The 107141-nt window shown below is 49.9% G+C and overlaps 7 protein-coding genes across 13 annotated transcripts; 3 read left to right on the top strand and 4 right to left on the bottom strand.

Moving 5' to 3' along the window:
• Window positions 1-5903: 5903 nt before the first annotated feature.
• HIGD1B (HIG1 hypoxia inducible domain family member 1B) lies at window positions 5904-8614 on the top strand. Of its 3 annotated transcripts, none has more exons than XM_070561778.1 (4): window positions 5904-6016; window positions 6873-7023; window positions 7656-7790; window positions 8470-8614. In XM_070561778.1, the coding sequence occupies exons 2-4, from the start codon at window positions 6924-6926 to the stop codon at window positions 8532-8534; spliced, it is 300 nt and encodes a 99-aa protein (XP_070417879.1). In that variant the 5' UTR covers window positions 5904-6016; window positions 6873-6923; the 3' UTR covers window positions 8535-8614. The 3 variants fall into 3 exon arrangements, with proteins under 3 accessions (XP_070417879.1, XP_008518850.1, XP_008518849.1); XM_008520628.2 differs by having other exon boundaries at window positions 5918-6784; XM_008520627.2 differs by lacking the exon at window positions 5904-6016 and having other exon boundaries at window positions 6598-7023.
• A 504-nt stretch (window positions 8615-9118) lies between these two features.
• Window positions 9119-48530, bottom strand: EFTUD2 (elongation factor Tu GTP binding domain containing 2). The gene is made up of 28 exons (XM_008520629.2): window positions 48213-48530; window positions 45326-45434; window positions 35591-35756; window positions 34850-34928; window positions 33512-33587; window positions 32959-33024; window positions 32171-32206; window positions 30250-30340; window positions 29193-29275; window positions 26738-26904; window positions 24825-24949; window positions 21298-21361; window positions 20824-20914; window positions 19120-19255; window positions 17789-17916; window positions 16851-17044; window positions 15883-15994; window positions 15344-15484; window positions 14607-14708; window positions 13347-13429; window positions 12462-12548; window positions 12098-12224; window positions 11811-11898; window positions 11057-11175; window positions 10829-10923; window positions 10184-10337; window positions 9891-9998; window positions 9119-9566 (listed from the first exon to the last, which is right to left on the bottom strand). Exons 2-28 carry the CDS (start codon window positions 45428-45430, stop codon window positions 9471-9473), a joined length of 2919 nt encoding a protein of 972 aa, XP_008518851.1. The 5' UTR covers window positions 45431-45434; window positions 48213-48530; the 3' UTR covers window positions 9119-9470.
• On the top strand, window positions 48516-52838 carry DNAAF19 (dynein axonemal assembly factor 19). Of its 2 annotated transcripts, XM_070561776.1 has the most exons (5): window positions 48516-48671; window positions 48838-48911; window positions 49903-50048; window positions 50670-50802; window positions 51496-52838. In XM_070561776.1, exons 2-5 carry the CDS (start codon window positions 48846-48848, stop codon window positions 51946-51948), a joined length of 798 nt encoding a protein of 265 aa, XP_070417877.1. In that variant the 5' UTR covers window positions 48516-48671; window positions 48838-48845; the 3' UTR covers window positions 51949-52838. The 2 variants fall into 2 exon arrangements, with proteins under 2 accessions (XP_070417877.1, XP_070417878.1); XM_070561777.1 differs by lacking the exon at window positions 48838-48911 and having other exon boundaries at window positions 48545-48671.
• Window positions 52839-52973: 135 nt separating this feature from the next.
• FAM187A (family with sequence similarity 187 member A) lies at window positions 52974-55390 on the top strand. The gene has a single exon (XM_008520631.2). The coding sequence runs from the start codon at window positions 52974-52976 to the stop codon at window positions 54213-54215; it is 1242 nt and encodes a 413-aa protein (XP_008518853.1). The 3' UTR covers window positions 54216-55390.
• GFAP (glial fibrillary acidic protein) lies at window positions 54997-64193 on the bottom strand. 3 transcript variants are annotated; one of them, XM_008520632.2, is made up of 10 exons: window positions 63683-64193; window positions 62733-62793; window positions 62443-62538; window positions 61555-61716; window positions 60239-60364; window positions 59752-59972; window positions 59113-59156; window positions 58634-58753; window positions 57265-57350; window positions 54997-56606 (listed from the first exon to the last, which is right to left on the bottom strand). In XM_008520632.2, the coding sequence occupies exons 1-10, from the start codon at window positions 64126-64128 to the stop codon at window positions 56565-56567; spliced, it is 1404 nt and encodes a 467-aa protein (XP_008518854.1). In that variant the 5' UTR covers window positions 64129-64193; the 3' UTR covers window positions 54997-56564. The 3 variants fall into 3 exon arrangements, with proteins under 3 accessions (XP_008518854.1, XP_008518855.1, XP_070417875.1); XM_008520633.2 differs by lacking the exon at window positions 58634-58753; XM_070561774.1 differs by lacking the exons at window positions 58634-58753; window positions 59113-59156.
• Window positions 64194-71248: 7055 nt separating this feature from the next.
• On the bottom strand, window positions 71249-89553 carry KIF18B (kinesin family member 18B). Of its 2 annotated transcripts, XM_070561772.1 has the most exons (16): window positions 89395-89553; window positions 81723-82049; window positions 80917-81074; window positions 80461-80565; window positions 80149-80259; window positions 79871-80068; window positions 79558-79734; window positions 78761-78835; window positions 78493-78593; window positions 77897-78074; window positions 77427-77554; window positions 74650-74855; window positions 73843-74368; window positions 72819-72908; window positions 72221-72321; window positions 71249-72007 (listed from the first exon to the last, which is right to left on the bottom strand). In XM_070561772.1, exons 2-16 carry the CDS (start codon window positions 82039-82041, stop codon window positions 71901-71903), a joined length of 2580 nt encoding a protein of 859 aa, XP_070417873.1. In that variant the 5' UTR covers window positions 82042-82049; window positions 89395-89553; the 3' UTR covers window positions 71249-71900. The 2 variants fall into 2 exon arrangements, with proteins under 2 accessions (XP_070417873.1, XP_070417874.1); XM_070561773.1 differs by lacking the exon at window positions 72221-72321 and having other exon boundaries at window positions 89395-89514.
• Window positions 89554-98410: 8857 nt separating this feature from the next.
• C1QL1 (complement C1q like 1) lies at window positions 98411-105161 on the bottom strand. Its single transcript, XM_070560324.1, has 2 exons — window positions 104331-105161; window positions 98411-99059 (listed from the first exon to the last, which is right to left on the bottom strand). Exons 1-2 carry the CDS (start codon window positions 104925-104927, stop codon window positions 98880-98882), a joined length of 777 nt encoding a protein of 258 aa, XP_070416425.1. The 5' UTR covers window positions 104928-105161; the 3' UTR covers window positions 98411-98879.
• Window positions 105162-107141: the final 1980 nt, after the last annotated feature.

Genomic DNA, 107141 nt, shown 5'->3' with positions numbered 1-107141 from the left:
AAAACTTGAGGGCTGGGAGTCTGGCCAGTACCATGTTTTCCAAAAACATAAATTAATCGCCAAATTTTTAAAATCCAGATTTCTAGCTTCTCTCCAAATAGTCAAAAAATTTACTCGCTTTGAGCCTTATTTTCATGTGGCAGCTACTTCTGAGTAACATCTGTTTATCCAGGGCAGGCGCTGTCCTCAGTCAGCTACTTGAATCATTTTCATTACCTGCTTGGCCTCTGTATTTAAGTTCTCCTCCTCCTGTACTTGCCAAGCCCCCCTGCCCTGTTATCACATTACCTCCCTACAAATGTATTTAAAATGACAAGTGTGAAGACCCTAAATATATGAAAATAAGAATAAAGAACAGGTTAACTAAAATAACACAGGAGACATCATTGTACTTGCTGGTTAAAATATTAAAACTGTCACATCCTGTTAGTGCAAATATAGATTAGTACAAATCACTTTGGAACACTGTTTGGCAATATTTACAAAAGCTGAATCTATGAATACACTATGACCCTGCAATTCCGTGGGAATTCCACAGCAATGTGTACAAATGTTCACCAAAATATTTGTACTAGAGTATTCATAGCAGCACTATTTGTAATAGCCAAAAAACTGGAAACTACCAAAAATGCCCATCAACTGTAGAAAGGATAGATAAACTTTTCTTCACACGACGGCACATTATGCAGCAATGGGAATGAACAATCTACAATTACACACGGCGAGACAGATAAATCCCACAAGTTTCCATTTATATAAAGTTCAAAAACAGGCAGAACTAATCTGTGCTGTCAGAAATAAGGATGGTGGCTACCCTGGGGGAAGGACAGTCACTGGAAGGGAGCTTGAGAGGGCTTCCGGGGGCTGGTCCCGTTCCGTTCTTGATCTGGATGCTGATACACAGGCGTGCTCAGTTGCCACAGTGGAGCTGTACACTACTGTGTGGCAAAGTAAGACTTCAATAAAAACCTTTAAAATGGTATTAAAACATTTGACTATGTATATGTATATATAACATATAAATAATATATAAACAAATGTGTATTACATATTATATATAAATAATATATATAAACAGATGCTCATTAGGTATTATTCTCCTATAAATTCATGGATGAACCTGCCAGGGAAGGCTTCCCATCTTTTAGCATTGCCTGTTCTTCATGGAGATTGGGAACAATATACTTTCCATATTTGTTACCTTACTACCAAGCCTGCAGCCCCATCTTTCTTCTGGTAGAGCAACCTTTTAAACATGGAAATAATGAGACCTCAGGAAACTAGGTTGTTTTACTTGCAGAAAGTTAAAAAATCAGAACATAACTGAAGGCTCTTGTCTCCTAGTCAGGACTCTTCTTTCTTTCCTCTATCACCTTGCCAGCTAGTCACATCCTTTAATCCAGTTACAGATGGGGAAACTGAGGCCAGAAACCTAAGCCAGAGGATCTCTGGTCCAGGCATTCACCAGGGTCCGGAGCAAACCAGGGCAACCACTAGAATATGAGTTTCCTGAAGGTGGGACCACTGTGTCCCAGCTCCTAGAGCAGAGCCCAGCACATAGCAGGTGCTTAGCAAGTATATGCAGAGTGCAGAGTGAATGTGTGAATGAAGGCTCTTGTCATTGCTAGCACAAAAAGACAGGCAACCAGAGGGAAGGAAAAAAGCCTCAAGTTTCAAATAGGGAAATAGGTCTGGTTTCCAGCTTCTGGCAGGGAGTGGTGGGGCTGGGCGCTGTGAGAACCACATCACTTTTTATTCACATGGGGCCCAAGCAGGAAAGGATCAAAACCCGGTTTTTGAACTTGAGAGTCACCCTGGGGCTCTGTGGTTTGGGAACTGTAGGGTCAACTTGAAGACTGCAGTGTGTCACTATTTCCATTACATTCCAGGGTCCCCACTTGGCTGGTAAACTCAGAGCAGATTTGTCTGTTCCAGGGGGTGAGAACAGAGGCCCGAGAGGTAGGATTTGGGCAATCTCCCTGTTGACAACAAGAAGCACTGCCTACCCAAGACTGGTGGCATCATAAAGGAGAATTGTTAAAGAAGCTCTTGATTTCATGTGTTAATGGGAAGAGGGTATTAGTAACACAACCCCTCTCCGCATAATCCCCAGCAGTTTCAGTTAACCTGTGGAATACATTATACTGCTTCTCCCTGCCACAGTGTTGTTGGATGAAGCAGACTTTTCTGTTGTCAAAATTTTTTTTGAATAGGTAATTCAAGTAGTATAGACAGAACGGTAAGATGAGCCCCCATCAGTGTTTCCCAGAGCCTTGCTAGTAAGGTTAATCTATTTGCAAATAAGGGGTAGGTGAAGTTTGTGCAGAAGTTGGGAGTGGGAAGAAGGGTATCGGAGTTGAAATGTCCTGCTCTGGTACCACTCACCTGGCAAAGACGTTTGGCCATGCCCAGAATGCAGTACGCTGGCTCAGGACCTACCCTGCCTTGCTGAGCAGCAGTAGGGTAGGTGCATAGTCCTAAATTTCTGGAAGCCCTGGGTTCAGAAGTCCACTCTGCCCAGGTGTTTGCACTCTTGTTTACTCATACTTCTAAGATGGTGTGAGAATGTGCTGTATATGAAATCACATTGCTATACATTAATTTTCCACTGTAAAGTGGTCTATAGTGGTTATCATTATTGGTTGGATAGCTCAGCCATTTACTTGCTGTGTGATCAGGCTGTTCTTAACCTCTCTGAGCCATTGGTTTCCTCATCTGTAAAATGGGGATAATGAGATCTACCTGTTGAGGCTGTTGTGAAGATTAAATAAAGTATGTAAAGTGTCTAAACCTTGTAGGGTCTCAAGACATTATTCCCCTCCCGTAGTGTGCTTTAGAGGAAGCCTAAAAGGAAGCCTTTTGGGTATGCAAAAGCACCTTAACTAGAACCTTAGCAAAACATTTCAAATCTCTGGAGCATGCATTGGTCATCTGAGACAGGGGTCCGTACTGGTGTCTTCCCAAATTCAAAACTGTTCCCTCACAAGACATGATTCTATGTCAGCACCACCACAGTCTGATTCAGCCTTCTAATCGCTGTTATCCACACCCTCTTAGAATCTTTTAAAATATGTGAGCAGTCCCCCCAGAAAGATTAGTGGGTACCAAAGCCAGGCCTGTGGCTCTCAGGGCTGTCCTTGGACAAATGCTGCAAAGTCCTTGGAACCCAGTGCCTGTTTTTAGAAGGAGAGGGGACCTCCCACCCTCCCCACCCCAGGCACTGTCTAGAGGCTGTCTTAGCCTAGCCATGTCATCTGGAAACTTCCACTGCCCCTGCCTGTTCCTGTTACCCGACTCTTTACCCCTCAAGTCCCTGAGATACTATTAGATAGCCTAACATTTTCTCCCCCGTGATTCCCCTCAGCCCTTCAGCCTGGGTCCTTCCCATTCCAGCCCCAACTCTCAGCATCCTCTGTTCCTTGTCCAGTTTATTCTTCATCATCCCCTCACTCGCAGTGCTTCTCAGCTCAAGGCAAAAGCTGCACATCCCTCCCTTCCCCTGTCTGGTCACTGAGCTCCCTTGGGCTATATATAGCACAGCTGTGCCTTAGACTGTGTAGAGCTTCAAGTCCTAGCCCCCTCCTTCCCCGACCCGTTCTCCTCCTCCAACACCATAGAGAGAACAGCCTGAAGTTTCCAGTTAGGGCCAGGAAGCCCAACAAGGAGGAGAGAGTTGGAGAGGGACAAGGAAGGGTGTGCTGAATTCAGGACCACCCACAACATGGTAACTTTCCCATCTGTTGTCAGGGACTTTCCAGTTCTTCCCCAGCCTGCTCCCCCTCGCCGGCCACTGGCTCCTTCTGGAGGGAGAGGCAGGCAGTGTGCAGGGGAATTCTAACAAGCATTGTCTTTAACCCTTACAACGATCCTCTGGGTAGATGCTACCTCCGTTTTACAGATGACAATATAGATTCGAAAGAGGCTGGGTGGCATAAGACCAAGTATTTAGAGAGTGGTCAGTGGTGCAGCTAACTGACTCCATGTCTGACGCTCACCTACACTCTGGATCCATTAAGTCTGTCTGCATCACTCAATTAGACCTCTCTAAATTAGAATTTCTTTTAGTGTGACTTGATCTGGAAGAAAAAGAGGTTTACTAAGCAAATTACTAATGTAGAAATGCTTAAATCAAAAAAACTATTAAAAACTTGGCATATTAACAAAAATGATGTTATCATACTTTATCTTATCTGTTTACTAAAGCAGGACTCTACAGAAATCTTTTCCTTGAAGTTTTAGTTACTGTGTGTTCTCAGAAATTTTTGAAATAAAAAAAATTTATTTCTTCTATTTTAAGACTTTTCCACTTCACAGTCATTCTCCCATTAGTCCAGAGTAGTGAGAGATGATTTTAGAAATGGCTAGAAGTCTGGTACTTTTTTCTTTCTGTCACTTACTATGACCTTAAGTAAGACATTTAACTGAAGCCTCAGTTTTCATCTGTGAAACGGGAATAATAATAGCACCTACCTCATAGAGGTCTGAGGATTAAATAAAATTTAATAAATAAAATAAAATTTATTTATTTAAATATTTAAAGCAATTAGCACAATTCTTGGCCCATAGGTGCTCAGTAAATTACAGCAACTATTATTATTTTCTCAGTTCTGGGCTGAGATGCTGTGGGAGCATCAACATAATCGCAACAAAAAGAAGCTGAACTTTGCTTTCCATAGCTTGGCCTCAGTTCCCCAAAGGCCTTGGAGTTGATCCTGATTCTTGCCCTGTCTCATTCAGATATTTCTATCCTCCCTTCTCTCACCCCCCATCCATCTCTTGAGAGTTCAGGCCACAGTTGGGACCAGCAGAGGCGGCACAGGAGAGTGTGTGTGAATGACTGGGAGGAGAGTTCCCATGGACGCTGGGGATATGTGAAGGCCCTGGGGAGTTGCTGTGACCCTGGGTCTCCTCCTAGAGCAGTGAGTGCCGGGCAGAGAAAAGAGAGACATCAGCTGCTGGACAAATTTCCAGTGCTGAAGAGCCCCTTTAGGACAGACACGAGGGGTTGAGAGTCATCTAGGGAAGGAACAAAGGCCTGGGATGGAGTGGGACTCTCCATAGTGCATCTACATCTTTCTCTACTTGCTCAGCAAGACGGTATTTTCTTTTTCTTCTCTAATCAAGGGCACCGTGATTGATGAGCACTCCTAAGCTCTAGCATCGATCTGGAGAGGGTTTGAGCTTGGCCAGCCCCCTGGGGAGCAGGCTAGAAGTACAAACTTCGGAGCCAGCCAGACCCAGGTTCGGATCATGACACTGCCATTTACAAGCCATGTACCCTTGGATAAGATATTTAGCCTCTTGGAAGTTCAGTTCCCTTGTCTATGAAAAAACTACTTCATGCTATACAGAATAGTTGAAAAGTCTGAATGCAAATACCTGGCACAGAATAGGCATGAATGCTGGTCACTGTTATCTCTGTCACCTGAGTGAGCATCACCTCCACAGGCAGTGTAAAGAGCTCTGGAGATGTGAGGGAAGTCCCAGTTGTTTCAAACTCTTGAACAAATCTCCTTGGTCTAGAAACATTCTTGAGGAGATCAACACCTAGACCAGAGAGCCTGCCTCCCACATTCAGGGCATTTTATTTATATCCCACATTGTTCATAAGAGTATTTGAGACAGTTTAACTTGGGGAAGAACCCAGGATCTCTACCCACTCTCGCCTCTATATTCCCACCTCAGCTTTCCACATGAAGTCCATCTCTGATCCAGCCACTTACGTCTGTGGGAATTAAAAGATTGAATCTAGTTAAGGGCTCCCCTCCATCTGGTCTTTTGTTACTTTCCAGAGCTTAGAGCTCCAGCCTGGAACTCAGCAGATGGGGGGTTAAGACTAATGCCCTGTCCTATCTCCTCCCCTCTCCATTCCTAACTTCAAAGTCTCCATAAAGCCTGTCACTGCTTCCCTGACCCTACAGTGGCAGCTCCATCTTAGCTCTTGGCTGGTTCAAAACAGCAGATGCTGAGCCCTGGCCCGGCTGCTCGCACTCCACTTTTCTAGCCATCTCCTAGGGTAAGCACCAGCATGCTGAGGACCTGTGGGGCCAACAGTCCTCGCTCCTCAAGGAGAGAAGGAGGGGCATCTAGGAATAGAAGTTGCCTCAAGCAGGGAGTGTCTCATGCTTAGAGTTAGAAGGCAGCCCACAGGCAGAACTTCTGGTCTAAAGACCAGGACTCTGGGACTCGGTCTAGTTTGCGATCAGAGCAGACATTTAAGGGGTTAGCAAATAGAGTGATAAGCATCACCAGCCCAGGGATGGAAGCAGGGGGACGGCCAGATTGTAAAGAATCTGGCAAGAGATGGACCTGGAAACAGGGTAGCAGCTCAGGGACCAGAATTTGTCCTGTTAGTATTAATGTCCAAAATCTACGCTAAATTATACACAAACCAATGTCCAATCACTTTAATCTCTGGCTCTGGTGATTCGGTAACCAGTGCTTTAACACTGTCTGGGATGGCTCCGGCTCCCTGGGGCCAGATTTTGCTCTGTAGCTCCCTTAGGAGCAACTGTCACAGACGCAAGGCCAGTGGGAGTGCTAAGGCTCAAGACCTGTTCCTCCCACCCTCATCTGTTGGTTTTTCCAGCTGTTTTCCTTGGCTCAAGGATCACACTCATAGGGATGCAGATGGAAGAGGGGGAAGTAGAGAAAACAGCGAAGTCAGAATGAGCTAGGCAAGAGGCAGATGTTAGGAAGAAGAGATGGAGAAATGGCGCTAGTGGTCCAGCCTTCTGATAGGACACCTGGGACATCTTTTCAAGTAGCGGCTGTGTTGGGCATGGTAAGAGAGGGTCTTAGCAGGCAAGATTCTTCTTTCCACTCCTGACTGAGGAGAATCAGAGTTCTTATTGTGGGGTGCCTCCTTCCAGGACTGGGCTGAAGCCTAGGAGCCCCAGCTGTTAACATCTGGGGGCAGGATCATGTCTGGTAACAAAGGCTGGTGGGTACCACCTGAGGGCGAAGACAGCGTGTCTGAAAAGTTCCTGAGGAAGACCAGAGAGTCTCCGCTGGTGCCTATAGGTGAGTGGGAACGGAATGAGGGGTGAGGAAGGGGGCCTTGTCTCAGAAAGAACATGGCTCCTATTCCTTTGAAAAAAGGAAGCAGAGAACTCAAGTGGTCCTAGCCTCTGAACAATCAACAGCTAGAAGAGTAGTGAACCAATGGCAAAGATGCCAAGGGACAAAGGGATAACCCCTGACGATGAGAGTCTGGATGGGTGGAGGTGGTGTCCAACCCAGTACACGGGATACAGGGCAACTTGGGCACCACCGCCAGCATCAGGATGGGAAGTAGTTTGGGGTCTCTCAGGTCTTCCTTTCTCAAGGCCCTGGAAGAGCAGGAAAACAGCTGTGGGAGCCAGCAGTGGTCAGAGAAGCACCCTAGGCAGAGCTAATGGGCTTGGGGGAGTCAGATGATGGACTATTTGTATATGAAGGAGGGAAGTCATTGGAGGGAGGAAGCCACTTTGAAAACGCCACTGAGAGGAAACAACTCAATATTCTAATGACAGTCCCCCCCTTTCACCATCCCCATGGCATAGCAGGAAAGCAGCTGTTTATCTAGATGCCCAGCCTGCCTAGTGAGGTGTCTCTTATCAGGAGAGTGATGTGCTTGGTGACTGAAGCCCAAGGGTCATGTTCTCTGCCTACAGGCTTAGGAGGCTGCCTGGTGGTGGCAGCATACAGGATTTACCGGCTAAAAGCTCGTGGTTCCACCAAGATGTCCATACACCTGATTCACACCCGAGTGGCAGCACAGGCCTGTGCTGTGGGCGCCATCATGCTGGGTGAGTATCTGCTGCGGTCACAGGACAATGAGGGCAAAACTGACTATGCAAAATCAGGCTGTGAGTCCCAAGAGTTAAGGGTCCATAATTTCAGTCCCTGTCCCCTAAGCTGGACTCCTCATCAAGTCCTTGGTGAAACTCTCATACCAAGAGATTTTTAGGGTTCCCTGTTTAGTTTCTTGCCCCAGACCTGTGGGGATGGTACACAGTTTGTTTCATGAACAGTCTGTCCTAGAGGTGTGAAAAATCACACAGCAGAACATAGGCTGAATTTCTCTTTCTCTCTGGATCAAAAGGCAAACAGCTACTTACTAGCTGTGTGACAGTGGACAAATCCCTTTCTCTGAGCGTCAGTTTCCCTACATCTAACATGATGATAACCACACCTGGCTTGTCTACCTCACAGGTTGCTGTGAGGTTTCTCAGATAGATGATATACATGAAAGTGCTTTGTGAACTGTCAGACGGGGTGTTCCCCAGGCTGTGTGGTCAGGTGCTTGTAGCAGCTGCTGAGACCTAGGGCAGAAAGATGAGCAGGGCAGCTGGACTCTCAGGGGAACGGCTTGAGTTGGACCCCTGGGACTCTGCAGTTGTCACTCTCCTCTGGGACACCTGGGAGAGCCAGAGGATGGGTGGAAGATACAGTGTCATGGGGCATTTTTCCTTCTCTCTCACACAGGTGCTGTGTACACAATGTACAGAGACTACATCAAGAGAACAGCACAGGATGCCGGGGAGAAGTAGGAGTCCTATAGGGCCTGGGGCAGTCAGACCCTCTTAAATCAATCCCTGGTATGCTCCTAATAAAGTAGTTTTGAGGAAAATCAACGGTTTCTTCTCCACATGAGGGAGGGCAGAGTAAAGGATTGGTAGTGGCGGGTGAAAGGACTTATAGCAAAGGGCTAGAGACCAAAGAGTTCTGGCCCCCAACTCTGAGCGGGGGGGGTGGGGGGGGACGATGACGACAAGAGAGACTCTTAGGGGACACAGGAGGTATAGTAGACCTCTGGTCCCAGAAACCCAACAACTCACACCCAGAAGCTTGGTACAGAGGACAGATGCCGGGAGAGGGAGTGGGAGGGTGGGAGCAGTAAAGAGGCCTCAGTGCTCATGGGAACACTGAATGAAGAGGCAGGCATTCCTTCCACCACAGGCTGCCTCCCTGGGGACTGAGGCAGGAAGAAGGCTGCAGCTGGGAGCAGAGACAGTGAAGCCTCATGGGAGACGACATATATCCAGAACGCAAGTACCAGGACTAGACTGCTGGAGGAAAGCGGGTGGAGGGGTGGGGATGAAAGGAACAGAGAAAGGCAGAGGTCAGAATGTTCTTTTTGCTTATAAACCACGTTTAAGGTCAAATTTGTTAAAAAAAAAAAAAAAAATTCCACGTAAATTCTGAAGACATGGCCCCTTGGGGTTAAACACTTTCATCCCCTTCTCCCTCCCTGAGCCCAAGCTCCTCTATGTTCCCTGGGAATGGAGCCAGGCAGAGGCCACAGAAGGAGCTAGGAGGCCAAATTCTCCTCCTTCACTGGTTGGAGGCTCTTGGGTTGTTAAAGATAGCCACAGCAGCAACCAGACGCTCTCTGACAACGTGGAGTCCAAGTTACATCAGGTCTCAGCTTCAAGTCCAGTACGCAGCCCACTGTAGGGAGCAGGAGCTGCCAGGAGTCCCGGCACTCACATGGGGTAATTGAGCACAACATCCTGCTTGGCGAGCTCCAGCAACATAGGATCATCGAAGAACTTGCTGATGCTCACGTCTTCACTCAGGCCCTGCAGAGAGTGGGGGCAAATGCAAGAATGAACCCTATGTGGTGGCTGACTGTGCTTGAGTGGGAGGCTGGTGGGGGGCAGAATGTCAGCCAAGCTATTTCAGGAGCCCTGCCTTAGGGTATCGTCACAGGAGAGGGGAAGGCTCTCTTTTCCAGCCAGACTGGGTGCCAGGTATGGTTGCCTGAGACCCGTACAGATCGCATCTCTCTACACTGTACAGTAAACTGCTCTCAGTCTTTGGGAGAAGGGTTCAAAAGGAAGAAATGAAGAGGGGTCTCAACAGGAGAGGGCTGAGAGGCGGCAATGGGCCTGAAGGACACAGACCTTCCTACGACGGGTTTTGATCATGAATTCCCGGGCCAGGTGAGGAGCTGGCTGTGGCTCCAAGGGGCGGATGACAATGCTCTTGTCCAGAGGATCACCAGGAACAATCTGAAAGGCAAAGAAAGGGGTTTCAGATGGTGCAAGCAGGCTCCCCAGAGCATTCAGGCCTGGAAGCAGGACTCTTCTCTAGGATATTGGAAATCTCACTTGGGACTTGGAAGGGGAACAGGTCAGAGGGGATTGGTTTTGTACAGGAGGGAGGCCAAGCTGGCCAGCCTGCCCCTTTTTCTCACCTGCCAATGGTGGAAGACAGACAAGGAAAAGGCCTGCCCCTGGGTATGAGTCCGCAGATCAGTCTCAAAGCCAAAAGAGTCGATGGCTGGGATGAAAGCTTTGATGGTGTAGAGAGGGGAGCCTGGGATGGGTGCATCCTGAGTCACATGCCCCCTGAGAGAGAAAAACAGGCTGAGTCCCTAACCCTACACAGGCTAAAAGCAGAGAAGCAATCTGCCCCCAAACGTACCCCAACCCAGAGTTATCATCAAACAAAGAATAAGCACAAATGCGCTAGCGAGGGCAGAAAAGGCTTGGCGCTCTCAGTGTAGTTCCCTATGAAGTCAAAGGGGCAGTGACCTCTGGGCAAGAGTGGGAACACTGATGGGACAAGGTCCTATAGACATTCCCACCATTGACACGCTTCAGTACTTTCCCTAGGAGCTCTCCGAGGAGGGGGGACCAAGAAGGAATCTCAAATTTTCATTTGGGGAAAGCTGGGGATTGGCTCATTCCTTTCCTACTTCATTCTGAGAAATCAGCTCCCTATGTTTCAGAAGTGGAGTGTGTGGGGAAGACCAATCTCCTCTTCCCTGCAGTAGCCAGTTACTTCTTCCTCTGCTCTTGTCCTCTGCACACACCCTAACATGCCTGGGGCTGCTCACCTGCGCCTGGCCAGGACAGTATAAACAGCAGAGACACAATCTGCAGGAGCCTGGACCTCCACGAAGTAGTAAGGCTCCATCAGACGAGGAGTGGCCTACAACAGAGCAAGGAGGCTTCCTCAGCTTGGCAAAGGCTGAGACCGAGAACCTGGATCAAAGGAAGGCTGGGGGTCTGTAGTCTCGAGGCCCCACTTCATGCTCTGGAGCAGGCTTGCCCTGCTCGCTTACCATGAGGAAGGCAGAATAGACAACTCTCCTGGCTGTGGGGATGATCTGGCCTCCGCCCCGGTGCAGGGGCTCCTGAGCAACCACTGCATCCAGGATCTTAAACTTGACATTTCGAATCACTGAAAAGGAGATGGGGCAGCTGACTGAGGAGTGGTTCTGGTGCCAGTCAAGGGCCCACAGGCAGAGCAGCAAGGAGCCTCTTGCAGCACTGCGGCTGTCTTGTGGTCACAAAAGAGATGGTACAAGATCTCCCTGCAGATGGGTGTTCTAATAGACTGTACAAGGCGTGTAGCAGAGGTCAGAAGGTAAGCATATGTTGTTTGTTTCAGGCCATGCTCAGACATCACAAAGATTCCTTAGAAGTCTATGTGCTTCTTTCCGATATTTAATTATTTATGGATGTAGAATAAGTTCTGGGAATTGCACATTTGTTCCCACTAGGTCCAATCCTGGTCTGTGAACCACTCCAATCCCACGCTCCTCTTGATACCTCTCCTCACACACATTCCTTGTCAAGAACAAGGAGCAAATATCAGTCTAGAAATGACTTCATTTCCAGGATACACTAAGTGGTAGCACCAGGATCAGGGGGAGGGAGAAGAGAGGAAACTGGCCCAGGACATGGGAAGGCTCTGTGTGTCCCCAGCTGCTTCTCCTGCCAGGTCCCAAAGATGAGCCCACCCCCTCTCACACACGTGGGTGCAAGGACGCTAGAGGACTGGGGTGGAGGGGACCGAGGCGCTGCTGCACTTACACTCATCACAGAGGGGCCCCTCCCTGGTTCCCCACTGGAAACCTTGAACGATGCTGTCCTTCACTGAGCCAAGAAGAGCCTTGTCCACCTGCATGAAACATGAAGGCCCCTTAGCAGTGACTGGGGCAACAGCCAAAGAGTTTAAACGGACAAAAAGGTAGGTGCACCAGTAAGAGGACTCTCCTTCACCAGAAGACAGAAAATACTTTTGGGAAAAGAACACTTTGTAGTTTCTTCCACTCAAGAGCTACGAAACTGCCACAAGGCTCCTATCAGTTCTGCTGTACCTCAGAGGGCAGGGTATCATCCACCAGGATGTTGGGGCCAGTAGCATCAGGGCCAAAAGCCCAGATGGAACGGGCAGCCAGCAGATCCCAATCGTACTTGGTCTGGAAGAACTCTCCCAGCTTCTTCCTGGGGGAAGGAGGAGAAAATGGGGGTGTCAGACAGCTCTGTGATTGCTGGCTCCTGGGGCCACAGACTCTGCCTTTCTGGAAAACAGTCACCTCAGCCTACCCATGCTAGGCCCAGTGCAACAGCAAAGGGGGGACACCAAATTACTTTCTAGAAGGATGTGTGGTATTAGAGACCTGGCAGGGAAGCTGTGGTGCCCATCTCCATTCAGTCCTGGAATCAGAGCTGTGTTCTCACCTGTTCCATGTGATCTGGACCACCTCGTTCTCAATGTCCTCAGCAAGGCCCTTCTCAAGAGGCTCAGCAATCATGGTGATCTTGTTCCTAGTCAGAAAGGAAATGAGTAATGAGGAGGGTCAACAGGACTAGTAGAAGGGGCACTTTTAAGAAAAGGGTGACAGAGAAAACAGCTAGGCAGTGACACCAGTGAAAGTTACAGGGGTAGAGTGGAGCAAAAAGGGCTCATCTTCTGTTTTCTTTCATCTGAACCACTCTTTAAGAAAGTAAAGTTTGGGGCAAAAAAATATGTATATATATTTTTAAAGCTTTAAATGGTATCAGCATATTAAACAGTAAAACAGCAGGGTTGCTGTTAGGGCAAAAAAAAAATTTTATTTATTTATTTGAGGAAGATTGGCCCTGAGCTAACATCTGTTGCCAATCTTCCTCTTTTTGCTTGAGGAAGATTGTCACTGAGCTAACATCTGTGCCAACCTTCCTCTATTTTATGTGGGATCCTGCCACAGCATGGCTTCACAAGCGGTGCTAGGTCTGCACCTGGGATCCGAACCTCCGAACCCTGGGCCACTGAAGCAAAGGGCACGAACTTAACCACTACACCACCAGGCTCGACCCTAGGGCAAAATTTTAAGATAGGCATATTATATAGAGAGGAGTGGCAATTCCAAAACCCATCCTGGGAGTAGCTGAGGCAAAGAATTCCACAGCATCATGTCCAAAGGCACAGGGACGAGAGGGCTGGGGTAAAGCTCAAGTGTCCTAAGCACTTCTATCCCAAGACTCAGGGGTCTCTATGTTCACAGAGCTTGTGATTGGAGTGGAGCTGGGGGGAGGGGAGAGTGTCCCATATCAGTCCCAGGGTCACTATGACCCCCAGCTTACTTCTTATTGGGCGTTTCAGCAAAGCACTTGAGGGAGGAGGTTTCCACCACCGTCTCACAAAATGTAACAACAGGGTCAGCCACCTGGGAAACAAAATAAATTGTTAGGAAGGGTCTAATTTTACTGGAAAGAAAACCCTCTGCCAAAGGGAATTCTGAGGTTCCCCTGACACTACCTCTGTGAGAACCCCTTCTGTCTTTTTTTTTTTTTTTAAAGATTTTATTTTTTTCCTTTTTCTCCCCAAAGCCCCCCGGTACATAGTTGTATATTCTTAGTTGTGGGTCCTTCTAATTGTGGCATGTGGGACGCCGCCTCAGCGTGACTCCATGAGTGGTGCCATGTCTGCACCCAGGATTCGAACAGGTGAAACACTGGGCTGCCTGCAGTGGAGCGTGCGAACTTAACCACTCGGCCATGGGGCCGGCCCCATCCCCTTCTGTCTTAATCACATTAGTGCCAAGCACAGCAGGCTGAAAGTCCACACCATCACTAAGAAACCAGAATTTATGTTCCTGAGCTGAGAGTAAGTGGGGATCAAATCCGGGCCTAAATCATAGTCCCCCAAGGTTATCTTTCAACGTCCGTTCAGCTGTTTCACCGAACAAATCCTGAGGGTCTGTCAGAACTGACACTAGAGACTGACTGGAGAGTACTTGCTCCATTCTCAACCCATGATGTCAGGAGCTCCTTCCCGAAGCTCCCAGGTGGCTTGCTACCAGGAAACCCAGTCTCTTCTATAGCACCAGTCCTGGGCACATCAGTAAGAGACTAAGAGTGGTACACGAGGGTATTCATTCCCACCACAGGGCCTTCGAGAAAATGTGTGTATCAACTGAGAGGCTGATGCCATGCAATGGGCAGTTTAACTCAAGGGCTATATCAAGACTTGACAATGAATCCAGCAGAGCCAGCTCCCACTCTCTCCTTGAGATCATCCACTCTGAGCCCTATTCCCCAAAAGGGGTAACTTTTGTGCAGCTGTTTTCCTAACAAAAGACCAAGAATAACTCTGGATTGAGCACCTCGACTTTACACGTATGACATTGAGAATAAACCAGCAGAAGGAGGCAAACCAGATCTCAAATACCATCCTATATAGGTAGCAAGAGATCATGCTTTTCCCAAATAGACCTCCCAGCATTGTGCACTCCTCTACCCTTGGACCTTCCAGGGGAATCAAGGGTTTGGTTGCTTGTAAAATCAGTCTCGAGCTATGAGCCAAGCTCCAGGCCATGCAGGTGCTAAAGGAAGGGGCTTTACCTTGATGTCTATCTCTGAGTACATCTTCCGCAAATCATGCATCACACAGTCCAGGTAGAGCTCCCCAGTACCCAGAATCACATGCTCGCCAGATTCTTCCACCTGAAACACAAGAGCCCTGGTGGTCAAAGCCTGGACTCTCTTGTGCCAGCAACAGCAGACAGAAACAGAATCAAAGCTAGAACCCAGGAGGAGGTGCCTGAATCCACTATCAGAAACAGCCACTGCTCAGCATCAGTTCCAGCCTCTTCAGGAAGAATTGGTGGGGAGAGTGGCTTATGAGTCAGTCCTCAAGACATCTGGACCACTCTGCACGGTGCTACTGGGTGTAAGGGCACCAATTTCATTCCCATCTTAGCTATTAAGGGACAACCGTGCCCTATGTCCGTGGACATAAAGGAACTCTTTACGTCCAACTACTCAGAATGGTATGCTGGCAGGCTCAAAGTTTACAAGGATCAGAGTGAGTCACTTTTCCCTCTATATTTTCTGGAAGATCAATTCAAAGTGTACTCTCCAAGGAACATCTCTATCTTATCCAAAGATACTTGTGGAAGATGCACATGCATGCACACATCCACACACACAAACATGGGTCTCATCCTGCCTTCAAATGACAGTAAAAGACAGGGATTAGCTCCTGATACAGTTTCCAGAAGCAGCAGATGAGAGATGCCTGATGGACGCAAGGCCCAGTCAGCTGGGCAAGCGAGGCTTGGCTGCTGCTGTAGACACACCTTGGTGGTGAGGGACGGATAGCTCTTGTTGACCTTGCGCAGGCCGTCCAGCATCTTGGGCAGCTCTGAGGGGTTGACTGGCTCCACAGCAATCTTGATAACAGACGTGGTGTTGAACTTCAAGGGCCGGAAAATCTGAGCCTGAGATAGAAAACGCACAACAGTGAGGGCACCCGGCCTGAGCAGGCACAAAAGGTGCACGCGTCAGAGAGGAGCTGAGGACCTCCCCACCCACAACCCATGGTGGTGCTTGGAGGCAACGTGAAGGGCCATTTATTGCCGTGTATTTTGGCAAAACAAAGAGAGGAGGAAAAGAAGAAAAGGAACTCCCTCTAATTCCTAGCCTCTGAGTCAAGTAGAGGGAGAACCCAGCAGAGTCAGATCTAGAAGGCTGAGCCTGTGCTGAGGCCTGGAACCAGAAAGCAGCAGTGACTCCGGGTTAGTCCCCTGCAAGTGCTGATGCTTGTTGCTCATGTGTGCTGTGGTTCCTTGTGACCCTCTAGCTTAAGCCAATCCAGTTGCCTCTTCAGAAACTCTACCTCCTCATTGCCTCGTGGTTCAGTTATAGTCGCAGTCTTCACAATTGGCTGATCAACACCTTCAATCAGAACCCAGTTGCCAGCAGGAACACGGTTCACCTCAATGTGGTACCTGGAGCAACATCCAATAAGCAGCAATAAGCAGAATACTCTTGGGCAGAGTGTTGATTCCATAAAACTTTACCCAGCATCCGCTATATGCCAGGCACTGAGCCAGGAGCAGAGGAGAGTCTAACAGATACATTCTAGCAGTGGAGGGATGCAATAGACAATCAATCATATAACCACACATACATGTGATCACAACTAATGGGTGACATAAAAGAAAAGTGTAAGGTATTATAAGAGGACAAAATGGGAAAACCTAATTCCTGTTGGATGGTGGTGATGCTGCCCAAGGGGTAGAATGTAAGGAGATGCCAAAAGCACCACAGAAGATACTGCAACTCTCCCAGCTTTTCTTTTTTTTTGTCGTCTTCTTCTTCTCCCCAAAGCCCCCCAGTACACAGTTGTATATTCTAGTTGGAGGTCCCTCTGGTTGTGCTATGTGGGACGCTGCCTTTTCCCTCCTCCAAATCCACTTCTGTTCCCAAGAAGGTAGAAGAAAATTGAAAAGCTGGGGGACAGCGTTTCACCGGTTTGGATCAGGCCTGATGAGCGGTACCATGTCCGCACCCAGGATTAAGATGAGTAAAAACAGAAATTCTGCTACAAAAGTTCATACAATCCATCCAAAATGCAAAGGCAGGGTCTTGGCATTATCCCAAGAGCAGCTGCCTTCTGACCCTAGCAACTTTGGGTGGTGAGAACTAGAAGTCGATAGATCTGCTGAGGGAGGGTCATCTTAACCCCTAGTGTAGGGAGCCAGGCAGCTACTGTGTTTTCCAAGCAGGACCACCCCTTCCAGCTCCTCGGGGAGTTCAAGTGTAGAGGCCAAGGCACGCCCTGTAGGCTCTGGTTGGCATTACCTGGCCACGGAGATCCAAAGGCGGCCCACGGTGCATATCTGGGAGTCTTCCTCATCCTCCAGGGTGTAGTTCTCCCCCAGCACCTTCACGGGCTGTCCAGCATGGATGGTGCCACTGAGCACCCGGCCAAAGGCATGAAACTGAACTCCATCATCTGTGCTGTACATCTTGGTAGTGTGGCACATCAGGGGACCCTGGAGGAGGGGATAAAGTGCAGCTTCAACCACACATACTCTTTGAGTAAGTACCACTGTCTCCATTGCCTTGATAGCAACAACACAAGCTCTATGAAGAGGCAGCCCAGACCTAAAGGAAGATAAAAGATAAGGAAAATTCCAAATGCCCTACCCCCTGCTTAGTTAACAGATGTCACAGGCATAGCCAACAAACTCTTTTCCTTTTTTCTGGGGGAATGAGGGCAATGGGGAGAGAGGCAGGTCTAGGATGGCAGACTGGCACTGTTAACTTGCAAGATTACAAAATTAACTTGTTCCTCCAAAGACGTAACTCACAGTTCTTGACTGGCTTTAAGTTTATGCTGAGAGACTAAATTGTCTAAGGAATGGCTGGGGAAGATTTTTTAAAAGCCAGGACTGATGAGATTAGCTACCATTCGTTGGAATCTTTACGATCTCTCAGGCATCATGGTAAACACAACCGTAACACTTTTTTAAATCTTATGTAACTCTCATAACAACCACATACATATGATTATCCTCATTTTATAGAGCAAGACTCTCAGACTCAGAAAGAATGGATAATGTTCCCAAAATCATACCACTAGTAGTGGTAACATTAGGCTTTGAATTCAGGTCTGTCTATGGTTACGGGAAGGGGCATGCAAAGACAGCAAAGAAAGCATTGTTTCTATGATCAGAAAAGAGGGCCCCCATCCAGGAGGGGAAAAAATCAGAGAACTGGGGGCCAGGTTCCCTTACATCAGGGTCACAGTCGCTCATGGCCTCGCCAAGGTCGGAGTCCACACCACCGGTGTAGGTGTGCTCAATCTTGGGCTTGGCGCCCACCTTTGGAGAAGGGATATGCTGCACACACATGTCCACAAAGCCTGTGGAGGAAGAGAAACCCATTACTATACACTCTCGTGGGTAAGTGAGCGCTGAGTTATTGGTCCACTCATGATGGTCAGAAAGCTAAAAGTGAGGGGACTGATTTTCCACTCTAAAAGCTATGGTACTATGATTCTAGGAGGGAAGTGATACCCTGTTTCCTGGGAATATGCTGCTAAAAGGTTGGAGTCACCCTGACACAAGGGAAGAGCAAGAAGCAGGTCTCAGTGGTTCCTTGAAACTCAGCTGACAAAAATTTTAATCCACCTCTATCAATCCATGACCTTTTCTTGAATATAAGCACTTATACTGAACTAAATAAGTACCTCATCTCTTCTTTATAGAACAATCTCCGAATTTACTCTTCCCCTTTGAGAAACACTGCACAAATTTCTGCTCAATAAGTTACCCTCTTTTTCTAACAGCCAATAAGCCATGTTAGAAAGAACCTCCATTAGCACCTTGGGGCAGGCATGTCTGCTTTTACTTGTTATCTCCTATGTCAGATTGATGGCCAGGCCAGAATGAACTACTAAAATTATGCACTTTTGGGGTTCAGACACTCAATACCCACCAAATGCAGAATCAAGAGGTTGCTGAGAAGGCCCCTAGCCATCACTTTTTCCTCCTCCCTTATTTTACAGATAAGAAATTAGTCACAGAAGAACTTGGTGGCTGGCTCAGGGTCACCCCAAGGGAGGGCCAGGGCCAGAGCAGCATGGAGGCTCAGGTCTCCTCTCAACCAGTCTGGTGTTTATTCTACCCTATCACCTGCCTCACGTGCAACTAAAACACAGGAGAGAGGAGCTCAGGGGAAAGAGAAATTTGAGTCTACAGTCCAAGGCTCCCCAGTTCTAGCCTGGTGCTTCTCCCACAATTCAAATCACCCATGAGCCCACCTTCCTCACTGCCCTCTGGGGAAAATACCAGAACCTCAAAATCTGCTTCCCTGTCTCCTTCACTTGCATGCTGCTCCTGGAAGGGAAATTTAATTGCTTTTGTTTGCCAAGGTAGAATTCTTGGTACCATTCAACTAAGGAAAGAAGCTAGGAAAAAACCCAAGTGTTCTGTTTGCCGATTTGTTTATTTAAAAGACCTCAGATCTCTGAATACCAATATGGGGTAAGGAAAAGTTCCCTATGGCGCATGTGGCGGGACATGATGATGAGATGATGTTAAGGGGGCCATGGATTCTTTATTACCTGTGAACTCGCCAAAGAACTTTTTGCAGACCAGCCTGAGCAGGGGGCGGATGTTCAGCTTCAGCTCTTCCTTGGTTAGGTGGATGCCAAGTTCATCCAGGGTCCTTGGGAGGCTGGTGTCCACATCACCCACAACCTGTGATGGTACCAGACACCATGTCAGCTGCAGTGATAGCCCCAGTGTGGTGTTACAGAGGAGGACAAGGGAGGGCCGAAGGGCAACTGCAAGGGTCCCTGCACTAGGTTCTCTTCTACAGAGAGAGCTCTTGACAAGGACAATTTGGCTTCAAGGAAATCTTTGGTACCAACCCTTCAAACAAACCCTGGGTGGGTAGGCTTAGTTAAATGCCCACACCAACAATAAACCTGGCACTCTCAGATGGACTGCTGTCAGTGCTGCCCCCTGGTGTCTGAAAAGCAGCATCTCATCCCACTCAGGAAATCCCTTTCTCCTCCCTATGTAGACACTTCTCAGATTTAGAGGATCACTCCACAGGAAGGCACCAAAAAAGGTCACCTAGCGGTCCCTCTACTGTGAGGGCAGGGCCAAGCTAAACCACCCTCAGCAGATGCAAGGTCCCTCTGAGACAGACTCCATAAATTTCTTGTATTAATCCATTCCGGTCTGACACAAGATACTGTTTTCAGCACTAACAAATTTTTTTTTTTTTAAAGATTTTATTTTTTCCTTTTTCTCCCCAAAGCCCCCCAGTACATAGTTGTATATTCTTCGTTGTGGGTCCTTCTAGTTGTGGCATGTGGGACGCTGCCTCAGTGTGGTCTGACGAGCAGTGCCATGTCCACGCCCAGGATTCGAACCAACGAAACACTGGGCCGCTTGCAGCGGAGCGCGCGAACTTAACCACTCGGCCACGGGGCCAGCCCCAGCACTAACAAATTTTAATCATGTTATTTTGTCTTGTTGCTATGTTTTATTATTTTGTCAGCTGGAATGGCCACACACATTCTGTGTATGTGTGTGTGTTCCCTGTGGACAGTGCTTATTAAACACTTGCATATTTTATAATGTCTTGGGAGAAAGGTCTATATGAAAATTCCTGTACAACATGAATTCATACAAATGCAAAATTATACTCTTCTCTCTGGAGCATCTCACATGTTTAACTACATCCTTACCACTGTCTGATGCACCCTTTTCAATCTGACAAACATCACATACATACATGCCGAGAACAGTCACTAAAGCCAAGCTCAGACAGCCATTCTTCCAACGACTGGAAAATACTTCATTTTATGGAATGAACCATAATTCATTTAATCAGATCCTCATTGATGAACATTTAACTTATTTCCAGTTTTTTTCTTTTCCAGTTGTTATAAATAATGCTATAACAAACATATATATAGAGAACCTAGGGGACTTTCACAATTACAGCTGTAATTTAAATGCCCATAACTGAAATTATTAGTTCTCAAGTATCACATTCTTTTGAATAGTCAAAATCTCTGCACAAAATTTCTCTAGGTTGTGCCTTTTCTGTCTTTTGTACCTTCTCCCTTTACTGCAAATTCAATAGCACATAGAGGACTGCAGTGTTCTAGATGCAGGAGACTGGTGACCAATCACCCTCATATTTAGTAATACAAAACTGAGCAGGCTTAAGGGCGGGGGAAGTCTAAGTTCGCCAGCTTTTCTACCTTGCGCTTAAAGGGCAGACCTGAACCAGCTGGTGTGACACTCACCTGAGCGAGGATCTTATAAAGGGGCTCCAAGATAAACTCCACGAAGCTCCTCTGGGAGCTGCTGGTGGGGGCCTTCTTTGTGAACTTTCGCCTAAGGAGGAAAAAAAAGAGTTAGGGTAATCCATGAGGGAGGGGAGACTGTCACTGACCCCAATGGTGTATCTCCCAAGTTATGAATCTGAGCAGGGCCAAAGGGAAGGAATGCGTGTGTGAGCATAACATTTCCAGAGAGATTCTGTGACGGCCTATGGTATGATTCTCCGGCATGCCTGAGCTGAGCTGTGAAGACCTCAAGAGAAACAGCCTCTCATCCTGTTAGAACTCATAAAGCCAGCCCACTTTGAGGAGGAAAGATGGTAGTTCATGGCTAAGAAAAACATAGGTTTTAATCTTAGGAACTCGTTCTCTGTCTGCCCTCACTTACTGGGAAAATGGATCACCCCTCTAGAGAGTCACTTCCCACAATCTACTTACGTCTTAGGGTTGAAGTAGATGTCACCCCAGAGTCTTTTAGCAAATTCCTGGTAGTTAATGTCACCTATAAGAGAGGCCATACAATTAAAATCTACCTAGCAAAGTATTGTTCAAAATTCTGTTTCAGGTGCCACAAGTGGTTTGCAGCTGAAGAATTCTAGCATTTTCCTTTCCAAGGTCCAGACATTTCCTTCTACCCAGTCAGGCAGACAAGGACAGTGAGATACAAAGAAGGACAGGACTGGCCCAAAGTTGACAAGCCTGTGCTGGAGCCAAAATGAGCAGCCCAGTGGCTCCATCTCCAGCAAGCATAGGACTAAGCTATGGGCAAGAGTATGTCTTATACTCCTTCCTTTGATGAGACAGGCTCAAGTGTCTCCATGCCATCCTCTGTCTGCACCTAAACCCTGTCCCTTCTGGAAGCAGAACTTAATGGTTCCCTCAGTCTTTCCTGATCCACAGTGTGCAACCTCCCAGCTGCAGCATCATGCTAAGGCTCTGACTAGCCCTAAGCCTCTAGAAAGCAGACACCTAGTCATCTGGGGAGAAGACTCCAAAGCCAACCGTTGTCTCATCTTTCACCAATTAATATTTTTACTTTGACTCCAACCCTAAGTCAAATTCTGGTCGGACTGAAACAAGCAATGGTGGCTTTTAAAATTCAAGATCCCTGAGTCAAGAGCTCCTATAACATTCAATCAGATCAGTGACATTTCCAACTATCTGTGGATATCTCTACCCTGATGTCAGACTGTTCTCTCTCACTTGAGATGGCATAAAGGGAATCCATCACCTTTTCCCTAAAGCCACATCTCCCTTCAGACTTTTCTATCTTTCAGTGAGGCTACCACTGGCACTTCATTCAAGCTCAAAATGCCTTTCTTCCCCACTTTGTTAATGAGCAAATTCTTCCCTTCGTTCCCACATTATTAATTACTGAAACTCCCTCCTCTGTGAGCCACTGTTTCTTTTACACACCTCTATGACTGCATTTAACATGTGCTGGATTATAATCACTGGACGGAGCTGCTTGAGTATTCACAAGAACTAGGCCCAGGGCCTAACAGAAGTTTAATAAAGCTTACTGAAAGAATGAGTGAACATCCCTCCAATCTATCACCTCCTTTTCAATCTTACAGATAACATTAATTCAATATTCACAATCCTGTTTCTGGATATTGGCAAAACATCTAAACAGGTGTCCGTTCCTGCATCCTTCCTTCTCTCCGGTCTATCTTCCATCAGCTTTGCACATATCACCCCACCCTAATCTTTAATAGCTCCTAACTGACAACAGCATAAAGTCTAAATTCCTTAACTTAGCGTTCCAAGCCCTCTTCAATGTGGTCCCAACCCAGCCTGCCAGCAGTTTGACTTGAAATCTTCTCCTTGGTGAAACAGTCCACCGTCAATGAACAGGCCAGGGCTCAACAGCACCTGCCTCCATGCCTCCTCTCTTAACCCTGCAAGTCTGGAATTCCTGGCTCTCTACTCTCCACTTGTCTAAGTCCCCTCTCCTTCAAGCAGCCTTCCCTGACTCCTTGGCCACTGGAGCTGACTTCCCCTCTGAATTCCCTCCGCTCTACCTGCCTACAGCAGCTACCTGGCACTCAGCTGATACCACCTGACACTGCCATTCATCACTCCGTGGGATTCCGTCTACCCACTGGACAAAGTTCCTAGAAATCAGAGATTATTCATCATGCCTTGTTGTATTCCTAGCAAGAGGACATGGCATCCATTTCCACAGTATGGTGTGATAGAAAAAGCACCAAAGCATATTCTAGTCCCAACCTCATCGATAAGTTCTATGACCCTAGGCATAATTTTCCCTTATGTAAAAGGAAGGGGAAGGACTCAGTGATTCTCTGATATTCCTTCCAGTGCTGACTTTCTAGAAGTCCATACATGGATTTTCATGCTAATAAAGTTGGAGGCCACAGCGGGCTCCTTCATAAATGAAGAGTGTATTCAAAGGATGAGTAATAATCTCTCCTGAGGCTCAGGGGCACTTTCAATAATAAATTGAATTATCAACACATTATAATTACAGACATGATCTTGGATTTTGCTTCACATGCTGATACAGAAAACATTCAGAAACATATAAACTCAAACCCTGTTCAAATGAATTTCGTTTACTGTCCATCTATCCATTTTTTTAAAAACAGCCACCTGGAAACAACCGAAATATACGTCTAATGATGAGAAAATAGTTAAGTTATAGTACATCTATACAGTGTACCAATGGGCAGTTACATAAAATAATTTTTATTCTAATACTGAGTGAATATATCCTGTGTTATAATACATATATACAATATGATCTCATTTATGTAAAACACTCAAAAGAGAAAGAAGGAACTACAAAATGTTTGCCACACTTATACTAATGACATTATGGGTGAATTTTGCTTTCTTGACTAGATTTTACTGTATTTTCCACTTTTCTACAATGAAGATGCACTAAATATGTACATATTAAAAAAAAAAGACAAAGTTTTACTCCCCCTTTTTTTTCACAAGGGCAAACGCACCCACAGTGAGAACGAGGCAGGACAACTGAGTGGCAAGAACAGAAGCCCTGGAGGTCCAGCACCTGTCAGCTGTGAGACCTCCCACAGAGCCTCTCTCCTCGTCTCTAGAGTCGGGGGTGACAATGATCCCTCTAAGTAAGTGCAGTACTTGACGCACACACAACACTCAGGAAATGGCTCCTACTGGAATCTGAGGTGAAGAGGGTGGGGGCCTCCTGAGTTAGGAAGTGGTCCCAGGGCTCTGGTATTGAGGCTCCAGGGACCTATGAAAACACTGAACTGGGCATCCCAGTGGAGGCTTGTTTCTGCTGATTGCAAATCCCACGTGAGTTATCAAGCAGGCCTACAGAAGCCCTACGTGCCCAGATATAGCTGGAAAGACAGCTAGAAGCACTACTGGTGGGAGAGATTCCATCTTTGAGGAAGAAGTCTGAAAGGGCTTTGTGGGCATGGATAATTCCTTTTTGACAAACACGGTCTTCCTCTAGGAGAGATTCTTATTCTAAAATGAGCCCCCTCTTCACCCATTTCTTCTTAGTCACCTTTACTTTTCTATTGTTTAGAAACCATTTAGGGGCCAGCCCCATGGCCAAGTGGTTAGGTTCATGCACTCTGCTTTGGTGGCCCAGGGTTTTGCCAGTTCGAATCCTGGGTGCGGACATGGCACTGCTCATCAAGCCACGCTGAGGCGGCATCCCACATGCCACAACTGGAAGGACCCACAACTAAAAATACACAACCATGTACCAGGGGGCTTGGGGCTTTGGGAGAAAAAGGAAAAATAAAATCTTTAAAAAAAAAAAAAAGAAACCATTTAGCCTGAAGAAAGGGTCTGGGGCCAAAAAAAGCCCCAAATGTGACAAGAACAGTTGATAAAATGCTCCATCCAGAAGGGGACCCTGGCATGAAGCCAATTTCTAAACCACTCAGCAGGAAAGACACATACAACTCTGGGGAAGCTGGCGAGACAGACTGCCAGCCAGTGCTTACCAAAGGTGTCAGCGTAGATCTTGGCAAAGGAGCCCAGCGTGAAACAGATGCTGTACTGGGAGCTGGAGAAGCAGACATTGCCCAGGAGTGGGGAAAGGATCAGGTTCTCATCAGTGGAATACATGCTGCAACAGAGAAAGTCGTGAGTGCAAAGCCTGGCTGTGCAGCAACACTGCCACCACGCCAGGTGAAGGACAGGGAGTCAGTATCACAGCCTCTCCTCTCTCCAGCCCTCACCCACAGAAGGGGCTTGCATAACACGCTCAGCTTTGCCAACAGCCTGGTCCAAGAAAGTGACATGATGGATTTGTTCCCTAACTCCTAGTAACCAGCTGATTTCCCAGAGCTGGGGACATTCTGCACAATCTTGGAGAAGTTAACTACACCGGACAAAGGGAAACTTGGAGGACAGAGACAATGATCTTGGAACACAGGAAATGAAACTAACGTGATCAGAGGAACACATTTTAGAGAAATCTCAATTTCACAAATACAGACATGAACACCAGTATAAATGAAAGAAAGAAAGAAAAAGCAACTTTGCTCCCCACTCTCACAGTCCCACTCTTTACTGTCTTGTTTAGCTTTGTTTTATAAATTCACGTTAAAATTTTGAGTCTTAAAAGCCATGCAGAAGCCACAGCACCCCAAGTTCACTACCATTTATAAGAAAACCAGTCGTACAGAGGGATCAAATCCAAAACCCTAGCCTTATTGACACACCGTTCTATGGAACTTCTTAATTTAGAACTGAAAGTATTGGCTTATAAAGAGCAGTTCCCTCCTTCACTCTACCCCGCTCCCAAGTTATGCTCCCCAGAGACAACTGCTTTCAACTCTTTTAAAGCTGCTTTTAAAGCATTTACCTCCATATGTCTAAATAATTTGTTTATGCTGCTATTTCTGGTTTAGAGGTTTAGACATGACTTCTTGACTTCCTATTTTGGTAGATGAGGATTTTAGCCTTTTCCCGCTCCCTACGTCCTTTTTCTAAAATAAGTTTATCATTTCATCTTTTGGACTCCTGATGTTATGCTGGGTTCTCATCATTCTCAGCCCTTCCAGCAATAGGGAGAAGATATCCCCGTTGAGAATTAGTGCTACAAACTGGGGAAGCTCCTAAAGGTCAGTCTTTCTCTGGCCATGTAGCTACTATCCCCAACCCTCTACCAGAGAGGTGTTCTCTCAGTAGGATGGCCTCCTACTGGGCCGTTTGAGAGGCCTCAAGAAGTCATCCAGTACATCCTTCAGCCTGTAGAGAAGACTGTCTTTAAGATATATTTAACCTATTCTTCAAAGTCACCTTGATACTGTATTGTAAAGTTTCCCAACCATCGCTCATACTTATTAACTTGAGCCTGAAATTCACCTTGTTGAAAAGCAGCTCTATCCACAGTAACAACAGCAAACAGTTCCTTCATTTACTGAGTCTGTTTGTAAGATAATAGCAGCTAACGTTATACACCAATCAGTTACTGTATGCTAAGCACTATGCTAAGTGTGTTACATCAAGTATCTACCTAATTTCCTGTAACACTCCATTAGGAAAATATTATTATTATTGCTCCCTTTTTATAGAGGCAGAAACTGAGGTTCTACAAGCTTAAGTAATTTGCCCAACTTTACACGGTTGGTAGGAGTGAAGATGAGACTGATTCTAAAGCCCAAGGTTTTGAGCACAACACTAAATTGAGAATGTGTGTTAAGTTGTACAACTGGTTAAGGTACAGAGTTAAGAGGCAAAAGCTGTGGAGTCAACGCCTGTAGAGCCCAGGGATGTGTCTCTAGCTTTGGCCAAAAAGTTCATCAATGCATGCCAGGAAATCAGAGTTGCCCCCAGAGGTGTTCACGATTAGGATTTATAAAAACCAGAGTCTCTAAGGAAAGGAAATCCAGTCTCAAGGTCCCAATACCTTATTAATCCATTGACCTCATCTACAATGTGGCGCAGCTTGTAATAAGCATCAGTTGGAGGCAGCTTCAGCTCCAGGATCAGCCGGTCAATCTTGTTAATGCACACGGTGACGGCCAGCCTCTCCTGCACTGCGTGCTTGATCAGCCGCTCTGTGTTCAGCATCACCTGAGAAACAAAAGGCTCAGAGGTGGTGATAAGAGCAAAATGGGCAGAAGGGTCCAGAGCAGAGCTAAAGAGGGTACTATTTAAAGACATGAAGTATGAGGAAAAGAGGACCCAGGGAAACAGATTGTTGGGTAGAAGCAGACAGTATTTTGCCCAAAGGCAGATGCAGACACTTTAAGAGGGCATCTTGTGGGACTGAGAAATGAATACATAGATTGATGATGTGGGAGCCAGGTTTCTCAGTGCTAGAGAAGTGCTAGCCTAGCCAAGGAAGGCTAAGAAAAACCTGTGGTGCCAGAATGGAATTGGGGGTATTAGGATGAACTTGTGATTTTTAATATATATGTGTAGAAATAGTTATAGATATGTGTGGGTGTATATTATCTGTGTTCAGGAAAATGCCTAGAAGCAATGTACCCCAGTAGCAATGAACATACCCCGATCTTTGTTTTTAAATACCAGTCCCCACCATAAGGAGCCAGAGCTCCTTGGAGAAAAGGCTGATTTCAAGGTTGGGGCAGGGGAAGTACAAAATGAGTCTGGAACATTTTTTTGTGCCTAAAAGTAAAGAAGTGTTCAAAAAAAGATGGGACATGTCAAAAGGATAAAAAAGCCAGTCTGATGGAGCTCTCACTAGCCAAATCTGGGATAAGTAGAGTATCAAAATATATAAGGATTGTCTTGGATTATAATCCACTGAGTAAAATAAAAGTCCGTGTATCTATACTGATCATAACTAAACAAATGGGAAAGAGGGGCCAGCCCGGTGGCACAGTGTTTAAGTGCGCATGTTCTGCTTCAGCGGCTTGGGGTCCACCAGTTTTGATCCCGGGTGCGGACATGGCACCGCTTGGCAAGCCATGCTGTGGCAGGCGTCCCACATATAAAATAGAGGAAGATGAACACAGATGTCAGCTCAGGGCCAGTCTTCCTCAGCAAAAAGAGGAGGATTGGCAGCAGATGTTAGCTCAGCACTAATCTTCCTCAAAAAAAAAAAAAAAAAAAGGGAGCGAAGGGATAGCTCTTCCTTAGAATTATAAGAGTTAGAAAATCACCATTAGCAACAATCATAGAAATAAGACAGGAATGATCAATGGATGATAAAACTAGCAGGTAAAGTTTAATAAGGAGTAGAATGTACATATAGACTCAAGATAGCTCTACACAAATTATTTATCACAAAGAAGAAAATAGCAACTTTACACTGGGGAAACCTGGCAGACCCACCTTGACCAACTGATCAAGGTTAACACCATCAACAATGGGATAAGGTGACATCATGGACCACCTGATGTGATGGACTTATAAGAACACAATTATACTTATGTAGTATTCCTGCCAAAATAACCTAAACATAATCATAAGAAAACATTAGACAAACCCAAAGTAAGAGACATTCTAGCAAATAAATGGCTTATATTCTTCAAAAATGCCAATGTCATAAAAGACCAAGAAAGGCTAAAGAACAGTTCCAGTTAAGATACTAAAGAGACATGAAGACTAAATGCCATGTAGCATTTTAGATTAGGAAAAAAAGCTCTAGAAAGGACATTATTGGGCCAATACTGAAACAATAAAGTCTGTACAAAAAGAGCTGTACGACACTAGCGTACCAAGGTTAAAGTCTCTGATTTGGGTAACTGGACTAGAGTTACGTAAGTGAATGTCCTTGTTCTTAGGAAATATATTCTGAAATATTTTACTTTCAGATTGTTCATGGGGAAAACATACACACACGTGTAAGTGTGTGTGTACAGGTACAGAGAGAGAGAATTATAAAGCAAATGAGGGTGAGTTCTTTGTATTATTCTTGCAACTTTTCCATAAGTTTGAAATTAGTCCAAAATAAAGTCAATTTAAACTCTGGCTCCCTCTGCTGGCTCTCTCACCAATGACAACATGAATGAGATTAGCCAAATTACCTAATCTTTCGATTTAGAAATATAAAAGATGCCCTGGGCCTTTTAAATCCAATCTTGCTCTAGTTTAGAAAAACTCATTAACATTTAAAATCCATTTATATGAATATACTCTCCTCCCTTCCTTTTACTTACATTTGTCATTTTATCTCTGTGTTTCCTGAACTACAACGGATCCTATCATTTTGAGCTTCACAGTGCAGGAAGTGATTTTGAACTTCATTTGCTGCCCTAATTTTAGAGCAAATGTGAGCCTTCATCCCACAGACTTTCATGTTCTCCGGCTCCCAGCTTGCTCAGTGCTCTGGGCAAGTTCGGGGGCAAACCTAACAGGGAGGAGGGATCCTAAGACAGTAGAGTCAGACTCACGCCTTCAGCAGCATCAATGAAAAGGACCACTCCATCTGAGATGCGCAAGCCAGCTGTGACCTCATCAGAAAAATTCACATGTCCTGCAAAGCAAGTACCAAGTTAAGCTGCCATGTGTGCAGTGGCAGGATGAGGTACAATTAACTTGTAGGTGGTCTGAGGGGGACTGAAAAGCACATGAACCCCCAAATAAGCCCTTTCCCTTCTCCCCACAGCTCCTTGCGGTATATAAAATTCCACCATTAGAGTCACATCCTTGGATTAAACTTTTATACAGAAGGCCCCCAAACACAGAAAGAAGGAAGTAGTTTACCCAGGAGGGCAAAACACATTCACATTCACACTCACACACCAGCTTAGTCTCATCAGCAGTAAGCAGGGTTCTGTGGGACACAGACCATCTGGAGGCAGGATAAAGGGCAAAGGAGGGCTTGGGGCACAGAAGATGGTTCCTGGCAAGGTGCTGCTGGTGGGGGTGAGGGTAGGGAGCAGGGGCTGAGAGGGGTGAGGGTAGGGGACAGGGGCTGAGAGGTGTGAGGGAAGTGGGCACCTCATGGGGCAAAGAAGGCCAATCTGCCAAAACTCAAGTTTTCCTATTTAAAACTCCACCCTGAGTTGGTCCTTTGCATTAGAGAAAGAGTCAGCCACCGGGCCAGAGCCAGGTACGCTGCTCCCACGGTAACCTGTATGTCCACCAGCAGTTGGTGTCGCCCTCATAGTCTCCTTCAAAAGACTGAGAGTGCCCGAGGCCGAGGACCATGTCTGATTTACCATTGTTACCCCAGCATCTAGCATGGGGCCTGACACAGGCTGAAATGAATAAATGAATAAGATTGCCTAAAACTTACAAATTCTGCAGCAGAGTAAAGAGAGGAGTGAAATAGAAGGCTTAGAGCACAGTGCTTGCTAATTAACTAGTAGAAGCAAAGGAGACAGTTATAAACGAAAATTAGCTCAATGGAGGTGAAAAGAACGTAAAAACAAGGATGTAACGTTCTGTTCTAAAAGAGTGGGAGCAGGACAAGGTTCTGATAGTAAAAGGTAAGGGATAGCCTACCTGGAGTGTCCATGATATTGAAGAGATAAGATTTTCCTTTGGTATCTGGCAAGACCACTGTTACAGGAGTGCTTTTAATGCCAACACCTCTCTGAAAGTCACAAAGAGAAAGTGGTCAAGACTTCTTCCTATGCAAGAAGGGTTCATTCTGCTCTTGGAGCTTGCCAACTGCTGGTAAATTACACTTATGCCTCTCCTTGCAGTGGGTATGATTTTTATCTAGGCCTCTAACCAGAATGACCTTGAAGATGAAACATCTTGGTGTTAATCAGCATTTGGGGGGGGGGCGGTGGTTGGTTCAAACACACACACAAAAAAATTAACAAGCAAGCAAAGCAGCATTCAACTTTAACAGAGGATTCAGGGTCCTAAAATCTTATCTTCCTTATATACTGAAAAGAAAAGTTAGAACTAAGCATCATGTAGGTAAAAAAAAAAAAAAATGGGGGGCATTTTAGTTTTTTTTAAAAAAATAGTATCAAAGCTGTAACAGGAAATAAGTATTAAAAAACTCTAGTCAACTAAAATATATTTAAAAAACAATTTTTTTTAATTTAAAAAAATTTTTTTAAGATTTTATTTATTTATTTTTCCTTTGTCTCCCCAAAGCCCCCCAGGATATGGTTGTATATTCCACTTGTAGGTACTTCTATTTGTGGCATGTGGGATGCCACCTCAGCATGGCCTGATGAGCAGTATCATGTCTGTACCCAGGATCTGCACTAGTGAAACTCTGGGCCGCTGAAGCAGAATGCGTGAACTTAACCACTCAGCCATGGGGCTGGCCCCCTAACATTTGTTGATTGTTTATTATATGCCAGCACTGTTCAAAGTTCCTTTGTTACCCATACTATGTACTTGAGCTTTCCATGTGGTCACTGAAGAAAAAGAGACAGGTGCTGGCCCGGTGGCCGAGTGGTTAAGTTCGTGTGCTCCGCTTTGGCAGCCCAGGGTTTTGCCAGTTCAGATCCTGGGTGCAGACATGGCACCGCTCATCAGGCCATGCTGAGGCGGTGTCCCACATAGCACAACCAGAAGGACCCACAACTAGAATATACAACTATGTACTGGGGGACTTTGGAGAGAAGAAGAAAAAAGAAAAAGAGACAGGAATAAAGGAGAGGGAGAAAGAGAAGGGGTTAGAGGCGAGACATAAAGATCCAGATGGAAAGAACCACCAACCAGGATGGGAAAGACAGAGATGAAGCTCACTCCTTTATACAGAAAGAAAAGCACAAAGACAGGCAGACCCATTTTTAGAGAAGCTACTCTTGGACAGAGATCATCATATGGATGGAGTCATCTTATAGATTTTAAGGATGATGTAATTTTAAAAATCATGTCGAGGGGCCAGCCAGGTGGTGCAGTGGTTAAGTGCGCACGTTCTGCTTCGGTGGCCCGGGGTTTGCCGGTTTGGATCCTGGGTGTGGACATGGAACTTCTTGGCAAGCCATGCTGTGGTAGGTGTCCCGCATATAAAGTAGAAGGAAATGGGCACAGACGTTAGCTCAGGGCCAGTATTCCTCATCAAAAAAGAGGAGGATTGGTGGCACATGTTAGCTCAGGGCTAATCTTCCTCAAAAAACAAACAAACAAACAAAAAATCATGTTGAGCCTCTGCATAACTTAGAGCATCAATGTAGACATCATCTCTTAGTATTTGCCCTATTAGGCTAAATTAAATCCAGTCAAGGATAGGAGGGTCCCCCCTTTTACTCTACAACTTGCCTTCCCTGCTCTCTTTCAAGTTACAGATCACGGGATGACTGGGACAAGCAGGAAGATAAAAAGGTGTGGGGTGGGAGGGAAAGAGGCAGTTGCGGTATGGTGTGTTATCATAAAGGCTCCCTTATGTCCCCTACAAAACTACCACTGCTGGGTGTGGTGTGGGCAAAAATCGGATTTCCCAAGACACACTTACCTCTTGCTCTGTGAAGAGGATGTCAGTATAGCACAGCTGAAAAAAGGGAACCATCATTACCACCTGAATTCAGACTCCTCTCCCACATAAACCATCAATCATCTTCCCTCCCCACCTCCCAGCTCAAGGGTTTCTGCCTCAGGAGGAGAAGAGATTGAAGACAGCAAGGCGTCCCCAGAGAAATTCCAGACAATGAGACCAGTGCCCTCCCAGATGGAAAATGATCCTGGATGTGTGTTTTTGAGGGATGAAGGGTGATCACTGAAGACCAGGTATGGCTGGAGAGCTAAATTATATCCAATGCACCGGAGTCGTAGAGAGGTAAAGGGAGACATACCCAGCCTTCAGGGAGCCCCTGCACGTCAAAAGAGTCCATCTGGCACAGATTGAACATTTATTGCACTGAGACTTGCAGCCACACTTGGCCTCATTCACAGGCATTTAAATTTATCACAAAAACAACAAGGTCCAATTGTATCATATTTATAGAGTAGGCTATTAATACCGCGGCAGGAAAGAATAGGCTATGAAAGTCAGGATGTATCCGAAGAGAGGAGGGTCCCAAGTGCAGATCATCCCAAAACACCGCAGGTCAATCTTCTCTAGGTCCCTGAGAAGGGGAAATTATTTCCTCAAAGGCGATTAATAGAGGTTACAAATGTAAAGCAGCCCTTTCTAGGCATCATTATTTATAATGAGAGTGGGAAGGTCGAAGGAAGGGGAAGGGGAGAGACACCCCTGTATATTCTAAATGGTTCATCCTAAACTCTCACAGAATTTCTACTTACATCTTGGTCATAGCGCTTCCTGATTTCCGGGTGAGTCTGCTCTATTAAACAATCTACAAAACACGTCTGAAAAGGAAGAGAAGGTCAGGATCTGCCAACCACAGAGGAAAATCTACTCCACCCATCCCCCAGCTCCAGACCACCACGTAACTTAGGAATAAGGAGAGGAAGAGGAGAACAAGGAGGATCATGGGACAGCAAAGGATTAACACTGAAGCCACAGGATTATTTTCAAATGAAAGATGAAATCTTTCTTGGACAAGCATCCCCCAGGAAATGAAAACTTATAACATCAGAGTAAGGCTCAATTTCCCCTCTTCTGTCCAGATGTAGACACAAGGCTCAGGCATGCAAGTGGCTTAGAAAATAGCTTCCAGCCATTGCTCAGGAAAAGCTGGAATCTCACAGCATACTTTCACAAAAGGCATGGAGGCCTCCCAGAGTCAGGAGGTCCAGCCTCACAGCCTCAAACCCCAACCTGTGATTCTGAAGGCTGAAAAAATGAGCAGGAACGAAAAGAAACCCTGTTCCAAGTAGCCAAACATTCTCTTACCTTGCCATGGTGGAGATGGCCACAAAGGGTCACATTTCTGATGAGCTCTGAGTTATCCATCAGATCTGCCAAGAAACTGAAAGAAAAAGGAAAAAAGAAAAGGGACTTTGGCAAAAGTTTTGAAATGGGGAGTGGTGCAAAGGTATTTCAGGTATTCCTGGCCAGGAACCACTTTCCAACCAAGTGGAGAACGCTCAGAGGCAGATATGAATTTCTATGTCTATGCAGTTCTGGCCTTGGGAATAGAGCAGACATATCTGTGAGATGACACAACCTGTGAAATTTCATAGGGATTTCAACAGTAAAATAACGAGATTTAAAAAGTGAGAAGAAAAACAAACCCAAACATCGGAACTAACACACACACACATGAATACTGTCCCTTTCAAAATCTTCAGGCTGGACGCTATACATTTATTCTGCTGATGCCAAAAGGACTTAATATCACTTTGGGAGTTTCTCTTTTGAAACTGCCATCAGGGCTAGTTAACAAGGCTTTCAAGAAAACTCTATCTCATTAATAATGTTGAGCAGAGGACTTCCATCTTGATCAAAACCAGCGCTGCCGTTCTTGCTTATCACCCACATTAGTTACGGCAAGTAGCCTTCAGTGACTTTGGCTCTTCGAAAAATTAAGTCTGCTTTCAAAGACTGGAAATTTTAAAAAATCACCATGGAGAACACAAAGGAATATGAAGCAAGTTCTGAGGACAACTGAAAACTTGTTTCGAAAATGTCTGAATGATGGCAGGTGAATAGACCATTTCAGAAGGGACCCCACTCTTTGGACATACAAGTTGTCAACATGTTAAAAAAAAAAACCCAAAAAACCAGTTTCATTATCTAATAATGAGTCAAAAGCACTTCAATATACGAGGGGCTTACAAATGCATCTGATCAATGAAAATATTTTCAAAAACAGTTTGTAGTATGAAGAGTCTCAAATATTCTATACATATATCTACCTATTTGTGCCCTCCTTTTCAAAATAAAGTTATGTTCCCAAAACACTTAGCAATCTTACCAAGTCAAAACAGGTTCTAGTGACCCCAACATTGATAATATCCAGTTCTGTCTCAAAGGCTGGCTTCTAATACCAAACTAAAGGTTTAGAGGGGAGAAAACAGCAGAGATCTGGATGATAGCCAAGAGAAAAGTTAAGATTGAACTTAATTATCCCAGCAACCATATAAGTGGAAGGAAAATTTTGGCAAATTGTAGGGAGAGATTTTGCTTTCACAACTCACTGGCTACTTCAACCACAAACCACCTCCTACTTCCATGAAAAAATGAACCCACACTATTCGTGCACACAGCCTGAGAGGCCTTATAACTTACTCCATTTCATACACCGTGACAGGTAATGTCTGCTCCATCAAAGTGAATTTCTTGGTTTTCACTGGCTTAATAATGGGTTCTAGGGAAAAAAAAAGTAGTGATGTGCAGGTAGGCATAAAACATAAAAATACAGAGCCTATTCCATTAGACTGAGCTTTCAGAATGTATGACATATGACATCAATTTCTGATATTCTAAAGGATCACTCATTTGTTGAGAAAGTTCTGGAAAGCTGTTTGGCAGAAGACAGTGAAGGATCTTATGTTATAGAATAAGGAGTTTGGACTTTCCTTATGGGAAGAACGGAGAGGGACGGAATATGGGTTGAGGTCAATCTCAGTTGAAAATTTCTCCTTGCATTTATAATATGCAACGACTTTCCAGAAGATCAATGAAAATTATTAAAGAAGTAGAAAATAAGCATTGTGAGTATTGGTTAAAGGAGTTGGGATTATTTGGATAGAAAAACCTATCAGACCAGAGGGAGAACTTAAAAACAGTCTTCAACCACTTAAACAGACATTAGATAAATAAATAACTTTTATTTGCTTAGAAACAAGCTACGAATTTTACTGAATATTAAAACAGGGTTAACTGAATCTCAATCCAGAAATAGCACCTGAAAGTGGTAAAGAAAAACTAATCAATTCATTCACTGAACTTTCAAGACTGCTGATGGCCATGAACAGAACTTTTCTAGTTTGCACGTCACCTCTCACAACCCAGTACCTCCTGACTTACCAGTGAGAGGCTGGGTGTCTTCCTCCTGAACTATGGTCTCCACCTCAGGACCATACACCTCCTCAGCTGTAGGGTAGTACTTCTTGTCCTCATGTAGCACCACCTCCATCCCAGGGTGATCTTCATCATGGTCTCCTACGTCGTCATCGTCGTCATCATCATCCATCTAAAAGCAAGAGAGGGAAGGAGGTTGTAAGAGGTAGGCACTTTTCCTGCTCAGTGACTGACTACATTACATGAGCTAAGGGCAATGACTATGCTTGACAGCTTCTTATTTTGAGTCCTGAACTAAAGAGTCAGTGGGGCAGGTTCGAATCTGGTGTGATCCTTCACAAAGAGGAGACTGTAAGCCATGGCTACAGCTGGCTCTCCTGATCCAAACTAGCCACTTCCTAAATGTGGGCCAGTCGTCACAAGGGGATCGAGACTGAAGAGAACACATGGTTTATCACAACACACCCTTTTTGCGTGTGTGTGTGAGGAAGATTGATTCTGAGCTAACATCTGTTGCCAATCTTCCTCTTTTTGCTTGAAGAAGATTGTTACTGAGCTAACATCTGTGCCACTCTTCCTCTGTTTTATGTGGGATGCTGCCACAGCACAGCTTGATGAGCGGTGTTAGGTCTGCATCCGGGATCTGAACCTATGAACCTCAGGTCGCCGAAGCAGAGAGTGCAAACTTAACCACTACACAACCAGACCAGCCCCACAACACACCTTTTTAAGGGGAAAATAACTTCCTCTAAGGGCAGAAACAGGAATCAGAGGCCAGAACTGGGAACAAGTTCATACCTTTAAAATTTTCATTTAGATTCAAAGAATTGTTTTCGAAAAATACCTTGTGACAGATAAATAACAGGTGTTGGCGAGGATGTGGAGAAACTGGAATCCTCATAGGCTGATGGTGGGAACATAAAATGGTCCAGCCACTTTGGAAAACAGTTCGATAGTTCCTCAAAATGTTAAACCCAGAGCTACTACATGACCCAGCAATTCCACTCTTGGTACGTACCCAAGACAAAAAGAAACTTACGTTCACATAAAAACTTACACAAATGTTCACAGCAGCATTATTCATAATAGTCAAAAGGTGGAAACGACCCAAATGTCGATCAGCAGATAAATGCATGAATAAAATGTGGCACATCCATACAATGGAATATTATCTGGCAATAAAAAGAAATACTATACATGCTACAACACAGATGAACCTTGAAAACATTATGCTACGTGAAAGAAACCAGACACAAAAGGCCACATGTTGTATGATTCTGTTTATATGAAATGTCCAGAATAGGCAAATCTATAGAGACAGAAAGTAGACTAGTGGTGTCTAGGGCTGGGGGTGATGGGAGAATTGGGGAGCAATTGTTAAAGAGTATGGGGTTTCTTTCTGGGATGATGAAAACACAGTCATGTATCACTTAACAACAGGGATGTGTTCTGAGAAATGTGTTCTTAGGCGATTTCATCATTGTCCAAACATCACTGAGTGTACTTACACAAACCTAGATGGTATAGCCTATACACACCTAGGCTATATGGTACTAATCTTTTTTTTTTTTTTGAGGAAGATTAGCCCTGAGCTAACATCTGCCACCAATCCTCCTCTTTTTGCTGAGGAAGACTGGCCCTCAGCTAACATCTGTGCCCATCTTCCTCTACTTTATATGTGGGATACCTGCCACAGCATGGCTTGACAAGCAGTGCATAGGTCTGCACTTGGGATCTGAACCAGCAAACCCCGGACCGCCAAAGAGGAAAGTGCAAACTTAACTGCTGTGCCACCAGGCTGGCCCCTATATGGTACTAATCTCATGGGACCACTGTCATAGATGCAGTCCATTGCTGACCAAAATGTCATTAAGTGATGTACAACTGTGTTCTAAAATTGATTATGATGGTTGCATCACTCTGTGAATATCCTAAAAGCCAGTGAAATGTACATGTTAAATGGGTGAATTGTATGGTATATGAATTATATCTCAATAAAACTGTTAAAAAATAACTTTATAACCTCCCTTTTTTTTTTTTGAGGAAGATTAGCCCTGAGCTAACTGCTACCAATTCGCCTCTTTTTTCTGAGGAAGACTGGCCCTGAGCTAACATCCATGCTCATCTTCCTCTACTTTTTATATGTGGGATGCCTACCACAGCATGGCTTGCCAAGCGGTGCCACGTCTGCACCCGGGATCCAAACCAGTGAACCACGGGCCGCCGAAGCGGAACATGTGCACTTAACTGCTGTGCCACCAGGCCGGCCCCTAATCTGCTTTTTTCTTTTTGCTGAGGAAGATGAGCCCTGAGCTAAAATCTGCGCCAATCTTCCTCTATTTTGTATACGGGTTGCCACCACAAAATGACCACTGACAAGTGGTATAGGTCCACACTGAACTTAACCACTAGGCCACGGGGCCAGCCTCTATACCCTGCTTTTTTCTAATACACAAGTAATTAGACAACACAAGCAAAAAAAGAAAAACCAACAATACATATATTTATACCCTACACTTTTTGATGACTATGTGGTCTACCACACACCACAATTTACTTAACCAATTCCCTATTTTCTCACACAGAAGTGATTTCTAATTTCTAACACTATAAACACCACTGCAATAAACCATTTTTTATATACCTATCTTTGTGAATACCACTCATTATTTCTTTAGGATAAAGTGCAGAAGCAAAACTGCTGGGCCAAAGGGTATGCATACTTCAAGGTTTGGATAGGTATTTCCGCCCTTCAGAAATGCCTTCTCAACGCATTACATGGGTAGCACATGAGAGCGCAACACACTGTGGAGTTGGAGGGGAGGTCACATTTAATGAGCACCTACCACAGGCAGGCACTTTTCTGGACACTGTTCTACAATTTCTCACACATTAGGAATCCCATCCGATGCGAAGTCTTTAAGTACTATTCGTCTCTGTGTCCTCAGTGCACTGCACGGTGCCTCTCCCACGGCAGACCCTGTTGAATGAAGGAATTCTTTCTACACATTCCTGCCCCTGTTGAATATTTCCAATAACATGGCACTCACTCCCAAGACAGCCCATTTCCCCAGTGGAAAATACAGCTAGAAAGTTAGTCTTTGTAAATGACTTCAAATCCACCACCTTTTAAATTAACCCAGGATCATAAACAAAACTGAACAAAGCAATGCCCTCTTCTGCTAAAAAGTCCTTCAAATAATTAAAGTGGCTACTATATCATCCTTTATGTTTCAAAACATGCTGGTTTATTCATTCACTCAACAAATACTTATTGAGGACTTCCTACGTGCCAGGCACTGTTCTAGGTATTGGTAATACAGCAACAACAAAAAAAGAGGTGATGGCATTTGAGCAAAAATTAAGGAAGAGAGAGTAAGCTCTACAAGTAGCTGGGGAAGAGCACTCTAGTTGGCTGAAAAAGCAAATGCAAAGGCCGTGAGCCAAGAGGATTAACCAGGACACCAGTGCGGTGAGAGTAAATGATGGGGACAGTATAAACTGAGATCACATAGGAGGTGATCACATAGGATCTTGTGGATCATTTTAAGCAATATCACTTGACTTTTACTCTACGGCAGGGGTTCTTAACCAGGGGCAATTTTGCCTCACAGGGACCATTTGGCAACATCTGCAGACATTTTTGGTTGTCACAACTGGGTATACCTGTGTGTGATCTAGTGGGTAGAAGTCAGGGATGCTGCTAAATATCTTACAAAGCACAAGACAGTTCCCACAACAAAGAATTACCTGGCCCCAAATGTCAATGGTACCAAGGCTGAGAAAGAAACCCTGCTCCACGGGCTCTGAGCAGAGGAGTGATATGATCAGACTTTTGTTTTAAAAGAATCACTCCTGTTCCCATACTGAGAATATATTAGGAGGAGGGGATTACTTAGGAGGCTACTGCAGTACTTCAGGAAAGAGATGGCAGTGATGGTGGCCTGGACCAAAGTGGCAGCTGCGAAGGTGGTGAGAAGAGGCTTGATTCTGGATATATTCTGAAGATAGAGTCAAAAATGTACTCCAGGGGGCCGGCCCGGTGGTGTAGAGGTTAAGTACACACGTATCCACTTTGGTGGCCCAGGGTTCGCCGGTTCAGATCCTGGGTGCGGACATGGCACCGCTTGGCAAAGCACACTGTGGCAGGTGTCCTATATATAAAGTAGAGGAAGATGGGCACAGATATTAGCTCAGGGCCAGTCTTCCTCAGCAAAAAGAGGAGGATTGGCAGCAGATGTTAGCTCAGGGCTAATCTTCTTCTTCAAAAAAAAATTCCAATGAACTGAAAGTAGGTGTGGGGAAAAAAAGGAAAGAGGCAAGGTTTCTGACCCAAGCAAGTGGGGAATGACATTGTCTTTACTGAGATGAGGAAGACTGTAAGAGCAGGTTGGCAGTGAGAGTAAGGGGACAGGGGCCGGGGAAGCTCAGTGTTTAGGTCTCACATATGCTAAGCTTGAGATGCCCTATTAGACTTCAAGTAGAGATGCCAACTAGGAAGTTCAACAACAAACCTGAAGCTCAAGAGAAAGGTCCAGGTTGGAGATAGAAATTTGAGAGTCCTCAGTGAGTAGAAGGTATCTGACAGACTAGATGAGATCAGCGGGGAGTGAGTGTAGATAGAGAAAGGTATAAGGAATAGAGCCTTGGGGTCTGTTGACATTCAGAGGTCAGGGAGTGAGGAGGAACCAGCAGTGAAGACTGAGAAGGAATGGCCAGTGAGAAAGAAAACCCCAGGGGTTCCTTGGAAGCCAAAGAACAGAGTATTTTGAGGAGGGAGTGATCAGCTGGGTCAGATGCTGCAGACAGGTCAAGTAAGATAAGGACTGGGTCTAGGGCAGGTCAGTGGTGACTTTGGCAAAAGCAGTCTCTGGGGAATGGGAGAGGCAAAAGGACAGAAGTGGGTGTGAGAGAAAACCGGAGCAGAGGATTCAGAGTCAGCAACTATCAACAACTCTTTTGAGATGTACTGCATTCAGCAACAGGGAAATGGGAGGTAACTGAAGGGGGATGTGGGGTCAAGAGAAGATTTTAAGAGGAAATAGCAGCACGTCTGAATGCTGAGGGGGATGATCAAGTAGAGAGGGAAACCTGATGCTGCAGGAGAGAGAGGCAGAGCTGCTGGGGTGAACGTGCGGAGGAGGTGAGAAGGGATGGGGTCTAGTTTCTAGTAGACAGAAACATGAACAAAGCACTCATAAGAACAGGAGGGAAGGCGCGTGGCACAGACGCAGGGGGCGGGTAGATGAAGTGGCAGGAGCTTGTTTTGCTTCACACAAATTCCAACACGTCAACTTCTTTCTCAAAAACAACAGAAAACCCTCCAACGGGGAGATGACTGGCTACCTCTTACCATCTTTACACCCCATCAATGTGACCCAAGATCACATTAGCTCTTTTGGCAGCCATACACATCCTAGTGGTGGTGGCTCCAAAACAGATATCAAGCCAGTCTCCTCCTGCGCCATCCTGCTGAATGTATTTTTAATATAATTATAGGATTTTAAGTAATAATTTCCAACAACCTGTAGTTATTTCCACCTGAGTATCCTAACAATAGCTGAAACTTGACAAGTCTAAAACGAAACTAAACCAGCATCTTTTTATCATTTCCTTTTGTCTGTTAATCACCAGTGTTCCTCTGGTCATCTCAGCACCCCTCATTCTCCTTCTGCCTACATTCAAACAGTGGCCCAGCTCTATATCTCTGCATCCTTCTGTTGTGATGAACTCCTGGCTGGTCTTCAGGCCTCTTCTCCCTCCTTTCACTAAAGGGACTCTGGCCCACCTCCTCTGCTTCACACCTACAGCCATCCTCCAGGGACTGTGCTTCGGCAATGGCAATCAGGAGGAGAATCATTTCGTCTTAACACACAACCTCTGGGCCCCTGCTCACCAGGCTCCTTCTCTCTAAAATGTCCTTCCTTCTTTCCTGTCTCCATGATCAAAATCCTATGCATCTCTTTACTGTTATATATCTCAACAAAAAGTGTTTTAAGGGTAGCCCCAGTGGCCTAATGGTTAGGTTCAGAGTGCTCTGCTTTGGCAGTCTGGGTTTGCTTCCCAGGCACAGACCTACACCACTTGTCAGTGGCCATGCTGTGGCGGCGGCTCACATACAAAATAGAGGAAGATTGGCCACAGATGTTAGCTCAGGGCGAATCTTCCCCAGGAAATAAAAGTTTTTAAAACAAAATCTATGCATCCCACGTGGACTAGGAGGCTATAGGAACTCTCATTCTGCCGGAAGGAGTATGGACCAGTGCAGCCATGCTGAAGAGCAATGTGGCAATCCTTAGTATAAACACATTAACTATGTATAAACACATCTAGTATATATACAATCCTATGATCAGCAACTCTGTTTTCAGGAATTTAACGGAAAGAAATTTTCAGTTAGTACATAAAGGGATATATCTAAGAATATCCATTGCAGTATTATTCGTGGCGAGGGAAGGTTGGTGGCAAGTAACCTGGGTGATCATCACTAAGAGAGTAACATACACCAGGGAGAACTGAGCAACAAGGAGATGCACAGACTAGATGGATATACAGAGACAGAGATGGATCCTGAAATGCATCACTCATCACATGCTGAATGGCAAAAGCCAGAAACTGAATGATGCAGATAACACGCTACCATTTACTTAAATTAAAAATACACACACACGATGCAACTATCCACATTCTACAACTCATACAAATGAAAAGAAGCATACACACATTAGAACATTTACTATGGTAACAGGTACGAGAATGAGATAAAAAGGAATTAATTAAATAAGAACAGAGCCTTGCACAAGCAATAATACTGAGGAGTGTGAACTGGAGTCTAATTAACCCAACCCTCTGTACTGAGGTGAAAATGCTCATACATCACCTAACCATTCCTTTTTTTTTCAGTATTTTTTTAACTGCTTTAGTGAGATATAACTCACCTTCCACAAAATTCACCCATTTTAAATGCACAATTCAGTGGTTTTTGGTATTCAGAGTTGTGTAACCATCACCACAATCAATTTTAGATCATTTTTATCACCCTCAAAAGTAACTCTGTCCCGGGGCTGGCCCCGTGGCCGAGTGGTTAAGTTCGCGCACTCCGCTGCAGGCGTCCCAGTGTTTCGTTGGTTCGAAGCCTGGGCGCGGACATGGCACTGCTTGTCAGACCACGCTGAGGCAGCGTCCCACATACCACAACTAGAAGAACCCACAACGAGAAATATACAACTATGTACTGGGGGGCTTTGGGGAGAAAAAGGAAAAAATAAAATCTTTAAAAAAAAAGTAACTCTGTCCCCTTTAGCCATCACCCCCCAGTTCCATGTCCCCAACCTAGACAATCACTAACCCTCTACTCTGTCTCTGGAGAGGCCTACCCATTCTTCAGGTCTACTTCGAATGCGAATTCCTCAGATAGGTTTCTTGGTCATCCCAGTCAGGAACGACCCCTCCTTATACACTATTGCTATGGATATAAGTTAACAGCACTTAAATGGCACTTGCTCTTCCCTGTTTCATATTGTATGTATTTTTGTTCTTCATCTTCCAATAAGCAGTAGGTTCCTGGAGGGCAGGAATAATGCCTTGGTTCTCTCTGAATCATGATTCCTTGCAAATAGTAAGTGCTCTATAAATACTTAATGAATTAATTCTTGGGCTTTATTTAGCCTGGAATTCAAGTTTGTCAGGATCACTGAATTTAGATTCTGCCATCTAACATATTAGCTTACGTCATGTGCAAATTTTATAAACCTCTCTTCTCTATCTTCACCTAAGTCATTGACAAAAAGGTTGAAAAGGACGTGAAAAGGAGTGATGCCTAGGGCATGTCACAAGAGCTCTGGCAGTGATCCACTAATCTACACTCTTTGGGTCCCACTGTTCAATCAGCTGGGACCTCTCCTAATTGTATTATGACCCAGCCCATACTCTTTCCACAAAGAAATCATGAGTTACAGTGGTTACTTTGGGAAGGGGAGCGAAATGGAATGGAATGAGGACCAAGGAAGACTTTCTATCTATTTGGTTTGAATGAGAATGTATTCATCAATTGCTTTTATAATGAAAAATCTCTTTTTAAAATAATCTTTCTAGGGGCCGGCTCCGTGGCCGAGTGGTTAAGTGCGCGTGCTCCGCTGCGGCGGCCCAGAGTTCGGATCCTGGGTGCGGACATGGCACCACTCGTCAGGCCACGTTGAGGCGGCGTCCCACATCCCACAACTAGAAGGACCTGCAACTAAGATATACAACTATGTACCGGGGGGGGGGGGGGGGGGGAGGGGGTTGGGAAATAAAGCAGGGGAAAGAAAAAAAAGAAAAAAAAAAGATTGGCAACAGTTGTTAGCCCAGGTGCCAATCCTTAAAAAAAATAAAATAAAATAATCTTTCTAAAAAGAAAAAAACTGGTTTATTAGAAAAATAAAAAGACTTCAAATACCTTGCCCAAATGAAGATACTCAATATCCACAGCATACCCCTGACCTATGTCTCAATCTAGTAATTTTATCAAGAGAAAATTTAATTGAAATTCATACAAGCTTACTAAGAGTTCAACAGTCAGCTGTTTCAAAATTTCTTCCATGGATGCATATCACACATACTAGTCTGTAGTTTCTGAAAGGCAGCACCTTAGCTCCATCTTCAAAAAGTAGGATGAATTGCCTGATTCACTTTCTAGCACCACTGCCACCACCCAGTTTCTTAAAGATGACTACAGTGGCTCTCAGCTTGCCTCTGCAAGGTCTCCCAGACCACCCCACCCAGGATACAATGTATCTGGGCCTGGAGACTTGAAGGCACCTAAAGCTGCAAGATGCTCTCTTTTCACCTCACCTATAGGACTTCCATTTTCTTTTCTTTCTTTTTTTTTTTTAAAGATTTTATCTTTTTTTTTCCTTTTTCTCCCCAAAGCCCCCCCAGTACATAGTTGTATATTCTTCATTGTGGGTCCCTCTAGTTGTGGCATTGGGGACGCTGCCTCAGCAGGCTTGATGAGCACTGCCATGTCCGCGCCCAGGATTCGAACCAACGAAACACTGGGCCCCTGCAGCGGAGCGTGCAAACTTAACCACTCGGCGACAGGGCCAGGCCCCCATTTTCTTTTTCCAGTGTTTACTCTATTTTTTCTAGTTTGAAGGACACTTTCCCTGATGGAGAAGACAAACAGCAGCCAGGACTTCTGTTCTGCTTTCTTGCTGTCCTGTTAACATCAAACCTCCACTGATGAGCAGTGGATCCATCTTGTTCATCTCGTTCTGAACATTGCTAAAACATAAAAGCCACCTTTGGTGTCTTGTCTTTTGCGAGCCTCAGACCATTCTGGACTTCATCCCCCATAGCTCCCCTGAAGGGGAGTCATAGGAATCTGCACCATCCGTTTCTATTGTTTTTATTCATCTTTCAAAACCTGAGCCTATGAGGGGGTTCCCAGTACAGCTGCACTCAGAAAAGCTGACTACCTTTTCTAAATTGGATTATTCATGATGGTCACAAGGCGTTTCAGACACAAGGAAGAAGAGCTACCACCAGATGAACTAGAGCTCAGATTATAAAACCACCCCACTTATATTCCCTTTTAGAACTTTAGTAACTAGGCTTTCTTAGGGGCAGTATAAGATCCCAATAAGTCATATTATAAAAAGGGCAGTGTTAGAGATGTACACAGGTATTATGGGAGCACAAAGGATTCAGTACTTTGCTTTCTTAAAAAAGAGATGAAAAAAACCAATATATTTGTTTTACCTCATCAAGATCTTTGGTCTCTCTGCCCAATTCATCATCATCTTCATCAGAGTCAAGCTCTGGCCCAATATAATTCCCAAACTCATCATACAAGTCAGTATCCATGATGCTGAAATTGAAGAAGAGAAGTTAGGTTCTGGCAAGGGAATGAAGGCCTCCACAACAGGGCCTCACCTTTGCAGACTTACAGTTGACCATCTCCCTTCACGCATCTCCTCTCCAGTTACACGAACCTACTGACTGATCCCCTCAAAGCCCTGTGCCTCCCGCCCCCTGCAGTGTTCTACTCATTGGCTCTGTTTACATAGTCTTCTCTCACTTCTTTTTTTAATACTAAGACAATTTTAATTTCAAAATAATTTAATATTAGAAAGTTGCGAAAATAGTTCAAATAATTTTCTTTTTTCCTAAGTTATTTCAGAATAAGTTGCTGACACATTGCCTCACCTATCCCCTAATACTCTAGTGCAGGTGTCAGCAAACTATGGCTTATGGCCAAATCTGGCCTGTCACCTGTTTTCCTACAGCCCCCAAGGTAAGAATGCCTTTTACATTTTTAAATAGTTGGAAAAAAATCAAAATAATATTTCATGATACATGTTAATTAATTACATGAAACTCAAATTTCAGGATTTATAAAACCAGCCTTATTAGAACGTAGCCATGCTTATTCATTTACATTGTCTGGCTGCTTTCACGCTGTCACAGCAGAGTTGAGTAGTTGCAACTGAGCCCACATGGCTCACAAAGCCTACAATACTTACTAAATGGCCCTTAACAGAAAAAGTCTGCCAACCACTGCTTTAGTGCATTTGAGCCCTATAATGAAGGACATTCTCCTACATAACCACAATACAACCACCAAAATCAGAAAATTAATGTTGACACATCACTACCCACTAAATCACAGATTCCCACTGAACTTTCACAAAGTGTTCCAATAACGTCCTGCACAGCAAAGGATCGAATCTAGGATTACATGTTTGCACTAAGTTGTCATGTCTTTAGTCTCTTTCAAACTGGAACAGTTCCTCAGTATTCCCTTGACTTTTATGACTTGACACTTTTGAAGATTACAGGCGAGTGAGTTTGTAGAACATCCCTTAATTTGAGTTGTCTGATGTTGCCTCATGACAAGATTCAGGTTATGCATTTGTGGCAGGAATATCCCGGAAGCGATGCTGTGTTCTTTCCAGTGCATCTCCTGTCAGGTGGTACATGCTTTCAATTTGTCCTATCAGTGATGATGTCAACTTAATCACTTGATTATGATGATATCTACCAGGCTTTTCCATTGTAAAGTTCCTTGTTTTCTTTTTCTAATTAATAATTATTTTGTGGGCTTTCTCCATTTCAATTATTGAAATTCTATTCAAAGTAACAGTTCAAATGACACTTCCTTCAAGCTTTCCTAGATCAATTTCTTACTCTCCTATGCTGCTATAACCTTTTGCACCTTTATCAGCATTTCATTCTGTCTTGAATGTCAGTTAACTGTACTAACTGCCCTCACCAACAAACCCTACAGCTTCTAAGAAATAAGCAATAGACGAGAGCACGAGTTAAGGGTTAAGGCTCTGGGGTTGGAAGACCTAGATTTGAACCCTAACTTTGTCCTTAATAACCATGTAACTTCAGGTAAGTTACTTCACCTCTCCAAACCTGTTTCCTCAACTGGAAAATGGAGTGAATAATCCCCATCACATACAAAGTTATGAGAATTAAACAAAATGGTCTGTGTACAGAATTTACACAGTCCCAGGCTCAATAAACATTAGCTAGCATTATTTTTTGGCCATTCTTGAATACAGGAACCCTGTGTTCCTTTTGCCCACCTGCCAATGCCCAAGACAGCACCATGCATAAGTAGGAACTGGATAAATGTTGACTGAATGGAATGTTTAATTTTGAGATACTGATATTCCTTGTATAGGCTAATCCTTCCATTTCCCTCAATACCACCTGCTGAGTGCTCACTCTAGATAAAATAGAGAATCAAGAGCTCCAAGGACAAGTAATTAAGTGTAAATTATTATGGAAACTTCCATACGCATAGAGAGTCTTTTCACTTCCAAAGAACTATCATATCTGTGCTCATTTCACTCTCCCAAGACCCCTGTGAAGGGACTGCAGAAATTTTTATAGAAGGCTGTTTACGGAACAAGCTCATTTCTGCTACAAGGCCATTGCACTTGCTATTCTCTTCCGAAATGCTTGTTCCTTCATTTCACTCAGGTTTCTACTAGAATGTTACCTTCTGAGAAACCTCCCTTGTCACTCAAAAAGTCTGCCATACACACACTCCCCAACCCCACTTTCACTGTTTTATTATTCCTGTTATCATTTATCCCTAGCTGACAGATTCATGTGTTTAGTGTCATCTCTCCGACTACAATTTAAGCAAGGATTTTGTTTTGTTCACTTAGAACAGCGCCTGGTACAAAAAAGGACCTTAATAAGTATGTGTTAAACGAATGAGAAGAGAGTTGACTTGTCCACAGTTGCACAAAACTAGTGACTTTCGGTACCAAACCTTACTGCAGCTTCCCGCTATGATGCAGGCTCTCAATGGAATAGAGAGTAAGGACGGAGGGAGCTTGGTAGGTAAGGGGTGAAGGCGGCACAGACGAAAGAGGGAGTGAGAGGGAACTGAACAGTGAGAGCACGATCCCTGCCCAGGGAAGGGTTTTTACGAATGGACGATATCGAGGGAATCCCAGAATCGACGTACGTGTGTGTTTAGCTGTGGGGGGCGGAGGGGTACGGGTGGGGGAGGTCTTTCCTTCTCTTTCCTGCTGCACGCCCCAAGCATATAATGTCTCTTTCAGATCGGACATTATTTAATCTCCCATCCCACCTCCCATGCCATCGACCAGCACCAGCTCACCTGCCGCCTGCTCAGCCAAAAGTTCCAAGTCCGCCGCGGGAGACCTCGCTTCCGCCCCAGGCCGCGCCACCGTATGCGCCCGCTGTCCGGAAGGACCCCGCAGACGCCGTGGTCGCGTTTCTGCCCCGGACAGCCCTCTGCCTGAGGACCAGCTCGGAGGAATGCCGGCCTCGGACACAGGAACCGGCGAGGTGGAGTTGTGTGCCCCAAAACCAAGGCTTGGGCTACCCCAAAGAGAGTGAGGCCGGAGGAGGCCTGAATCTGATCAGGCGCCTCAGGACCACCCTGAAAGAGGGCCTTCGGGCCGATCACGTGGGCAGGCTGTTAGAGCAGTTGCTGGGCAACCACAGTTGCTGGGCGTGGTCTACGCCGAACTGTCCTGGCGCGTGTGGGGCTCTCCAACGAAAGCAAGGGAACCAAGGCCTGGGCTGCTGGGGTGAAGATCGGGGAGGCAGAAGGGTTAGTTCTATTTATTCAAAGGTTGGGGAGGGCTCAGAACTGGACAGGAGCAAGGACACCTGAGTTCAGTTCCTGGCCAGCTCAGCCCCCTTCTTGGTGTTCAGCTTACCCACTTTGGGGTGGAGGGCTTCGGGTTGGTTGCAGACCTCTTGCTTCCCTGCCCTAGGGCTGTTGATGATGGCTTCACCACAAAAATCTAGCTCAGAGCACCAGGGGTCTGCGGTTCAAAGAAGTCTCACTGTAAGTAAATGCCAGAACCAAGACTAGAACCCGTATAGATTATCTCCCTCTAGAAAGGATCAATTGGCCTCAGATACGTGGAGGCTGCAGAAGTACAGGGGCAGAAGTAAGAGGTTGCCCAAGTACCTCGGGATCTGTGCTGCAGCCCTGGGATGAACAGAGGGATTTGGGGGCAGGGATCATTAAGCCTCTTCCTCCAACCAGCTCCTACTTTATTTCCCGCTCAGTCATGGCATCTGGTTTGGGTGAAAAGTATCCTTCCCTGTTAAAAGACAGTTACGGATGGTTGAAATTTTATCCTTGGGCTCAAGAGTTACTAGCAATAGTTCTGCTTTTGTGTGAGGTCCTCTATCAGAACAACTCGCTCTAGAGTGAGGCCATGCAGAAGAGTGAGTGGACTGAATTCTGAGATCCAAATACCTCCTCAGCCAAGCACCAAAATTAAAAAAACTTTTAGAGGCAGACAACAAAATTAAGACAGGGCTCCAAACTTAAAGGCAGGGCTCTCTAACCTATTTTCATTGACAACAAGTCTTTTTTTTTTTTTCCCCTAAATATTGGCACCTAGGCTAACAACTGTTGCCAGTCTTTTTTTTTTTCTGCTTTATCTCCCCAACCGCCCCCCCCCCACCATACACAGTTGTATATCTTAGTTGCACGTCCTTCCACTTGTGGGATGTGGGACGCCACCTCAACGTGGCCTGACGAGCCGTGCCATGTCCGCGCCCAGGATCCGAACCCTAGGCCGCCACAGCGGAGCGCACGAGCTTAACCACTCGGCCACGGAGCCGGCCCCGACAACAAGTCTTAAGCAAGTCCTCACTGTGCAACTCAGCTCCCCTCTGGAAAGTAGAGAACTAGATTTTTGTCACTCCCCAAGATAAGTGACAAGATATACAGAGTGCTTTTGGATCATTTTGTGGGCTGGCAAAGAATTCATACATACCCTCTTCCCCCGACATTGACCCTCTGCTGATGTCCCTTTGCACAGGCCATGGAACGGAATGACATCATTGACTTCAAGGCGTTGGAGAAAGATCTGCAGGCTGCACTCACTGCTGATGAGAAGTACAAACGGGAGAATGCTGCCAAGTTACGGGCAGTGGAACAGAGGGTGGCTTCCTATGAGGAGTTCAGGTGGGCTTACTGCTGTTTTTCTCAGGCCTTCCTGTTATGGTGACTGTAGTGGCTAAGAGCACGTGCTTTGGCGTCAGACAATTCTAGGCTGAGTTCTGGCCCTACCCTCTGCTACCTGAGTGATCTTGTGCAAGTTATTTAACCTCTCTGAGCTTCTATTCCTCATCTGTAAAAGAGAGTAACCGTTGTTATGCTTAAATGAGTTATTACATGTAAGATTGTGAGCACAATGTCTGGCACTTGGGAAGTGCTCAAAAGCTGTCAGCTATTGTTGCTGTCATTGTTACAGTAATGCGTCATTTAACAACAGGGATATGTTCTGAGAAATGTGTCGTGAGGTGATCTTGTCGTGGTACAAACATTGTAGAGTGCACTTACACAAACCTGAATGATATAGCCAACTACACATCTAGGCTATATGGAACTACTCTTATGGGACCACCATTTTATATGCAGTCCATCATTGACTGAAACGTTGTTATGCAGCGCATGACTGTATTATTATTATTATCATTATCACATTGGCCTACCAACAGGTGCAGCCTATATCATGCAAAATCCAGCCACCTGCCATACAGACAGCATTAAGTACATGCCCAGATCTCTGTCCTTTGCCCTTAGAGGTATTGTCCTTGCATCACATCTGAAGCCGCTGGAGCGGAAGGACAAGATAGGAGGAAAGAGGACTGTGCCCTGGAACTGTCACACTACTCAGGGAAGGACTTCCCAGGACGAGACCACTGAAATCTCCCGGGTAGGTGAGGCCCAGCCTCTTCAGGCCAACTGGATTCTCTGCCCTAAACCTCCCATCCTGTCTTCTTACTGCACATACTTTCTCCTTATTTCTCCTGTTAAACCGACAGAGGCAGGTTTCTGCCTCCAGTCCCAGAAGGGAAAGCAACCAGCCAATGGTGAGGCTGAGTTAAACTGGGCAAAACAAGTCAGAAAGGTAGGTGAGGCAAGTCCCCTTCTGTCAGTCCTTTGCTTTGCATTCTCAGATCAGACTTGGGTTGCTCTGCCTTTAGCTTAGATGGTATATAGTATAACGATACTGTGCCAGTGTTGGGAGGGAGACCCAGCCTGTCAGATTCTTAACACTCACCTTGAGTTCCTTTCTCTCTTCCTGAGGTTTCTGATCATCCCCTCCGCCCTGCTCTGAGTAAACCCTGACTTACTCTCCTAGAGCAGGGCTGTGTCCACATTCATCAGTAGGAAAGTCCTGGTACAAGTGAGAATCTCAAATCTTGGCCTGGGTTCCTTGGGCCCTCCCTCCCTGTCCCATTCCTAGTTCCCTCATCTGAAAATGAGGCCCACAGAGACCACAGCCTTCCCAGTGCTCAGGGAGCAGTACTAGAACCAAGATGAAAACCCACAGGCTCCCCTCACTCTCACTGTCGCAGAGCAGCTGGAAGAGCTCTGGACTCCCTTTCTTTCCTTTGTGATCCAGGAGAAAATACTCTTCCCGCCCGAGACCTCAGCAGAGTTCTACCGTGATTGGCGGCGATACTTGCGGAGCGGGCCAGAGCGCTACCAGGCCCTGCTGCAGCTCGGGGGGCCAAAGCTGGGCTGCCTCTTCCAGACGGATGTGGGGTTTGGACTTCTAGGGGAGCTGCTGGTGGCACTGGCCGATCACGTGAGGCCGGCTGACCGGTTGGCAGTGCTGGGGATCCTGCGCAGCCTGGCCAGCACTGGCCGCTTCACCCTGAACCTGAGCCTGCTGAGCCGTGCGGAGAGAGAGAGCTGCAGAGGCTTGTTTCAGAAGCTGCAGGCCATGGGTGCCCCCAGACCCGTGAAAGAGGGGCTCAGCTGGGAGGAGTGGAGTCTGGAGGAGCAGCCTGCTGGGCTCCAGGAGGAGGAGAGGCTCCTGCAAGAGCTGCTAGGACTGTACCAGATGGATTGATAAGACCAGTTACCTTCCGAGGCCCCCAGTGGTCATTGGGGGCCCTTTTTGGTTATTGCCTTGGGGGCTCTGCAGGACTGTAATGAGAAACCCACGCCTAATTCCCTTCTCAGCTTGGAATTTTCAGAGCAAAAGTAGGAGTCAAATTTTCCCCTCTTCTCCAGCCCCTTGGTGGCTCAATATTCTGAACAGTGTAGATCCACAGGATGGTCAAGGGCCCAAGAAGTTGAAAGAGTTTTGCTTCCCACTCTTAGAGTCTGCTAGGCCTCTAGCCCACAGCCCTGAGAGATGGGTGTGTGCCCAACCAAATGCTGGCTACACCAGTTACAGCTTCCACTCAAAAAAACAGGAAAAAGGAAAATCTTTAATCTTCCATGGTAAACAAATACTGATCTCCATAGCCCTTAACAAGAATATTTATAACCTAAAACCAATGAATGGACATTTAATTGACAAATGATCAAATGCTACCCCATTTGAGGTGCAGTATTTTTCCCCAGGGGCTGAGTTCCTCTGCAGGCTGGGCCTGGGAAAGCCCCAAGCCATCAGCTCAGGGCTGGCCAGCCTCCCAGGCTTCTTCCAATGGCCAGATGTGCAGGTGGGCGGGTTTCCTTCAACTCCCAGATTAACCAAAGGGAAGACCTTTCCTCCGGGCAGGCAGGGCAGGGCCTGGAGCAGGGAGGCGAAGATTTCCTGTCCTGGCACCTGGGCCCTTGCTTCTCATTCCGGTTTCCCGTGACCCATTCTTAGGTGAGTGCCAGTGTTCTAGAAAGGGAGAGAGGGTTAGGTTCTAGAATGGTTTTTCCTCAAGATCATGCCTGGAACATCAGAAGGGTGTCTTGTACATTAGCTGTGAATAAATTGCCTTTCCTTTGGCTGCTTCCTCCTCAGATTGTTACTTCTTTTCCTGGCTGCTTAATCCTTGCCTCATCGAGATGTCTTCTCCCAGCAGTGATTTCTAGAAGCCCCAGAGGGCTTTAGTGCCTGGTTTTGCCCGCCCCCTCTGACCCTTGCCTCCTACAGCCATGAACCTGGCCCACACCACTGTGCTCCTGTGGGTGTGGGGGAGCCTCCAGGCCTTTGAAATTGTGGAGAAGGAGAATATTTTTCAGAGGACCCCCTGTCCAGCTTTCCTGATGTTTGACAATGCAGCGTACCTGGCTGACATGAGCTTCGAGCTTCCCTGCCACTGCAAGCCCGAGGAGGTGACTGCTGTCGTCTGGTACTACCAAAAGCACCTAGGTAGTGGCCACACCAAAGTGCTCACGGACTTCGATGGGCGGGTGCTGACGGAGGAAGCCCAGGTGCGTGTGGGCAGTGACATGCTGGTCCGCTTCAGCATCCGCATGTTCAGTCTGTTGGTTTTTCGAGCCCAGCCCGAGGACTCAGGCTTGTATTTTTGTGGCACCCGCAAGGGGGACTACTTTTACGCCTATGATGTGGACATCCAGAGCAGTGAGGGAATGGTGGCCACCTTCAAGGACCAGGGCCAGGAGCCCTTTGCAGACGAGTACCAAGGGAGCCTGCATGTCTTCACCACCTTCTGGGAGTGGACCCCCTGTGACCGCTGCGGGGTGCGCGGGGAGCAGTGGCGCATTGGCCTCTGCTACCTGCAGAGCCCAGACCTCTCCCCACGCTACCGCAAGACACTGCCTGATGTGGTGTCCTGTGGTTCGCGGGCTGTGCCGACTAGTCTTCGGGCCAAGGCCAGGGACCACACACCTGAGCTGCTGGTTCAGAGCTGTATTGTGCCCTGCGAGAGAAAGGTGGTCCAGGAGGGCATGATGGCCATCTTCAACTATGTGTCCAAATTGGGCAGCCGGCCCTGGGTGCCCCAGGTGCCCATTCAGTTCCACCAGCAGAGGCTGGGCCATGGACTCATCATCTCCTGTCCCGGGGCCCGGCCAGAGCACGCCGTGGCCTGGGACAAGGACCACCAGTTCCTCTACCGCACACAGTACCTGAAGGGCGTCAACAGGTCCATGAGGGTGTTCATTGACCACGGCAACCATCTCCACATCCGCTTTACCCAGCTGAGTGACCGGGGCATCTACTATTGCTGGCGTCAGGGGGTGCGAGTCGCTGGGTTTCGACTGGGCGTGATGTCTCGAGGCCACTACCGGGCCTCATTCTCGGACCCTGAGACTCGCGCCGCCATGGAGCTCACCCTAATAGGCTACCTGCTCATCACAGCAGTCTTTGTCACCATTCACCTCTGTCGTTGCTGCTGTTACTTATTTCGCTGTTGTCCCAACTTCTCCCCCTAGGCTCTGTCTTCCCCAGCTCTGAAGACCAGTTGTGCTTACATGTGTTTTGCTCAATGATACCAGATGCCTCTGGGTGGGCACCCTGGGCCGGGACGTGTGTGGCAAGGGGGTGTGGACAAATCTGTTAGTCACAACCTGCTCCCCATTTTCATGGGCACATCTAGAACCTGCTCTGGGAAGAGGGGAAACCTGAGGCAGGTGGGAGATGGGGGACTGAGGCCGGGATGGAAGCAGCCAGGGTGCACGTGCCTTCTGACTGCACCCTCCTAAAAGGAGGAAGTGGCTTATTCAGTGTTGAACAGTGTTGGGGGTGCTGTATTTTCTTGCCTTTGAGGATTGCCAAGTGGGCACTGGTTGACTGGGGGCAGCAAGGAGAGGAAGGAAGAAGAATGGGGGGCCTAGTACGTGTCCTCCTTGTCTTCCTCCCCAGCCTCATCCTGGGCCTGGCCAGTAGAAATGATAGGTTTGGGAATAGTTCTAGGTAACAACTAGAAGAGAAGAAATGGGTGAGGAAAGTGGAGGTCAAATTGCGGGCTTTCCTCAGACACGGCACCCAGGCTGGGGACGGCGGGTGAGAAGAGGGGCTGGGAGCAAAGAGGTGGGGGCGCTCGGGCTGCCGGGCAGAGCAGGCTTGGAGGCGGGATCTGTCACGTAGCTGCTGCTGTCGGGGTTTGGGCTCCCGAGATGATTAGTGACAGGAAGCAAGTTGAGGCTTGTCCAAGGCTACTTGCTGCCCTCTTCCCCCAGCGCCAGCCTCTCCTGAACAGATCAGAGTCCACTCTGGGGAGGCCACAGCAGTTGTCTTTATTTACCTCAGTGATTACAGGTAGCAGCAGTGCCCTGAAGGTTAGCAGCGGTGGGTGGGGGAAAGGGCACCAAGTCTTGGAAGGAGGGAGGGATTCCCACTTCTCTCTCCCTTTGGCCTTAGAGGGGAGTTGAGGACCCTGGAGTGGGTCGTCTCAGCCCCACTTCTGGGCACAGATAATCCTGCGCCCCCCACAGTCCTCCTGTGGAAAGCAGAGCAGGTGCTCTGAGTCAAAGTGTCTGCCCCGAGCTGCCCTGCCTCCAGGAACACAAACCAGGGTCTTTACTCTGCTTGTGCCTCAGTTTCCCAAATTATAAAATATGGTGCTACCTAAAACACAGGGGTACATTTTGTATTTGAGTAAGAGGGGCCCACAGGGCCTCAGCTTAGGGAAAAGTAGCAGGTCACTGTGGGGTGGAGAGAGTCGGATGTATTGCAGTGGCTTCATTCATTTGCTGGGGTCAGAAGGCAGCAGCTGCAGGGGCTCAGAGGGCTGGGTGGACAGGGATTAGGGGCAAGGAAGGGGCCTTTAGAACTGGGACAAAGTGTGTCCTGCCCCTGTGGACAGCAGCCCCTATCTCTCCTGTTTCAGCATCTCCAAGAGGATGAGTCACTTCCTTGATTCCCACAACCCAGAGGCCAAGTGTAACTGGTCACCCACAACCCCCAACTCTGATGCCTCGCATCATTCCAACTGCCTCCTCCTCCATCTCTACCTGCACCCCCAGCCTAGATGGGGAAGTCCTCCTGGGCTTGACCTCTCTGTACCCACTCCTAGGGGCCAGGCAGCCCCCTCTTCTCCCTCCCAGCATCTCTTCCCTCTCCACTTACACTATAGATCCCCCAAGTGCTGAGAATCAAGCTCCCACGTGCCCACAGCATGCCCATAGCGTGCCCTCACAGCAGCTCAGTGGGGCTGAGACACTTGCATCATCACTCAGGAGGCACCTCTGGGATCTGGGCAGGCCAGGAATCTGTCTGGTGACTACTCCAGGTGATGGGATATCCCCACCCACTCTCAGACTGGTCAGCGTCAGTCTAGAAGAATAAACCTCTGGTCAGGGCTACCTTGCCTGTGGGGACTTCCCCTTTCTGTCTCAGGCTCAGTTTTCCTCCAGCAGCCTGAGGAAACTCAAAGGCCCAGTTCCCAGATAGCCTCAGAGACCTCTAGCTCTGGCAACAGTTGCCATGACGACAGGGCTTAGGCCACGGAGGGTGATCTATAAGTTCCCCTTGTCCTCCCCAACTTCTCTCCTCTCTCCCAATTCTAACTCAAGCTGCCGGCCACGCCCCTCCAGGCTGCCCCTTTCAGGTGAGCGCCTTGTTAGTTGGAGTTGCTGGGTGCAGGGTGAATGCTATCTGGCAGTCCTAATGCGGTCAGAGCCTAGGGCAGCAAGCTGGCATAGAGACGGAGTGAGCAGGGAGCGGCTGGGGTGGGGGGTCTCTGGTCTGGGGAAATTAGCTATCAGAGGGGGGGCAACTATCCTGTCTCCTGCTGCAGGCCCCTCACGCCTTGGGACAGGGGCCACCAGGTGGGTCCTGCCTCACATCACGTCCTTGTGCTCCTGCTTGGACTCCTTAATGACCTGCAGGGGACAGAGAAGGTGCACAGTGCCACAGTTAGGAGCTTACCCGGGCCCCAGGTCCACCACTGTGAGGCTCTGTGACCTTGGGCAACTCTCCAGCCTTCCTGGGTCTTTCTTTTCTTTCCTGACCAGAACTCCCCCTGCACCAGTCAAGGGTAATTGAAGTAACACCTGTAAAGTGTTTAGCACCATGCCTGGAACATGGTGAGCTGATGGTGTAAGATTAGCTAGCAGTTGCTGCTGTGATGGGGAGGGGGTTATGCCAAATCCCCTTCCTCTGGCAGGTTCCTTTAACCAAGTTAGAAACTGAAAGTTGGGAGTGAAAACTGGTAACTTTAATTTTCTTTCTCTCTCCCCGAGGCCTGGCACTGGGGCAGCTGAGTCTCAGGGGGAGAAAGGGAGAAAGGGAGTAAGCCTGAGTCAGGACCCCATCCAGTGGCCAGGCACCCAGGCTTCCCATAGAACTGCCAGTGGAGGGGCAGGGGAGTTGAATTACAGCCAGGTTCCTTCCCCTCTTCCAGAGCCTCCCTGGGAGCTCTTGTGAGTTATCAAGAACCTTCTAAGTGCCAGTCCAGGCTTTCTTCCAGAACCTGGCCTTGAGAGCTCCTGGGGGCGGCCAGCGCCTGATGGGCCAGGGTCTGGGGTCTGCCCTCCTCACCTCTCCATCCCGCATCTCGACAGTCTTCACCACGATGTTCCTCTTGAGGTGGCCTTCTGATACGGCCTTGGTGTCCAGGCTGGTTTCTGCAGGTGTGAGGAGAGGAGGCCTCCCATGGGCTCTCAGGGCACTAAACATCCTCTCCCACCCCTGGCTTCCCCATCACACCCCAATCATAAGTATGGAGGCCTAGCCAACCAGGCAGGGAGGGCCTGGGCTCTTCCAAAGGGTCTGGTGACCCCCAAGGCCCCACTGTGCTGGGCAAGTCCTGGCTGCTCTGTCCAGTGCCCTGCTCACTCTCCTGGCCTGGCTGAACGTCAGCTCCTCTGCAAGCCCTGACCTGGCACCTGGCTTTCTGACGACCTAGCACTGTGCTGAGGAAGGAGCACACGGGCTTTGAAATCAGGCAGGCCAGAGCTCAAGTCCCAGCTCAGCCACTAACGAGCCACATGACTGCGGACAAGTTAATTTACCTCTCCTCGCCTCAGTTTCTTCATCTGCAAAATGCGGCTGAGGTGCCCACTTCTTTAGGTGGGAGTGAGGGATCAGCTGAAATAATGTGTGTGGAGCAACTGGCACATATTAGTGCTCAACACATATGGGTCCCTGTGCTGCCCCCTTCCCCTTTCCTACTTCTCTCTGCCACTTCTCTTGGCCCTAGTGACCCTTTACTGTCTGGCACTTGGCAGTGTTACCTCTACCTGCTCTGCCTCGTTAACCCTTCGGATGCGGAACTAAGCCCAGAGACATGCGTGTCTAGTGTTTCTAAATTTCTAGCTCAGAAGAAGAAGCATTTTTTTTCCTTAGCTAAGAATCATTTGAGGGCCACATACAAGTAAGAAGTAATTTAGATTTCTCCCCCTCAGAGAGAAAAATATAACATGTCACACTCACTAATATTTAAAATTGAGAGCAGGGAGCATAAAGCTTTATTCACCATTAGAGCAGCAGTCCAGGGGGAAATAATCCTCTGGGCTGAATCAGCGCTGAGCTGAGCAACGGAGCCTCAGGGACAGACAAATCAGGCAGAGGGCCTGGCCACCGGGCAGAGCGAGACCCTAGGGGCCCTCCCCGTGATGGGGAAGAGGTGAGGCAGAGGCTGGCATTTGCTCCGAGGCCCCAGAGCATCTCATCTGAGCACCTGAGGACATATCACTTTGAACATCGGCCAGCTCTGCTAGTTTAACCTACATTTACCCCGCGCCAGGTCCTGGGCTGGGCACTGAGGCTGCTGGGAAAATGCCATGGGCTTGGCCCTTTAGGGAAACCTGGGAGGAGGAAGCCCAAGAGGACGGGGAAAATGGGCTTGGTAAAGCTCACTTCCTGTCAGGCTGAGAAAAGCACCGTGTCTGAGAGGCAGGCAGCTAACCGAGAGCCGGCGGGGCTCCATTTACAATCTGGTGAGCCTGTATTGGTATAACTTGTATTGTGAGGCTTTTGAGATGTCTTGTGACCTTGTGACATTCCCCTTCATTGGTGCTTTTGCCCCCTGCAGTGACAAGCAGTTAAAAAACAAAAACATAAAACACTCAGATGGGCAGAGCTTACTCAGGGATCTGCGACAGGATGGAGGTTGAGACCCCCACCCAGTTCAGGGGTGGAATGGGGTGCAGGGATGGGGAGCGGGACACAGGGCAGAGCCGGGCAGGAGCAGCTACAAGCCCCACCCAGAATGCCCTGGGACGGTGTGTTCTGGCTAGAAGCTCTGCGGTGAATCATGAAGGCCCCTAAGGAAAGCCCGGAGCCCCTTTCCCCTGGCCCTCTGCCCCAGGCCAGAGCAGCAGCCCACAGACCTGGGGGAGGGGGCAGGAATCCAACACCCTGCCCACAAGGCCCTGCTCTACTGACCTCGGATCTGCAGGTTGGAGAAGGTCTGAACAGGAATGGTGATGCTGAAAGACAGCAGAGGGAGGGGGTGACCAGGCTGCCCAAGAACATCCCCCGGCCAGGTCCTGGCCCAGGGTTATCGTGACAGCACTGAGGCCCTTCTCCCTGCCAGGAAGGGCTAACTCCATCTCCTGGCTTTCCCCAGCAGCCAACATGCTCCCTGGAGCTCCAAGAGTCTGCGGGGGCTTGGGTGTGATTCCCTGCGAGGGGAATATCTCTATTCGAAGGAGGCTTGGAGGGTGGTAGGAGGGAGGGGAGAGTGGTGAAGAAAGTTCCGAGGAGGCAGAAGAGATCCATCAGGGGAAAAGAAGTCTAATCTTTGTTGGGACGGTAAGGGGTGAGCCTCTTAGTTTGGGGGGTGACTCAGGTCCTGGCCCTGGGACCCAATCAACATTGGTTGAATTGAATCCATTCATTCATCAGATATTCATTGAATACCTACTGTGTGTTAGGCAGGGACTGTGCTGGGCACTGGAATAGGAGGGGCTGGACACAGGCTGAATAACACAGTCCCTGGAGGGAACAAGGCGACTCTCGGCGGGGCAGCAAGGAGGATTGCGGGGGGGTGGGGGGGGGGTGGGGGCTGTGGTCAGGGCTCACCGGTTCTCCTCGCCCTCCAGCAGCTTCCTGTAGGTGGCGATCTCGATGTCCAGGGCCAGCTTGACATTGAGCAGGTCTTGGTACTCCTGCAGGTGGCGGGCCATCTCATCCTTGAGGGTCTGTCCCTCTTCTTCCAGCCGGGCCAGCGTCTCCTGGTAGCTGGCTGCCTCCCGTGCATGGCGCTCCTCCTGCTCCCGCATCTGCCTCTCCAGGGACTCGTTCTGTGGGGTGGAGCCAGCTGGTCCCTCGAGGCACGGTTACGGCGCCCCCGCACTTGGACGAGATCTACTTGGAGAGGCTTCTTGGCCCTGGCCTGCCCCGCCCCGCCCACGTCTCGCCTCTGGCCCCCGGAGTAACTTTCAGAGCCCGTCCAGTCCTGGTCCCGCCCCTGGCCCTTCTCTGGCACTCCTGGGGTTGCAGGTCCCCTCTGATCCGCCAGCCTTAGCTGGCCGACCCGTCCACCCACTCCAGCCCCGCCCGGGCTCACTGTGCCGCGCAGGGACTCCAGGTCGCAGGTCAAGGCCTGCAGCTGGCGCCGGTAGTCATTGGCTTCGTGCTTGGCCTGGCGGAGGAGCTCTGCGTTGCGGGCAGCGGCGTCCGTCAGGTCCGCGAACTAGATGGGCAGAGGGCCCTATGCTGAGGGGCTGCCTGCAGCCCCTTGTGGCGACCTGTGTGGGCCTGTGGGAAGGCACTGTCTCTGGGAAATCAGGGAGGTGGGCAGGCCCCCAGGGTTGTTGTTCAGGTCACTCACTTTATTATTCCCAGTGACTGTGACCCATGGACAGGGTACAGAAGCCACTGCTGTGTCTCCAGCACTTAGCACAGTGCCTGGTCGGTAAATGAATGAATGAACAGTTTTTCCCACAGAATCCAGTCTCCTGCACTGGCAGCTCCATCCTCCGGACTGAGCCCTGCCCTCCCCCACTGCAGGCAGTGGGTTCTGGCACTCAGAGCCCTGGGTTCTAAGAGCCCTCTCTGCCCCAGCTTGCAGTGAAGCCCTCACGGCTCCATCAGGCGGTGACCTGCTCAGACCCATCTCTGGCTTCTGCCACTCACACTTCTTTGCTGGGTGCCCTGGGCCAGCATCTCTGGGCCCCCGCCTCTCTGTGCTTTTCTGTCTCCAGGCCTCTGCGGGCTCTGTCCTCCACACAGGATGCCCCTTCCCTCTTCTCCTCATGTCTGTAGCCTGCTAGTCCTGGCTAGGCCAAATGGCCTCCCTTCTGTGATGTTCTCCCTGGTCCCACATGGCGCGTAAACTCTGCCCTGCGGTGTTCTCTGTGGACACCATATTTGGGTGCACATCACAGCTCCCTGGGCAGACACAGCTCTGTATCCCAGGCAGTAACTGGCACACAGTAGACGCTCCATAATCCCAGACACAGTTGGCAGAGGCATCAAGAAGGCAGGCTCCCAAGAGGGATGACTGGGGTTGGCAATCCAGTTCTATCACTCAGGAGCTGTGTGACTTTGGGCAGATTAATTAACTTCTCTGGACTTCAGTTCTCTCATCTATCAAAGAATAGAACCTACTTCATAGTAAGATAATCCATACAAAGCACAGGGCCTGGCACACCACAATGTTGGCTAATAATAATAGTAGTAGTAGCAATAATAATAATAAGTACTTATTGGGAGTAATAGTGCCTATGTGACCCCTGGGCAAGTCACCTTTCTTCTCTGGTGAAGATCTGTCACCCAGAGAGGATCCTCTCCTGCCTTCCCTCTACCCTCCTTCCCTAATTCTCTTGTATGGAGCCAGGAGGGCTGCCTGGAGGAGGCAGGCTGGCCCACAGTCAGGGCTACCTTGGACCGGTACCACTCTTCCGCCTCGTGCATGTTGCTGGACGCCATTGCCTCATACTGCGTGCGGATCTCTCTCAGGGCCGCCGTGAGGTCCGGCTTGGCCACATCGAGCTCTACATGGACCTGCTGCTGGGCCAGCTGCTCCTGGAGCTCCCGCACCTCCTGGTCAGGGTGAGAGAAGGGGTGGCAGGGTTCAGGGCCCAGACCGCAACTGGGGTTTCCCCACAACATCATGCCCTCTTCTGCCTGCCCCTCAGATGCAGATGGTGGCCAACAGCAATGGGGCAGTCCTAGTTGGAGGAAGTGGAATGGCCCAAGCGGGGCCTAACCAGGTCCTCCTCCCCGGCCCGGACAGGCAGGAGCACTGAAAGAGTGCCTGTATTCTCATGGGAGAATGACTGAGTCCCCGTGCTGGGTGTGCCTGTGGGCTCCCGGGTTCCAGGGGGTCATAGTCTGAGGTCGGAGCTCAGTGGGATGTTTTTTATGAATAGCTCTCATTTAAATGGAGACTAATGGCAGGGGAGGTGGAGTTAGAAACTGTGTGACCTTAATAAGTTCTTTAACCTCTCTGGACCTCAGGGCTAAGGAGATAATACTAGGAGGGTTCCTATCTCACAGGCCTGTAGTGAAGAAAAAAAGGAGGCAACAAGGCCCGTTGTTATTCTCAATAAGTGGCATGCGTGTCTGTGTGCGTTTTACCTGGGGTTGGGCATGCTCTCTTGATTGTCTCTATCTTTGTCTCCCTCAGTCTCTCTCTCATATTCTTTCTCTGTCTCCCAATCTCTGTTTCTTTCTCTGCCTGTCTTTGAGTGTCTCTCTCAGTCTCAGTCTCTCTGTCTTTAGCTGCAATCTCTGTGTTGGGCTTTCCTCCCTGTGCCCTGGCCTCACCTCCTCGTGGATCTTCCTCAAGAACCGGATCTCCTCCTCCAGAGACTCAATCTTCCTCTCCAGGTCCACTCGGGCCAGGGTGGCTTCATCTGCCTCCTGGAGTAGGGAAGGGGCAAAGGACCACTGACCCCAGACTCCTCTTCCCCGTTCCCCAGCCTTGTCTCACCCCTCTTTCTTGCGTTGGGGAGAGCAACACATTGCTCTGGAGGGCTTGGCTTGGGGACTGTGTTTGGGTCAGCTCCCATCAACCCTTTCCCCCCTCACTTGTCCCTCCCCTCCAGCCCCCTGACCTGTCGATAGGCTGCCAGGTTGTTCTCAGCCTCCAGTCTCAGGTTGGTTTCATCCTGGAGCCTGGGATGGGGGGACACATTCCTCCTCTGAGGACTCTCGGATCCCTGCCCCAATCTCCCTGGCCTGGAGGTGGCTGCCAGAGAGACCTCCCCAGGTCCATGGAGTGGCAGGAGGAGTGAGGGTCAGAGGGGTCCTAGACACAGGCCTTGGCCGGGGGGCGAGCAGTTGAAGGCCTTTACTTGACCTCATTACTAAGGCGCCTTGTCAGGGTCGTTGTGCCTGCTCCTGCTCACTCAGGCGCTCCCACCAATGCACACTCACTACTGAGCACACAAACCTGAGTCCTCCTGCCCTTGGGGGCTCATGCGCGTGCCCCGACAGCTCAGCACAGCTCCCTGCCCCTGGGCTTCCCTCTGACCTTTGGAAATGGGTTTTACAAAGATCTTCGCTTCACAGATGTGAAGTTGAAGTGCCTAGACTAGGTCATAAGCTGGTGACAGGCAGAGTCACCGTGTTCTGAGGCCAGGCCTGCCTGCTCTTCCCCCACCTCTCCAGCGCACACCAACCTTCCCTTCTCGTCCCTCCTTTACACAGGCCCACACTCAGAATCGGCGAGCTCCCCGCCTGTAGTCACAAGGCCCCACAGTGAATGAAACGCACAGACCCTGCCTGCTGGGGTCCCTGACTGCCCCCACACAGCTTTCCCTAGTGGGGTGGTGCTGAGAGTACCCTGGCTCCCTGGAATCAGATCCCTGAGGCTCTGGGCCTCCTCCCAGTCCCTCCCATCATCTTGGGGAGCAAGGACAGCCCTCCCCTCCCAGAGGTGGGGAAACGGGGAGCAGGGAGGCAGAGCCCCCTGCCTGAGACCCTGAAGGCTGCAGGCACTCCCTCTTGAGGGCTCAGTTTTCTCTCTTTTCACGAGGCCCCTCTCCTCTGGCCCTCTCCTCACTTCTGCCTCAGGGTGCCCAGGTCCTGTGCCAGATTGTCCCTCTCGACCTCGAGCCGGGCGCTGTTGGCGGTGAGTTGATCGAGCCGCAGCCGCAGCTCACGCAGCTCAGCCTGGTAGACATCGGCCAGCTTGGTGGGTTCCTTGGCCCGCAGCTGGTTCAGCTCAGCAGCCAGCGCCTTGTTCTGCTGTTCCAGGAAGCGCACCTTCTCGATGTAGCTGGCAAAGCGGTCATTGAGCTCCATCATCTCCGCCCGCTCACTGGCCCGTGTCTCCTTGAAGCCGGTGTTGAGTGCCCCGGCCAGGGAGAAGTCCACCCGGGTTGGGAGTGGAGGCGGCATTCGAGCAAGGGAGAGGCGGGTGCCGGGACCCAGGCGACGGCCTGCCACCACCTCCGAGGAGGAGACGTAGGAGCGGCGAATGGCCGAAGTGACACGTCTCCTCTCCATCCTGGCCCAGCTCTGCCCGCTCCTCGGATGTGAGGGCTTTATGGAGGAGTGGGCCGGCCTGCCACTGCCCAGGCTGCCCCTGGCAACGCCCCCTGGCATAGCCTGAGGGGGTGGGGCTGGGCTGCAGCCCAGCCATGGGGAGAGCTCCTCTCACCCTACCGAGATCACTGTGCCCAGAGGCAGGGCTTCCTGGGCACGCCAGCCCCCGCCTGGCCACAGACAGAGCTACTGATGGGCAGTGCCTGGGGCCAGATGCTGGGTTTGGGGCCTGACCACTAGGCAAAGAGACCTTCTCTCTAGGAAGGTTAGTCAAGAAAGGGCTGGACCAGATGACCTCTGACCTTCTTCCAGCTCTTAGATCCCATAACTCAGGCCTTCCCTCACTCAGCCTCCTCCTTCCAGTGAGTGCCTGCTAGGTGCTGGGAATTTGGCAAAGAACAAACCTGTTCTACATCCTCAAAAAACAGCCTATGTTACAGTTTCCTGTTGAGCCCCATTCCCAACAGATGGCTGGAGTCCTCCCCTCTGAACACAGACGTCCCGCATTCCTTCTTTCTCCCCATCCTGCAGTTCTGGGGCTGTGGGCTGGAGTTGGACACCAGCGCTTTGTCTGGAGGGTCAATTGAGGGTCCTGATTGGGCAAGAGGGGGCAGGTACTACACTCTCTGGCCCTCTCCCTGGGCCACTCTTAAGCCCCCGCTTCAGCCCCACTGGGCTCACCCCTCCCTCGCCCAGCCTCCATGCACCCCCACCCCAGCCCAGGCCTTGTCAGCTCCACAAAGCGTTTATGGATGAGCTGGCTGTCCTGACTCTCATCTTGTTCCTGCATCAGGCTGTTTCCCTGGCCACCCCTCACCACTCTCACACTGGAGATTTATTTCCTTCGAGTTCCCACACATCAGGCAGAGAAGATGGGCTGGGGGTCTGGGGAGAGGTGGGTTTGGGAACCGAGGAGTCACTGGATCCAAACTAGGAGCCCAGGACCTGGGCCCTGTTGCCCCTTGAGAGTTCAGATCCATCTACCCCTTCTACTCTGGTTCCACAGGGTCAGCGTCCCACCCAGGCCCCTCGCCCGTCTGCATCCTTGGACTGCTGGAAAGTGGGTAGTGTTCCTCTCCCCGCCCCCCTCTGCCCACTGCCCATGCCTGGGCCTCTGCTCCCTTTTCTTGGGCACTTGCTGAATGGGGCCTTGTTCTCCACTGCCGGTGAGGGCGCCGCACAGCAACAGCAGCCCCCGGGGGGCTGTGCTGTTTTTGTCCCAAGAAGCCAGGATGTTAGGCGGGGTGCAGCCCAAGCCCCCTGCTCAAAGAGCTTCTCGGAAAACATCTGAGAGGGGCTGGGGTGCAGTGGGGAGCAGGCTCTGTGCCCACTCCCAGCCATTGTGTCTGTGCCAAGGTGAGTCATTCAGTGGGCACCAGGGAAAGGCCCTGAGGGGGCGGCCAGCCCAGCACTGCCAGGTCTCTAGTTCTGCAGAAAAGGCCTGGCTGCTCTCAGAGCAGCCCCAGCTCTCAGAGCCAGCTCAGGCCCTTGGGCTCTGTTGGGGCAATGCCCCCTGCCCCACAGCAGGGGAGATGCTCTTCATTTGGGCGTGTTATAGGCTGCTTACCAAGGTTTCCCCCAGTGAGTCCCGGTGCAGAGAGAGGAGGCGAGAGTCTTTGAGTCTCTAGCCACATCCCACCCCAGGGCCTGAGCAGGGACTTGGGGAGGGGAGTCTGGAGGAGGGGACGCCCAGTGACTTTTGATCCCGTTGTGGGTTGTAGAGCTGCAGGAGGACAGGAGGCACTGAAGGAAGAGCAAGACTGGGGACAAACTCTTGTGCCAACTCCTCTCTGTGGCTGCGAGTGGCTGCCCTTCCAGCTTGCAGGGCAAGTAGGTGTGTGGCCTCCTCTCTTTGTTCAAGTGAAATCTAGTTGAACTGAGTGCAAAGCAATCCTGGAGGAGAAAGACGTACAAGGGCAGGAAGGGCTTGTCAGCCATGCTCAGTGGACAGTACCTGTGTATGCAAGACACCAGGCTTGTGTGGGCAGCAGCAGAGGGAGGCCCCACCCTCCACCTCGTCAGTCACCTCCCTGGGCCCCTGTCACAGGCCGGGCTTTCTCCCTCCACCTTCAACCCCCATCTGACCCTCAGAGCCATCCCCACACTCAGCCTTAACCATCTGAAGATGTCCACACAGAGAAGCAAAGAGGAAGACACGCTTGGTAGTGTTTGTTTGCCAAACTTTCATCATTTTTTATTATACATGCTTTGTAGAAAAATCAGAAAATACAGATAAGTGAAACAAAAAAAATTAATTAGCCATTATTTTGCCACCTGGAGATAAACACTATCAGATTTTTTCCCACACACATAAATTTGTTTTTTCACAAGTGGGCTCATGCTCTACAAATTATTTTGTAATTTGCTTTTTTCGCTCGACAATATGTTGCGAACATCTTTCCATATCAATAAATATTTATCTACATCATCATTTTAACAGCTGCATGGTTTTCCACGGTATGCGTTAATTTAACCCAGCCCTGTTGTTGGACAGTTCCCTTCTCTCTCTCTGCTTCTGATTACACTGTGATGCACATCTGCCCCAGGCAGACCTAGCTCCCGGCCTCCACCACTGCCCCCATCCTCCCAGCCTGGCTCAGGCCCCACCAATACGGCACCTCCTCTCCTGCTTCTCCCATTTGGGCCTCAACATCCAAAGTCTCAGGCCAATCTCGGACTGACTTCTGGACTAGATGGCAGAAGATGTGAGCTATGGAGAGAGGACACCTGGATGCCCCTCCATAGGGCCTTCAGCCAAGCTGTTTCCTGCTTGGAGCCGAGGTGGGGACAAGATGACCTCCCACCCCCTGTGCCAGGATGCCCTCCTGCCTGTGGGGCAGAGCCCACATGCTTCCCGGGACAAACACCTGGCCTCAACCCACACACAAGGTGCCCAGTGTTTTCCAAATTTGCCAGCCTTTAATTCAAACGGTTGTTTTGCCCCTGGACTGCCACCCACCAGATCCACTTGAGTCCCTGCCCCTCTCCCAGCGCCTGGCACCACATGGTGGTCAGCAAGCCTGGGTGGGATGAAGAGAATGGGGGTCTCTCTGGCCCACCCCTTGGCTACCGCTGAGTCTATCCATTCTGTAGCCCATCCCGGAGGAAGGGAGCTGGGCCCCGGTGGCCACTAGATGGCAGCGCCCGGCTGCCCAGGTCTGAGTGGCTGCAGAGCCACTGACCTCCCTTTAGAGGCAATGAGGAAGCCCGTCTCACAGCTGCAGGAGGGCTTTCTTAAACCTAATTTGGGATCACCCAGCGGGATCACCCCGTTTACTCTCTGGAGTTGTCTCTGGCTGCGATGGCAGTGCCCTCTAGGGGAGAGAGCAAGGCTGCGGCCACTCAATAGCTGTATGATCTTGGATGACTTCAGCAAGCTTTTCTGAGTCCCCATTTCCACATCTGCAAAATGGGGACTTGCCATCCTTACTTCCAAGGTAGTTGTGAGAATAAAATCAGCGAAAGCCAGACACAGCAGGTGCTCAAGAAATCATAGCTTCCATTTAATAACACCGTCCAGATGCTTTACCTATGAACACGGTAGCACATGTGTGATGGGGTGGGCCCCGAAGGGTGGGAGCTGCATCTTCTGGAGGGGCTACCGTGTCCTGTGACTCCACTGGGGGTGGGGCAGTGACAGTGTGTGGGCTGCCTCCCTGTCCCTGGGCAGTTACCTGGCAGTGTGGACAGGACACAGGGGGGCAGCAGCCAGTGGAGAGAGGGTGGGAGTCAGCGCCATTTGCCTCCAGGCCACTAGTTGTTTGTGGCTTTGGGTCTCCTAGGGGACAAGTGCAAGTGATCTCCAACTGCCCCGGAGGAGACTCAGAGTAGATGCTCATCCCCAACCTGCTTTATTGCCTGATGGGCTCTGTCCCTCCATCCTTGCCCTTCCCCAACCCTAGACTTGAGGCCACAACTCCATCCGAGAAGCTTTTGGTGTGTCACTGTCTCCCGTGGGTGTGGGTCTCTTCTGTGCCTCAGCCTGAGTCTTCCCAAGGAGAGGGCCCATGGCTCTCCTGGCAGATGGGAGGTCCTGATGCTAGGACCTATGTCTTCCCTTCCGAACGGGATCTCCCTAAGGGTAGGGTCTGTCTCCCCCTTCAGACTAAGGCACCCAGAGGACAGAAGCCGTCCTCTTCCCGGATGGGAGCATCCTGATCCGAGCGCTTACGGTTCACTGTCAGATGGGAGCTCCTTGAGGGCAGGGATTGTCTCCTGCTGTCAGTTGGAGGGCTGCCTCAGGCCCGGGTCAGTTCCTTCTCCCCTCCTCAGCCTGTGCCCAGCTAGGCTCTGATGGTTAGAAGTGCCCGACTCCTGTGGCTGCAGAAGGGCTCTTGGCTGAGCCTCCAGACTCCTTCCCCTTCCTCCTCCCTGGGCCCTCAGCACGTCATTGTTGGAGCCATCAGCTCACTCACCTTCGCAGACCGAGGGGTCAGGCTGCTGTGTTGGGGTTAATAAGCTCAGGCCCTTTCTCTCCCTGCTTCTCCCTCAGCCCGGGCCCACTCCAGCCTCTAACCCTGAAAGTGGCTTTGTAATTGCTTTCCCCCGATCTGCTTTTCTCCCCATTCCCCCCTGTCTCCCTGCCTGACTGAATGCATCCCTCTGGGAGGGCGAGAGGCGGGGACCAGATGTGTCCCTGGTGGGAGGAGAGGACTGGCGGGCAGCCTGTTATTTCCAATCCAGTGGGCCTCCAAATAGACAGGATGAGCCAGGGAGTGGGGGTAGGAAGGCTGTGGGTGAGCTGAGGGGAGTCTTTGGGGTGAACTGGAAAGCACAGCCATGGTTTCCAGGCCCCTCAGGTGACTCTGGTCCTGTCCACTCCCGAAACTTCCATCCCAAGCCTCCTGGGCCCCTCTTCATAAAAGCACCACGGAGGAGGGGAAGACAGCCATGAACTAGATTCTGCCCGGGAACCGGGTTTCTGCAAACTTAGCCAAGAGCCAAAGGGACAGTCCTGGAGGAACCTGGGGACAGACAAGCAGGGGTCTTGCAGGCAGGGCACAGTGTTAGCAGCTGCCTGGGAAGCTCCCCGTTGGTGATGGAATCCCCTGTGGGGGCCAAGCCAATGGCTGGGGGTCCGGGGGGGACCCAGAGGAGAAAGCCTAGTCTCCTCCCCTTAACAGTCCCAACACTAATGGAGGTTTGGGCTTACACTCAGGTGACAGGGACAGGTGCCATCCTGACTCCTTGCATGAAGGGACTATGTCTTGTTCTCTGTGTCTGCAGCTCCTGGCACTGAGCCTGGTTCTCTGAACTGGGCAGGAATTTGTGCCCAGGGCAGGGTCTAGATATGAACTGAGGGGTCTGAGGTGGGTGAAAAGGGTCTAGGAAGAGAATACTTCTAAACTCCTAGAAGTGGAGTGAGGGTCTCTGCACAGACCCCCAAGGTGGAAGAGGTGGGGTGACGCAGGGAAAGGTGCCTTAGATCAGGCTGGGCTCGCAGTGGACGGGGGAGCCATCGATTGCTGTGTCTCGTGGATGACTCTCTTTACGTAAGAACAATCCAATCTCAGAGCCTCCTCGCTGCCCAGAGGTCAGCTGGGAGCTGGCTGTCAGCTTGCTGCCACCCTCCGCCTCCGCCAGCTCCCTGAGAAGCTCAGACCAGCCAGGCTGCCTCCCTGCAAGTGGGACACCATGCAGCGAGCACTCTCAGACCGGCCTCCTGTGATTGAGGGCAGGAGCCACACGTGCATAACTCCATCGGCAGAGTCCTTGTACATTTAATGGGTCACCAGAGAGCACATTTTGCACCACAGAGCCACAAATGTTTGCTGAGCGAATGGCCAGCTGCAGAACATCCTTGTCAAGAGTGACCTCTTCCACTTGCAAGCTGCCCCCAGCCCAAGCGAATTCTGCCTCGTGCAGTGGACTCTGTTGTCCGAAGCTTGCCCTCCTGGCCCTAGTTACCAGCCGCCGTGCCCTGTGCCTGCTGCTTCCTCACTTGCAGGTTGATGGTGACAATCAAATGAGATAATGTATGGGAGGGCCCCAGGAAATGAGGAGGTCATTCAATTTGAATCCAACCAGCACTCAGTGAGGCCTCCTAAGGTCAAGGCACCACGCCAGGCCGCTGGGGGCTACACATGAGAAGCTGTGAGTGCTTCTGTGGGAATCATGGTACACGGGGGAAAAAACTCATTAAGATTAATTGGAGAGGAGGCAACCCCAGGCATGCGGAAAGAAACGATGTCTGTTCACTTCTAAAGGGAAGCAACTCGGTGTCATGCAAAGCAGACCCTGGTCTGAATCCTGGTGCTGCCACTTGCTGTCTGACTCCAGGCACATTTTATTAACCTTTTTGAGTCTATTCCCTCATTATACCTTATAAGATTGGAAGTTTTGTGAGAAGCCTGCAGCCGGGAGGAACTCAGTGCTCCTCTTTGCTTTCTCCTCTCCACTCCTCCAAAAAGAAGTTGAAGCTGAGCGGGGAGGGGCTCGTCAGGCGGAGGAGGAGACAGCTCCCCCAGAGCAGCGAGGACTCATTTGAAATCAGCAGCATTATTTACAGACTACTCACAATGTACTAAATACCTTTAACATGTTTGTTTTCAGAAGCAAGATAAACACAGTCTCCTGTAATTTTGTTTGCACTATTCATTCATTCAGCCAGCCATGTCTTCCTGGAGAGACAGAGGTAAACTTGTGTGGAACTGTCACAATCCAGCTCAATGGAGAGGAAGGCCACGAATGTGGTGGGAAGTGGGGCTTTTAGAGCCAGTGGGAGGAAGCTTGCTCTGGGTTGAAGCCAGTTGAGGCCTAGCCTGGAGCCTCACCTAAGACCTGGGGACCACTAAAATGCTCTCCTTGATGGCAGGACTCCTAGAACCCAGCCCAAGCTGTCAGTGGAGGGAACAGGCCTCCAGGCACAACAGCTTCTTCAATGCTGAGGAGCAGAGGCCCTTAGTGGAGGACGAGGCTGCAGAGTAAGGAGCAGGGTTCACCCAGCCAGACCTAAGGCTGCAGGAGGAGGCGGAGGGAGAGTGTTTTCTATACTTGGAAGTTTCTTGAGGTCTGGAAGAGTGGGAAGATGAGAAAGGGGAGGTGATGCTAGCCCACCCAGGTGTACAGAGAGAAACATACACCCAGGATGGAGATGGTTTATTCATCATTATAATAAAAATATATAGCTATATCTACATGTACATATATATGTAAATATGCAGAAATAAAGGATCAGAGGATATAAACCCAAGTATTAACAGCTCTTGTATCCAGGCTAGCATTAAGACTGAACATTAAGACTGAACTTCCCTTTCTTCTTTACACTTCTTTTTACACTGAATGTGTCCTGTTTACAACAGGGTAAAAACAACAAAGCTGTCTTCACTTGGAAATCGAGGCACTGCTACTGATTGTCTGCACCATTGCCAGGACTGTGGCCTGGTGCTGGGGCTCCTTCCTACCCTGCGCAGTGGCTGTCATTGCACTGAGCCTTGTGTGAGACTAGGGGCAGGGACAAAGCCCCCAAAAGCCACCTGCCTGCACAGAGGGCATTATAATCTGGGGGGAAAGATGGCAGCATCCTTTAAAATGGCAACACGTTAACACCCACAAATGAATATATACACGCTGAGAAGCTGAGTGTAACAAGAGTTTAAGGACGAGGGTAGTAGCAGAATGAATGGCTCGGGGAGGAGTGTTAATGAAGGAAGAGGGTGTTGGCACAAATTGCTCCAAGCTGAGGGGGGCCAGTCAGGGTGCAGGCCACTCCAGAGTCCGAGAGGGGCCAGTGATCAGGACACCTTGGCAACGCAGCTCCCAGCTGACAGTGCTCCCCCAACCCCCATCAGTTCCTTCTGGTTCCTCCGGTTGCCAGGGCAGCGGGGGCTGGAGGGGGGCTCTGCAGCCAGATGGGGGAGGCAGGGAGGAAGGAGAAAAGTGAGGCTCTGTCCCACCGTTCCCCTCCCCCACCTCTCTCATCAGGATCCCAGAGATGCTCAGAAGTACCCCAGGCACTCCTCTCACCTGGGTCTTGGCCCACCCTGTCCCCACCTACTTCTTGTCTTCATCTGCCACCATGGCCCAGACCATCCCTGTCCCCACTGCCAGTCACCTGGGATTGCCAGGGGCCCAGCTGGCCGCAAGGTGCTGCCGGGCAGACGGGCGATGCGGCTGCGGCGCCGGGCAACTCCTAGTGAGCAGGAGACTGAGGCACTGAGGGATGGAAGGAAGGAAGGAAGGTGGGAAGGTCACAGCCATGCCTCTGGACCACAGGGCCGGGTGCGGGGGACAGAGCTAGACGCCACGCCTTGAGAGCAGGGGGTGGCTGAGCACCAAGAGCTTCCAAGGTCAGATATGAGGGCAGGAGGAGGAGTAGGGGGAAGGGGAGCTTAGTGGGGTGTGGGAGGGAAGTAGCGGTGGGGGCATGGGTAGTCCATTCCCCAGATTAACCAGTGGACACTGAATGCCTCCCTCGCGGAGAGGGGGCCTGTGGCCTTTAACTAAAGGAGGGAGATCCCTGTCACCTCTGGTGTAATCCTGCAATAGCAAGGGCTAAGAGGACCTCAGTCAGAGAACCACACGTGGGCCCTGCTCACGAGACCCCCGGCACCTGGCTGCAAGGGGTCCAGAGACACAGCCGGGGCCTATAGTTGGCCTGGGTGTGCACTGCCCTGGCGAAAGCTCTCCCCCCGATACCGCCCCCATCTCACCTCACAATGCGCCTCTTCTTGTGGGCTGAGGTTCCAGAGAAGGAAGATGTTGGCTTGGGGCCTTTCATGGTGAACAGAGGCATGCGTCCACTGCGGGAGGGAGGAAGGAAGGCAAAGGGAGGCAGATCAGCAGGAAACCAGAAAAGGGAGTCAGCGTCTCCTCCCTCCAGCCCCCAGCTTGCGGGGCGGGGAGGTTGGACAAGATGACCTCTGAGGTTTCCTCCTCCTAAGAGGTGGATTCCTCTCCTGCCTCACTCAGCCTGGGCTGACAGCTGAGTGACAGGCCTGCTCTGGGAGAACATCCAGATGTCAGTTTCTGGCACATCCAGGGAACTAGAGTTCAAACAATTTCACCCTTCCACCTGCCCGGCTCTGAGCTTGTTACTGAGAGGTGGTTCAGGCTGTAGGAGGGGCAGGGGGTAGGGTGGGCAGCCTGCCACCCTTGGCCTCACAAGTACAGGTCAGTCTGGCACTTGTTCTTGGCCTTGGACTGTTCTGGGCCGGTTGCTGTTCCCCTACCCTGCCCCATGGGTGGAAGGCGAGGGTGAGATCTTCATCTTCTCACTGAAAAATGCTGAATAAAATTTTCTGAGGACCACCCCGCCCTCCCAGTTCCAGATGCTGGGCTGGAGGTTAAAATCTGGGGGCGGAAGTGGCAGAAACAGGTATTTCCCAGTGCGACACAGAAGTGGACCGGGCCAAAGGCCCAAGCAATGCAGAGGAATAGAGGACTGGCTCACTTCGTTACTCCTGCTCCCTGCCAACCCTCCTCAAGAGGGGTCCCATCAGCTACTCGTGGGTGTGCCACAAAGCAGCACGAAGCTGGTGCCCTTGAAGTTTGGACAGACAAGGCAGGGCCGCTGAGAGGAGCACTGCCTCCATGGGAACTGTATATTCTGCCCTCTGGGGCCTGGGGAGCACCACCGATGAGACCAAAGGGAAAGAGACGGCAAGTGCTGGCCAGCACCTCTGTCTCGCTGACTCCTGACCCCTTGCTGGGAGGGAGGCAGGAAGGGAGACCCACCTGGGGATGAAGGGCTGATCCAGCCTGTTCAGCTCCTGGGGGACATTCTCCCAGCCGATGCATTTGTGGTAACCAAGCTTTGAAGGGGGCTCCTCAGAGAGATCAAAGGTGGCATTGAGGTCCCGAGCGGGCAGGGCCAGAGGGGTGGAGCAGTTCTGCATGGCAGAAGGGCCCAGGGGCACCCGGCTTTTGATGACCGTGGCTGGGCAGAAGCGAGGGGAGTGGCAGGGGGAGGAGGCCCTTTCTCCTTTGGGGGTGGTGGTCCCGAATGAAGGCTGAGCCTCAGGCAAGGACCCCCTCCTCAGGCAGGGCAGGAAGGACTGGCGCTGGTGCTTGCTCCCTGGCTTTGGGGCCGGGGGGCTGTCTGGCTCCAAGGGGCTTGGTCTCTTCCTCTTCTTCTCCCTAGGCCACTGAGATGCCTGGGCTGGGGTACGGTGAGGCCCAGGTGGGACCCCCAGAGTGTGCATGAGGCCACTCAGTTGCCTTGCCATGGTCCGGGTCACGGGGCCAGAGTATCCGGGAGACTCTGGGCACAGAGAAGCAGGGTGTTAAGGGGAGATCAGGGACTGGCCAGAAGGAAGGAGAATTTCTAGTCTGGGGAGAGAGACACTGGAGACACGCAGGAGCCCTAACTCCTCAGGTCTGCCGGGACTCCTGGGGCTTCTCTGTGTGCACAAGTCCATGATCCCAGGGCCCAGCCTCCGACCACAGCATAACCCAGCATCCGAGGACCCGGCCATCCCTCAGCACCAGCTGGGCCTTGGAGACGGCACTGATGGGCACAGGCAGAGCAGGGGTGAGACTCACTTGACTCTGAACACAGCTCCTGAGCGGGAGGTGGCCCCCTGGCTGGGCCAGGAGTCTCCGAGGCCTCTGGTCCAGGCTCAGTTTTCTCCTCTTGCACCAGCTGCTGCAGAGCCTCAAACTCTGCAATCACGTCAGGGGTCAGGAGGTTGGCCGCTTGGAGCAGGGAGTACTGCCGCTGGGCCAGGCACAGCACCTTCAGGGCCAACCTGGAACAGGGAAGGGGATCCCCACCCTACTCAGACGGGGTGGGCCAGGCCCCTCTGCCTTGCACCTGGCCCCACTGCTCCAGGTGTGGTGAGGAGCACACGTGGGCTGGCCCCCCGGCTCCCTCCTGCCTTGCCCCAGCCTGGCTGGCTGGCCTCACCACCGTCTCAGCTGTGGCTCCTACTCTGCCACAACCTTGCTCAAGACCAAGGCAGGTGGAGATAGTCACAGGTAATGGTAGGAGGCTTCACCACTAAACATGCACCCTGAGGGAGACAGTGACCTGGGAAATAGGGAAATGGGGCTAAGTGGCTTTGGACTCAGAAGGTCTGAGTTTCCTCTCAGCTCTGCCACCTACCTACTAGGGCTGTGATCCTGAGAAAGTCCATTTACCCGAGGGGCAATGTAAGGTAGCAGGAAAGAGCCAGGCTCAAGTCAGACTGCCTGCTCAAACCCCAGCTCCCACTTCCCAGCTGTGTGATCTCAGATCATTGCTGACCCTCAGTCTCCACATCCTTAAAATGGGGAGGACAAATGCGCCCACCTCATAGGGTTGTTGGCAAGATGAGATGAGTTATTTTATGTATAAAGTGTTTGAAGAGTACCTGGCATATGCTAAGCACTATGAGGTTGGCTAACTATGGTTTCCCGTAAAATGGAAATAATACCATGTACCTTGTTAGGAAAAGAGGAGAATAAATAAGACAGGCTGTGCTGATCTTGGTTCTGAGGGGACCTCAAAAATGCATTCAGTCTGCGCTTTCTATTTAATGGTTGGGATCCTGAAAGAGTATGTACGAATCAACGTGTACTTCATATACACTGAGGGCTATTTAAAGGAAATTATGAGAGTAATGAGATTCCTGATGTTGTAAATTCAGATTCTAATAAAGCAAATTTACCTTCTGTAAGGCACACCTATGATAAAAGAATAAACACAATTATCTCGGTGGGAATTGTTCATAGCCAATAATTTATCCTCAAGTAGCGCTACCTGCCCGGACATCTCTCAGCCCCTCCTCCGGCCTCAGGGAACCCCAAATCATTTTATAAAGCAGCCTCCAGGCCTTCTTCAAAGAAGGCAGGATATAATTTAAAAAGGACACAGCAGAAACTCATTCTATATCCGCCTGAACCACACGTTATAAGATTAGACTACTGAGAGGAGTGGGTGTTTAGGGAGAAATGCATTGGCCTGGATGTCAGATGACCCAGGTCTGGTCCCATCCCTCTCACTGTGTGGCCCTGGGCAAATGCCTCAGTACCCCATCTAACAAATGAGGAGTTGGTCTATATCAGGGGTTTTCAAATTAGATTTCAAGAAATCCATCAGAGGACATTATAAATGAAGCAGCTCTGCTGTGTCTGTTCTACAAATTAGACTCCAGCATGAGATTTCATTTGAAGAAAGGACTTTGCAGCTAAAAAAATTCTGAAAAACCACTGAACCGGAAAATCTAAGATCTACTCAGTGCCCTGGTGGTCTAAGATTCTAAAGTCTAAAGCCAAAGAGAAATTATATTCGATTATCTGGTTGTTAGGGTGTTTCCAAGTATGGAGATGATCTAGAATGTTCTGCAGCCCCTGTTACATGGGGTCTTCTGTCACATTTTCATTAGTATCTATTATTAGCTCTAAGAAGTAGGAAGAATAAGGACTATGATCCCCAAATCATAGCCAAGGTTGAAGCAACTTGTCAGAGACCACAAAACCAGAGGCAAAGCAGAAATGAGAACCCTGGTGTCCTCTCTGCTCACAATGGGGGACACCAGGCAGAGACCCTGAGTCATCGGTGGGAGCCCTGGGGGCCAAGGGGACATCCTGCCAGTGCATCCTTGCCACTCCAGGGCCCCCGGGAGTCGGCAGCAGGAGACAGATAATGAGCCGCTGATTATTCAGGCTGCAGCATTTTTGCTGACTCGGGAACAGACACTCCCCAACAAGAAATAAAATTAAACAGGCCCTTCTGTCTGGAAGCTTTAAATACATTGCCTAGTGTGAAGCGTGCTGCGGAGGGTGGACAGGGGCTGGCAGGAGCAAAGCTAAGTGGCAGGGGATTTATGTTCTGGAGGCCGAGGGAAAAAAATACTAGCAGCACCTCTCTATTAAGCACAGAAAGAATGGTCCAAAACCCATCTCTCTTTGGCTTTGGGTGGTGTTTTGTATTTCCTTCTGAGAAGAATAGCCACAGTCAGTCTGTGGACGAGGAGACACACTAAACACCTGACTCAGGAAGGCTGTCCCTTCCTCAGCCTGCAAAGCAGAGCGAGAGCTCAGGCGGCCCTACCCTAACTCGGTGCGTGCCAGCTGTCTGGATGGAATGTGGTGCCTGGCTTCCCTCCTGTTGGGCTGCCAGCTACATGGAAGAATAAATAGAGATGATGATAAGTAAACAGAGTAGCTGATAACATCAAGTTGTTGAAAGCAGATAAGGGACATTGATGAAAAAAGACTTGACTCAGCTAGGGCAGAAGCAGAGCTTTTGTGGCGTAATTAACACCAACTCCCACCCCAGGGGGCTGGCACCCATCACCTCCCTTCTTGGCTCCAGAGAAGAGCAAGAAGACACCTACTGCTTAGAATGGTCCCTGCTCGGGTTCTGTGGTGAGAGGCGTCCCGCATCTGGCTTAGGCTGCAGGGTCAGGCCAGGGGACCCTGGTGGTGGGTGTCTAAGGTTCTGCTCTCGCACCTGGATTGGGACCTAAGAGAAAGAGAGTCACAGAGAGATGGAGGGTCTAGCGTGGCCTGCCTCCCTCCATAAGCAGTTCTTAAAATCTTTCCCTCCTCCAAGAGTAGGAATGATGGCTCCTGGGTTGACCAGGTCCTCTAAGAGACTTTCTCTCCCAGTCTCCTCCTCCCTCCCTGCTCCTCTTCTGGTAACACACATGCTCCTCACTTCCAGACACACAGGACCTGAGTTTTCCTTCCTGCACAGGATCTGAGAGCCTCCTAACGACATCCAGCTAGAGAACCCGGGACTGAAGGGACTCTATCAGCTGGGGAGAGGCATTTCCTCCAATATTCTATCAGCTCCAAGTCCTACCTCCTGGGCTGAGCCTTCATCCTTGTCCTCCAGGGGCTGCTCCTGGTCTGAAGAGTTCTCTTCCACGACCCTCTCCAGCTGGGGCTCTTTCCCCAGGCTCTCCTCCTGAAGGACTGCAGACCCTGGGTGGAGCTCTGGGGTGCAGGGCTGGCTGGGAAGGCGGGTTGGTGGGGGGGCACTGGGAACGCCAAGGGGAAAATGAGGGTTTGTGAGGTGGGAACAGGGGCACGTAGGGAGAGCAGGGAGGGGGCAGGATCTCTGTGGCACCAAGTGGCATAGAGCCCGTAAGGGATGGAGGCTTGGGTAACTAGTGGGCAGTAGCTGAGGGTGGGAGGAGTCAGGGATTTCCTGGTTTAGGAAACAATGACACCCTCCCCTTAACAGCACCTTCTTTTGAATAGTAGATGCTGCTTCTAGGGGCTGGGTGTCATTTACTCATTTGACACAGAGCAATCAGTGTTCTGGGCACCAGGTGGGGACCTCTAGCCCTAGGTGTCAGAAGAGAAGCAAGGAGGCCTAGCCCTGCAGGAGCTGGAGAAGGGGGGGCTTTCCCTGCCGAGCTGAAGGAGGGGGCAGGTATGGACAGCAGAACTCACAGTGATTGTGGAGGGCCCGCCGTGGGGGACTGTGGGAGGTCCTGATGTGGAGCCTGGGCTCCTGCCTCATACACTCGGAGCTTCTCCCTCAGGGCGGCCACCTGGAACCGAAGCAGCCCGGCACCTCAGAGGCCCAGGTGAGCGTAGGAGGCGAGGGGTGGGCACAGGGCCCCGGCCACACCCCAGCGCTCTTGTCTCCTGCTCTCCTGCCCCCGAGCCTGGGTGCCCTCCAGGCCTCCTGGCCAAGCTCCTCAGGCAAGTTCCTCACCTCAGCCTGGAGCTGCTGGCAGATGGTGGCGTACTGGCTGATGTGACAGTCCAGGCTGATCACGTTGCTCTTCAGCTGAGGTGGGGGCACAGGGGAGGGATTGGTTTGTTCGTTACAGCAGCTTTTGGCAGCCACTTCTAACGGCCAGGCCCCACGCTAGGCGCCTCACTCATGTTCCCGAGACTCACCCTCACCACTGGGGAAACAGACCCGGGAAGGTCAGCGGCTTGCCTGAGGCCACAGCAAGAGGCAGGAGGATACTTTTGAGCCCAAGACCACTGACTGCCTGACCAATACACTCTCGCCAGGCCAGGGCTTCTCAGCAGCAGCTCCAGGAGCGCCAGGGCTGCCTGGAGGCGGCAGGAGAAACCACAGCAACTCCACTTTTATCTGTGTTATATGTTGACGTTTGTGTTGTTTGGTTGAAAACATGGTCCTGCCGCTAAAAACAAGTCTGAAGAAGATCACTGGCTGACACTTGGCCACCTGCTCCCCTTGCCTCCCTCTTGAGATGATTCTGCCTTGGTCATCCCAGTGCTGTGACATTTTACTCTTTTTTCAAGTCTTGGAGAGAGACTGTCCTGCCTCTCTCCCAACTGGGGTCTTCCCAAGGATGGGGACTGTGTCACTTCTACCACAAAGAATTTCCCTGAAGACAGAGGCTAGGGAACTTCTTCCCTCCACTTTGGGGGAATACTTGCTCCAGGTACCATAGGAAGCTGTGTGGGTCTTGTCCACCTCACCCCCAGCCTGGGGGCTCCCCAACACCAGGCTGGCCATTCCTGGCTGGCACGCACCGAGAGTTTGATCTCCTTGGCCCGGTCGGCATACTTGAGGGTGTTGTAAGTGTCCTCGTAGGCCAGGCTGGAGGGGCTGATGGCGGCGATCATCACTGTGCGGCAGTTGCCTCCGATGGAGTCCTTGAGCAGGCGGGTCAGTTTGCTGTCCCGGTAGGGCACATGGGACTTGCGGCCCTGGGGGACAGCAAGAGGGTGTGGGCTGAGGTGGCTGGGCCCCGGCAGCCTTTGGCCCAGGGCTGGAGGAAGGGACCCGTGGCTTTAGGCCCTCAGGCGCTGTCCTGGGGAGGACCCTAGGTCTGTGCAGCTCTACCTTTGCGTCAGCCAGGGCGTTGAGGACATTGATGAGGGCCAGCAGAGAGCGGTTGATGTTGGCACCCTCCCGCAGCCGCTCCCCCTTCGCCTGGGTGCTGGATGCCCGCTCTGAACCAGCCAGGTCAATCAGGCTCATCTTGGCCACCTGAAGGGCCTGGGTCAGACCTGGAACCCGGTCCTGCTGCTTCACAAAGACCTGGGGGCAAACGGCAGGGGTGAGGGGGCACCAGGCATCAGGAGGCCAGGCTGCAGGCTCTGACCTGTGACCCCTCTCACCTGGAAGATGGCATGGGAACGGGAGGACGTAGCGTTGGCATCAGTGGGGTGCTGCTTGCGGTTACGGTTCCCCCTTGTCAGCATCTCCAGCAGCTGCTCAGCTGAGGCTGGCTATAGAAGAGATGCCCAGGAGAGGGACTGTGGTCTCCCCAACCAGGACTTTTCCCATAACAGGAGGGCTGCTCGCCAGAACCCATGTCACCCTCTTGCTACCGCCACCACCATGGGATCCAGGGCATCCTCAACCTGCCTGGTGAAGGAACCCCAGAGGACCAATGGGGCTGCTTGTGCCACCCGAGCCCAATCCCACACCTGGTGGAAGGAAAGTCCTTGCACCACCACCCCCTTGTCGGGGTCCTCACGGATGGCAAGGGGCCCCTTGGGCTCCAAGAGGTCATGGATCTGCTCATTGTACACCTGAGGAAAAAGGAAGAAGGGAGAGACCTGAGGGAGGGGATCCGTCAGGAAAGCTCCCCTGGAGGCTGGAGGAGGGCTGAGTGGCTGGGCAGGGGAAGCATGACAAGATGCCACGCCATGAGCAGCACTTTGCCGGATGACATGAAAGGACAGGAGCAGGACGGGCCGGCTTAGTTCGCAGGCAGTCTCTCCCCGAGTTGTAACTGCCCTCTGAGCTCTCACCAGGCCCCCATCGCCCGCTTCCTACCACCCTCTCCCCGACCTGCTCACTCCACTCCACTCCACTCCCCCTTCAGGTGAGAGGGATGAACGAGGGATGGAACCGCCAGTCCTGAGGGGGGAACGCCATACCTCCTGGTAGCTGATGAGCACCTCGAATTGCTTCTCCTCCTGGCGGGCCTCCAGTCGCCTGTACAGCTCCATGGTGGTCAGGTACATGATGCCAGGGTCTCCCTCTCTTCCCAGCATGGTGTGTGTCTTCCCAGCCCCGGTGGCCCCATAGGCAAACACTACAGAGGACAGAGTAGGGAGTAGGGTGGTGGCAGGGCCAGATCTGCCTTCTCTAGGGGCTCCCCCAGTTCATGTCCACCGGCTTGGCCCTGCCCTCCTCCCCCAGCCCCTTTGTTTTGCCTTGATGTGCACAGTTCCCCTGCTCCTACCCACTCGCAGCCCCCATGTTCTCTGTGTGTATGTCCTGGCTCTCCTATAGGCCTGTGGATTCAAGGGTAAAGGGGTCTCCACTGCAGTGGGGACTGATCCCCTCCTCAGGGAAGCCTTCTCCAGTCTAGGTGGCTTCTTCTGTTGAAGGCCCTCTTCCCCTTATGTCACCTACCTTAGTTCACAGCCACACACTTGCGGGTGTGACTTCGTGATTAGTGACTTCCCCCCTCTCTAGAATGTAAGCATCAAAAGGATAGGAACCATGTCTGGCTGGTCTGCTACTATATCCCAGGGCCCAGTAGAGTGCCTTACACACAGGAGAAGAACGAATGGGGGACCCACAGAGAACGCAAGGGCCAGAGTCCTCCTCAGCAAGTGCCTGCCCAGCTGAGGGGGAGGGAGGTGGGCATCCATCATATGACACATGAAGCGCTTAGGAGGCAGGGAGGAAAGGCCGCTGCCAATCAGGGCCCGTCCTCCTCACCGGGGGTTCTCACCTGAGCAGTTGTAGCCTTGGAGGAAGCTGTCCAGGATGCTGTGGGTGGTGTGCTGGAACACGTCCTGTTGGGTGGCCGCCTCACCGAAGACCCGGTCAAAGACAAACGTCAGGTCTTTGCCTTTCTTCTTGGGGCCGTCATGGGTGCTGCCCCACTTCAGGCCAGGGAAGCCCCCATCGGGCTCCTCAGGGTCGAACACCAGGACCCGTTCGTCTACCACCTGAACCACAGGCTGCCGCTGACTCTCCAGCTCCCGCAAGGTCGGGGGCCGCACTCGCACCACCACCCGCACCACACTGTCCTCCACCGCCATCACCATGGCAACACCTAGGCAGAGACATGATGGAGATAGGACCAGTTGGACCCCAGGTATGACCAGGTGCCCCCTCAGCCTAGTATTCAAGGTATCCTCTCACCCTCCAACAGCTGATCTTCATTTTATACCTCAAGAGAATAAGAATATTGGCGTTAGTACCAATTATTAATAAATATCTCTTTCTTACTTGAAATACCACTTTGTCATATGCAAATGACTATATTTTTTCAGAGGCCTATTACTGGGTTCTCTATCATGTTCCACTAATCTGTTTACCCTTGTGCCGACACTACACTGACACTTTTTCCATTCCTTCCTTTTACAATATGCTTTTTATTCAGTAAAGCAAGAACCACCCCCCACATTAGCCTTTTTCATGATTTTCTTGGCTATTTTCAGGCATTTATTGTTCTATTTGACTTTAAGAAAATTTTATCAATTCCATTCCCAACCCAGAACAGCCTCCAACACACACACACACACACACACACACACCTTATTGGTATTACAATTGGAATTGTATTAAATTTACATATTTATTTTATAGTAAACCTTTTCATGCAAGAATATGGCTATTGCCTTTCTATTTGTTCAGATATTTTTATACCCCTCAATAAGATTTTGTAGTTTTCTATCTCTTCAGATGGGTTCTGTAATTGTCCTTTTGATGTAATTCCCAAGTACTTTATGGACTTAATTGCTTTTATGAATGGAACACCTTTCCCCATCTCTATTTCCAGGTGGTAATTGCTGGTATGGAGAAACATGATTGATTTTTATATTTGCCTTGTAATCACCACCCTCAAACTCTCTTATTAATTCCAATCATTTTTTATTAGGGCTTATTGGGTTTTCTGACTATACAATTATACATCAGAAAAGAAAAGAACTTTTTTACCTTTTTTCTCTGTATTTATACTAAATATTTTATTTCTCGTCTATTGCAATCCCTAGAACTTCCAAAACAAAGTTGGATAATAATGATGATAATGGGCATCCCTGTCGTGATTTTAAAGGAAACGGGTTTAGTGCATCACGATTTAGAAATTCGTTTTGGACAAATAGTCATTATCATATTAGTAATTTCTTCTATTTTTATTTTACTTAGAGTTGTTATTAGGAACGTCTAGAATTTTATCTAATGCTCTTTCAGCATCTCTTGATATGCTTATATGTTTTTTACTCCTTTATTTCGTTGATGTGGTAAATCATTTGATATTATTCTTGGGTATCAAACCAACCATGCATTCTTGGAAAAAAATCCCACCCTGGCCATAGTGAAGTTTTCAATTTTTAAAAGGTCAAATGTGTCACCTTTTATGGTTTTTATGTCATATTTAAGAAGACATTCCTTCCCCAAGGTAATAAACACTTTTCTTACATTTCTGTGTAATACTTTTTCTTATATTTAGGTCTTTGTCCAGAGGAAATTTATTTCTGTGTGTGAATGGTGTGAGGAGATTTCTAAATAACTTTTCTTTCCAAATGGTAAACAATTATCTTAAGATCATTTATTAAATTGTGCATTCTTTCTCCACCAATTTGAAATGCCACATTTAACATAACTCAGTTCTCATAGAAAGATGAATTTGTTCCTGGACTCTCCGTTCTGTTCTACTGATAGTCTGTTCCTTTTCCAGTAACTCACTGTTGTAATTACTGTGGTTCTATAATATATAACCTCATTGTTCTTTTTCTTGGCTATTCTTGGGCATCCCGTCTTGCGTATGGCTTTAGAATCAGCTTATGGAGTTCTATGAAAAATCCTGCTAAGATTTTAATTGGGATTATTTTGAATTTATAGATTAATATGAGGAGACTTGGCATCTTTACAGTATCAAGTCTCCCCCTCTAGGAATATAGCATCTCTTTTCATTACTCACAACTTTATAATCTTCAGTAAAATTTTATAGTTTTTCTCACATGGGTTTTGTAGATTTCTTGATAGGTTTATTACTAATTGTATAGCCTCTGTTATATTGTGAATAGGCTCTTTTTAAAATTACATTTTCTAATTCATTTTTGCCAGAACATGGGAAAGCTACTGATTTCTGTATGCAGATCTTGTATCTGGCCACACTGCTAAGCTTCCTTATTAGTTCTAATAGATTGTCATTGATTCTCTTAGGTTTTTCAATTAAATGATGATATAGTTTGCAAATAATGACAGTTACTTTCTATTTTTAGCTCTTCCATATTTAATTCCCCACCCTTCACTGCCCATTAGGAATGGGTGTTAAGTTTTATCACATGCTTTTTTTGGCACTGGCTGAGATGATCACAATGTTTCTCCTTTAATCTGTTAATGTAGAGGGTGACATAGACACATTTCCTAATGTTGACCTGGTCACAGTTCCAAACATTTATTTGCCTGTTCCCTCTTATGTTACCCTCAGGCCTCTCTCCCTGGTTTTTCATTTCTCCTTCAAGCCAGCCTACCAAGGGTAAAGATGGAATTTTTGGAAGGCAGGAGTCATAGATGTCCTGGAAAAGTTCAACTCTGGGGATATATTAACAGGGGTAAGGAACAGGGGCTGTTCCTGGCGGGGGGGGGGGGGGGGGCGGGGTGTGAATAGGCGATCGCTTCCCCAGGAAAGATAAGGTCCTGCTGACCAGTCAAATTACCAAGGTCGTTCAGCAAAGAAAAGTGGGATTTCTACATAATGCTCCAGCAAACAACTCATGTTTTCCTTTGGGAATGTGGCAGAATCGAGCTGATTTGAAACTCCTGCCCCCTCACTCCCAAAGTTCTTCATTACTTCTGCACACAAAACAAAGGAAAGAGATCAACCAATAATAATCCTTTCAGCTGTGTATAATTCCGTTCCTGTCCAGCAATCAGACTGCCATAAGAATAAACATAACAGCTAAGTGCTCACTATGTCAGCGACTGTTTTAAGCACCTTACATGTATCATCTCTTTTCATCTCCATTGCAATCCCGCAAGACAGATACTATTATTATACTCATTTTCAATGAGAAAACTGAGACAGAGAGGGTTAAGCAATTTGCCCAAGATTCCAATGCTCGTAAATGACAGAGCCTGGTTCCAACCCAGGCTGTCTGACTGCAGAGCCTGTATACTGCCTTATAATGAGATTATAGATTACGCTCTCATGATCGCATTGTTGTAACGGTCCCTTATGTTTGTATAATAATCATAATCCCTTTTATGTAACCAGCATTATGTACACTGCAAACACTTTCAGATTTATGGACTGTACCTAATTTTCAACACTCACAGAGAGTTAGAGTTCCTCTCATCCTCACATTCCCAACCCAGGGAACCCCACTTCTGTACCCAGGGAACTGAAGGCAGAGGGTGCCTGGCCCCACAGTCTGGGTCTACATCGGCTGCCTTAACAGCAGTGCCAGCTCCCCACAGGGAGGCTTGTAGCTGAGGAGGAGCCATGGAGCAGCCTAACATTCTAAGCAGGAAATTAAAAAGGGCACTGGCAGCGGAGTGCGCATAACCTTTACAGTTCTCTCCTCTCCGCCTCCTGAGGGCCAGCGAGGCAGACTGTTTGCCTAATGAGATGTTTTCCTTCTTCCTGAGACAGTGCTGGGGGCTCGGGGTGGGGGGCGGGTGACACTTGGCATAGAGGCAGCTAGGATGCCAGGGTCCTGGTCCCTGCTCTGCATCTGACTGGTGGAGAGGTCTTTCCACCAGCCACACCATGTCGATGTCGCATCAGCTTCCCCCTCTGAGAGCCAGAGAGAACAGCTACCGATCTGCTCCCGCCCCAGGGGGATAGGGAGATTAATGAGAGAACGTTTGTCAAGTTTGCTTTGATCCTCGGTTGGAAAGAGCATTTCAGCCCAAAGTACAAGGGAGATGATTCTTTAATAAGATCTTCAGGGTTCTGAGCCAGCTACAGTCACGTCCTGTTTCTAACCCAGGGCAGCTCATTAAATCCCAAAGGCTAGTTCACTGCGGAGCTGGGGCTGGGAAGCCAAGATTCAGTTGTTTTCAGGATGGCCTCCTCTGCCTACCCTCACAGGGACAGGTCAAACAAGCCCAAGCTTAGAAGCCCCTGGAGAAGAATTTCTGAGGACTTGAGGGGATCTGCCTGCAGACATTAGGAGCCAGGAAGGCAGGGAAGGGGCCTAGCCCTTGGATGTTGTATTTGTACAGGAGTTGCTATCGTCCCCTTGATTGCTCCTTCATAACTCTCACATACTCGAGTTTCTCGTCCTTAAGCTGCAAGAGAGCAGGACCCTCTTCTGATATAGTCTGTGCACTCCACATGCCTGGGCACCACACCCAGCGTGCAGCAGATGCTGAATAATATTTGCCCATGAATGAATAAAGGCCAGACAAGAGCAGAGTCTGAATCCAAAAGTCTAAAAATGATTACTGTTACAGCTGCCATTTATTGAGGGCTTCCTATGTATCAGGTACTACGCTGCGTGCTTTACAAACGGTGTCAGTTTAACCTTCACAATCTCATTATGTGGTTATTGATACGATTGTTCCATCCCTACTCTACAAAGGAAACTGAGGCTCAGGAACTTGTCACATGGATGGTAAGTAGCAAGCCCAAACTGCACCTCACTCTGATCGTCACAGAGGCACAGCTCTTCACCCCAGGCTCTTCCGGCCTGCAGCTGGGTTTGCAGCTCCCGCCTCCCTCACCTTAGCACCCAGCAAACAACAGCCAGAGACCACTGGTTCTTTCTACAGGTCATGTGCGGAGGAAGGAGCTGCGTTTTTTTTTTTTTTAAATAGACAATCATAAGGCTATAACTCATGATAGTTTTGTTTATTCTTTTCTAACCTTATCATTTTTATTTTTCTTGTCTTACAGTTCAGGCTAGGACCTCCAATACAATATTGAATAGAAGCAGCAATAGTGAGCAATCTTGTCTCTTTCCCGATTTTATAGGGGATACTCCTCTTATTTCTCTGTTTGTTGGTTTAAGGAAATTTACCTCTATTTCCAGTTTACCAAGTTTTTAAAAAATCATGAATGGTATTGAATTTTATTGAATTCTATTTCTGTGCCTAATAGGATACGTTTTCTCCTTTAATCTAGAAATATGTAGATTGTATTAATAGATTTTATAATGTTAAACTATTCTCATATTCCTGGGATAAAACCAAGTTCATCATACTGTATTTTTTTTATACATTGCTGGTTTCTGATTGTTAATATTTTATCCAAGATTTTTATAGCTACATTTATAAAAGAGATTGGCTTGTAATATTCTTTGTCTCATTTTTGGTGTCACAAAACAGACTGGAAATGTTTTCTCTTTTTTAGGGAGAGTTTGTATAAGATTAGAATAATTTCTTCCAATTGCCTGTAAATTTCTGGTGGAGTTTGGTGACTTTTTTTTGTTTGTTTTTGGTGAGGAAGATTGGCCCTGAGCTAATATTTCTGCCAGTCTTCCTCAATTTTTTGTATGTGGGACTCCGCCACAGCATGGCTTAACGAGCAGTGTGCAAGACCGTGCTCAGATCCAAACCTGTGAACCCTGGGTGGAAGCGGGGAGCACGTGAATTTAACCACTATGCAACCGACAGCAAGGTGGGTTTTCTTGGATGTGTGTGAAGATACATTGTAAATGAATTCAATTTCCTCAATGGTCCTAGGTCTGTTCGAAATTTCCATAACTTCTTGAGTCAATTTTGGTAAGTTGTTTTTTCCTAGAAAATTGTCCAAAAGCATTGTCAAAAAGGGTGTTCCATTGAAGTCTCTGCCTTCTAATCTCTCAGTAACTGAAGTTATGTCCCTATTTTCATTCCTAAGATCATTTTTTCTATGTTTCTTTTCTTTATTTCTTAATCAATATTGCCAGAGGTTTGGCTTTTTTATTAGTCTTTTCAAAGGTCAGCTTTTGGCTAAGTTAATCCTCTCTCTTATATAATAAAATCTATTTCATTAATTTCTGCTCTTAACGCCTTCTTTTATTATCTACACATTGATTCTGCTGTTCTGTTCTATCTTACTAAAGTTGGAAGTTTGCCCCACTAACTTTCAGCTGAAAAAAAAAAGCTCAAATGTAAGTATTTAAGACTAAAAATTACCCTCCAAGTGTTGCTTTAAATGCATCCTACAAATTTTATTAGTAGTATTATCACTGTCCCATGCTAATTATCTTTTAATTACAATTATGATATCCTGTTTGACTGAGTTAAGTGGCTTTTTTTTTTTTAATATCCAAATGTTGATTTAATTTCTTTTTCTTCTGCATTTTTAACCTAATTGCTTATGGAAAGAGAATATGGTTTGCACTCTTTAGATTTGTTTTGTGGTCAGATAGAGACAATTTTTATGCCTCTAAAAATATGGTATTTGTATACTTTTTTTAAAAAGGTATAAATGGAGCTGGATTGGATGATACAAAGACCATCAAATTGAGACACATTAAAATATCTCTCTGAGGGTGGGGGAATTCAATCATGAAATAAGCAGAGAAGGATTGGATAGTTGGCATTGTTGAAGCATGGGAAGCGGTGATGGGAGAGGAAACAGAACAGAGATTGGAGAAAGCAGTACAACACTGAGAAGCGCATTCAGAAAAATTTTGTAGATGTTTTCCTCTGAGTTAGGCTTAACTTCTCTGTTCCCCAAACTATGAAATGTAAACAATATTAGTATCTACTTCACAGGGTTGTTATGAGAATAAATGAGTTAATTCAAATCTGGTAAGTGCTCAATAAATGTTTGCCATTATTATTTGAATTGATAGGACATGCAGCATTTCTCCGTGATGCCAGAAGAACCAATGTCTGCAGTAAAATCCCGTTTTTCATGGCACAGTACCTTAAAGGGTCAAAACTAAGAGGAGAGGCATCCTAGGAGCAGAAGGCCTGGTTTTCTGTCATACAGATGTTCTTTCATTCCTTCCTTTATTCAATCAAGTACTTACTAAGTGCCCTAGTAACTAAGTTAGGGCCGCTGGCACAGCTGGGCAATCAGTTCTTTATAGATGTGCGGAGAGGGTCTTAGCTACTCCACACAGATGTGCAAGAGGTCCCAGTGTCCAGTTCTACTGTACAGGAGGACCCAATTGTTCCTTACACACGAGCAAGAGGACCTTTCACAGAGCGGATGTACAGAGGGCCGGGCCCCGGTGCAGAAGCGCGGACCCAGTCTAGGTGCTGTACAAATGAGCAGAGCGGGTCCCGATCTCCCGCGCAGATGTGGAAGGAAGCACCCTGCCACCTGCCCCGGCCCTCATCCTGTTCAGAGGGGACCACACAGAACCTGCTGGGTCTCCACGCTGCCCCTACGTGTCCGGCATGAAAGAGGCCAGGCTCGGGCTTCCGCCCTGAGCTGCCGAGTCCGCGCGTCAGGGATCTGCGCGCAGGAGCCCCCGGGGCCGGCTCCGCCGTGGGTCAGCGCTTACCCTTCGTCGGTTCCCCGCCGCTGGTGTCGCCGGCTCGCTGCCGGGTCCCTGCGCCGCAGACTGGAGCCCCCCCAGCACGCGAGAGCACGCCCCACACCCTCCCCCACCCGCGCCAACCTCCGCCCTGCGTCGCGCGTTCAAATTAGCCGGGTCAGCTCCTCCGCGCTTCCCATTGGTCACCGTCCGGATCTCTGATTGGCTGTTTCCTAAGTAACAAAGTACAGCTCGCTGGTGGCGGGAGCTGCAGACAGTGCGCTTGCGCACTTCCCCTTCCTGCTGGCTCGAGCTTTTGAGGTAATGTCTCCGCAATATCCTGCCCTTCCTACTCACCTAGGAGAGCATGGATGTGAAAACCTTCCAAACCCCAGCATATGGGAGGAGATAGCCTTCTATGGATCTGATTAGGATGAAACAGGTGACGGCTGCCAGAAGCCAGTTGCTCACAACTTTCATTAACTTGATCTGTCCCCACATGGGACTGTGAATAGATCTGAGACGTGTAAGAAAGCAGGAGGCAAAATTCCCTCGGTGGACCTGCCATCAAGATAGTAGATAGTAATTAGCATTAAATAGTATGGTCAGTATTTAATTAATACCTGGGTATTTAATATACTGTTTTAACACCAAATCATGGCCCAAACTCTTCATTCACCTACCTGGACCTCAAATGTCCTTCATACGATGGGACAGCACTGCTGGTTTGGTGAGAATAAAATGAGAAAACTATGCAAAGGTGCTGTCATTGTAAAGGTAGAAGAAAACCAGGTGTTCTTGCCATCTGCACTACCCAAGAGGAATAAAACTGTTGAAAAAGGCTTCCAGCTTGGGGTCCCCTCCCCTCTCACAGGGATGTGCATTTTTACAGAGGTTTAGGGTACGACTGAGGGCTTAGGGTCCCCAGGAGCTACCAGGGGAACATGTTCTTCTTGTGTCCTGTAAGCCAGGTCTTTCCCCGGTCTTATTCTGGCTCAGAGAATTAGCTGGAGAAGGTGAGGGGAGCCAGGGTGAGCCAAGGGGCAGAGGCCGGCCCTGCTGTGGGCAGTGGAAAGGGGATACTTACTTGCTTGATAATTTTGGGGCAAGTCATTTAGCCTTTCAGGGCCTCAGTGTCTGCAAGTTATAAAACAGAGGATAAAATAATACTCAGCTTGGGGCCAGCCCAGTGGCACAGCGGTTAAGTGTGCACATTCCACTTCGGCAGCCCAGTTGTGATCCCGGGTTCAGACATGGTACTGCTTGGCAAGCCATGCTGTGGTAGGCGTCCCACATATAAAGTAGAGGAAGATGGGCACGGATGTTAGCTCAGGGCCAGTCTTCCTCAGCAAAAAGAGGAGGATTGGTGGCAGATGTTAGCTCAGGGCTAATCTTCCTCCAAAAATAATAATAATAATAATAATAATACTTAGCTTGTTACAAAGATTAGAAATAATGTAGGTAAAGCTCCTTGCAGACATTCAATGAAATAGTAATGAGTGTTCTCCATTCATTCAACAAATATTTACTAATATGAGACAAGTGGTCTCAGAAGACAGGGTGGTGAGTGATAAACACCCGCCTCCTACCCTCATGGAGCTTGCAGTCTATGGGACAAATTAGACAGTTAAACAAGTACTAACAATGACATGAGATACAGGCTATAATGAGAACATGTCGGGGCAGCAGGGGGAGGTGGCATGCAAGCCAAGATCTGAAGGAGGAGTGGAGCTGGTTTGGCAAAAGGAGCTGTTCCTTGGATCTCAGAAGCCAAGGGAAAAGAATTTTGCAGGTGAGAGAGTCAACTGAGCCCATGATGCTGAGAGACCTTGGTAGGGCCTGGCCAGGCTCACCTCAGTGGACACAAATCAAAAACCCTTGGACGCTACACCACAGATACTGGTAAGGTGAGATCAGCCTGGCACTGGCCTCACAAGAATTTCAAGGCCTTGAACTCCACGTGAGGTGTGGGTGTGGAATTTTTGCCTTTTATGTGGCAGAAGATGTTTCCGGGCTGATAATGGCTGGGAGTATGAAAGGCCCTGTGCTCTTGTGAGGTCTGTGGACATCTTACTATCTGCAACTAGCAAGACCACCAACCCGGGGTGCTCACAGGAGGAGGAGGGGGAGCCACATGCTCTCACCTGCACCCTTATCACTGCACATCCTTTGCACCTAGGTGTGGCATTCGTTGCTTCAGATATAGGCCAATTTTAAAAAGTCCTTGGACCAAGTTCAAGACATCATTCTTGCCATCCTCTTGCTGGACTTCCAGGTCTGGCCTAGCACAGAAGCCAAGCAAAGCGAAGACAGAAAGCTGTCTACTTGGTTTATCAACAAGGAGGTCATAGGTGGCCTTGGCAGGAGCAGTTTCAGGGGAGTGGCAGCAGCCAGATCAGAGTGGAAGGTGAGAAAATAGTAACAACTCTTTTAAGGTATCTGGCTGTCAAGAGGAGCAGACAAAGGAGGTAGAGGCTGGAGAGGGGAGCTTGGGTCAAGGGAGGATTGTGTTTTTTTCTTTTCTTTTCTACTTTTTCTCCCCAAATCCCCCCCCAGCATATAGTTGTATATTTTAGTTGTGGGTCCTTCTAGTTGTGGCATGTGGGATGCCCCCTCAGCATGGCCTGATGAGTGGTGCCGTGCCTCCGGGATCTGAACTGGCAAAACCCTGGGCTGCTAAAGCAGAGCACGAACTTAACCACTCGGCCACGGGGTCGGCCCCCTTAAGGGAGGATTTTTAAGGATAAGAAAGCTTTAAATGATGATAAGAAGAAGCTGATTCAGAGTGAGTAGCTGAAGATTGATAGAGATGTGTGATTATCACTTAAATGAAGTCCCCAAGAAGGTGGGAGGTACAGTGAGCAATCCTCTCAGATTACCCAGCTGGGACTGAGGGGTTTAACAGAACGTGGGGCTTTCAGTTTTAAAACCTGGACAGTCTGGGGCAAAAAAGGACAGATTGGGCACCCTGGTGGGAGGGCACAGCATACAGAGCACAGTGGTAAGCTGGGCCCTAGAAGGCAAAAAGAAGGAGGAGAGGAGGGGCGCAGATGCAGGGAAGTTTGTGGATTTTATGGTGGAAGGTGATAGAGTCTCCCTCCTGTGACTTCTACCTTCTCTGAGAGGTAGGAGATGTGATCACCCGTTGGATAGTTACCTTCACGGTCCACCTCCTGCCTTTGCTGCCGGGCCTGACACATAATAGGTACTCGATAAAACTGGCTGAAGGAATTAGTAAATGAATGAGATGGGGGTGGGTGTCACAGATTGGGTACACCATGGAGCAGACTCTGAGACAGAGATCAGCATGCAGGAAGTTTACTGGGGAGTGCTGTTAGAGTTAACACCTGTGCAAGAGAAGGTAGGGAAGCAGGATTGGGCACGGGGAGAATTTGAGCTGGGAGCTCTGAAGCTGGGAGGATTCTTCAGACTTGTCCTAAGTTTGAAGGCTTTGTGAGGGGGCTGGCCTTTAACCTCCCCTGTGGATCAGTCATTGAAAGCAGGCTGCCCTGAGAAGGGGGCAGGACGTTGGTCATGGCAGCTCACATCGGCAGAGGCAACCCCTGGAGGGGGTTGGTAGCCGAGAGCCATCTGCTGGCAGCACTCCCAGCAGCTGGTGAAGAGATCCTTCGGTTTTTGAAGGAGACCCAGGCAGTGCATCACAGCATCCATCCCAGGAGGTAGAAGTTCAAGGAGAGTGAGAGATGTTTGAAATAGCTGCTATGATGGTAGAATAGTTATTATGTGGCAGGCACAGTGTTAGGTACCGAGTGAGCTATTGTCCTACTTGGAAGATGCTCTCAGTATGGCCTCAAGACAAGCGGATGTCTGCTGGGGAAGTCCAAGAAGGCTTCGTGGAAGAGCAGGCAATGGGCCTTGGCTTTGAATAATGAGCAGGTGTTCTGCAGGCGGCTGAAGTAGCCCAGGGCTTAGCAGACCCATCCCTGGCTCTGGCAGGCAGGGAGAGGTCTGTAACTCTACTGGCCTAGGCAGCTGTCCTGGTCCTGGCTGGGGCTCCTCACTCAGGGAACAAAAGGGCCTGTGCCCTGGGGGCCTGGGAAGAAACCCTCGAATTTGCCCTTCACCATCTGGGAAAAGGCAGGACCCCCAACCCCTGCACAGGCTGCTCAGGTAGCAGGTTTTGTAGGAAGGGGTGCCTGGTGGCTGAGGGGAGGAAAGACTGCTTGACTGGGAGTGAGCAAGAGTCAACCTTTCCCCTCCTGCAGGGAATGGCCAGTGAAGAGGGCTGTTCATGGAAAGAGAAAGCCATGTGATCTTGGGCAAGTTAATTCACGTCTTTGTGCCTCAGTTTCTCATCCAAAAAATGGGTGTGATAATAGTAACTACCTTGTGGGACCATTGTGAGGTTTAATGAATGAATCTGTGCAAAGTTCTTACAAAAGTGCATGGTACGTGAACTACTGTTATAACTTAGCTGTTGAAACAGAGATGAGAGTATATTTCGTTCCTCCAGCTCCAATATTCCCCAAGACCTTGGACATGAGGAGAAAACCCCCAGCTGCCTGGGTTCTACTCCCTACCCTATCCCCAAAAAGACAGCTTCAGGAAAACTGGGGGGGATGGGGGCTCAGGTTTTGGAGGGACGCTTGTTGTACAACCTTTCCAAACACTGTATAAGTAAAATAAGTAGCCTCCACTTAATCTAGCTCCCTCAGAGGTAACCCCTGATAACAGCTTAGGAAGCCCCTCTGCCCCTCTAACAGCACCGTGTCCTGGACATATCTGTACATCCCCGTGGGTATCTTGAAGCTCTGGGGGATATCTTACCCGTCTCTGGATCCTCACACCAAGTTAGGGGCCTGGCCCATTGCGGGTGTTCAGTAATGTTGAAATGGGCAGAGCAAGTAGAGACAGGAACAGATGGGTGGGCCGGGGCTTTGGGGGTATCCCTGTGCTCTCACCCCAAGTTGGAGGCCACGGAGCAGAAGGGTGGGGGAGTCCACACTGGAGACCGGAGGACTCGGGGCAGTCTATTCTTAATCATTAGCTCCACATCCCGGGTGCCCCAAACCACCCCTCCCCTAGTGCCCACATTCACTTTGGGGTTTCCAGGGTGGGAGAATAGCCTCAGTGTCTTCATCTTCTTTGAGGATCATCATCATCCCAGACATTGTAGTGCAGCTGAAGGAATTCTAAATCGTGGGGCTCAGGAGACTTGGGTTGTAGCAACACTGTATTTGCATTTTGCTTCATAACTTACAAAACAGGTTCTCGCCCACTGCCTCACAACAGCCCTTCAAGTAGATATTTTTGTTACCCAGTCCTGTTTTATAGATGGAAAAACTGAGGCTCAGAGAGGTGAGGGTCTTTTCCTGAAATACTGAGCATGGCCAAGACTTGAGCCCAGTGCTTCTGGCTCCAGTTGCTGCATGTGTGCTGGGTCCTGCTGTCTCTGGTTCTAGCTCTGCCCTGAACCAACCTGAGCAACCTTGGGTTCCTCTCTGGGTCTCAGTTTTTCCAGCTATGTAATGGGAGCTGCCCATTCTGTGGCTCTGATTCTCAATTTTGGCGGACGGGGCAAACGGAAAGCATGGGGAGCTGGTAGCCCTCTGGTCCCTTTTCCCTCCAGCCCCCAGCTGCCACCTCTCAGTAACCCTTCTACCCCATTCCAGTTTCAAACATGTGTAGACTTCTCACTTCCGCTTTATCATCACCTCATTTGTAGGATTTTAAAGTTTGTTACCTGGAAGGGAGCAAAGAGCTCACACCTCCAGTTCCACCGTTCAAATATACCTTCATCGCTTGTGAATAACCTTATTAACAGCATCTAACCTGCTACAGCTTATGGGGGCACCCAGATAAATAAATGCAGAAGGAACCAAAGCAGGGGAAACAGCCCAGTTAGCTGGGGTAGTGCAGCTTATGGCCCCTGGGATTTTCTCCCAGCCCTTGGGGGTCCTGGTGCTGGTGTCAGGGTCAGCAGAATGGGGTGAAGCCCAGAGTAGCTTTGAGCAACCGGCCACCTTCTCTGAGTCCTTGCCTCCTGCCTCCCCCTCTGGTGTTCAGAGATCCTCCGGGAAACAGCTCCCATGCCTCCGCAGCTCCCCTGTCTCCTGGACGCTTGTCGGGGATTGATTCTCCGGGCAGCTCCCCCTCTGAGCAGTAAATGAAATATCGGTTACCAGGAGTGAGGCGGGAGGCAATTAACCCCTAGACCTCACCATGGCAGATGTGTTTGTAGCAAGCTAAAGCGGAGAGCGGAGCGCACCTGCCTGGCCTTCCTGCAAAGTCATCCAATTAGGGCAGCCCCCAGTGGTGGGCTCCTGTGGCCCCCTCTGGTCCCTATGACCCCAGAAATCAGGGCAGTACAAGCCCTTAGGGCTGGCAGCTGTCTGGACACAGGATGGCCTGCCATTCCTTGCGTGGGTGAGTTCCAGGGGCACCTCCATCCTCACACTCCCCTGGCAAAGACATTATTCGTTAATTAATCACACATCTTTCTAAAGGGGAGGCGGCCTGGGCAGGCTTCTTCCTTCCTTCCTCCAGAGTGGGACTGCCATTCTGCCTGTCCAGCCTTCTTTCCACCACCCGGGCAGCCCTGCCTCCTGCAATGTTTCTGTGCCAGAAAAGCCCCTGACTGAGGAAGAGGGGAGACACATGCCCTGCTTTCAGGGAGTCCCCAGTCTGAGGATGAGACACAACCTATGCTCTTAGATAGCCCCCAGTTACATGAGAAGACAGAGTCTGTCCTTCAGGGGGCCCCCCATCCCAGGGCCTGGTCTCAGAAAGCCCTGGTTTAGTAGAAAAAGCACAGTGTCTACCCTCAGAGCCGCTGATAGGAGGCCCACAGCCTCTTCATCCAGGAAACTGCCCAGTCCCTGGTCTCAGCGAAGATACCCACCTTGCCCTCAGGGAGCTGACAATCTGACGAGAAAACACCATCTTTGAGGACCCATGGTCTGCTGGAGAAGACACGGGTCTTGCCCTTGGGTGTCCCAAGTCTGAGGGAAAAAAACAGACTTTGCCCTTGGGGAGCCCCTCTCTGATGGGGAGACATTTCCCCAACAGGCTTCTCACAGCTGGGATGCTGCTTGAGTGACAAGCTGCTGGCAGCTGGCACTGCAGGACATCCCTCATGCCCTGTAAAGGAAGAAAAAGTCCTTGGCTTCAGTCCAGTACCAGTTGTGCCACAAACTTGCTGTATGACCATGGGCAAGTCACACATTTTCTTCAGACTATGATTTCTGCAAAATAGAGATTTTAGGCCCACTTCTCAAAATGACATGAGGATCATCCGGTCACCAGAAAGAAAAGAAAGCCAGCCAGGCAGCCAGGCACTCCCTACAGAAATGATTAACATGCTTTTTATTGTAGCGGAGGTCCTAGACCAGTTCCTGTGGTCTCTGGGGAGGGGTGGGGAGCCCCCCCAGGTGTGGTGGCTGGGTAATTCTGGCCAATGTGGCCATTAAAGAATCATAGGGGACTGTGGGTGGCACCAGGGGGCAGGGGGGAGTGCTGTTGACTCTAATCACTCTTCCCAAGGAAACTCTTGTTCCAGCCAGACCTGCCAGGGGTTTTATTGGGTTTGCGGGGACCCGCAGATTTCAATCTCCAGACCCCACAGGGAAGGAACAAGCTTAAGCTAATTTTATTAAATGGCCACAGCTGGCAGTGGGGGGGAAGTAGGGGTGAGAAGGGAGGATAAAGAAAGTCATTCAAGCCCGCCAGCCATGACAAGGGTCCACACACGGGGCCTGACTGGGAGGGAGGCCACCCCTCCTTCCTGTCTCTCCAGCTGAGCCGGCCGGGGGAGGGGAGGCCAGATGGGACATTGCTCAATGTAGAGCCTTGGGATTCTCCAAGAGGCTCACTCCAAGGCTGCTGCCCAGGGCAGACGCTCGTAAATACACCAAACCTCTGCACAGCAGGATGGGAGTGGAAGGCCTGGGAGCAGGGGAGGGAGGCTGAGTTACCTCAGTGCCATCCTTCCTTGTTTTTTGCTTTGGAGATCCCAAATCTTTATGAAATATGGCGTACTGGGTAAGAGCATGGTCTTTGGTTCAAATACTGGCAACTGCCTCTCTCTAGCTCTGTGACCTTGGCAAGTTATTTAACCTCTCTGAGCCTCAGTTTCCTCATCTGAAATGGATAAAATAACGGCATCCATGTTCAAGGGCATTGCCTGCCAGTTCACCCCTACTCCACACACATATCCATGAGATAATATTTGTAAAGTTCCTGTATGCTGTCTGCCACAGAGTGGGTGCTCTCTAAATACTGGCTATTATTTAGGAATGTCATAACTGTGTGAATGTCATGGCCCCAGTTATAGGAAGCAAGGGGCAAGGAGACTTACTGTGTGGTCTTCAAGGAGCAAGGGTTTCTTGGATTCAGGCGCAGTCACAGAACTTAGCGACTGTGTCACATTAAGCAAGCTACTTAACCTCCCAGGAAGAAGAATTATATCAGGGCTCCTGGGAGACTTGAGTGAGATGACGTTCCTGAAAGCATTTTGCAAACTTTAGAGTGATGTACAAATAATAAAAGCTATGTTTATTGAGCACATACATTATACCTCTCTAATCCTCAGTCAAGTGAAGCAGGTCTCATCACCTACATTTTATAGATGAGTAAACCGAGGCCCAGAGGTGAAGTGTTTAGGCCAAGGTCAACCAGCTTTTACCGTAAAGCTTGCTCCTTTCGTTGCTGCCGCTAACCCAGACTGAGTCAGAGAGGAGTGACTTGCCCAAGATCACACACAGTGACACTAGATTGAGAACCTGGGTCTCCCAGTTTAAACCTCGTGGTGCCTTTGGAACGCTGATGACACTTTCAAGGATAAAAAAATGGAACTTTTTTCCACCATGGAAGATGATGACGTAACTGGGCTGCTTCCCAGGCCCTCTTGGGCTGCTGTGGGCATTGGGCCCCTCAGCCCACCTCCTGCTGGAGCAGCTCTGACGCTGGCACCTGGCTTTCCTTGGATCCATGGGAAGCTTCCACCAGACCCCTTTCTGTTCTGGATGAGGGGGGGTTCATGGTCCCCTCCTGCAACTCCTTTCCAGGGCAAAGACCGAAAAGCAGCAGGGCAGAAGTGTTTTTATTTTAGCTTTGGTCAGACGGGGGGCAGCCGGGCCGGGGCTTTAGGGGGTGCTGGGAAGCTATCCAGCCCCCAACCAATCCCTCTCCCAGGCATGGCCACCCCGGGGCTGGAGGGCAGCGCGTCGACCCCGCCGAGACCTGTCCCCACGCTGGAGCGGGCTGGCGGGCAGGGAGGGCAATAAACAGCAGTCCTATCGTACAAATATACAGTGAGGCCGGGGCGGGGCGGTCAACACCGCTTTCCGGGGACCGGGACGGGGTGCGCTGGACCCGGCTCTGCGGCGAGCCGGCGGGAGGGCCTAGCTGTGGCCCGGCGGTGGTGAGTGCGGGCCGGGCAGGGGCGTCATAGCCGGGGAGGGCCGGCAGCGAGGGGGTGGGCAGGAGACAGGTCATCCTCTGCCCGCCAGGAAAGAGCCCCAGGGGGATGAAGGTGCAGGGGCCGCGGGAGCTCAATCGGAGTAGATGATGAAGCCAGAGAACGTGCTGTATTTGTTGCTGTTGCCGCCGTGCGCTTTGCCTCCGTCGAGCTTGATGAAGACCTCGTCGCCCGCGTCCAGATGCAGGATCACGCTGTTGCTGGCGTAGTCGTAGTTCTGGTCCGCGTCCTGGGCAATGGCACTGGCCCGCACCTGCGGGGTTCCGGGGTAGGGGAGTAGCGGTGTGCGTGAGAGGGTTGAGGGGAGGATCCGGAGGCCCTAAAAGCCCCATCAGGGCTCCCAGTCTGCTTCTCTCTCGTCATCCCCTCCCCCATCATAACTGTGTGTTCTAGGAGGGGGTTATAGAGGAGCCCTGGATTTCCAGAGCCGCTGTAACCTGGGTCTGGATTGAGAGTCAAGGTGAAGTCGGCTTTCTTAACTCCTCTAGGTCTTCTCTCTCATGCTCTCTTGGTCTTATGCTCTCCCCTCTCTCATCATTCCTGCCTCTCTGCTTTAACTGTAATAATGGTGCCTTACGTATCAGCCGCACCACCTGCTCTTATGTCAGACGGACACAAGAGTATACCTTGGCCCCACAGCTCAGGGGCCTGGCGCAATGCCAGGCTGCTAGTAAGCAACCACCTTCGTACCAGGACTGGATCTTTGGACTCTTTGTCTAAAGTTCATTCTGGAGTCTTTCACGCGGGAGCAGTGAGATGGAAGGCCTGGTAATTACTTCTCCTCCCAAGGCTCAGATTGAGTCTCCAAGGAGCTGAAGCTATTCCTGTGACTATTACCCCACCCAAAGAGGACGTCTAGCTCCTCCCATCTCATCCCAGGGTGGGAAGAAGGGAATCCAGGCTGTGATCCTCAGTCTGATCTATATCCTTGCTGGTCCTTTTTTTGATGGGGGTGTGAAGGGACAGGCAGGACAATGGGGCAAGGGAGTGCCAGCATTTGGGTGGGAAGCCTGCTACTGGGGGCTCCAACTATAATCATAAGATACTGAGGGTGTGTGGGTGGTGGACAGATTCCCTCCGGACATTCCTCTCCAACAACTGAGGCAACACGAGGCCTGAGCCATAGGACCTGGGGCCTCTCTAGGATGTCCCAGGTGGAGATTGGGAAGAGAGGAGCCACCTCCAAGGTTCTGGCTTGTGCTGGCGGGAGGCTGCATTGAGTGGGGTTCTCTCAGTGAGGCTCCTCAACAGCCCCTCTCCATCCAGCCCCTTCTCTGAAGACAGCTTCCCCAAGGACAGGCAGTTTGGGCTGGACCACACCAAATCAGGGAGGGGCCCATCCTTCCTCCCGGGCTGGAGGCAGAACTGCAGGTCAGCTGGGCCAAAGCCGCTGACTCAGTGGCAATGCTGCAACAGGGGGACCCAACATCTTTGCACGCTGTCCACCATTTAAAGCCTAGATCCCACCAGCCCCTTCTCTTCCCTCAACCTTTTCTTCCCCAACCTGGGAAGGAACTGTTTGGGGCACTTAGCGGAGAAAACTCCTGGTCCAGCTGAAGGTGGGGAGAAATTAAATGACGGGGAGACACTGCCTGTCAAGGAGCTCAGTTTCTCTGTTTAGAAAATGGATGAGAATTCATCATTGCCAGCTTTGTAAAAACCTTTTGGATGGTGAAGAAAACAATTTCAAATCTTGATGGGGCTTTGAGCTACTAGGAAAGAGCAGAAAGCAAGCACCAACTTCTATATTGTTCCCTGGGCCCTAATCCTGGTAGTATTTATTATTACACATGCATTTCATTATCTTGCTAATAAATTACTACTAATAACAATTATTTTTATTACCCAGATTAATTTAGCCTTAACTCATTAAAACAGTGTGCTTCTTAATAGCCAAATCCATTAGATTACAGTCCTCTGTCATCAGGAATCTCCTGGTGATGTGACAGGCATCAGAACTGTTATGCTTATGTTTATTATTTATTCATCACCATGACTGTTGCTGTGATTATCCTAATTATCCATGGAGGCAAGGAGAATTTATGCTCTTCCATCCTTAGACAGTGGGAGATCCAGGAACAGAACCCAGGGGTCCTGATTCTCAGCCCCAGACTGGAACCAGTGGAGGCATCCAGCTCCTCCTGGGGGCTAAGGGGAAGTCTGGGGAATTAAGGTTGCCATGGAAGCAGGAATGACAGCCCAGGACTTGTCACAAGGGGGTGTGGTAGAATCACCTCCTCAAGGGCTGCCAGGAAGGGAAACTGAGGCAGTAGTCTGACTAGCGGCCTGGAAAGAGGAAGAAGAACCCAGGAAACATGCCCTTGCCCCCAGATCAATGCTGGGGTCTTAGATGTGCGGGGGTGGCTCCCATAGGCAGCCAACCTAGCCCACAGGGGACACTTGTGCTTTCACACACTTCCTGGGTCCCTACTGTGCCAGGCACCATGCTCTGTGTTGTGAAAGGCATTCAAGGCCAGAGAGGATAGCTGAGAGCCCTTTTCCCACCATCAGGCGTGAGGCTGATCTCGTTAGTCCTTATACGACAGTCCTCAATTTATACATCCCACCACCTCTCACCTCACTCAGACTCTGGTGTCTAAGCCTCTGCCCATTTGTAATACTCACCTTCCCATAGGCCCGGCCTGGCCCACACAGTCCCCTCTCCCCCAGCCCAGTTTATCAATTTCGTGTCTTCCCTGACCCATCTGAACCGTGGATTTTAGAGGCAGCTGCAGGGAGCTCACCTCACCCAGGGCACCAGCCCCAACCTCAGCCCCTTCCTCAGGCTCCTCAGGTTCCCATGTCCTGATGACCAGGGCTTGACGCGATCAGGCTGCACAGTAGTGACTCAAAGCTACCCCTAGGGAGTGGGGCTGGTGGGCCTCAGACAAGGACAGAGAGGGGGCCCCAGCACTAGGAAGGAAGGTGGTGACTCCTCCTCCCTATCTTGCCCAGGGGTGGGCCAGGGCCCAGATGCAGCTCTGCCTTGCTGAGCAAATTCTGGAAGCCTCTCTGCAGGCAGGAAGCCAAGAAGGAAAAGCACAGAGCCCAGGGTCGCCCCTGGTCTTGAAGGCATGGGAGGAGCAAGCTCGTCTCTTCTGTTCCCATCTGTTGGCCAGCCCCGTCATTTTTTGTCTACTCACTTGAATGTCCTCTTCCACCTCAGAGCCAGCCTCTCCCTACGCTTGACCTTTTTATTCTCTCCCTAGCCATGTCTCCTCTCCTTGGGGACCCAGGTTCACTTACCCTCTCCCCCAGCCAGGTTGGTCTGAGTAGGGGCCGGCTCCACTGAATCACTCCCTCAAGCCAACACATTTGGGGACAGGAGGCGCTAGCTGGGCTCCCAGTCCTCCTCTAACACAGAAATGCCTGGGGTGTGTTACTGTGTGGTTACTACTGTCTCCCCTGCACAGGCCACGAGGTCCTGGAGGGCAAGCAGATTGAAGCTCTGGAACCAAGCCCCAAACCTGGCTTCTAGTAGGGGCTTAGAACTAATATGTGGAATGGCTAGTCGGATTAAATGAGTTTCTTGGACAATCTGGAAGGAGAAGTCACAAAGGATGTGGGGTGGGGGGCAGTATAGGCCCCACCATTTCTGGGGCAGATGGTCTGAGTAACTGTTAAAATGCTGGGTCTTTGAAGCCCCTAGTTAAAGCTACCTCCTTTTTTCTACGAGCCTGTGGTCCCTGCTCCTTGTCAGGCTCTGCCAATGCCCTGCCCCTGCTGGAGGGGAAAAGAGAGACTTTTGAGTCCGTTTCACCTCACAGTGACTGAAGCAAGTGCCCCTGCCCCTAAGCACACACAATCTTTGGGGCCTCCTCTTGCCTGTCTCTGGGGCCCTGCTGCAACCTCCTGAGGTGGTGAAGGGTCTAGGGCCACTGGTGGCCTGGTGACTACCTCCCTATCCAGACAAGCTGGGCCCCCAGCCCTCTGAAACCTTAGCTGGGTGCCTGCCCAAACTTTCTTTGGGGAAGGAAGAAATTCCATTGATGAAGGTGACATTGCTGCATCCCTTATTGGAGATTAATAAGGGGAATTGTGGGGCTGTCTGCAGAATGAGCCCTCAGGATACTGGGGCCTCTCTTTTGGTCAGGAACCAAGGACAAAGAGGAGAGACACGGGAAGCCTGATAGACACAAGTGGGAGAGAGACATCCAAGGAATAAAGAGGGGCCTTAAACCCAGAGGACAGATGCCAGAAACCCAGGGAGAGACAGACAGGACTGGCAGACTCAGGAGAGAGACTGGCACAAGAGACAGAGGGAGAGGAGAGACAGAGAGATAGGAGAGACATTGAGGAGAGAGAGAGGCAGGGGAGAGGCAGAAACCAGAGAGAGAAGCAGGCAGGGGATAGACAAGAGGGGGCTGACTTACAAGCTCCTGGTAGGCTTTTTGCTGACTCCCATGCCTCTCCTTTCCCCCACCCCCAAGCCAGGGTCTGCCTCAGGGTAGTGCTGTAGTGGGAGGGGTTCCAACAGGCTCTTTCTTGGGTCTCAGTCACAGGAGATTCCTTCCCAACACCCATCAGCCTAGCTTTAGTCCTGACCCACACGGGTCCCCTTCTTCCACAAGAATGTTCTGCCTGACCACCCCCAGGGGCCCCAGGCCACAGCGGTCTGGGAGCACTGGGAAGGAAGCAGGTACAAATGGGAAGGGAGCCAGGACAGGGTTAGGTCGAGGTTGGTCCTGGGGCAGCAGTTCCAACGAGAGTATCGGACACTGCAGTCCCAGTGCCCAAGACCCCTGGTGCTTGGAGCCTGCCAGCTCCGGTCTCTGGGATGGGGATAGGGAACAAAGAGGATCCCCATGGGTGATTCCAACACCCCAGGAGTCAGGAGTTGCAGCTGGGAGGCCAAGAGGGGGAGTTTCCAGCTCTTTGCCCCGCCTCAGGAGGAAAAACTTTTCCCCCCAGAGGATGTCTTCTTGCACCGGTAGCTCTGACACAGTGGGAAGGGACCGCGCAGTCCTGGGTTTTGCAAAGGGCGTCAGATCGGCCCAGTGGTCGCTTCCCAAGGGCGGAGGATGTATTGCAGCTAAGGTTCTGCACGCCCGGCTCCCTTTGCCTTTGTGTCCAAAACATCTCCTACGGCTCGCCTTTGCTTGCGCGCAAATACGTGCGCCTGGGCACCCGGGGCGCCGAGGCTGCCTTTCCCCAGAGCCCACCCTTGTCCGTCCCTTATCGCTTGCTGGTATCAACCAGAATCCCAGCTCTCAGATGACGCTGCCCAAGGGCCAAGCCCCCAAGGGCCAGTCCGCCAGCCCAGGAATCCTACTTTCTGATTAGTTGGATTTATCTCCCGCATTTCCACGCCGCGAGCGCCCAGCAGCGTTTGCCTGGGAGCCTGCGACCGGGAACCGAGGAGTTCGGAGTGCCAGCCGGCCCCGACCATCCCCGCATATGATGCCTAAGCGGGGCCGCTGTAGAATCTCCACCTGCGCCCGCGGAGTCCGACCCGGTACCCATATGCCCCGGGCTCCCTGGGTGCCCTGCCCCCAGGTCAGCCCCATGCCCCCGCCGAGCCCACCTGGCCGTTCTTGCAGAGGTCCGCCCACATACTGGTGCCGTCGCCGCCGCGCATGAGGACGTGGTAGGTGAAAAAGTAGGTGCCGGGAATGTTGCACGTAAACTTGCCGCTGGTCGAGTCGTAGTTGTTGCCTAGATTGGTGACCACGTCGTCGAACTTGAGCACCTCGTAACCCTCGTGAGGGTTCTTGAGGCCAGCGTAGAAGGCCACGCGCGGCACCGTGGTGTAGGTGGCCGTGCTGATGGCGCCGCTGCCCCCCGCGCCCGGCAGCCCTGGAGGGCCGGTCTTGCCCGGCTCACCTTTCTCCCCGGGTGGCCCCACAGGGCCCGGAGGACCCGGGTCCCCGGGGGGCCCCGGGGGGCCCGGCTTGCCTGTGCGGCCCGGCTTCCCCTGGGGGCCCTGCACCAGCGTGGAGGGCGGGGGCGCGCCGCTCTGCTCGCTCAGAGCGTCGCCGCCGTCGGGCCGCGCGCCGGCGCCGGGGCCCCGCGCGGGGTAGGGGTCGCACACCATGCGGCAAGTGCCCAGCATCTCATAGTGGCCTTCAGGGCCGCCCGAGCTCACCAGCACGGGGATGAGCACCACCAGCACCAGCAGCATCACCACGCCCGCGGCGGCCGCCAGCAGCGTCTTCCGGCCGGCGCGGAGCCTGGGGAGCGCCGGGCCGCCGGGCCGCGCCGTCGGGGCAATGGTGCCGGCGGGCGGGGGGCGCGGGCGGGGCGCCCGCGCTCAAGGGTGGTCCGGCGGGGCTGCGGGCATGGGGCCGGGCCCGGGGCGCCGCGCTGCGCTAGATGCGCTGCCGAGCCCAGCCGCCACCTCCTGCCTCGCGCCTCCCTCCCGCTGTGCCACCGGACTGAGCGCGGCGGCCGCCGCCTCCTGCCTCGCTCCTCCCGCCTCCTGGCGCTGGGGCCACCGCCCACTCCGCCCCGCCCCGCCCCGCCCCGGACACCCGCTCCGCGCGGCTCGGTATCCACGAGGGGTGGGTCTGAGGCGGGCCCGGAGCCTAATTGGGCCGCGAGTGATAGAGCTCCGCCCACCAAGGGGGGCGGGGCCGCGGGGCGGGGCCGCGGAGACCCGGGCCAGAGCCTGGAGAGGAAGGGGGAGACTGAAAGAGGAGAGACTGAAACTCGGAAGTGGGGAGGGGGCTAGAGTCTGAGAGACAGGAGGGGCTCCCATGGGGAAGGGGAGCGTAGGGACCAAAGAACGAATGGAAGAAAAGGCCACAGGGAGAGCTAGAGAGAGCCGAGGGTGATTGGGAGAGGAGAAGCCTCGAGGGTCGGTTACGAGGAAAACCGAGAGGGACAGAGCGAGGTTCTAGGGGCCACGGCACGCAGGGGGTGGGGGCGGACCGGGGGTGGGGGCGCACGGGTCTGCAGGGGACAACGAGAGCGATTAAGGGGAGAACCGAGCGGAGAGCAAGAAGGGACTAGAAAGGAGGTTATAAGGGGCGAGAAAAGGGAAGGCAAAAGGAGCATGGGGAGGGAGCCATTTCGCACTCAGGCCTCGCAGACCACCTGTCCGGGAGATCTGGAGATCGTGAGCCTGCAAGGTGCCCAGCGGGATCCCGAGCACTGACAGCAGCCGCGCCTCTTCTTTTCTGGCTTCTGGCTGTTCCCTGCACCTGCCTTCCCCCAGGAGGGGCCGGATCTTCTTCCCATAACTCCTCGCCTCTGCCCCTTCCTCACTGAGCCCCAGGCCAGGCCAGGCTGCTTTCTCCTGGGGGAGGGGAGGGCTCCTCCATCTTCCTCTGATGACTCCCCTTATTCTGGCTTTTAGACAAGGGAGAAATAGGGGCCCTAAGGAAGTGGGCACCCCCGCGTTATTTCTCCGTTCTGACCAGGACAAACTCCCAGTCCCTGTGTGGTGGCCCCCTTTTCCAGCCTCCAAGAGGAGCGGTTGATCTCCCCCAGCTCCTCAGCTCCTCCTCCCTCCCAGCCTCCTCAGCAGCCCCCTAACTCTTCTCCCCATCAGGTTGTATGAGGCTGTCCTCTTCCTCAAGTGCAGTAAAGTGTTTAGGTTGCATAAACTGAAATGTGTCTGCTTCCATCAAAATATTTGTCACATCATTTGAGGCCCAACTCGTGCTTCTCCACTCTCCTCCTTCATCCTCCTTTATCCCACCCACCAGGGAGGGCTATGCCTCTCTGAGACCTCTGGCCGCTGCTAAAGGATGACCCTCCATCATCTTTCTCTTCTCCTGTGAGCCCCCCCTTCCCCCTGCTGACCTGTCACCAGGTGCTTATGGTTCTCTGGCTTTCTCTAACCAAGGCTGAGCTTGCTTAACTCTACCCAGAGCTGGGAAGGGGAAAAGGACAGGAGGATATTAAGTGGGGGGCTACGAGAGAGGACCTTCCAGGCACTCACTGCTGAGCCCAGGTTACAGTGATGCCCACCGCCAAGGAGAGAGTTTAAAAAATTCAATAAGTAGCATTTATTCGGGGCTTACTGTGTGCCAGGCCCTACCTTAAATGCTTTGTGTGCGTGATCACACTTGATCTTCATACCAATCTATAGAGGCAAAGCCCATCATTATTCTCATTTTACAGATGGAGAACTGAGACTCCGGCAAGTTAAGAGATTTGCCCAAAGTCACACAATTAATAAGTGGTAGAACTAGATTCAAACCGGCAGCCTGGCTCCAAGCTCTTCCAACCTCAGCGCAATGGGGTCTCCAGCCACTGTTTCCCGCCGGAAGGAAGGTGCTAAGTGCAGGAGGTGGGGGGTAGACCTCCCCAGGCTCAGGAAGAGTAGCCCTCTGTTCTTGGCTGTCATTCTGGCCTTCTGTCCCCCACGGCAGTCTCCCCAATATGACTC

Source organism: Equus przewalskii, chromosome 10 (assembly GCF_037783145.1).
Source record: "Equus przewalskii isolate Varuska chromosome 10, EquPr2, whole genome shotgun sequence".
Taxonomy (NCBI): Eukaryota; Metazoa; Chordata; class Mammalia; order Perissodactyla; family Equidae; genus Equus; species Equus przewalskii.
Note: the sequence above shows the minus strand (reverse complement) of the source record. Positions and strands in the feature narration are given on the sequence as shown.

Excerpts from the sequence above, each read along its gene's own strand:
- HIGD1B (XM_070561778.1), top strand. The coding sequence starts at position 6,924 with ATGTCTGGTAACAAAGGCTGGTGGGTACCACCTGAGGGCGAAGACAGC. Across the intron at positions 7,024-7,655 it reads GTCTCCGCTGGTGCCTATAG|GCTTAGGAGGCTGCCTGGTG; the intron begins GTGAGTGGGAAC and ends CTCTGCCTACAG. Across the intron at positions 7,791-8,469 it reads TGTGGGCGCCATCATGCTGG|GTGCTGTGTACACAATGTAC; the intron begins GTGAGTATCTGC and ends TCTCTCACACAG.
- FAM187A (XM_008520631.2), top strand. The coding sequence starts at position 52,974 with ATGAACCTGGCCCACACCACTGTGCTCCTGTGGGTGTGGGGGAGCCTC.
- DNAAF19 (XM_070561776.1), top strand. The coding sequence starts at position 48,846 with ATGATGGCTTCACCACAAAAATCTAGCTCAGAGCACCAGGGGTCTGCG. Across the intron at positions 48,912-49,902 it reads CGGTTCAAAGAAGTCTCACT|GCCATGGAACGGAATGACAT; the intron begins GTAAGTAAATGC and ends CCCTTTGCACAG. Across the intron at positions 50,049-50,669 it reads GCTTCCTATGAGGAGTTCAG|AGGTATTGTCCTTGCATCAC; the intron begins GTGGGCTTACTG and ends CTTTGCCCTTAG.
- GFAP (XM_008520632.2), bottom strand. The coding sequence starts at position 64,128 with ATGGAGAGGAGACGTGTCACTTCGGCCATTCGCCGCTCCTACGTCTCC. Across the intron at positions 62,539-62,732 it reads ACCTGGCAGCCTATCGACAG|GAGGCAGATGAAGCCACCCT; the intron begins GTCAGGGGGCTG and ends TCCCTACTCCAG. Across the intron at positions 59,973-60,238 it reads TGGAGTCCCTGCGCGGCACA|AACGAGTCCCTGGAGAGGCA; the intron begins GTGAGCCCGGGC and ends TCCACCCCACAG.
- KIF18B (XM_070561772.1), bottom strand. The coding sequence starts at position 82,041 with ATGGTGATGGCGGTGGAGGACAGTGTGGTGCGGGTGGTGGTGCGAGTG. Across the intron at positions 80,566-80,916 it reads TGCTCATCAGCTACCAGGAG|GTGTACAATGAGCAGATCCA; the intron begins GTATGGCGTTCC and ends CTTTTTCCTCAG. Across the intron at positions 74,369-74,649 it reads GGAGCTGTGTTCAGAGTCAA|AGTCTCCCGGATACTCTGGC; the intron begins GTGAGTCTCACC and ends CTCTGTGCCCAG.
- EFTUD2 (XM_008520629.2), bottom strand. The coding sequence starts at position 45,430 with ATGGATACTGACTTGTATGATGAGTTTGGGAATTATATTGGGCCAGAG. Across the intron at positions 11,176-11,810 it reads GGGGCCCCTCTGTGATGAGT|TGATTCGAAATGTCAAGTTT; the intron begins GTAAGTGCAGCA and ends TCTCCTTTTCAG. Across the intron at positions 9,999-10,183 it reads CTGTCTTCCACCATTGGCAG|ATTGTTCCTGGTGATCCTCT; the intron begins GTGAGAAAAAGG and ends TTTGCCTTTCAG.
- C1QL1 (XM_070560324.1), bottom strand. The coding sequence starts at position 104,927 with ATGCTGCTGGTGCTGGTGGTGCTCATCCCCGTGCTGGTGAGCTCGGGC. Across the intron at positions 99,060-104,330 it reads ACCTCTGCAAGAACGGCCAG|GTGCGGGCCAGTGCCATTGC; the intron begins GTGGGCTCGGCG and ends GGAACCCCGCAG.